This window comes from Gouania willdenowi, chromosome 22 (genome assembly GCF_900634775.1).
Source record: "Gouania willdenowi chromosome 22, fGouWil2.1, whole genome shotgun sequence".
Taxonomy (NCBI): domain Eukaryota; kingdom Metazoa; phylum Chordata; class Actinopteri; order Blenniiformes; family Gobiesocidae; genus Gouania; species Gouania willdenowi.
In genome coordinates, this window is record NC_041065.1 from 16,759,833 (window position 1) to 16,879,042 (window position 119,210).

Below are 119,210 nucleotides of genomic sequence, written 5' to 3' on the forward strand. Positions count from 1 at the left end.
CTTAATTACAACTTTTCTCTTAAAATTAGAACTTTTGTCTTGTAATTATGAGTTTTCTTTTAGAATGAGGACTTTTATCTCTTAATTACAACTTTTCTCTTAAAAATAGGACTTTTTAGTACATGGTTAAAATTTTTATTTTGTAATTATGACTTGCTCTGATGATTTTTATTTTCCAAGTGATGGCAACAAGCTTCATTTGAGTTTATACTCAAAATAACATGAAAGATTATTGAAGAATGATGAGGTATTTCTAAACGACTACAGCCATTTTGACACTGATGGTCATCTAATCCAGGTTTTAACCCTTCATAAAAATAAATTGTACAATTGTTGGCCATAAAATTATAATTTTTGCAAACAAAATGTCACTAACATTACAACATGTAGTCTCACCCAGGTTTACTCTGCATGTCGACTGCTCTCTCTCCTATTGCGTTGTTTCCATGAAACTGGGCCCCGGGGTCCTCTTAATGAGCCGTATGTTAGAATCTGTAAAACAAAAATGTGTAATCAAGATACATTCATTCATTTACTGTCAGTGAAGGAGCTGCAGACTCAAATGATGCAGGATTAGTTGACAATTCATGATACTATGAAAAACATTAACTATTTTCTATTTCAGAAACTTAAAAAGTGCCAGTCAAAGATACATATATCTATATATATATTGAATTAAACTATTTTTCATTATACTCTGAAGAAGACAGTCTTCATTGCTTATGTTTTCAAATAAACCACCTTCAAAATAAAAGCAAAAATTGAAGTTTCTTTTCACAAATGTAGATTTTTCAAACAAAGCCATAAGATGTTTCTCCAAAAACTCCAGACAGTCTGTGCAGTGGAAATGTCATATTTCTTCCACAACATGTCATTTCTATGGCATCATTCCAGCTGAGGGATAAGACAACTTTAAGATGAATCTTTGTGTTCCACAAGATAGAGATGGTAAATATGTTGTCCTCCTCTGAGACCAGGAAGGAACTTCATACCAGCGACTCGTCCTACGGTTGGATTAGCTTAGCACGTAGCGGTTTTTTGTGCCAACACAAAAACCAACGACTCTATGAAAGCTGGTCCACGATACAATTTTGTGTCCCAGTGGTGATCCCCCTAAACGCTGAGGTCTTAAAAAACTTCTAATAATTGGTGTATTGATTATTATATTGTCATTCTCTAAAGACACAGTCCACCATTTAAGCTTCAATATACTTTATTGTGGCAGTCATAGGATACGTTTAATTTCTCAAAACCAAAACTACCAGCTAAATTGTTTTATAAAATGACCAAAATAGTTAGGTTATAAGCATCCCCTTGTTTTTTTTATTTTGTGCAAAAAAAGAATGCTGCTGTTTTTGAGGAGAAAAAACCCAACATTTATACCATCTTTAGTCCCCTTTTAATTATCTTCATTTTTTTTAATTTATCCTGGTCATTATTTTAATATTTTGTATTTACTTTGTACATTCGTAGGATAACATAATTGCATTATATCTGTACTTGTACTTAAAGTTGTCTTTGCTTTTAACTTGTTTGCAGAGTGGACTAGTTGACTGAATAGCTGGTGTGTTATGCTTTGTTTTAGTAAATACATGCTTAAGAAAAAATGTTTCAAAACCCGGCTAAAACACGCGGGAAACGGGCTTTAATTTTGAAGGAAACATCCAATCTGGCAACCCCGGCCACCACAGAGTCACTGCTACTACAGACTGCAGCACGAGCAGCTCGACTTCACATTCTGTCTCCACCAATAAGGAATCTCCATATGATGACTTAAAAGAATGTCAGTGGTGAACCGGATGATTAAAAAAAAAAGGTTTTTTTTTTGTGTAAACTGCGCACATCAACAACGTCAACTGCAACACTTAAAACGGGAGCCATTCAGTTAAACGGTGTTTTTAATGAAAAATTATTTAAAACAAATTCACATCAAATTCCCTTTCAGTCCATACTAGCTTGGTGCTTTAGTTCAATGTGGGGGAATGTCAGGATTCTGAAGGTATAGCTCGCCGCAACTCATTTAAAAAAATAATACATAACTAAATTAAAGATTAACTGTTTACATTTGGCACTGGGAATTTATTACATTTAGTTTTTATGAACTGAACTAGTTTTTTTTTCATAATTTGTGAACTGAACTTTGAACTATTTTGTGTAGAAAAATACATTTCCTAACACTGGTGATATTGTCTCGTTAATAATTGTTTCGCTGTGATTCTCCGCTCACGTGTTGCAGTGGATCGTGTGACAGTCTTTACGAGTCGGCCCTGAACGCATCAGCAGGAACATCCTGCCGCACATTCGCTGCCCCGTGAGCGGGGGAAGAGGAGGCGGGTCTAGCAGAATGTGGACCAATGAGGTGCAGCGGTGCGGTTGTGGCCTCGCCCCCAGTCGTGGACGGACTGGACATTCCTCACGCTGCGAAGAGCCGACGGACTCATGACGCTCTGCAAGGGAACGTAAGGTTGCTTTTTCATTAATATTATTTTATTAAAAGCTTTATTTTCCACCTGGATGACATTCAGGTTCGTTTTTCAGCTCAGTTTATGGCATATTTGTCCAGAGGTGACATGCTGGGGTACTGGGTTCAAAAAGTGGGGTCCAAACCAGTGGTTTTCTAGTGATCTGTTGGTTTACTATATTAGTAATACATCGATATGGATTTTATTCAACAGATCCGACCATTTGAAACTTCAATTACTATTATTTTTTGATATATTTTATTTACCTGTAATTTCTATATATTCATTGCTGCTGTGAAGCACAAATTTACCCCTTGGGTGACTAATAAAGTACTAAACCCAGTATAGTCTATACTTTTTGTAACATAAAAGAGAAAATGAATCTGGTACATTGCATAAAGAGGCAGTTTATACTTCACATTATGTTGTTTGTTCTGTCGAGATATATTGTCGATGGTACAAGCGATATCTTGATATTGTGAGGGGGTGGGGATGGGGTTGATGAAAGCCTTTCCATTCCTGCTACATCTGTCCCAAGTGAGTGTGTCTTTTCAACTGCAGGAGCAAACATAGTCAATGTCCAAAAGTCTCATTTGCTGCCAGATGTATACGTACTAATATATGTCCATATCTTAAATCTGCACAGATAGGAATACATTTTAAAGAATGTCACGATTTGATTTTCATTTTTGACTAGCATGAATTGTCCGTCTGTTTTTGCATTCTATTTGCAGAGTGGCACATTTTTCCACTTTAAATAGGAAAAATGTCTTTTTTACATTATTGTTTATATCATTTTTCATATTCATTTGAGTTGAAAGTGTTACACCCAGAGTACGTATGCAAGTATTTCCAGAGTAGGTCAAATAATGTTATTTTTCAAACAGCATTTTTTTCCTATCCAAAAATATTGTCCCGTATCATTATCGTGTCGTATCATATCGTCTTGTGAACTTTATCATCAAACCTCTGATACAGATTAACTCAAAGATGTAAAAAGACGTCACTGGTCCATCACAGTCCTTCATGTGTTGTTATAGTTTTTCTCTGCTAGTCTGGCTGTGGGATCCATCATGGTAACATTTAAAAAAAAAAAAGGTTTGTTTGAGGAGATTAAATACAAATTTCCTAAAGAACTAAGAACTTTCCCCCAATCTATCAGTCTTTGGACCACTAGGAAAAACACTTCAATTTGTTTAAGGGAGATTTAGGAATGATAATTGGCCATGATTTGGGATAGTACTTTTATAACGGCTGGGAATTTTGGGAAGTCAATGTTTAATTGAATTAAGCATTCAGTACACAACTGCCAACATGTTAAAAGTCAACCGCTGAGTGGCAATTTCATCTATGCAAATATTGGTCTATCAATCTGAACAATGAAATCAATCGATAGACGGACAACGAAGCGAGGGCGACATCCAACATGTTTCCCCCATTACACTTCCTCGCGTCACAGGTCACATGTGCAAAGTAGTTGCGGGACATAAAGAGTGGAGGAAATGTAGACATTGAAGGGTGTTTGGGGCTCAGGAGAGAAAAGGACCATAAATTGATTGTTGATCTCCTTGTGATCTAGGTCAATGTTAGGCCGTGGAGTGAAGCGGAAGTGGAGCAGCCTGGAGGAGTTGGGGGCTAATTTAGTCCTAGACACCCCTGTGATGGGGGATAATGAAGGTCCATCCAAGCCTGACACCAACCACCTGCAGCAGCGGCAGCTTGTGCTCGGCCTCTGCCTGGAGAAGCTCCAGCGTTACCAGGCCGGGATGGAGCTGAGCCTGCGGCGCTCCGTGCTCCTGGTCAACACGCTCAAGCAGATCCAGGAGGAGATGCGGAGTGACTCCTGCCTTTTCGTGGATGACATGTCTGTGACGTGCCCAGGGTGTGTAGAAGAGGAGACCATCCTGCCCCTGGATTCAGAGTTCTCCTCTCAGCAGGTGGACGGATCCTCGGACCAGCACAAACCTCCTCCTGCTGCAGCCATTAGTGCGTTCGGTGACGCCGTGGGTTACCTCAGCGACCTTGCCCTGGACGATATCTTTGAAGACATTGACACATCGATGTACGAATCGTCCGATCTGCCCTCAGCGTGGGCAGCAGGACCTTCATGGCCTCTCAGCGTGTCGCTTTGGCCCGATGAGGACCTTAAACTACGAACCTCCTCCCATTCCTCCACTGGAGGTCTGCAGTCATGTCTGACAGACTTAAACGAACTGGACCACATCATGGAGATACTGGTGAAGTCCTGACCTCAAACACTTTACAGTTTTGCTGGTGAAGAACCTAATGCTTCTTGTGCTGAAAGACTTCACCAGTTTGAGGCAGAAATACAAACACCAACTGTTTGATTCTACGCTCATTTGTTATAAAGTATTTATAATGTATTTGACATGATTGAACCAAATTCCAGCCATCTAGTGTTCAGGGTCGCAGGGCTATAGAGCATCAACATAAAAAAATAAACATTTCTGATAGTAAACAACTTCAGTAAATAAACGGCAGCCAGATGTTATTCTAAATGTATTTACCAAGGATTCCAAGATATCAAATGGAAGAAACAAATCTTGTGCTTAAGACAATTTTTACAAGTGACCAAATGATCAATCTTCTTTTAGAAAACCAGTCAAATGGTGACCAGGCAAACATCTAGAGTAAGTTAAAGTTTATTTATATTGCACATTTCAAGAAACTACACAGAGTTTAGATACACTTTAGAGGGAATCCCTGAGATGATCTATGTCATCATCAGTGTTTTCTATTAACAAGTCAATGCAAATGGAGCCTTAAACGTCCTGAGGTTGGCATCCGTCCTGTGTGAGTCTCCGCTTAAAGAATCCACCAACCCTCAGGAAACCTGATCTGCAGCCATGTCTGCGTCACTCAGACTGTCAGACTGATTATTAATTGAGATCCCTTCAATTACAAAAGAGGGAGTGCTGTTGCCACCCAGGAGGCAGAATGTCTGGTCTTTCCGCTCAGGATCAGGACAGAGCGGCTCCTGATTGGCTGGACTTATGTATTTTTGTATTTATTTGAAAGTAGAAGTCCACTCACTCATCTGATATTTTTTCTTATTTATGAATGAAAGCATAACTTGTACTTTGGATCTGTAAGGACCTTGGACTGCCTGTGGACTCGGCCTGTTTGTCACATTCGCACCATTGGTGACATAGCAGTGGGCCAACTGTCTGAGCCAGCTTGTATTTACACTAAGTCCATCATTAATGAGTATTTATAGAGAGCCATGTACCCTCCAGGGGTCGGATGCCTCTTTTGCCATGTCTCAATATTGTAAACTATGTATTTTTATGGCCTTGAAGGTTTTTTCTGCAGTCTTGTACGTTTCCTAATGTTCTAAACCTTCTCTGGGTGTGGATCACTTCTATTCTACCTCCTGGTGTCTGCCTGTTTGTGAATTTAGTTGGGACTCCCCAGTTTGATTCCAGTATACTAGGTCTTCCTCTGTTAGTCTATTCCAGGGGTCGGCCATCCATGGCTCCCGAGCCATATGCGGCTCTTTAGCTTCTACGATGAAGCTCTTATTCTTGATGAAACACGAAATCAGGTATTTTATACAATCACTACAACTTTCCTGCACTTTTGACGAACCACATGTTCCTGTTATCAAGTATATCACGTTTTGTCATTTAACACTAATAATACACATTTAGGGAGAAATCTCAGCTCTTAAACAGGTGACACTATGGGGGATATTGTGGTGAAACAAGAGTAAAACTGATGAATAGTGACTCGATTGATGTGCTCAGAAGTCAATCATTCGTTAAAGTGGAAACCAGCCCCTACATTCTCTGTTATACCGCAACGATTTACTTAAATTTATTTATTAGTTATCTAATAAAAATAGCCTTGCCCAGTCTTCAACATGAAAGAGTAACTAAACCCCCTGCTTTCTCCTGACCTGCCACGAGGGGAGAAATAAAAAAAAAATGCATTGACTATGGGCGGGGCTTCTGGAGCAGTTAAGACACGCCCAGTCTATACTATAAAATCTCCAACGAATAATCTATGCTATGTTAACTAGCTACTCATTACTCAATATACCTCTGTATTCACTCTTCTCTCAATCCAACCTACTCACCACAGATTGTAGCGTCCACAGGTGCTAGGTTTTATAAAAGGGTTCTCAGCCAATAGCAAAAATCAATCCTAATAGCCGGGTTTCAACTCCATAGAGGGCAGTCACTCTGACATTTTACAACAAAATATGCCATATTGAAATACTGAAATGTTGAGAGTTGGACCAAGATCAATCAACAGCACTACTTCATACCCAAATACATTTGTATTCACCAGAAAAAAGTCGTTTTGTGGTTTAGTTACTCTTAAAGAAACTTAGTTTTATCCCATATGTGATGTGAAGTGCAAGAAAGTTGTTGTGATTACTTTCCGTGACAAATTGTTCCTTAATCATAAAAGCCTGAGATTCTACAATCTCCAGCAATGCTAAGGATTACAGTTTGACTATATACTTTATAATTATATATGTATAGAACAACTGCCTGCCCCCGTGCGCTGTAATTAATATTAATATTTTTTGGGTCTCCTGAGGGGCTAAAGGAGTTTTTAAATGTTAACAAGTTGCCGACCTTTGATCTATCTCAATAAGTTGCGATTTATTAATCCGGCCTTTGACTGGTCAAAGTGGCTAATCCTTATCGGGGTTCCATCACCACCTGTTGGTTAGACAGGCCCTTGACAGGCATCCTGATAAAAAAAATAAGAAGAAAAATCTTTAATAAGCCGCAGACGGGTGAAACTCACAGATGTCCTCCATTCTGTCACCCTCTTCTGCCTGTTGTGGGCATTGTGCCTTACTACTGAGCCCACTTTCTCACCGATACCGTTATGAGAATATGCAAAAAAAAAAAAAAAAGCTGAGGTGTTATATAAAGAGCATGGAGGAGCCTGAACATTGTTGGTTTTGCTCTCTCCTTTTGGCCTTTTCGCTGTGCTCACTGAGCACACATGAGCTTAATGGATCCTGACAGGGAATGAGCTGAGGGAGGAGGGGGGCGAGCAGTGGGAGGAAGGGCGTTGCATCATACGCTTAGTGGGAGGAGTTTGAAGCTTGTTTTTGCCTCAAACCCACAGAACCGACCAATCACACGAGAGGAGCTCTTTGCACAGAGGCTCCAAAAACAAGTTGTTTTTGCTCCTGATTTAACCACAGCTCGCTTTGATTCACAGAGAAGTTGTGTTATTTAAGGCTCTGTAAAGCACAAACTGTATGCAACGCAGATTCAAATATAAATGTAACTGAAGGATCAGATATTGATGATATGATTCATACTGTACTGTATTTTTCTGTGGAGTATTTTATAGATTTTATCCAATAATACAGTAAACAAAGCCTTGCCTCCTTGTGTGATTGTTTATAAACCAATATCATGCCTGTGGTTCACAGGCATGATTATTCTTGTCTTAAAGGACAGCTATTGTCTTTTCTCCAACCTAACCTTAAACACCGATAACCTACAGGAGTGATTTCCACCTTTCTTGTGTAACCTCTGAGCCATTCTTCTTCTAACCATCATCACATAACCTGTGCTTTGGCTAAATGTTGCAATGCCTGTGAGCAGAAGACCACAGAGAGGGTTTATTAACACAGGATGTGGACGCCCACATTCTTCACAACAGCTCTGATGAGTGAAATGGAGGTGAACATCGCCCCCTGGTGGAGAAGAAGAAAATCCTTTTTTTTTGTTGTCATCCCAGGGTTAGTTACAAGCACACACTGGAAAGTTGGAGGATAATACAATATGAAAAATGACAAGACATAAGGGAAGACAATATCTAAGTAAAAACAAACAATAAAAAAACATGCATTAATAACAGTGAGTGAGGCGCAACATTTGGTAATAAAATAAAACAAAGAATATATATTAAACAAAGGCAAAAAAAGATGTGTGCAAACAATGCATAAATAACAAGGAATGTGATGATAACCAGCGCCTGATCGAAGCATGACAAACTTTAGTCAAAGTGACTACAATGTCCCAAATTCAATTATTATGACAATAGAGCAGTTTGAACTAGGGCTGGGAAATATATTGTGATTCAAGATATATTGAGAATGACAATATTGCCTATATCTTCTTTTATCTTTAACTTGTTTTGATTTATACAATTACACAGTACAAATCACATCATACAAGTAATTAATAACTACAGTCTAACTGTGTCCTTTACAATTTTTCCATATTTCTGAGACAAGCCACACTATAGAACTCACTCACACGTGCTGTCCCTTAGTGGCACATAGTGATCAGCTGTTTGTTAATAAATGTATCTGTGAGGCATTTTTCATCAGCAAATTTAACCCAGAATTGTGTTTCTGGTAAGACTTTGTGGAGTTAAAACTATTGAGATTTATATCGTATATTGCCATTTTATGAAAAAATATAGAGATATGAGAAATGTGAAATATTTATGATGCTAGTGAGGGAATAATTGCCTTTAATTGTTTAGTATTCTTAAAAAACAAATGTGAAATGTGAGCTTCTTAGAGCACGAGTATGTAATACAATGCAATAAACGTAAGCTCAGCTTTTTCCAGCACTCGCACTTTAAAGAGCCTTAATGTGCAAATATGAAGTTTAAAATAGATATGGAAACGTTTTTTAATGCTAGACCGCAGCAATCATCCAAAAAACTCCAAATAAATGAAAGGGAATGGTGCTTTTTTTTTTTTTCAAGAAAATTATTCAAAGATGGTTTTAAATCCATTACCTATCAGTAAATATAAAAAACACAGTCATTTAAAGAGAAATGACCAATCACTGCCCCCTAGTGTTAGAAGAGTGACAGGACGACATTCTGTTAAAAAACACTCATTTGTATTCATCTTTATCTCTCGCTCTTCATCCATCCATCCATCCATCCATCCATCCATCGCGTTCTGCTGTGTTTCTGTTTGGTGTTTCTCTGCAGAAACCCATTAGTGTGCTTTGGCCCAGTCTCTCACGCTGACTCAGCACAAACACAGCGAGGGACAGCGCAGAGTGATGAGGAGATAAAAGCAGCAGCACTGGTGTTGATGTTGGATTACACAGTTGGAAAGATTTAAAACGTGCAGGCTTCCTTACTCCGACAATAAAGAACCAGACGTCTATTAGCTTTTTACTTACATTATGTCTAATAATGACTATTCAACTACCACTATTCAGTTTGGCTACGTTTTAAATTCAACAAACTAAGCTGGGCAGGACATTTTCCACAAAAAAAGCCACATTTTAGACCATAAAAATGTACACCATTATATAAACAATTATTTTACATTTGCAATCAAGAAAAAGTGCTTTTATGGGAATCTATTTTGTATAGCATTGATGTTAGAAAATCAATGTCCACCAAGCTGGAATCATCACATTGTCCAAAATGTCTTGCTAAAGCATTAAAATGGGCTTTTGCTGAAAATGAGACGCCCAAAATGACAAGGAGCTGTGGCAAAATGCTTTAGATAGTATGATAAAGCTTTCCTGATAAGAAATCTGTGGACTATGTAGGAGGAGGTAACATTATAGATTGTTACCATTGTGACTATTATCTCAAAATGCATTGATGAATCATAGTTATTTCTACTCTAAAACCAGAAACAAACACATTGGTTACATCAAAAGTGCTTCGAAACATTGTCAACAAGTCAAATCAGTGATTAGTTCTGTTTAAAAATTTCACACTGATACTTTCTTTCTAATTCCTTCCTTTTTTGGATACACTGACTTTTTTTTTTTTTCGATATATGTAAACTTAGCCATGAAATAAAAAAAAAAATAAAAAAATAAAACTTTCGATGTCCTGACACGACATCTCCAGTGCATCTCGACGATGCGCGAGTGTTGGTTTGTATGCAGAGTTAAAACAGTGTGGTTAAGATGCTGAGAATGCATTCCGGTTGGTCTCATTAACATTAAGTGATTTATGCGATACATTGCAGTCATTCAAGTGCAGGTCAGCAATTTGATGTTGACTTTGGTCCAAATGGATGACAGGAGCTCCTGTTCACTTTTCTTCATCTTACAGGAAAACCTATTATTTCCTGGTATGCTGTTTCGATGGAGATCTTGTTGCAGAGACTGAGACTCGCACTCGTTACATCAACAAGGAAATTGGGGGAACGTTATCGTTGTGTCAAAAACTGTCAGCTGGAGCTGCAGAGCAGAGGCAGCGATGGTGGAGGTGGGTGTCAATCCCTCCGACTGCACTGAGAGATGGATGATAGCTCGGCCACTCCAAAGTGGAGTTTCAATCGATGGCTGCAGGAGAGGAGATGAATCCTCGACTATGGCACGTCAGTGATCGCTGCCAAACTCAAACAGTGTCATCAATCTGATCACTCATTGATCTGTATCACACTGAACTAACACATGTTGGGGGTCGGAGCCCATACATGGGTCACACGCACGAAAAAGACACAGACACACTGTCCACTTCTATCAACAAAACTCTAACTTCTTAAATTGGTTCAATAAGATTTAGTTTGAAACTGGAATCATACCAAAAAAGGACACTGCATCGTTACATTATTGCTGAACATTGGGCATAGAAAACAAACAAAAAAAAATGTTCTTTGCACTCAAACAACTTTGTTTAGTTATTTATTATTGTTCTAAAATATGTGCTTTCATATTTTATGAATTCATAAGTAGAGTATTGACAATTATGACCTTTTTAAATCAAGCTTACATTTTTATAAGACTCTTTGTGCTGTGGAGAATGAGATTAGGATTAATGCTGTTTTTTTAACAGCATTGTTGCAGGTGAGGGATAAGGAAACTTAAGGATGGATTGTTGTGTACCACAGTTCCACATATGGTATTTTTCTTTGTGGAACAATAATATTTTTTCAGACTGATTTTCATCATGGATCTTTAACTCCAAAGCGTCTCACTCCTTGTTTCTCAGTCTAACAGGTTAAAGCAGCTAATTTATGTCAACCAATTTATCCGTAATGGGATTAAGCACTTGAGCTGAACATGGATTCATGTTTAGTTTAGAGAAAATCCCCCATCAGGCCATGGATCACACACTGGATGTGGCTTTCACATAATGACACTGATGATAAATATAACAAAAAGACATGCTTAGTCATCAACATCCCCCACCAAATTGGTTGTCATTAAAACTCACAACCCTTTCCTAAATGTCCTAAATCTAAGAAGTTTGATGTACATATAAGAAAATATTATCACATCAGAATATAAAATTACTATCTTAAACAGTTTCTAAGAAAAGTTGTCTCCTTTGAAGATACCGCGGCGCAAACAGAGTAAAAAAACGGAACAAGGGCAATAACTCCGGAAAAAATAATTGTGCACTTCTCATTTTCAAACTCCATCAAGGTATTGATACCCTGAGGCCACACACCGAATTTGGTTATCTTATCTTAAACAGTTTCTTAGAAAAGCTGTCCCGTTTAACTCGGACAGATGGACGCAAGGAGCTCAAACTTATATCCCTCTTCCACACTTTGTGTCGGGGATAATAAACCGATTGTAAATTTTGGTAGAAATAACACAAATGGCCCAAAGCTGGCGCAGTTCCACCCAACCATCCTGAATTCATCATAAATGTGGCTAATTATAGACGGAACAGAAGCCATAAGGCATGTCAGATGAATAGATGAGACGTGTGTAGAAAATGTGGCTTAAGCCGCACACACTGACATCCATCATGTGGTGACCACATGAGACGAGTTTGGCTGGTGTGCAATGAATTATAAAGCAGGCACGTGTAGATGTCAACCCCAGACTGTGGTCACAAGTAATTTAACCAAAAAAATAAAAATATCCAAATTTTCCACACAAAATCTATACTAACATGTTAAAAGCCGTCCAATTTAGTGATCATCATTCTAATTCCAAACAATATTTGGCTTGTAATTACGAGTACAAAAATGGGCAACTAGTGGCTTGTGGGCCACATAATGCCCTCGATCTCTTTTTGTGCGGCCCTTAAAAAAATGTAATTGAAGAAGTTAATTTGACACGACAAAAAAAAAACAGAAAATCACATAAAATGGAATGAAAATATACACAAAACAATAGAAAAATAGTGATAAAAATAAAAAAACCCTCACACAAAACAAAAACAATAGCAAACAAAATGACAGAAAATACACAAAATAAGAGAAATACAGAAAACAGTAACAACAAAAAAAAAAAAAATACACACAAAGCAAAGGAGAAATGCACAAAAAACCTTTGCTCTGTCCTACACTAATGTTCAGATCAGTCATTATTATAATACGGCCCTTAGATCAGACAATCTCATTTTTGTGCGTCCCACTGTAATAACAGATGGGTCATGCTCCTGTTAGTAGCAAATGTATAAGTCGGGAAGTGAAGATTTGAACCAAGAATCACATTGTGATGGGGGGAGCATCTCGTCAGCTCTTGTGGGGTGATCCAAGAATAGGGAAAATGGGACTCAATGATTGTGTGTAAGGAAATAAAGCAAACAGTAGAAACAGATTCCACTTCATCTTGGTGCTAACATGAGTCTGTTGTACGAGGGTAAGTCAGCACGGTGGGCATGCTGGGGCACATTTCTGCTGTGCACTTTTCTCTGTGTGTGGAGAATGAAAACATTAAGTATGCATGAAGATGTAATTCATTTCCAACACCGCCGAGTGGAAAGCAGAACCCATTTGCTTCGTGACGGATGAATCCTCTCACACAGATTATTACTGATACAGAGCAGCCCACAGATCAAACCACCATCCATCAGACTGGACACACCTCGGACAAATCTCCAGTCCATCCACATATAGTCAAAGACAGTCACATAACACATTATGTATGAACCTGTGTGATCTCTCATTCTTAAGCCTTCTTATTCAACTCTCACTGGAATTCTTTCCAAAATGTTTAGGTGTGCAGTAGCACATTAGTGAGGTCAGACGGTGATGTTGGATGAGAAGGCCTGGCTCTCAGTCGTTGCCCTAATTTAACTGGCCTTTATTAAGTCCCCGGGCTTTGGGTTTGAAAAAACTGAGAAAATCTTTGACTGAAAGTGATACCAGCACAGCACTTTGGTTGGTCTGACGCTAAATAATAAAACTGTTTCAATTGTGTAAGAAATGTCTTTGGAGTAATTTTTATCAACTTTAAGCCTCAGAACCTATAGTCTTTGGTAAAATAGCATTTTATTCTGGAGTTTAAGTGCTTAGTTACATGTCATCCAGTTTCGGTGGACAGATTTTGAAGTTGCACTTACCAGGAAAGGATAAATGTTGGTTTTGAAATTGCCAGTGGGTGCAGCATTTGGATGTTACTATCAGTCATCATACTACAGATCTGCAAATGCTTTCAGCTAAACAAGAAAGACACCTTAAAACAAGTAAGTCTAGGCTAACATTGGAACAATCAGATGCCTTAACCTCATAAAAGCAGTTGGAGTTACAGTACGTGAATGGAGCATTTCCTTGAGTAATCACTACGTCATAGTTTGTCAAACATGTTGACCACCACAAGTGTGCCTTTAAAGTGCTTTTTATTGCACATGCAGCTTCCAAATGACCTCTCATTCCTACTAGTAAAGATTACATAGAATAATATTTCATTTGAACTGTCTTTTTCATTTGGGTTAAGGATCCCTTCAATGTTTTCTCTACAAGATGTTACAGAAACTGTAAACAGAAACTAATCCTGGCACAGGACAAAAACATTTAGGAAATAAAACCGCGCTCAGGGAGACAAGTAATTCTGAGTACGAGTGTAGGTTAAGTGTGTGTAAGAAACACAGTGACTAATGTGGCTTATTCACTAAAATGTACAAAACAGGCCTAAACTTGACCTTTCTGACTGTCCGATGTGCCGAGCGCCTTGAGATTAAAATCAGTGTGGCGTATGGATTGCTCACACTCCGTCTACCAACATTCCTGCAGTCACACATGACTAAAAATGCCTTCCATGAAGACTCTGGTATCATCATACATGAGCCTTATAGTAAACATGAGTGTGTCTGTGTGAGGGTGAGTTAGAAAGTCACAGGATCATGTGACGCTGTCTCGTCCTGCAGGATCATCGGGTTCGTGTTTCACGCCATCTTACGTGGAACTGAACTCTAAACCTGCCGAGTTTCTCTGGGAACTAAGATGTGTTTCAAGGTTTTTGCACAGACTCAAAGAAATATCTCAACAGCTTTTTAAACGCAGCAAACCCTTTTGCGTTTCAACACAAACAGCAGGTTTGTTTTCTGTGGAGACTGTCAGAAGGTGAAAGTGACTGTAATCCGTGCCGTAATGCAGTCGTTTTTTTAATAAATTATCCAGTCTGAGCTGGATTCTAAAGCTAATGCAATTAGTAGAAAATTAGATCAGTGAGCCAATGGAAGAGCTGTCTCGTACAACAAAAAACACTTAACGCAGTCAGCTTGAATTAGAATCAAGCCAAACTTTATTTACATAGCCCTTGTCATACAAGCATTACGTTTTAAGAACAGAGACTAGGGGCCTGCAACTGCATGCGTGGGTAAAAAACCTGCACTAATTTGATAGCAGAATCTATTAATCGTGCTGAATAACACCAGTATCTCTTTAATGCATTTACTCAAAGACGGCTGCAGTTATTGTTGGGGAAAATAATGTAGGCAGAACCAAAACAGATGGAGAGAACACAACTTTGCTGCTGAGTCAGCATTTCTGGAATGAATGAGTAACAATTTAAACATTTCCTACAAGCTATTTCTTTCCTTTGTCAGGGCTCTACACAAACTTTACCAGTGGTGGCACTGGTGCGACCAACTTTCTCAGTTGGTTGCACCAGAACAGAATTTGGTCTTGCCCTTTTTTTTTGGGACAGCATAGCCATGCATGCTAATGAATAGTTGACTAAACTGGTGTACCGTAGTTTTGTATGAGGTAAAGATTGACAGTGACTCGAGATATGATATTTGCTAAATGTTTTAATGTCAATATTAAGTTGTGGCTGATGTATTGTTTTATTTTTGTCCACATGTGGCTAAGTTTTGGGTCAGTGTACAGTCATGGTTAATGTCTATGGATATTGTTTTGCGTATCACACCAACAGTAAAATATCTGATTTTAAAGCTAAAACTATATCAAATGTATGTATTAAACACTTTAAGAATAGAGTTTATTGTCAGTCTACGCTAGAAACAAATATAGCAACAAATAACTGAATAACTGAGCATGAAAAGAAATGTTTGCTTACTTGAGTTAGAGATAGTTATTAGATGTACTTTCTTAAAGGTGTGCCATTTGTTATGTTACAAATGTTTGGTAATTGCGTTTTATTTTGTTTATTGATTTTTGAATAGTTCATTCCGTTACGTTATACATTTTTGTTTGCTTTGTGCTCCTGTTTTTATTTATATTTATATTTGGCTTTCCTGTCACAACACTATGAATGTGTGGATGATTGTGGTTGTGACTGTGGTATGAATGTATAGGGGAGTGGTTGGGGTGGAATGGGTTGCTGGAAGCCTGTTTTGTTATTTTATTTTGTAAATAAATGAATAAACACAAGCAGTGGTTAAAATATAATTTTAAAAGAAGATGTAACAAAAATGGGCGACCGTGGCTCAGGTGGTAGAGGGTCGTCTTCTGATCGAGAGGTTGGGGGTTCGATCCCAGTACCTGACTATGTGTCGACGTGTCCTTGGGCAAGACACTGAACCCTAAGTTGCTCCCAGTGGTCGACTAGCGCCTTGCATGGCAGTCCTGTCCCATTGGTGTGTGGATGTTAGAGTGTTTGGGTGAATGTAAAGCGCTTTGGGACTGCTTCAGTGTGGTTATAAAGCGCTATATAAATCACGTCCATACCCCATGGAAATAAATTCCGAGGGGCCAGCTCTTATAGTGGGGTCTCCTAACCCTCTTGCCCTGAGAGAGGGTTAGGTGACCCCAGAGCTGAACATCTGGCCTGGTATCATAGTGCATCAGTTCTGGCCCCTCGATGCCGATTCTGATCAGGTCCTCCACAGTATCGGGTACTTGTATCTGACTTTATCCGATTTTGTGTTGAGAAGCCTTTCCATACTGCAGCTGATATTGGGTGGAATTGTGTATGCGCTGCGCGTGTATGCTCTATCACTCCGCTCATCACATTCTTCCACGTCACCCGCCCCTGCCCCACATCCGCTAGGCGCGTCCCCCATACGCGCTGTTGCTACGCGTTTCCGGACGCCTCAGACCATCCTTTTGAATTCTCAAAATAAGGTCACCCTACGCACTCGCACAGATGTGACCAGATGAAATTTTCACTCGCACAAACTGAAAAAAATACTTGCAAATGTGACCAATTTGGTCGCAGTCTTGAGCCCTGTTTGTCCATCTTTTCTCGATATTATCTGCTGTTCTTCTTGTTTTCCCTACAGCACTGACTTTCTCACTGATGGCCATCCTTATGGTGTTTCTCCTGCTAACATTCACATTTATTTGCTGTGACTCAACATCCACTAACACCTCCCAATAAAATGCTTCAAATTTCACGGCCACTCTGCTCTCTCACATTCTCCATGTTGAACACAGGCATAATGCGCCAAACCCTGGTTTAAATATAGCGGTTTCCACCACCTTTGTCATTTGTGCAGGCTATCTTAATCATTCACCCGCAACAGATGAACACACAACACACGCTATTTTCTCACTTTTTGGATCTTAGTAAATCAGCCAAAGTTTCTAAAAGACAGCACGGCATTAATACCCGATACAGCCGAGCAGACAGCCACCTACCAACAGATTTATCACTCAGAAAATATCAGTGACAAGTAATAAAACACAACTAAAGTGAATGGAAGTGTTTCACTGAGGATAGAATAAGCTGACGAAACATGACAACATTCAATGAAAATAATTTCTTATGACTTTTGATCAAATGTGTACATTCCAATGTTTCCTTCCTGCTGAAAGACACAAGGCTGAAAATCGCTGCAGATATGCTCATGGTGAATTTTCTTTTTTTGTTTCTCTACAGCCAGATATTGATTTAGTTTCAGGAATGGTTTTTGAACAGAAGCCAAAATCTAAATGCTGTGTCATTTCAGCTGCTGGAGCCAGGAAGAGGTAATAAAATACAGAAACGGTATCTCATCTGTCTGAACCGGCCATGACTTGAATCCAAAATGAGGAGGAACGTTTATAAACACAGACTGGAGAGGTGGCATGAGGACGTTGGTGGTAAAATCCTTTTTCTTTTCATCAGTCATGATATTAACTTGTCCCCTTCAGTCCTCTCTTCAAATGCTGCACCTAAAACCTCTGTCTGTGTCCTTTCCTGTGCAATTCCACAATAAGCCTTCTTTGAAGACATTTAACCTTTCAGTGGAAGTCAATAATAAAACCAAAGACAACCCAAACATTCTGCTGAGACTTTGAGTCGCTAACAGTCAATTCAGACTTTACTAAGACAAATGTTGTATATAATCTGACACCTGAAAATGTTATTTTTGCTGCTATGCTATAGTATCAGCTGACTTGTTTTGCTGCATGTCGTGGTGATACTTTGCATGAATGTGCCTTAAACAGAGACTGAACAACATCAGCTACCTGATACCTGCATGTGCCTCCATAATGCTGCCTTGCACTTCTTCCGCATCGATCTCGGAGCTTGTTGGCTAATGCACCGCTCGTCTTTTTCTGGTCCAAACCATCAGACACTAAAGCACTCGGGGGCCCAGAGAATGCAGACAGCAGCCTGTCGGCAGGTAGAACATACACAAAGATTGTCTGATGTAACCTGAGGCTCTGGACATGGGTTTATTATCATCCATCATCTGTGCATCCTTTACTAAAAGCCCATCTTAGAAACTTTATGACCACTGAATTGTATTTATACTTAAAAGTAACTTGTACCAACTTTAGTTGTGCCAAAATCTGTTAACAATAATCTTTCATTCAAAGTAGATTTAACACAAGGTTAAAAAACTCTCCAAAATTATGATTTGGAATAACTTCATAACGTCCAAACAAACTGGATGGCATGTAACTATGCACTAAAACATCAGATGGAAATGCTATTTCACCAGACTTTCTAAGGGAGAGTAAATATGAACAGCATTCCTGACGTGACGTCACCTGATATGTTGAAGTAGATTTGCTAAAATCTCAGAAGTGGTGATGCTCACATATAAAGCAATATGATGTCTGCATGATGTTAATAGATGACAGACTGTAAATGACTCCAAAGACATTTCTCACATTAATTACTTACAAAGACTCATTATTCAGCTTTAGACCCATCATCTAAAGAGCATTCATGTGATGGTTGCGTATCACTTTAAGTAGTGTTCATTTTGTTTACAAAATATTTTTGTCACAGTAAATTAGATGCAGCAGAGGCATGTTGCTGCCCCCACAGGTCAGCAAAGGAAATGTGTGTTGACCATTGTCATTCAATGGTAGACTGTGTGTGATTTTGTATTAATTTAAACATCATTATGACCATATATTAGACTGGAATTAATCGTCAGTCTGGCAGTTGAACTTAAAATGTTTCACTTTAAAAAGGGAAAGTCTAATTTATTTTAGTGTTTATTTAGTTTTTCATATGAAACTTGAAAGACATACATAATTTAAAGTCTTCACGAATACGATAATAATAAATAAAATATAATAGTGTTTCTTGACTTTTTTCCTTTTCAAAATAAATTGTGTCGATCTCGTGAAACCTAATAGCTTGTATTGTATCGTCAACTCAGTGTGTCTCACTCCTAGTTGTAAACTAATCAGGCCAGTTGTAATTAGCTTACAATAAAAAATTAACTTATAAAATCAAGTCATCACAAATAGTGTAATAATGTATTGCCCTTTGGGCTGAATTGGATCTCCGGCTGTGTTGTACTTGGCCCGAGAGCCTCAAGTTGAACACGCTTGTTAAAAGTCCAATATTATGCTATTTTTCACCCATCTCCATTTGTTCTAAGAATCCCAACAACATAGTATTTGAGGTCCAACTGCTGCCTCGCATTGTGTCACAAACGTCAGATCTCAAAGGCAAAACGAGGTGGTATAACGGGTGCTACCATTGCTGCCCACTGCTCCTCAGGGAGGGGTTAAATGAAGAGAACATATTTTGTGTATGTAGCTTTATATATATGACAATAAAGCATAATATATATTCTATATTAAACCGCAGTGTTTGTTTTAGCTGTAAGATAGTTTGAGAGGGAAGAGCTCACATTCTTCTAGGGTAGGAGGAGCCAGGATTGTCAGGAGGAGGAGTTTCCTGTAGGTGACGTCAGGTAGCGGGGAATATCCAACTCGCCCGTTTGGATCTGACTTTTTTTTACAAAATGTGGAATAACAAGGGAGGGAGGAAACATAACTTTTTGAACTTTGGCCCTCTGAATGAGGCTAAAGGGATGTATATCACTGTAGAAAAACCATTATGAAGTGATTTTTTTCATAATACTGCCCCTTTAAGTTGAGGTTTCATTTATTCAGACAAAGTTTTTCAGGATTTTTTTTATCTCCCTCCAGTCTTCGTCAGAAGAGTTCTACTGAGTGCCTTTGATGGTTCCTTTGAAGTTTCACTTGACTTCCATGTAATAGTTCCAGGAACTACCAGATGACAGTCAAAACATGTCGGGGGATAAAACTTCCTGTAAAACCTTGTCTGAATAAACGGAAACTCAACTTAACATACTGTTAAAAAAAAAAAAAAAAAACTTGCAGGAACTATTAACATGCTTGTTTTAGATAAAAGGCATCATCACCAACAATTGGACACCGACTGCACTGAAGTCCAGAAAGGTTGAAGTGTAATGGAGCATGATTTAAGCACAGTTAAAAAGTCTATCATCCACTTGCTGTTCTCGTGTAACAATGAGTGAGTGATGGCGTCACGCAGTCAGATTAGTCCAACCGATGAGATTAAGCAAGAGGAGGAGGAGAGGATGCATCTCAGCTCCTCCCATAACTAAGTTAGTGACAGTGCTGGAGGTCTGTGTTTATGGGACAGGAGAGGGAGTTTGGCTCTGAGTGCGGACGCAGCTCGCTCCCCTTTCTGTTGTCTCACTGTGTGTCTCCGGGCTGACCTTCACCAGGTCGAGGCAGCAGGAGAAAGCCGCTGCCGCAGCACATCCATCCTGATCCTCCACCAACGGCTCCATCATGTGTGACTGCTTCCACCTGGCATTTCCCAACTGGCACGCAGCCTCGTCTGGGACGGGTGGGCTTTTATCTCTTTACTCTCTGCTACATATGTGTCTCTCTGTATGTGTGTGTGTGTGTGTGTGTGTTTTCCCTTTGAGCAGTTAACTGGCTCAGCAGTTTGCCATTGTGCGTGTGTGTGGTGCTGATGTTGACCTGCAGTAAGCTCTGGGTGTGTCTGCAGACGTGCGTTTGAGGATGTCATCATCTTCCTCTTTCTCTCCAGCTGAGCGTTTGAAGCGCAGAATCAAAGTCGATTCCGCTCTGGGCTGTAAAAATAGCCTCTCGTCACGACGTCTGAGAGAAGAAAAGAAGAAAAATGAGACTTAGACATGCGAACGTGTTCCTAAATTTAGCTTCACCGAGGTGGGGATTAAAGCAGCTACCTGTAACTGTGCAGCAAATCTTTACCATTAAAAAGAAACAGTTTATAGCTCAGTTTAACCATAATACACTAATAAATCTGCTAAACACAGTCAATGATAATTAATCCATTAATTTTGAAGATATTTGTTGATTCTAAAAATGCAGGCTTTGGTTTAATTTATGACTCTCTACAGTCTTTGGGAAAAAAAGCATCACCATCAAAAAAAAACAACAACCATAAACTCAAATCTACCATTTTTCATTTGACTTGAGCCAAACACATTAAATAAATACTGTAGGTGCAACATTTTTTATGACTTTTGATATGAGATGGCACTATTATTGGCTATGAAAGGGTAATTTTCACTTAACTGGAAGAGTTCTGGTGATCATTTCAAGTTTTTAATGCTAAGTGAAAAAAAAAAAAAACTTTAATATGCAAATACCAAAAATAAAGACCAAAAGTGACAAAAACATTCATCATCGACATATAATAATGGTGTATGGACACCATTTTAGATACCTTGAAATTGTCGATATAAGGGTCAAAATATTGCTTTCTATCATGCACACAAGTTTAAATGAATATTTATAGGCATCACAATTAATATGCACAAATTTAAGACCAATGTAAAAATCATAAAGTATCACATTTGAAAAAAATTGGGTGTAAATTTTGGGTTGATTTTTATATATTTGTCTTTTGGATAATATATACGATTTCAATTAAAACAATTTTTTGTTGATAATACAATATACCAAGATATATCAATATATAATAAATATATAAATTTCCCAATTAAAAAAAACATCTTGTTTCATTACATAATTTCTTAATTTCCTGTTGCATTTTCACAATAAAGTAGACAATTAAAAAAAAAAAAAATCTGTATTTACAACATAAAAAAGTGCACTATTATTATAAACACTCTTAAAAATAATAAATGAATAAAAATAAATAAATAAATAAATAGGTAAAATCTTTTGCTACATTTGAGATGTTTGGATTTGTGTTGAGGATTCTACAAATCAAATCAAGAACATTGAGTAAAGGTTGGTGCCACAGAGCCACGTTATTATTGTTGTTGTATTGATGGCTGAAGAGTCCAACACATAATTGTTGACATTAGACATTCAGTCTATCCACATTCCTTTCATTTTTTTTGTTCCCAACCACATTTTATTCATTCTATAAAGAAGATTTGTGTATCGACTTCAGGGGACGATCAAGGTCGGAGAGAGAGAGAGCAAGAGAATGAAAGTCATTTCATTCCAGCTTTGCATTGAAATGACGAGCACTGGAACCAAAGCAAAAAAAAAGTAATGATCTCATTGTTTTCATATCAGAAAATCTAGCTTCACCAACAGTTGTTATTCCACCTCAGATTTCCTCAATTTAAGTAAAAACTCTCTCACCTTGTTGAGCTTTTCTGAGTACAAAATTTACTTTTAAGTCTCCTCATCTTTATTTTAAATGGAATCAAATCTTTTAACACGACTATTGTGTTCATCTTCATCATTTATTTTCATGCACATTAAACTTTATTTTATTGTTATTATTTTTTTGCTGAATAATCTATTGGCCTCTTATCATTGAGGACGTTTGGTCTGTCTTTCTATTTGTGAGCGTTGGGAAGAACCACTCATGGCCAACTACATTTCTACACTGCTTCGCAAAACACCACTAAATTCTTTTAGAGGTTGGTTTTATTACTTGTAAATGACAGAAACTTTCCAAAAACGTGTTAAAATCTACCTATCATTATTTCTGAAGTCATGGGCTGTTTCATACAGTCGAATTACTGTGACTTTAGCATTTAAAGGGTTAACTCATTAGTTGCACTGCTATTATTGATCACGTCTACCCTGAGCTTTATGAGTCAGTTTGGGATCTCTGTTCGACATTAATATGAACTCAAACATTGGTGAGGGTGTGATCTGGTGTTGTTTCAGCAGTTTTTGCAGAGTCATTGAATGAAACAGAGTGCGGCTTCCTCTGGGTGGGAGGTGTCATGGCTGCTGTAGTAATTAATCATGGTGTCGTGTGTGTGCTTTGAGATTTATAAGGGATGCAGTTCCTCCTTAGTGTGACCTGATGATGTTTTTCGTGTGGTTATTCAGCACTATGTGCAGGCGGATGTCCACCATGACTGCCAGTGAACACACAGAAACACCTTTGGTAAATATTTGTCCAACATGTGGACATGTGCGAACCTCAACAAATACTCTCACATGCAGGTAAAAACCTCAAAGATTGAACATTGATTTAACACTGTCAACTGAAAGTTGATGTAAATTTGTCAAAGGCTTTTGTGAGTGTTGGCGTTAATCACTTGTGACTCAGATTAAAATGCAGCTACTAGTTTGGGTGTTAGCATAATCACACATTTCTCATTGATCACCTCAAATTTCTACGTTTGTGCTTCAAAATCTGTGATAATAATCCAGATTACAAGTATTTTGTAGCTCCTACAAATTACTGTGTATTCTGTTCTAAAGAGGTGGCAAATGTATTGACATCCTTTAATTAAAGAAATCCTCGACCCAAATGACCTTTACTGTTTGGAATGAGAGGTGATTTAGATGCTACGTGGGAATGTCTTCCATCTTATTGTTCCTGGTTTTTTAAGGACTGCGGGCATCTGATTTTCTGTGATTGCAGAAAAGAGATGGGAATGACAAAAATCAATTCCTAAAATGAAAATGGCAATAATTTGAGTAATATTTTAATAATTTTTTTAAACACTGAATCAGGCAGAAATTGCAATGACATGGAATATACCTTCACATGCATATTTACACACAATCTAAACACGTGGGCAAAGACTCAAAAATCTTGTGTAAATTCTCACTATAAAATATCACAATATGACTGAGCTGAACTCCTGAAATGGAAAAAGATATACGACACGGTAGGGCTGCTCAATTAATCCGAATTCGATTACGATGTTGATTACTACACCCAATAATTACAAAAAAACATAATTGAGAAAAAAAAACAATTATAAAAAAATAAAAATTAAATAAACAAATAATGTTTTTTAATTCGCTAAATAAAACAAACCCACAATTTCAGACATCTACAAATAATAAAGCTTGGCACATGCATGTTATTAATACTAACTTTGAGTTGTTTAATCCAAGCACATGCTAGCTCCTCCCCTCCTCCCTGCCCCTCTCAAAGCTAGCCTGCAGGCCAACACAAGGAAAGTTGTTGCTCGTGGTCTTGAAACATATGAGGAGAAACGCAGCAAAAACGCTTGGTAAACAAGTGACAAGTCAAATTCTCTTCTATGGGAACACTTTGGGTTTGATGATGAAGATCTAGAGCAAAGACGCATCACGTGCAAGAAGTGTTTTGTTTTGTGCAAACGTGAACATACTTGATTTTAGTGTTTGAAAGATTTTATTTATGTTTAAAGAATATATTTTGGTTTTTTGTACAAAAAATAAATAACTTTTTGGTTAACAATATTATTTTTTCTATAAATGAGCAGCCATACGACACGGCCTCGACCCTTACCAACAGGTTTTATGACATCACACATTTCCACGATATTCTCTGTAAAACGTGCAAAACATTAGGCCACCTGCCTTTTTTTTCTCACTTAGTAGTCTTGCATCAATGTCAGTTATTCTGAAGCGTAGCCAGATACAGCTGATTGTTTCTGATCTATCTAAAATGGATCAAAACGCCACATAACACGCTTTCTGATACATTAAGTCCAACCTGGCAACACAGCTTCTCCAGTGTTTGAAATCGTATATTAACGTGCTACTCATACTACGTTTGATGTCAAAATCAGTATTTAGTGCATTCATATTAGATAGATAGCATGAAAATATTTGGTACGCAAAAAAACAGACATTTTTGAAGTGTGCACACTAGTCATACTCAACCGGCCCGTGATGCATTGTGAGCGAAAGGTAGAATCGTCCTGGGACCGGCTTCAAGCTGAAAGTCAAACATCCTTTCTCCAAAACAAAAGCATTTCTTCTTGTCTTCCATTAGTGTTTAACGCTTTTGTAAATAGATGTTAGAATAAAATGTGTATACGTGAGTTTTATGGATCAAATGACCACATGTTGATAATCTACTTGGTCACTTTCTCGCGTAAAATGCTTTCAGAACTTTCAAAGGTGAAAAATCAATTGAGATATTTAACCTCAGTGTGCTTCCGGTTTTTGTCCTAAGTTTGAAATGCATCTTGGGGAAACTTGGAAATATACTTCAGTGGGAATGGTCATCATCCTAATATTCTACTGTAATGTTCCCCTTGGGTTAACTTACATTGAGTTTGTAGTGTATAGTATGTTAGTGTGCCATTTAAGTACAAATATTAGTGTAAAAATGTAAGAGTTAGAAAAAGTACTACTTAAGTACAGAAATAAAGTATTTGTGATCCATGACTTCCATGTGAACTGGTTAAAAGTCGCCTAGGATGCTGCTCTGATCACTAACCCAATATAAACAAACACAGCTCCTTCTCTGAGGTCTTGGACTCATAACAGAAGAAACACAGGCTTCTTTCACTGGAGGGCATTTCGCTGGGATTCACAATGTAACCAGATTTGGGTAAAAGAAAAAGAAGAAAAAACAACAAAATTGGATTTTCTGAAAAAGATCATATAAAGACGAGACTGCAAAGGCGCATGCTTTCAATCTGGTGCTCCAATTCACACTGAGGGTCCTCACAGCTCTGGAGTTTCAATCTCCAGTGAAACAAGAGAGTAGCTGTGTTTCCATTACCCTTGGACATGCGCAAAATAACCAAGTGGTAATAGAAACACCTGAATTTTGAAAAAACACTCAAATATCACTAAAACGTTTTTATGCTTTCATGAGGAGGAATTTCCGATGTTTCGATATTGTATTGTGTCGCAAAAGCCCTATGGAAACACTTTTCCCGCAAATACATGTCACAGAACATGACGTACCTGGTCACATGACTAATGCTCTCCGAGAAAACATGGCACGGTACATGTAAACAGAAGAGGAGACTGGGACATTTCTTAGCATTATACTTTAGATTTATTATTAGGACTGCGGGATTTTGACTAAAAACCAAAGTGAGATTTTTCAGAACAATATTGCGATTGCGATTCAATTTGCGATTTTTACATTTGATACAATTAAATGCATAAACTGCTAAAATGATGAGTGAAGAAAGTCTTGTTACTGGTAGACTGTCAAACAACATATTCTTGCTCAAATTACCCCACATTAGAAGAAAACACATTCATCTACTTTCAAAAATATTTGGTTTTATGTGGACAGCGCCCTCTTCTGGATGAATCACAGAGCATCTGTCTAAACACTTTGGGATCTGCTTTATGGAAACTCAGACCTTTTATCTGTTCCAGCTGAACCTGAGATCGCAAGGTACCACCATTCTGATTGGTGATCACTCAAAAGCCAGAGACAGAAGAAAAAAACCTCAGCTTCTTGAGGTTACGTTACTACAGTAGTCAAAACCTCGATTGCGATTCGATATCGATAAACCTTGCAGGCCTAATTATTACTGCCACATTAGACGTGAAACAACAGAGGAATACAGAGTGTTATAAGGAGGTTCTGACTGAGCGTACGTCTTCCTGCGGCGTCATTTCGCGGGAGTTACGAGGCTCCTGCCCAAAACAACCTTCAATAAAACACGTTCAAAGTGCAATTATATACTTTGTTGACATTTAGAAAAATCACTTTTATTTTTGCAAAAATCTGTAATGGAAACGCAGCTCGTGCTGCATAACTATCACTGTATTTATCAAGCAAAGTCACCTAATCACCAAAGCCCCGTCTCCTTGACCTTGCTCAGGCAGTGTCACTGCAAATCCGATTTTTTGGTGGTCAAGTGACCAGATTTGATTTTTTAAAAGCAGTGTGAACACTCAAATATGACCCATATCTAACTCTTTCGAATCAGATTCAGGCCACCTTCATATGTGGTCCTAAATCAGATACAGATCGGATCTTTTCAATGTGACCTCAGTGTGAACGGTCAAGGAGGATTTAATGCACATTTCATACGTTGACGTCATTATTAACAGCTCTGAGTGCAGCAGCAGCATTTGGACAGTCTTTAAGCATCTACTGTTGAATCAATCCTTTTTCTGCTCAAGAACATGGATTATCCTTACATATTTGATACATTGATTATTTAAATAGATGCACTCATGCATGCACTGCGCCTGTGTTTGACATGCGCTGGTTGCCCCGTGTGCTGATCTGATGTTGACATTAACAGTCTGTTAATAAAAGCAAAAATGTCATTTGTATGAGGAACAAAATAGGTTTTAACTGTCGGTTTCAGGTCCGGTGTGGATATAAATATCTATGTCTGTCGGACCTGTCGCTTTCGGTTTTGCTCTGTCGGGTTCGGGTCAAAGCTTGAAAGTTCATATCATAAATGGTCTGTGTTTAAAATCAAATCGGCACCACAAAAAGCCAAAACATTATTTGGCTCTCTTTTTCTTTCTCCTCGTCCTCTTCTGCACCTGCTCATTCATTCTCTGGCTCCGCTGCAGAAAAACTTTGAGACAAACCCAATAATGCGCATGTGGGTCAGATTGGAGCCACATACCATTCACTACAGGTCAACCGACATATGAACTTTTTTCGAGATCGGCCATTGGTTGATTTTTAATTTTTTGATAAAAAAAAAATTAAATATTTAGCACTTTAGAGTAGCCATGAAAGGAAAAAGGAAAGGACATAAAAAACATCCATTAGGATGTAAGAATATACAAAAAAAAAAAAAGTAATAATAATAACATGTGCATGGTAGAGGTAGAAGCCAATAGGCTTACAAATATAAAGTCGATATAATAAAATAAGGATGTAAAATAATAGTGCCTGATTAAATATCCTTATCCAATTATCTCCTCAATAGGATAAGGATATAATAGGATAAGGATATTTGATCAAGCACCCTTGTGGGCAGCTGCAGCCACCGCTTGACTGACGGAAGGACCCCGCATTTATATCATATGAGTGTTTCAATTGTCTTTCATAATCAATGTGCTTTAAAAAAAAAGTATATCGGCTTCAAATATTGGCTTCCAAAAAGAGTAGCTAAAACTCTGCTTTCTGCTGACCTGCCACTAGGGAAGAAATTTAAAAGATGCCTTGATAATGGGCGTTACTCCTGACGCAGTAAGACACGCCCACTCAGACAGCCAGTCAACGCTGGCAGTAACGGACCGCTGCCTGCTCAACTACTATATAATACACAGCTCACAAGCATAAACACACAAAGCCCCACAGACGATATATTACTCACAAACTACTCTTTCCATGAGCCTCAGAACACCGCAGCGATAAGTACATGCACGTTCGCGCGCACACAGAGACAGACGTGGATACACACACTATGTGTCTGTACATACACACATAGCTTGATGAACCCTCTAATTAGCACAGAATCTGCTTTTTATCGAAGCACAGAGACAAAAACAACACCGCTGCAGCGGGCTGCTTCACACACACACAACATTAGACTTCCTCAGAACTGTCAATCAAAGCTCACTGAGGGCTGTGATTGGAGGAAACCCTGCTCCCTCCTCTCAGCTTTTATAGGAGGGGTGGGGCCAACAGTGAAAGTTGATGATGCAGGGCAATCCAAAGAATCCATTTCAGCCAATAGCAAAATTCAATTGTAGTAGCTGGCATTCAACCCAAAACACCCAAAAACATATGTATTCAGCAGAAAAAAGTGGGTTTGGGGTTTAGTTACTCTAAGTTTCTTAAAAGAAGTAAAAAATTCTAAGATTTGTTTTTAAAAATCAACATTTTTAGAAAAGTTAAGGAGATATTAGAGACAAAAGCTCTTCTGTTCTGCACGTATCGTTGCTTCCAACTCACCAGGATGTTGAATGATAATTCATTTGGTGTGTCCAATAACAGCTCAGCATATTCAATGACAATCTGGGGCCATGGGTAGATAAACACCTAAATGTGTTCCGCCCTCTGTGTCCGGCTGAGGCTCAACAAATAACTTAAACCACTTTGGCAGTCACACACTCGCACAGCTGAGAGGCTTCAGGGAGGGTTGGAAAGCGTTTTATCGACACATTGCTTTGAATCCAGGAGGATTAACGCACAGCAGGAGCAGCAGGTGGGTCGGATCAGAAAAGAAATGAGTGACTATCATCATATTATTATATCCTCATATTATGATCATCATCACATGTGAGCAGAGGTGGCTAACATATGCACGTTCTGACCTATTATAAAAGTACAAGTACTGGTGTTAAAATGTACTCTGGTGAAAATAAAAGTACTGACTTTTAATTTTAAAGTAAAAATACTAACTTTTACTTTGACTAAAACACCAAATCTAACTCAAGTAAAAGTTGACAACACATGTTAAAATATTACCTATGTACAAAAGTAAAATAAGTACTTTACTTATGGTCGCATGGCATTATAGAATTGTATACCCTTTAATTGAATTGTTTTGTTATTCTGTTTGTCAGGAATAAATACATTTTTAACCTTGACAAGTATTGTCACTTAAAAAATACTGTAATCTTAATTTATATTTAATTTAAACCTTTACTGTATAAGTCGCATCTCAGCTATCTGACACACAATATTTATAAATTAATAAATATTTCTGCTTTACTGTATTTATTATAACCTGCCCGTTTCAGTGTTAAATCCTTCTGAAAAACCAAACTTAGTGTTTTCAGGCAGATAACCTTCAAAATAACATCTTCATACAGACACATCTATACAGAGGACACTGACGTTAGCTTAGGTATGTAGCCTGTGCTAATTAAGCTATCAACACAAAGCTTTCATTTAGCATTTCTGACAATTTAACAACCTGTATAAAGGAGTGGATTAACTCGTTAACAAGTGCATTACTGAGTAAAATTTGTCTGTTTGACGGTTTTTCTGACTTACTTTGTCGGTGTTTTGCCGAATGTCTCAGTGCAATCACGTCAGCTGGCTGCTGAGTTGCCAGATACAGCCAACAATACCCCCCAAACTCACAAAAATCCGCCAAATTGGCGCCTAAACGTATTCCTCGTTTTATTTATCTATTTATTTTTTATTTTTTTGATATCATAAATTTTTGTCCTTTTTCCTTGTAAAGTGGAAGAAAGTAACACATTTTTCAAAATGTAGTGAGTAAAAAGAAGAGGTGGCAAAAATACTCGTCTTCAGGACTCAAGTAAAAGTATAAATACTTGAATAAAAAAATGACTCTGGTAAAAGTATTTAAGTTATCCCTTACTTGAGTAAAAGTAAAAAGTACATGCTACTAAATGTACTTAAGTAAAAAGTAAAACAAATAAGACAGAGTTTTTAAACCAGCAAATTCAATATCTTTCTTTTTTAATTTCTTCTTTTTTTTTTAATAACTTTTGGAAAGTGGTATATAGAAACAAGTTACATCTGAGACTGTTACCTTTGAACACCTGGAGAATTTAGCACGCATAATAAATAAACTGTGTAAATATAATATCTGTAAAAATACTCAATAATACCTTATACTTATAGAAAGAAGCTGGTACATGGAAATAAATTCAATCTGTTACTCTTCATGAACACATGGGGAATTAAGCACTTATAGATACACACAAAAAAATTGTAAATAAAATGTTTCAAGAAAAAAAAATGCAAATGCTCAATCAAACCTGGTGCCATGCGCAATGTCATACAGAGATTGCTGTACTGATTTTAAAAAGAAAGTGTCTATCCCTACGGTTGCCGTACAGACAACCCCCCAGTGCCATTGGTACGTTACCGAAGTACATGTACGTAGCGTCTTAGGGTTAGGTTATAACCCTATATGGCAACAATTTTTAGGGTTAGGGTCAAGTTTATAGTTAGGTTTAGTTTTAGTCATGTGACCTAAACTGGCCAATGACTGACCTATCACGTGACCTAAACTGGCCAATGAGGGGCGCTGCTTAGAAACAGAAAGTTGATATATTCATACAACAACCGTATGTATAGCCACTGCCTTTTAAAACAATGCTTAAAACATCATATCAGTCGATGTTTTAATAAAAAATCGACCAATGACAGAAAAAAAAAGATTGTCATTATTACGTCATTGTTAATTTATATGAATACAACAGCTCATTATTGTAAAGTTACATTAGGTTAACTGTAATTTATTGCAATGCATATTATAATGACTTTTTTTGGAAAATAAATTATTCCTTTTTCGTAATGAGTTTTATTATAATCATGTTTTTTGGGAGAATAAACTATTCCTATTCGTATTGAGATTGCTGCAAGAGACACTAGTACTTTACTCACGTTGTTGACTGGGATTGTCACTCACAGAGCACAGCGGAAGTAGCAAAAATCAGAGCGCAACTAGCAAAAATTAATTTTCCGGTAGTGTGCATGCTCATAATCGATCTCAGTACGAGGTAAACTCAGACCGTGACATGTTTGAGTTTGTATCCGTACTGAAATTGTAAGACATCCTGAGCACGCATCAGTCATGTAGTGCGATTGTACCAGTGCTGGAATTGCCATGCGCAAATTATCATACTGAGATTACAATGAAATCTTATTTGTAATTCACATTAATATTGTGTATTAAAACGTGTAATAATGTATTTTAAATATTTCAGCAAGTTATTTGTCAGCTAAGTGTATTTTATGCCAAAAATTGTTTTGAAAATTAACTTTGAAATTGAATAAATAATCTCAGCACAGTGGTAGTAGCAAAAATTCATTTTCCGGTAGTGCGCATGCGCATATATAATCTCAGTATGATGCAATCCCAATACGCCGCACCGGAGCATTTTAGCACGTTGACTAGCACTAGCCTCTTCTCCAGCTTTGTGGTTGCTGGATTGCGTCTTTTTACGTCGTGACGTCCTCTTCCAAGGTCTTGAGTAACAAGCTCATTTTTAAAATGTAAGGAGTTGAAAGTAAAGATGTTTGTTTTCAAAAAGTAAGGAATGAAGGTAAAAAGTCACCAAAAAAACGAAATACTCAAGTAAGGTACAGACATGAGAAAAAACTACTTAAGTACAGTAACAAAGTATTTGTACTTCATTACTTGTCAACTCTGGTAAAAAGTACAGATATATTTGTAAAAAACATAGTAAGTTTCAAGTCTTCACTAAAATAAATACCAAGTAAAATACAGATACATTAAAAACCTACTGTAAGGTAACAGGGAATTTTTACTGCATTACTTTTCTCCTCTGCAGTTGTGTTGATGGTTGAAGACAATCTAAGTACTCATAAATGCGTTACCTAACATGTTTATATGTGTGTGTGTTTTGCCTCAGTGTAAATCTCCTGACATTGATGCAATCAGACTAACTTGAAGCCTTTAATGACCGACTATGAAGAAGCAAAACATGCTGTGATGTAGTGGGAGGTTTTCTTTTAAACGTCTCCTGATGCACTTATCCCTCCTGTAAGAGCTCTTCACATGACATACATTACTGTAAGGCAGTGGGCGTGCTGTCCAGAAACTCCATCCTGTTCCACTGTTGTTCCTGCTGCAGCACAGCTGAATTATTCAGACCTTTTAAAACCAATTCCATCATATTTTAAGAGAAAAGTGTTTTCGAATTGTAAACAAGTGAAATGTTTTCAAATGAAGTATTCTGTTTGTAAGACAACCAAACACAATTATTGTATTAGTAGAGGCTACTTATTAGTTATAGCAGTGATTCCCAAACTTTTTTGGCTCAAGTATCCCCTTTTTATCTTATTTCTAAATCCAAGTACCCCCTTTGTCTGAATATACAACATTTTGCTTAGAATACTATTTAAAAACAACTATAGTGCATAATAATGGAATGAACGAGTGATAACACACATTTTAAAGAATCTCATTTTGTAAATAAGTGGAAAGAAACAGTATTTAGTGCAGTGGTTCCCAACCTTTTTTGGACCCCATTTTGAAAACAAGAATTTCTGGCGACCCCAAAGATGTTTTTTTTCAATCATGTTTGAGCTCTTATTTTGTTTTTTGTTGTTGTTGTTTTTGTCAGACCTAACATTGACATTGCTAGGGTGTAAAACACACAACCGGACCATAGAAGGGAACTAGAGCTAGAAGTCAACATTGTCGACAAATATCACACTGGATTGTGGGTAGTAAAAAGATATGAGCAACCATTAGTTTATTATGTTTACTTTTATAGTGCACGACCTCCTCTGGTTTAATTTCTCATGTTTGTATTATTCTCCACGTGCTGCGTGGGTTTCTTCCGACCGGGTAGTCCGTCTTCCTCCCACATTCCAAAAACATGACTGTAAGGTTGATTGGAGTCTCTAAATTGCCCGTAGGAGTGAATGTAAGTGTGAGTGGTTGTTTGTGTCTGTGTTGCCCTACAATGGACTGGTGCCCTCTCCATGGTGTACCCCCGCCTAGCACCCAGTGTGAGTCGGAGACAGGCGCCGGCGACCTTAAAAAAACAGAAACAAGCGGGTCTGAAAATGGATGGATGGATAGTTTGTATTTGTTAAGGTCCGCAGCCACCCTAGCGTTGAACTCAAAGAGGGAAAGAATCTGTCGGAGGCTCGTCAAATGACAAGGCACATTTTTATTATATAATAACGCACATTTTCCAGTAAAAGAGGAAAGAGAAGAAAAAGACAAAGAAAAGAAACACAGTGCCTCACAGTGGCGAACACAACACACTGCATCCCAAACAAACAATATCACAAAGCAAAACAAACTGAGTACACACAAGAATATTATGAGTCTCTTAACAGTACCATTCTTAGAATTTGCAGCAGCGCCTTAAAATGAAGTAAAATACATTTATTGCTGTTCATAAAAGTTTAGTCTACAATAATGTCCCCCATTGGATTAACTGTTGAGCTTCAGAGTTATAATGTGGACTGCAAATAGGAGCTGAAGCCTGGATAAGCTTGTAAATGTTTGGTTTGGTTTGTTGTGGGACTTTTAAAACTGAACCTTCTTCTGTTTTTTTAATCAACTTGTTTTATTATTCAAGGCATTTGTTATTTTCATACTGCAAGCTGTAAGAAACGTAGATAACTGAATACCAATAAGTCAAACTGTACAACAGGTAAATTAAACAGTGTTTCAGGGTGTCCAAGCCTTTTTCCCCCCATTTTTAAAGTTTCATGTGATCAGAGAAGGGTAAACAATAAGTACAAATACCTTATTAGTGTAGATCTATTCTGTATTTGTTTTTTTTTTTTTTTACTTCAGTAAAGAAGGTGAGCAAATACTTTAAGAGACAGCTCGACTGAAAGACTATCCTATATGTTTTCTTTATTAGTAGAAATGAGAGCCAAACTCAAAGCTGCATATGCACACAAAAAAACCCCAAAAAACAATTTAAACATACACATGTGGACAAACTGTGACGTAGTGATTACTTAAGGAATGTCTCTTTTATTTATGTAGACTTACCCGTCGAGCATAGAGTAGCATAGACTTTAATCAACCATGATGTTCCTGCTGTTCTCAGAAATACTACCATAACGTCCAAGAAACTGGACAACGCGTAACTAATGTTATTTCCCCAAAGAGCTTCTATGGGACCAGAAATACAAAGAGTTAGACCCTGTCCACACGTAGCTGGGTATCTGCTAAAACAAACATATTTTTCTACAGTTTGGCCTGTCATCCACACAAAAACGCAGGATAAGGTAATTAAAAATGGAGCGTTTGAAAAACTCCGATCAAAGTGAAGATTTGGAAAAACTCTGGTTTGGCGTTTGAGTGTGGACACTGATAACCAGAGTTTTAAGTTTCCAAACGTCACAGGGACTGTGCTGGCGGCAATGATGTGGGGTAGCGGTGCCCGGTCGGGTCTGCTTGGGTATGCCTGCTTGTCGGTCTGTGGCAGGCAGGGTGGCGCTGCTTGGGTGGTTGATGTGCGTCCTGGGGGGACCACCTCCCTGTGGATGGAGTTGTATTGTGCGGGCCTGTGCTGGTCCTGGTGCTGAAGCAGGTTTCTTTGCTGTACAGTCGCTCACTGTTGTGGCGGGGCGGGCAATTCGAGCACCAGAGACGCACCGAGCAGCACGGCCGGAAACCACCCCCAAACCACGGAGCACGGCGGCACCCCCCACTACCCAGGCACAGCGGGGCACCAGCCACACCCCCCAGCGGATCAGGGGGCAACCCCCGGCCGCCGCGTGCCGGCCCCAAACGGCCGTCTGCGCCTTCTAACCTCTCCAGTGGCCTGCTGTCGGGCCTGGCTCACACCGGGACCGTGTCTCAAACATTGGTAGGCAGGTGTGCAAAGCTATAACGGTGCACTTGGGACCCCAATGCATTTAGCTGCCAACAACAGAGTGACGTTCATTCACTTGTGGACGTAACTTTTTTTTAAACAGAGCATGGTGGATATACGTTTATAAAAATACCCAGCTACGTGTGGACAAGGCTTTAGCCTAAGTTTATGACAACATGATTATTGAATGCTGATTGGCATTCAAATACAAAATGGCGATGCCCACATGTAAAGGTGTGTTCGGTGTGTTTGAGGCTAAAAGTTCATATAAATGGCTCCAAAGACATTTCTGACAGGAAGTTTTATTATTCAGCTTTAGATCAATCATCTAAAGAGCATTCATGGGATTGGTTGGTATCGCTCCAATTAGTCAGACTCATCATAGTTTTTGTAGACAACATTTTTTTTATGTGGCGGAACCAAGACAATGACTGAATTAACAAAATGCGCGGGAACTAAATCTACAGTATATCAAAATGTATTGATACTTTTGTTAATGAATAAAATCACAATGATTGTGTTCACACAAGACAAAATCCTATCAGTTTAAGTTTGTTTTTCGAAGGTATCCTATTCCTATCAAAACTACTTTGCTGCGAGGAAGGAGAGACAAGCCGGTAGAATAGCAAGTAAGTATTGTGTTTTGAGGAAGTAAACGGGCTCTTATGTCCTCTAGCAGCAATCACATGGAATGGAAGACTGTCTGTCTGCAACCGTAGAGCAAAAATGTAAAAACCTGGACCAGAAAGATGAAAGGATTTGAAGACAAATTTGACATTTGATATAAATGAAGGCAAGTTGGTACATAAATTGTCGACAACCATTACTGGCAAAAAGAAGACAATCTTGAAGCAGCACCTGCAGGCGAATCGAAGTATTACACTTTATGCTACCAACAGCTTTTGTTAAATGCTGTCAGTAACATTTAAAGGTATTTTGTTCTTTAAATTGAGTAAAATTGTGTTGCCCATTGTGTTTCCTTGTGTATAAAAAAGTGCAATATAATGAAATTTGCCCAGCCTTTGTATTTCTTGCATCTTTAATGATGTAATTTTTTCATTGAAAATGGCTTCTTTTATTTTGATTTTGAAAGGGGTAAATATTTTTTTTGCTTTGTACATTTTCTGCAGAAAAGGTCATTAAATATTATGATAACAAAATATATATCAGAATTTGTGTGCAGTTTGTTTGATGAGTGGTTCATTTATTTCAAACAGTGAATTGCTTCTGTGCACACATATCCTGCAAGCTTCATGTCTCAAAAAGAGGTTTGATAATGTTAACATTATTATTAATATTTTTTGTAATTTAAACGTGGCTTTCTTCTCCGTCACTATCCTGTCTGATTCTGATCTTTTTTGGCCACTGTATTAATTGTTGTTTGATTGTGAGCAGTTTACTGCTTGGATTACTTCTGGGGTCAATAAATAATCAACTTATTCAAGGATTTCCTGATCAGATCGGGGCAGAGATTATTATGTGACTGAAAAAGTTGACCCAAATCCCAGCTATTTACATATTGTCACTTGTCACTTATTTGCAAAATGCTAGGAGGGAAAGAAAACTGACCCAGTTTTAACTCTGGGTGCCAGCATCAGATTGGAAAGTATTACCAAAAATAAACTTAGTGAAATTAGATTTCGCTAGTTAGAGCTTCCCTTTCTGGTTGCTTAGAGCTGCTGCTGCAGAGCCATATCTGCCGATCGATGCAGCAGATCACTTAACAGCCGGAGGAGGCGGTGAAATCCTCAGGGACTCACTGCCAGGAAGACCTGGAAATAGCCTCATCACGGCCTGAGTGGCCTCTGAGAAGCATCAGCTTTCTGATGAGAGAGAACTGTTGTGGACAAACTGCACGATTTAACCAAATGCAATGCGACGATGCTCCACCGAGCAGTTTTAACACAATTAGCTGCAATTAGATAAAATGATTAGATTACATCATTAATGTATTTAAATGCATGTAGTTTGCATGTGAGAGTGTGATCATTCATCATACGCCTTTTAGTGAACACAACAACGTTAAACAGATGCAGGTCACCAAATGTACCAACATCATTTTCCACTCATTTAGAGAGGAGACCTAATTACCTAATAAACCTTATTTATTAGGTAATAAATAAGGTTTATTTATTGCAAAATGTTGCTGGTTTGCCCTTGCAACATCACTGCAAGGGCAAACCAGCAGATTTCATAACACTTCTTTTTCTTTACCTTATCTGTTCACAGGAGGCGGACGAAGGCTGCGAGGGCCAGAGAGCACTACAGAGGACGATTCAGTGAGTCACCACGCACACTTCTGAAATATTAATTATCTACCTTTACTAGCATTTTTAACACCAAGCATCAAAGCAGTACTAATTCACAACCATTAATATTTATTAAGCAGGAGATTTCTCATCTGAGTTATTTAGAAATTACACATTCTGCTTTTTGAAATCAAATTTAGTTACATTTTCATTATTTTATTACACATTTATGTAATTAATCTTGAATTAATTTTGTTATTTCATTTACTTGCAGGTATGTGACGAGCCATCTGGGTTCACAGAGGAGGAGAGACCACGCCCCCAAGGATCATCGCCCATCGATGAGTGTCCTGAAAGTGAGAAATTCGACAGTGACGAAGAGGTACAGACAGCAAGTGAAACATCAATAGATGCAAATGAAAGATGAACGATAATTGTCAGCTTTAAGCATTATTGTGATTCACCTTCCAGAATTTGTTTTCCTGTTTGTTTTTAGTGCAAGGCAGAGCATGACCCGCACCACAAAAGTGGAAGCGGAAAGAAAACAAAGAAGTCTGGCCTCGGGTCCATGTTTGAGAAGCGCTCAACTCCAAAGATGAGTAAACTGAAGGTGAGGTGTTCCCACTTTTCTTGTATCTGGCATGACTAGGTTCGTTGGGGTTAGTATTTTTACTTGACTAGAACTATCTTTCTATGGGTTGTGTTTTGGTTTAGATCACAAGTTATTTCTTATTTGGTTGGTAATATATATGGTTTATTGTGTCTGTCAATTTATCAAAACTCCTGTGCCGGTTCCTCAGTCTTGTCTATATGCGTGTTAGGGAAGTGAATAGTTGTGGTGTGCCAAAATATCAATACACCAATCTATCACAATATTTCGTCTTGCCGTACGTTATCGATACACTGGTGCCAAATATCAATATATATATATTTATATTGCAACATACAAGACATGACAAAACAATATATATATACATGATATACAGAGATAATGCAGTACATACAGAGCACAATGAGACAATAGGTGCTTGGCAATACCCAGCCCTCGTGAGTTGGTTAAGTTTTTCCCTCCTTTCTCCACCAAAGTATGCCCAATCTCCTGATTGCCTCTCTGCTGTCTTAAAAGGGGTGCTTGAACACTGAATGGTTTCTCTGTCATTGTGTGGTCTTCCCTGGTTGGTGTGTCTTACTTATTTGTTTTAAAATGGAGAGATGTTGGGTCACTACTTTTGCCAGACTGCCTGTTATTTGTGGACTTGAAACCAACCCCTCACTTTTCCAACCTACAATCCAACTATCATACATCATGTCCACCCTCAAGACTTGATCCTAACAGTGTGAATTCTTTCAGGCATTGATGCTGGAGAGAAAAGTCTATAAAGTGTAAAATAATCATCCTGTATTGTTTGTGCAGGAGGCTCACAGTCCCGAGTCTGAAGTTATTGTGAAAACAGCCAAGGATGGCTGTGCAGAGGGTCTGGTTTATTCTGGAGGTGGGAAAGATGGTATCTACATCAAGGAAGTGGTACCAGAGTCACCGGCCTCAAAAAGTTTGAAACTCAAAGAAGGTGTGCAGTAGGACAAAATAGAAGAGCATTTGAAAGAAACTATGATAAAACATGGACAGTTTTGGTGTAATTTAGCAGAATATCAGCTCATTATTTCTTTTATTCTTGGTTTCATGCAGGTGATCAGATCCTGAGTGCAACAGTTTATTTTGATAATGTGCCTTATGAAGATGCCATCCAGATTCTGGAGCACGCTCAAGCTTATAAGATGAAGCTTTGTCTCAAACGCAAACCCGACATCACTCAGACTGACGCAGCCATTGAATCTAACGTGATACCTGTAACTAATTTAAAGTTGTCTGTTCAGGTTTTTGAGGAAGCTGGTGGTGTAGTTAAAAACTGATGTTTATTGTTTCTGTTTCTCAACAGGAGGGAGAAGAGCTTAAAAGTCCAGAGATGAGAAAAACCAAAAGACGTGGTGATGCACGAATTTCATGGCCAAAGTTTCCATCTTTAGGAAGAGGGCGAAAAAATAGATTTACAAGGTCTCATAGCTCATCGGAAGCTGAAGAGCAGAGAAAGCTTGAGCTTAGTCCAACAACTAGTGACACAGAGTCTCCAATAAAATCTCAGGATGCTCTCAAAGGCAAGAAGAAGCATAAAACGAAGCTTTCTGTTCTGACAAAGAGGGGGCGCATAAGTTCATCAGAAGACCAGGACACAGACGCAGCCACAAGTGCCCAGATCAGCAGTGACGTTCAACAAGCACAAGAGTCAGATATGCTTTCGCCTGAGTACCTTGAAGAATCACCACAGGTATTTGTGACAGAGCACTTAAAGTTAATGGAGGATGCCAAAATTGAGCAAAGCAATGAAATGCAGAAAGAAGCTCATAGCCCTCAACACAAGGTTGAGCTAATCAGTATAGACAGCACACTAAAAACTACTGATCTGACAGTTGCACTGGCAGATCCTGAAAGCCCATCTGGAATTAAGTCACCTGATGGAAAGAAAAACAAAAAAGAGAGGTCTGAATTAAAGATAAAAATTCTTGGTAAGGACAAATCGCACAAGAAAGCCAAATCTCCAAAAAGGCTGAAAACACTTGGGGCTAGTCTAGAAGTAGCAGATGGACCAGAATCTCTGAAGTCTGAAGTGGTAACAAGCCAGGAGGTGCCTGCAAAACTACTGGGAGATCAAACTTCATTAGATATCAGTGCACAGGAGGGCAGGAGAGAGCAGAAGGGGGAACTTGATGATGTTACAGTCACACAAAAATATCCACACAAAGAAAAACAACAGAAAAGTAAGAGCATTAAGAAATTTAAATTGCCTAGATTTGGCTCAAGTGATACCCCCACTGAAGAAACTACTAAAAAAAGTGATGATGAAGAATGTATAGCTAAAAACAGGCAGCTCTCCAATGAGACAACAGAAGATCCTTATGACAAATTGTCAAAAAGGACCCAACTTCCAAAACGCGAAGAGATTGAAATTCCAGGTATGGAGGATATGTCCAAGACAAAGGCCCAAGATCTCAAAAAGCCCAAAGCTGGTTGTACAGGAGAAAATTATGAAATCCAGTCGGAAACAGTGCAACTTTCTATTGATGTTGACAGTGTGAAAGAAGCAGTTTCGAAACTGCCCGGATATAAGCTGCCAAAGGTTGATACGTCAGGGATGCCAATTCCTGAGGAAATAACTGTGATCGATGCGAACGCTCAAAGAATATCAATGAAAACACCAACAAAAGTTGTGGAATCCAGAACCAAACACGAAACACACTTCATAAAGTTTGGCACAACTGGGCATTCGGAAAATACCAAACCATCATTCAAGCTACCTAAGATGAGATCTGTGGACTTAACCACAGAAGAACTTCTTTTTGAGACAAAAGAACAAAAGTCAAGCCAAAGAGACAATAAAACCTCAGCATATGAAAGAGAAAACATCATACTACCTGGACATCAACGCTCACATGCTTTTGACCGCAGAGGTGATGGAATACAAGGACAGAAGACTATATTTCTCCATGATGAAGAATTCAAACACCCAAATGGGGAAAGAAGCTAAGCAACTTGGAAAACTTGTTAGTGATGTTAAAATGCCAGAAATTGAAGGCATTGAATTCATTGACTCTGCTGAAATTACACCAACCATAAAAGATGATGGCCTTGTCACCTATCCAAAAACTGAAATTTCAATTCCAGATGTCAGAAGTAAAGCTGAAGGGGTTTTGTCTGAATGGGAGGAGGACATTACAATTGAAAAAGGTGAGATCAAAGGATATGAAATGAAATCATACAGATCAGTAAAAGAAGCAGTTGCCACACTCTCAGAAACCACTGTTGAGATTAAATTCCCAGAGGTCATTGAGTCTGGTACCCCTATCAGACAAGTAGAATCTTCTCCAGATGAAAACTTGAAGGTAGAAATGCCAGAAATGGAAATCAAACCTTTAGAATTTAAAAGGGAAATTGATGTTCAGTATAAGTTACCAAGGGTAGGAATCCAAATACCGAAAATAAAAAGCCCAAAACTTGACACAAGCCTGACACAAAAAGATGGAGTTCTCCAACTAGCTGACAGTGAAGCCAAGGCCAAACATGCACATGTCCCTTACACTGACATTAAATTTCTATGTGGTAAGGTTTCCGATACAGAGCATCAGATGGATAAACAGAAACCTGAAATGACCAATCACACCAATACAGAGGGAAGGAAAAGTTGAAAACGAAGCTGAGGGACCATCATTTAAGTTTCAAATTCCCACATTTAATTTACCAAAACTGGAAGTTGGGACACTTTCTGCAAGAACATCAGAAGACAGGAACATGATAAAGTTGATGGTGCTGACAATGAAATCGCAAAGGATAGGTCTACAGTTACCACTGCAGCACACAGCATTAATGTTGTTTGGACCTTCAATTAAAATAAAGACTGCTGAAACTGAACAAGAGGTAAAGGGAGCAAATTCAAAATGCCAAATCTTGGTTTCTCAATGCCAAAGGTAAAAGAGTCTAAAATAGAGGTCAGTCTACCAAAGAAAGATACAGATGTCCCATCACTTGAGACAAAAGCTGAAGTGAAACTTCCAAAGGTTGACCTTGGAGAAGTCCCTGGTGTTAAATTAAATGATCTACAAGCAGAAGTTCCAGAGGCCTCAGATAGTAAAACAGATGCACAGCAACAGGATGACTTGTTTAAAACTGAGCCTGCAACCAATATTCCTGATTATGTTGAGCTGACTAAATCTTCTGCTGAGGAAGACATTAAGGCTCCTGAGTTCAAGGTAGTTCCAAAGGAAACAAAGGAATCAGCTTTAAAATTCAAGATTCCAAAATTTCAATTACCAAAATTTGGAGTTGACCAACAAACCATCTCTCCTCAAGGAGAGCTAGTCCACAGTTTGACATTAAAAGTCCACCAATTAGTACAATAAATAAGGAAAGTTTAGATGAAGTAAAAGAAAATAATTACAAACTGCCAAGTCTTGGATTCCAAGGCCCGGAAGTGGATTTAAGCACATCAAAAAAGGATTTGGATGTGACACTACCAAAGCTCAAGGCGGAAGTCAAACTTTCTGATGCTGAACAGGAAGAACCTGTTAAGTTGGAATATAAAGCTCGAGGGTTGAAAGTTGAAACAAAAGAGTCAAAAGAATCTGCATTACATTTTCAGATGCCAACAATTAAAGTACCAACATCTGGAATTGACACTTCAAGTGCCATGGCAGAGGTGACTGAGAAGGATGAAGCTAACATTACAGTTTCTTCAGAAGTTCTTACAATTGATGTCAAAACACCTATCGTTGACACAGATGTTCCATCAATTGATTTGAAAATGAAGGGATGTGAGAAAGAAAGACAAGGAAGTAAGTTTAAAATTCCACATCTGGGATTTAAGGAGCTGGAAGATGGTAAATTAAAGACAGATGTAGATGTGACACTTCCAGAGGCTAAAGTGGAAGCTGAAATCTCGGACAGTACTAAAGTCGATGTGAATATAAAACCCATGGATTTCGAGGCAGTGTCGCCATTAAAATTAAGATGCCAACATTAAAATTCCAAAATTTGGAGTTTGTACCGAAAGTCTTGAAGCCAAAAAACCTGATATTAGCAAAGATATTCAATTAGATGGAGTTGATATAACAGTTCCTGGAGAAGTGCTGAAGGTAAATGTTGAAGAGCCGACCAGTGACGCCAAGGTGTTATCAATAGATGCAAAAATAAAAGACTTTGAACATGAACAAAGTAGTAGCAAGTTTAAACTTCCGAGTCTTGGATTTAAAGGGCCTGATGTTGACCTTTCAAAGACAAATATAGATGTGAAACAACCAGAGGTGAAAGTTGAGGTTAAACTTCCAGATTTTGAGGAAGAAAAACCCTCTGCTGAAGTAGAAATTAAAGCTCCTGAATTTGCTCTTCAGACTAGTGATGTTGAAGGATCTCCATCAAAGTTCAAATTACCAACATTCAGATTACCTAAATTTGGTGCTACCTCCCCACAAGTTAGTGTAGAAGAACCTGATATGGACAAAAACATTGAAATTAAAGATGCAGATGTACAACTAGAAGGGGCCAAAGTTGAAGTCAAGCTTCCTGAGTTTGAAGTAAAAGGGTCTTCCACCTCTGTTTCACTGTCAGAAGGTGATGCCAAATCTAAAAAGTCAGGGTGGACAATGCCTAGTTTTTCATTTTCAAAAGCAAGTGCTAAAGCACCTGAGGCTGAGATAATCCTTGAAGCCCCTAAAACCGACTTAAATTTACCAGAGGCCAAAATTGAAGTCAATCTTGATATTAACAAAGATCTAAGTATTTCAAAAGAAGATGGAACTGCTCCAGACTCTGAAGCTAAAATTAAAAAGCCTAGATTTTCTTTACCTAAAATTTCCTTTTCAAAGCCAAATATAAAAGCATCAGAGGTTGATGTTAATCTTCCTCAAGTCGATGTTTCTCTTTCAGAAGTAAATGTGGAAGTTAAACAATCTGATTTTGAGTCAAATCAGCCAGAAAGTAAGATTCAGGTGGATGGTCAGGAAAAGATCTTCACATTGCCAAGTCTAGGGTTTAAAGGACCTGACATTGACCTTTCAAAGCCCGATATAGCTGTGGAAGTACCTGAGGCAAAAGTTAAGATCGACCTTCCAGATGTTGAACTGAAGAAAACCTCTACTGAGATAAAATCTCCTGAAATTAAACTTTCCACCAAGGACATAGATGGATCCCCATCACGATTTAAGTTGCCCACATTCAAAATGCCAAAATTTGGAGTTAAAACTCAAAGTCTTGAAGCAGAGATTCCTGCAATGGACACAGAAATTAAAGCAGAAGGAGCTCAAATCACAGTGCCTGAAGATGTGCTTACAGTGAAAATTGAAACACCAATTGTTGATCCCAATATTTCATCAACTGACATTAAAACAAAAGGAGAAGAACATGAACGAGGAGGCAGGAAGTTTAAACTTCCAAGTCTTGGATTTAAAGGACCTGATGTTGACCTGTCTAAGACAGATGTAGATGTGAAACTACCAGAGACAAAAGTTGAAGTTGAACTTCCAGATGTTGAACTGAAGAAAACATCCACTGAGATAAAATCTCCTGAAATTAAAGTTTCCACAGATGATATGGATGGATCTCCTTCAAGATTTAAGATGCCAACATTCAAATTGCCAAAAATTGGAGTTCGAACCAAAAGTCTTGAAGTTGAGAATCCTGATATGAAAACAGATATTAAAGTATATGAGGCTGATATCACAGTTCCTGAAGAATCTCTCAATGTAAACATTGAACCACCAACATTTGACACCAAAGTTGTATCATTAGATGCAAAGACAAAAGACATTGAACATGAAAAAAGAGGTAGCAAGTTTAAACTTCCAAGTCTTGGATTTAAAGGGCCTAAAGTTGACCTTTCACAGACAGATGTAGAGGTAAAACTACCAGAGGCTAAAGTTGAGGTTGAACTTCCAAATGTTGAGCTAAGGAAAACATCAACCGAGATAAAGTCTCCTGAAATTAAAGTTTCCACAAATGACACAGATGGTTCACCTTCAAGATTTAAGATGCCAACATTCAAATTACCAAAATTTGGAGTTCGGACCAAAAGTCTTGAAGCAGATATTCCCGATATGGACACAGATATTAAAGTGAATGGTGCTGAAATCACAGTTCCTGAAGACGTTCTCGATGTAAACATTGAAGCACCAACATTTGACACTAACGTTGTATCAATAGATGCAAAAACAAAAGACATTGAACATGAAAAAAGAAGTAGCAAGTTTAAACTTCCAAGTCTTGGATTTAAAGGGCCTGATGTTGACCTTTCACAGACAGATGTAGAGGTAAAACTACCAGAGGCTAAAGTTGAGGTTGAACTTCCAAATGTTGAGCTAAGGAAAACATCAACCGAGATAAAATCTCCTGAAATGAAAGTTTCCACAAATGACACAGATGGTTCACCTTCAAGATTTAAGATGCCAACATTCAAATTACCAAAATTTGGAGTTCGGACCAAAAGTCTTGAAGCAGATATTCCCGATATGGACACAGATATTAAAGTGAATGGTGCTGAAATCACAGTTCCTGAAGACGTTCTCGATGTAAACATTGAAGCACCAACATTTGACACTAACGTTGTATCAATAGATGCAAAAACAAAAGACATTGAACATGAAAAAAGAAGTAGCAAGTTTAAACTTCCAAGTCTTGGATTTAAAGGGCCTGATGTTGACCTTTCACAGACAGATGTAGAGGTAAAACTACCAGAGGCTAAAGTTGAGGTTGAACTTCCAAATGTTGAGCTAAGGAAAACATCAACCGAGATAAAATCTCCTGAAATGAAAGTTTCCACAAATGACACAGATGGTTCACCTTCAAGATTTAAGATGCCAACATTCAAATTACCAAAATTTGGAGTTCGGACCAAAAGTCTTGAAGCAGAGATTCCCGATATGGACACAGATATTAAAGTGAATGGCGTTGAAATCACAGTTCCTGAAGAAGTTCTCAATGTAAACATTGAAGCACCAACATTTGACACTAACGTATCAATAGATGCAAAAACAAAAGACATTGAACATGAAAAAAGAAGTAGCAAGTTTAAACTTCCAAGTCTTGGATTTAAAGAGCCTGATGTTGACCTTTCACAGACAGATGTAGAGGTAAAACTACCAGAGGCTAAAGTTGAGGTTGAACTTCCAAATGTTAAGCTAAGGAAAACATCAACTGAGATAAAATCTCCTGAAATTAAAGTTTCCACAAATGACACAGATGGTTCACCTTCAAGATTTAAGATGCCAACATTCAAATTACCAAAATTTGGAGTTCGGACCAAAAGTCTAGAAGCAGAAATTCCCAATAAGGACACAGATATTAAAGTACATGGTGCTGAAATCACAGTTCCTGAAGAAGTTCTCAATGTAAACATTGAAGCACCAATATTTGACACTAACGTATCAATAGATGTAAAAACAAAAGACACTGAACATGAAAAAAGAGGTAGCAAGTTTAAACTTCCAAGTCTTGGATTAAAAGCCCTGATGTTGACCTTTCAAAAACAAATGTAGATGTGAAACTGCCAGAGGCTAAAAATCGAGGTTAAACTTCCAGATGTTGAGCTGAAAAAAACCCTCAGCTGAAGTGGAAATTAGGCTCCTGAAGTTGCACTTCACACAAGTGATGTTGAAGAATCACCATCAAAGTTTAAATTACCAACATTCAGATTACCTAAATTTGGTGCTACCTCACCACAAGTTAGTGTAGAAGAATCTGATATGGACAAAAACATTGAAATTAAGGAAGGAGCAGATGTACAACTAGAAGGGGCCAAAGTTGAAGTCACACTTCCTGAGTATGAAGTAAAAGGGCCTTCCACCACCGTTTCATTGTCAGAAGATGATGCCAAAACTAAATGCCAGGATGGACCAATGCCTAGTTTTTCATTTTCAAAGGCAAGTGCTAAAGCACCAGAGGCTGAGATAATTCTTGAAGCCCCTAAAACAGACTTTACTCTACCAGCGGCCAAAACTGAAGTAAAATGTTGATATGAAAGAAGATCTAATGTTCAAAAGAGGATGGAACTGCTCCAGACGTTCAGGCTAAATCAAAAAAGCCTAGATTTTCTTTACCCCAAAATTTCCTTTTCAAAACCAAATATAAATGCACCAGAGGTTGATGTTGATATTCAGAACATTGACATTTCTCTTCCAGAAGTAAATGTGGAAGTTAAACAACATGATTTTGAGTCAAATCAGCCAGAAAGTAAGATTCAGGTAGATGGTCGGGATAAGAAGTTCAAACTTCCAAGTCTTGGATTCAAAGGACCTGATGTAGACTTTCCAAAGCCAGATTTAGATGTGGAGCTATCTGAGGCAAAAGTTGAGGTCGACCTTCCAGATGTAGAGCTGAAAAAAACCCATACTGAGATAACATCTCCTGAAATTAAACTTTCAACAAAGGATATAGATGGATCGCCATCGCGATTTAAGTTGCCTACATTCAAAATGCCAAAATTTGGAGTTAAAACTCAAAGTCTTGAAGCAGAGATTCCTGCAATGGACACAGAAATTAAAGTAGAAGGAGCTCAAATCACAGTGCCTGAAGATGTGCTTACAGTGAAAATTGAAACACCATTTGTTGATCCCAATATTTTCATCAACTGACATTAAAACAAAAGGAGAACATGAACGAGGAGGCAAGAAGTTTAAACTTCCAAGCCTTGGATTTAAAGGACCTGATGTTGACCTGTCTAAGACAGATGTAGATGTGAAACTACCAGAGACGAAAGTTGAAGTTGAACTTCCAGATGTTGAACTGAAGAAAACATCCACTGAGATAAAATCTGCTGAAATAAAAGTTTCCACAAATGATATGGATGGATCTCCTTCAAGATTTAAGATGCCAACATTCAAATTACCAAAATTTGGAGTTAGAACCAAAAGTTTAGAAACAGAGATTCCTGATATGGACACAGATATTAAAGTCAGTGGCTCTGACATCACAGTTCCTGAAAAAGTTCTCAAGGTAAACATTGAAGCTCCAGCATTTGACACCAAAGTTGTATCAATAGATGCAAAAACCAAAGACATTGAACATGAAAAAAGAGGTAGCAAGTTTAAACTTCCAAGTCTTGGATTTAAAGGGCCCGATGTTGACCTGTCAATCACAAATGTAGATGTCAAACTACCAGAGGCTAAAGTCGAGGTTGAGCTTCCAGATGTTGAGCTGAAAAAACCCTCTGCTGAAGTGGAAATTAAGGCTCCTGACGTTGCACTTCACACAAGTGATGTTGAAGGATCACCATCAAAGTTTAAATTACCAACATTCAGATTACCTAAATTTGGTGCTACCTCACCACAAGTTAGTGTAGAAGAACCTGATATGGACAAAAACATTGAAATTAAAGAAGCAGATGTACAACTAGAAGGGCCCAAAGTTGAAGTCAAACTTCCTGAGTTTGAAGTAAAAGAACCTTCCACCTCCGTTTCATTGTCAGAAAGTCATGCCAAATCTAAAATGCCAGGATGGACAATGCCTAGTTTTTCATTTTCAAAGGCAAGTGCTAAAGCACCTGAGGCTGAGATCATCCTTGAAGCCCCTAAAACAGACTTAACTTTACCAGCAGCCAAAACAGAAGTCAATCTTGATATTAACAAATGATCTAAGTATTTCAAAGAAGATGGAACTGCTCCAGACTTTGAAGCTAAATTTAAAAGCCTAGATTTTCTTTACCCAAAATTTCCTTTTCAAAGCCAAATATAAAAGCTTCAGAGGTTGATGTTAATCTTCCTCAAGTCGATGTTTCTCTTTCAGAAGTAAATGTGGAAGTTAAACAATTTGATTTTGAGTCAAATCAGCCAGAAAGTAAGATTCAGGTGGATGGTCAGGAAAAGATCTTCACATTGCCAAGTCTAGGGTTTAAAGGACCTGACGTTGACCTTTCAAAGCCCGATATAGCTGTGGAAGTACCTGAGGCAAAAGCTAAGATCGACCTTCCAGATGTTGAGCTGAAGAAAACCTCTACGGAGGTAAAATCTCCTGAAATGATACTTTCCACCAAGGACACAGATGGATCGCCATCACGATTTAAGTTGCCCACATTCAAAATGCCAAAATTTGGAGTTAAAACTCAAAGTCTTGAAGCAGAGATTCCTGCAATGGACACAGAAATTAAAGTAGAAGGAGCTCAAATCACAGTGCCTGAAGATGTGCTTACAGTGAAAATTGAAACACCATTTGTTGATCCCAATATTTCATCAACTGACATTAAAACAAAAGGAGAAGAACATGAACGAGAAGGCAGGAAGTTTAAATTTCCAAGTCTTGGATTTAAAGGACCTGATGTTGACCTGTCTAAGACAGATGTAGATGTGAAACTACCAGAGACAAAAGTTGAAGTTGAATTTCCGATGTTGAACTGAAGAAAACATCCACTGAGATAAAATCTCCTGAAATTAAAGTTTCCACAGATGATATGGATGGATCTCCTTCAAGATTTAAGATGCCAACATTCAAACTGCCAAAATTTGGAGTTCGAACCAAAAGTCTTGAAGCTGAGAATCCTGATATGGACACAGATATTAAAGTCAATGTCTCTGATGTCACAGTTCCTGAAAAAGTTCTCAATGTAAACATTGAAGCACCAACATTTGATACCAAAGTTGAATCACGAGATGTAAAAACAAAAGACATTGAACATGAAAAAAGAGGGTAGCAAGTTTAAACTTCCAAGTCTTGGATTTAAAGGGCCCAATGTTGACCTGTCAATCACAAATGTAGATGTCAAACTACCAAAGGCTGAAGTCGAGGTTGAACTTCCAGATGTTGAGCTGAAAAAACCCTCAGCTGAAGTGGACATTAAGGCTCCTGAAGTTGCACTTCACATAAGTGATGTTGAAGGATCACCATCAAATTTTAAATTACCAACATTCGAATTACCTAAATTTGGTGCTACATCACCACAGGTTAGTGTAGAAGAACCTAATATGGACAAAAACATTGCAATTAAAGGAGCAGATGTACAACTAGAAGGGCCCAAAGTTGAAGTCAAGCTTCCTGAGTTTGAAGTAAAAGGGCCTTCCACCTCTGTGTCATCGTCAGAAGGTGATGCAAAATCTAAAAAGTCAGGGTGGACAATGCCAAGTTTTTCTTTTTCAAAGGCAAGTGCTAAAGCACCTGAGGCTGAGATAACCCTTGAAGCCCCTAAAATAGACCTAACTCTACCAGAGGCCAAAACAGAAGTCAATCTTGATATGAAAGAAGATCTAAGTATTTCAAAAGAAGATGGAACTGCTCCAGACTTTGAAGCTAAATTTAAAAAGCCTAGATTTTCTTTACCTAAAATTTCCTTTTCAAAGCCAAATATAAAAGCACCAGAGGCTGATTTTGATCTTCCTCAAGTTGATGTTTCCCTACAAGAAGTAAATGTGGAAGGTAAACAACCTAACGTCGAGTTTGATTATCCAGAAGGTGAAATTAAAGTGGATACCCAGGTAAAGAAATTCAAACTGCCAAAGTTTGTGTACAAGGGACCTGACTTTGACCTTTCAAAGCCCGGTATAGATGTGGAACTACCCAAGGTAAAAGCTGAGGTCGACCTTCCAGATGTTGGGCTGAAGAAAACCTCTACGGAGATAAAATCTCCTGAAATTAAACTTTCCACCAAGGACACAGATGGATCATCATCACGATTTAAGTTGCCCACATTCAAAATGCCAAAATTTGGAGTTGGAACTCAAAGTCTTCAAGCAGAGATTACTGATATGGACACAGAAATTAAAGTAGATGGAGCCCAAAATCACAGTGCCTGAAGATCTGCTTACAGTGAACATTGAAACACCAATTGTTGATACCAATATTTCATCAACTCACATTAAAACAAAAGGAGCAGAACATGAAAAAGGAGGCAGGAAGTTTAAACTTCCAAGTCTTGGATTTAAAGGACCTGAAGTTGACCTGTCAAAGACAGATGTAGATGTAAAACTACCAGAGACAACAGTTGAAGTTGAACTTCCAGATGTTGAGCTAAAGAAAACATCCACTGAGATAAAATCTCCTGAAATTCAAGTTTCCACAAATGAATTGGATGGATCTCCGTCAAGATTTAAGATGCCAACATTCAAATTACCAAAATTTGGAGTTCGGACCAAAAGTCTAGAAGCAGAGATTCCTGATATGGACACAGATATTAAAGTAAATGGCACTGAAATCACAGTTCCCAAAGAAGTTCTCAATGTAAACATTGAAGCACCAACATTTGACACTAACGTTGCATCACTAGATGCAAAAACAAAAGACATTGAACATGAAAAAAGAGGTAGCAAGTTTAAACTTCCAAGTCTTGGATTTAAAGGGCCCAATGTTGACCTGTCACACAAAAATGTAGATGTCAAACTACCAGAGGCTAAAGTCGAGGTTGAACTTCCAGATGTTGAGCTGAAAAAACCCTCTGCTGAAATGGAAATTACGGCTCCTGACGTTGCACTTCACACAAGTGATGTGGAAGGATCACCATCACATTTTAAATTACCAACTATCAGATTACCTAAATTTGGTGCTACCTCACCACAAGTTAGTGTAGAAAAACCTGATATAGACCAAAATATTGAAATTAAAGGACCAAATGTACAACTAGAAGGGGCCCAAGTTGAAGTCAAACTTCCTGAGTTTGAAGTAAAAGGGCCTTCTACCTCCGTTTCATTGCCAGAAGGTGATGCCAAATCTAAAAAGTCAGGTTGGACAATGCCTAGTTTTTCTTTTTCAAAGGCAAGTGCTAAAGCACCTGAGGCTGAGATATCCCTTGAAGCCCCTAAAATAGACCTAACTCTACCAGAGGCTAAAACAGAAGTCAATCTTGATATGAAAGAAAATCGAAGTATTTCAAAAGAGGATGGAGCGGCTCCAGACTTTGATGCTAAATTAAAAAAGCCTAGGTTTTCTTTACCCAAAATTTCCTTTTCAAAGCCAAATATAAAAGCACCAGAGGTTGATTTTGATCTTCCTCAAGTTGATGTTTCCCTTCAAGGAGTAAATGTGGAAGGTAAACAACCTAATGTTGAGTTTGATTATCCAGAAGGTGAAATTAAAGTGGATACACAGGTAAAGAAATTCAAACTGCCAAAGTTTGTGTACAAGGGACCTGACCATGACATTCCAAAGACAGATGTCAATATGAAACTACCCGAGACAAAGATTTTGGTTGAAGTTCCAGATGTTGAGCGAAAAGATTCCTCCACTGAAATAAAATCACCTGAGATCAAACTTCCTACCAATGACACAGATCGATCTCCATCAAAATTTAAGTTGCCCTCATTCAAAATGCAAAAATTTGGAGTTGGAACCCAGAGTGTTGAGTCTGAGGTGCCGGACGTTGAAAGAGACATTAAATTAAATAAAGCCGACACCACAGTTCTTGAAGAAGGGCTTACAGTGATAACGGAAGCATCAATTGTTGATGCCACAGTTCCATCAATAGATATAAAAATGAAAGAGAGTAAACAAGAAAAAAGTGGAACTAAGGTTAAACTTCCAAGTCTTGGATTTGATGGGCTCGACGTTGATCTGATATCTTCAGGAGACAAAGCTAAGGTTCAAATATTAGAAGTTGAAATGATTCAACCTGTCTCGAAGGTAGAAAAAGTTGAAGAAAGTAAACAGCTGGATGGAAATGTAGAACCACAAAAGAGTCCAGAGAAAACTGGATGGTTTAGATTCCCCAAGTTAAGTCTGTCCTCTCCAACAGAAGCTGTTAAACTTACTGAAAAAACTCAACAAAAGGAAACGAGCCCTCCAGGGGAAACGGGGGATGAAGAGATCAGTCCAATCAGTTCTGTTGAGTCATCTGATGCTTTTGCTGATGTAAGTTCTACAGTAACCAGTGAGCCTGTTGTTCCATCCTTATCGTCTCCAACCAAAGTAACTGTCAAATACACAGATCAAACTCCTGGTGTGACTGGCAATGAGGAGATGATCAGCAACATCATTTCCTCCACAGCAAGAACTGAGCTGTTCTCAGAAGTGCCCGACTTGCCTGAGAAAATCACCATTCTGTCGTCAGGAGCTTCATCCTCATCAGAGGACACACTCAGGCTGAAATCTAGTAGAATACATGTAATTTCATCAAATATACAAGCAACCCCAGAGGCAGAGCGTGCCAGGCTCTTGACAGCTGTCCAAATCCAGTCGGCTGAAGGTCTTCCCCAAACATCAGACGTATCATGGAGAGTAGAAGACTCAGAAAGGAACAAGAGGATGGTGTTCGAGAAGCAATTACTGACAAAGACCTCAGAAGAAAGAAGCGAGAGTAAAGAAACTATTGTGATTACCAAACAGATAACGCGTGTGTTTGAATCTTCGGACGCAGCCTCGTCCATACAGCGACTCAGAGACTCTGTGCATTCTGAAAAAATGAGGTTCTTTGATGAAGCAGAAAAGTGACCACTTGTGTTTAAATCGACCAAGCTCCAAATTTGACCTATTTCCCCTGACGAAGTAAATAAGAAGGCATGACGGAAGGTAGGGAAAGCCGTTTGATCCCAGTAGCATAAATTGGTCAAATCTTAGGTGTTCATATGGAGGATGATTTTTGGTTGCATGTTGTAAATCCATAAGAAAGAAAAAAAATTGATCATGTGACGTATTTAATAAACAGTGTAAATGTTCGCTGTTGCTGAAAGTTGTAGCAGAGCTTAAACCTGTATTTCTTGCTTCTAGTTTAAGGGCTTTATTTTGGTTTTCCTTTTTGAAAATGACCAAATGCTTAATTTCCAAGATAAAAAAATTCTCCTTTTTACTGTTGCAAGTGTTATTGTTGACATTTAACAATGTGTTTACAATAGTTTAATTTAATGTAAAAAAAAATAAAAAAAATAATAAAGAGCACCTACTATATAGTAAAACAGTATATGACTTACAAATGTATGGATATGTATCACTGTTGTAGCTGAAATGTATAGAAATATAAATGATGCAAAGCTGAACTGGAAGTTTACTGCTGCAGCTATATTTTCTATTAATCTTTTGCTAATCAGAACTTCCTTTGCTACAATATAAACCCGCCTTGAAGTGTATTCTCTTTAAATGTCTATAAAAAGTGAGACTGCTGAGGTGGCTGTGTACATAGATTTTATTGACCTTTGGAGTTTTATTTGATCACCACCCTAGTTTGTAATCTGATAGGTCTTAACTCACGTGTTTGCAAGGTAATAAATAAATAAAGAGTATTACAAGCTAAACTGTCTGAAACCTTTAATAATGGACGTAAAGCATTTTGTGGAGTAATAAGCATGTATCTCATAAGGAGGTTTTACTTAAAAAATAAAAGGCCGATGGTTGTCAAAGATGATTTTTGGGTTCTTCAAACCACAGCTGAACCTTTCCTGTTTTGTATCAGGAATCGTTCATCTGCTGAAAGTGGAACACCGACATCAGGAACTCTAAAAACTGCTTCTTAGGATAAAAAAGCCACATTCTTCCTCTACAAATTATTATTATTTTTTAAACTGAAACTGAAATGAAAAAAGAAGCATAGAGCATAACCCTAACCCTATTCCCTGCTTTTTCATTATGGGAATGATTCCGCCTTGAACTAGATTGGGTGCCATTATGGGTCGAATATAGCTCATAGTCCTATACATTGAACACATGCTATAAATCATGGTTTTTCATAATGAGTAATGGCACACAGTGTAAAGTAAAAGTTGTCCCACAGCACACTATCAAATAATTACATTGTATTCAGGTCTTTATTCTCTGTTGCTATTATCATATTCTTTGATTTAAATTCTGATGTCTGTCCAATTTTCCTTCCAATTACACATCCAATTTGTTGTCACAAAGCTTACCTGGTGCCTGACACATCCCACCACCAGGAACCATGATAAGGTCAATCAATGTTAGTCCTTTAAACAAAATGTTTACTTACTACTCCTTGGGAAACTCTTTAAAAAAAAAAAAAAAAAAAAAAAAAAGCCTTAAATGCATCGAATTGTACACTAGGTGGAGCCATTGCTTAAAAAATATTTTCACTGACACTACTTCTATTCAGTTTTCAGCAAGAATATAACATGTGTACTTGTTACTGTTCATTTGAAAGAAAACAAAGAAAAATATTTTACCATCAAGGATATCAATATTTAGTTTTAATCAGTTCACAGGTGTCAGCGTAATCAACATATCTATGTTGTATGTTTGCAAGTAAGAATTAAATTCATCTATTAGTGTTTTTCTGACAATTTGGCTTATAAAAGAATATAAAACTACTAGGACTTGTATTAATGTATTATTAGCTAGTGACAGAGATTAACCTAAATCTAAATCCAATAAAAACTGATACATTTTCCCTCGATTTCAAAGTTACAAACAAATATAGTCTAAAGATCATCTTTACAAGAAATGAAAAAGGTGATTATAATACAGTCTATGAACAAAGAACTGTAAAATCATACATTCCATGTCTATTATATTTTTGTCATCTATTTTAATCATACAAATGATTCAGTTGATAATCAAAGGTCCAGGTATTAGCAAAAGTAGACGTGCACGCCCAAAAGTTGTGGCACACGTCTTGGAAAAGTTCATAAAAAGTTAAGTTCAATATCCAAAATGACCAAAACAGTGTCTCACATTTAACATTTTATGAAAGGAGAGGGTTCAGACGAGCACACAGACACATATTAACAACATACAAGAAAAGCAATGATATACACAAATCAATGGCAAAATCAACCCCTTTTCCCAGTTTGAATTTGTTCTATTTATCAAGTGCCAACACCTACCCTGTACCATAACTCTCAACTTGATTGTAATAAAATGTTTGTTAAAAAATAGTGTCATTATTCAATATTTATATGAGACTGATATTTCTTCCATTTTTCTAATAAGGGGTGAAGGAAATTTGTCCTGTCACCGAATTACACCATATAAATTTGCATGCCACACGATACAGTTTGGTTATTTATGTATTAGTGAAAAGATGTCAGACCATGAATAACTATTTTAAACACATAAATACAATCATTATTGATATGTTTATCAAGGTGGATTTTTTTATTTTTAAAATTTATTTATCCGTTTAAAAAACATAATTTTCCTGTAGGAAGGTGTTAAAAAAAACCAATATATACATATATGAACTCTGCTAAGGCAGTCTTAAATGTCCTACTGTGCCTGAAAGCAGCACTTGTCTACCCACTGCGCATGCTCAGAGTGGAAACTTGACTGGAGCAACAGCAGCATCAGTATCAGTATCAGTGTGATGAAGCAGAGGAGAAGGAACATCTTCCTACTCTGAGACACTGGATCACACAGACAGGTAAGTAGCTCACATCTGCCTCTATCAATAATTACATAACTATTAACATTTCAATTGTTCTCATTTTACTAGAAACAACTTTAATTTTATTTAAAAGCCACTAAACTACATATTTAGTGAGTCTTTATAATTCATCTTAGAGGAGAGCCAACAAACCTGCTCCCAGTGAGTTCTTCATCTGTTCAAGGTTTGTGTGTGTAGGTGTTTCAGAAGCTGTGCTTTAATATTCAGTTATTTTAGTCTAATAATAGTACCTGCTGCCTACCTGTTGTGTGACATGCAAGAAATGATCAGAGGCTCACTTTGAATTTATCTGACTGGCATTAGGTTTTGTGTCCAAGAGAAAGTTTAAGATGGATTTCTGGTTTTTAAATTCTGAAATGACTGAATGAAACTGCATTAAAACAACTCAAAACAAACAAATCAGTTTAAAGTCAATTTTTACTTCAGTCAATGGCAAAAATCCAGTAGTGTAATCTGTTCTAAACTTTTGAAGAAAGTCGACTTGTTTAGTGTGTAAAATTGTAGTTTTTTATTAGTATACAGTTTAAAAACATTATCATTCTATAAAGAAATTTACACATTATGTCATTCAGCTCGTGTTTATGCACATCTCACTCAACAAAGCTGGTGTAAGATTTAAAGGCCAATTTTACTCCACTACACACACAGACTTATCTGTGATTATTTCAACCATTTCTGGCGATCCCAGAGATTTTTTTTTCTCTAAAATTAGTTCTTTGATCATGTTTGCTATACTGTGTTGTAAGGATTAGTGCACAAAGATAATACAATATGTGCCAGCTCACATATATTTCATAATATATTTTATTTGAACTAGATTTATGGTGTTTTATTTTGAAGAATTATAATTATTTAAGTTCTTTGATCTTTCTGCCTCTTCCTGCACTGTATATCTATTTCTGTGATATTATGTATGTTTTTTTTATATATATATAGTTATCCCAATTAGATAAATAAAAATGAAAAATAAATACAATTTAAAAATGTTATTTCATTACATTATTATTAAACTTTTCAGGCAACCCCATTTTATTTCCAGGCGAAACATAGATTACAGATAAATAACAGGTGCAATACCACCAGTTACCAGGGGGGCAGTGCATGCTAATATCTTTGTGCCACAAATTTGCATTAACAAATACAAAATGTGCATGCAAGTTGACGCTTTTAAAACGTGTCTTTACTTGTGTAGAACTTGTCTTTACTTTTGTATTTATTTATATCTCCTCAACAGTCACTATGGTATTCGTTAATTCATTGGCTCCCTCAAGCCACAATCCTCTGATCCTGTTCTGCCACCTATTGGCCACATCGCATAACATACATTCCAGCATAAAGAATGCACTGAAGTATAAAAACAATCAAATGAGACTTTTGGGACTTAAAACTTGTGTTCAAAAGGACCGCTCACCATAAGGATGGGATGCTCATTTATAATGCAGGATATGACTCCCTGTAACCGTCTGGTTTTCCATCGTGGCATCATGTTACCTTAGTAACATTCTGCAGTTGATATACAGTATAGTGCAGGGAAACATCAACTTCACACTTCCAAAGGAATTGCATTTACCAACTGAATTATTTAAACAAGAGCATTACTATTCAAAGTCTCGTCCGTAGACTTTTAAACTCAGGACTCATTCGGGGAACCTTCGCCTGAGAACGTGGTCGTGTCTTTGGCTCAGATTTAGTTGCAGGAGAATGGGAAACTTTCTGAACTGAAGAGGACAAAACCTTAGTGGAGTGTTTCTGTTTTGAATAAACAGAAAATGGAGAAGCAATTTTATTTTAAGAAAAGATTATTCAACTAGCAGGGGTTGCCAGAAATCCCAACAGTTGTTGAACGCAACACATGTTAGTAACTAATGATCCATCATACCTTTTTTTTTAAAATAATAAATTAAATCTTGTTAGGACTTCTTCATTAATATTGTGAAAGATTTTTCAACTGTGTCTTTTGATTGTATTTCAGAGTAAACATTAGCGCTGGTTAGAAATTTGGCCTAACGTCTATGAATCAAGTTTATCCCCAACTCAAGTTATTTGTTTTAAAATTTGGCCCGAATGAAAAATGTACTTCAATAGTTCTGTTCTAACTAACCTTCTGATTGAATGTAGCATGTAGCACATATAGCAACACAACAAAAAGGGAAATAAATATCGTGATGCTAACTCAATCATTTTGTGCAAACAACTGACTTTATTGTCCTTTTCCATAAGAAATTATACCACTTGTAGACATAGAGTTAAGTTTGAGGTTTTTGAAAGTTTTCACCATCAAAGATGCTATTAGTTGGCCTAGTAACCTTCATCCACTGGATCGTGGCACACTAGCGTTCTATGAGAGATTATAGAATAATCTAAATACAAGTCAAGTCAATAGACAACAGATAGCACAATAAAGTTCTAATACAGTACCTTGCTGTGCCACAAGACATTGTTAAATATATGTGCTGTACTGTTGATAAATACTGTTATTCTTGGTAGTTGTCGTCACATAGCATATTTGTAGGTTTTTACAAGAATGTCCGGGCTATCACTAACTCACCACATTCAGGTTGTAACTGTGCAAAAACTAGAGCTTTATACTTGTCTTGATGATGTTTTTGCTTCCAAAATGAAAACATTTATACATTTAATGTCTCTACTGAGTTGCTAATCTGCAAGGGAGGTGGAAAAAGAAGTCGTGACTGTAGCGTCACGCTTGGCATCTGTTTCCAAATCGTACGTCTGATTCGCTCCCCATCATCTTAGTAACTCTACTATTTGTCACATGCAAATCTCAATAGGCCTGAACCCACAGAACCATTTCTGTTTGACCCTCCAAACAATACAAGCATCCGTGGAGAAACAAAGACAGCTCTGTGTTCGCGCTGTGAGGGTGATGAAGGACGAGCACCATTCCCAGGTTTCACCGAAGAGCCTCACAAAGCCTTGGTGGTAATAAAAGTGCAATTGTACATCTGAATAGGCCGAATCACTGCAGTGGAAGAGGCCAGGAGTCATCGCTCAGGCAATCAGGGGCTTGAAAGAGTCTGATTGGATGTAAAGTGGCATTTTGTATAGCCTCTAACCTATATATGGTCTGTTTGTCACCATCAAGCTTGCAGAGGCTGTTGTTGAAGACGTTGATGTCTATCATACCTGCCAATCTCCTGGAAGGACTGCACCATATCGCCTTAAAATAAAATCCCCATTCTCCTGTATAACTCGCCTGGAAAAACACTGCTAACCATCTAGTGTGTGGCTTTTTGAGGTGTTTGAGGAGTCTGTGGTGTGGAGTGGTTTGCTCTTCAACCCAAACTATGTAACCGAAGCATCTATTGTACGCAACACTAACTCGTATTTGCCTTTTTTAGTGAACAGGCAAGTAGAGGGTTGGGTTATGTACTAAAATAGTGCAAAGACATAATTAGGAGCTGAATCATAATGACCAAAAGTTGTACGCAACCCATCCCATTCATGCACTTTATATGGAATACTACAACTTTGTTGTTTGTTTGTAATTCGTCTGAGATCAACTTTTAGTCTCAAACAAACATAATATCCCTTTATATGTGGGGCATCAACATTTCGGAGATTTCATCCAATGAGTGTTTGTAGGGTTTCCCCCAGAAAACTTGCTAAGCCTGGTGGTAGAGAAGCCCACCATGTTTTTGTAAAAAAAAAAAAAAAATTAAAAGTTGAGAAAAATTTTGAAATTTTGACTATCATGTGTTATTATAAGCCATTTTTCAAGAATACTTAAACGTAGAGTCTTACAAAAAGGCACAATCTTGAAAAAACGGTTTTAAAAAACACACACAATTAAAAGAAATAATATCAATTGTTTTCACTTATGTTGAATCCTAGTGAATTTTGAAACAAGCTATTGCTGGTCACATTTAAAAGTAAAATAAATTACTAAAACATGGCCAAGGGGTAAAACCAGGGAACTTAGAAGCTTGAGTGATTGACACAACATGAAAAATGTGAAAGCTATTAGTTATTTTTCATAATAGATATTTCCTTTTAGTCAGTGTACTGTATTTACATTATTTATTGGTTACTTTTGCTTGTTGCCATCTTAATGCTAGTGCGATGGTGGAGAGTCTAAGGCTGCAACTAACAACTATTTTAGTTTACAAGTCATCGATTATTGAAAACAATTAACCGACTGATCGGATGACAAATCGTACAATTATTTGTTCTATGTTGCTACAATCTTTTAAATTTGGCTTAAGTCAAATTAGGACAAATAAATAGTGTTTTTTTTGCTGTTGAATCTAGTCTATTTTATATCTTATAATTGAGTAACAAAGTTATGGTTGATAAATATTTTTCTGAATTTTTATAATTAAACTAGATCAGACTTGATGATTTAATTATTAATATACTGAGAGCATTACTAATGAGAAATTTTGGTGTAATAATCACAATATTTACATTACTGTCTAATGGGGCCAGCTTTGTCTGTGAACACTTAAAAAATAATTGAGGATATTGCGTTTCACAAGTTGGGACGGATGAATACCGACGATATTTTTATACCAAAATTTATTTCACACATCGTGTGACATGTTAGCTTTTATCCTTCCATAATAGTGTTAGATCTGACCATACATCTGTGGCCCTTTGTGGTTTAATGAAAGTAAGCAGTTTACTTTTTACTAGTCTCTTCCCTTCATGAAGTGGTTAGCGTTAGCTATTAGCCAAGTCTTATGTGTTGGTGGGTTAGCTTAGCATGCTTTAGTAGAGGACTGTGTTTGTGGGAACTTTGGGTGGATCTGACAGAGGAAGTTAGACTGGTTTACTTGGTTGGGTGAGTGTCTGGTCTTAACCAAGTAGCGGTGCATGATGTATCAATGCTCGTCACAGCTTCAGGTAAACTGTGTTGAGCCGAGCTGTGTGTGAGCGGCGTCGACAGCGGTGAGCTCCCGGTAAGAGCGCTGAGCTCCCGGTAACAGCAGTGAGCTCTCAGTAAGAGAACTGAGCTCCCGGTAACAGCAGTGAGCTCTCAGTAAGAGAACTGAGCTCCCGGTAAGAGCGGTGGTGGGGGGGGTGGGGGGTGTTTGTATTTCAGGTTCTGGCTTGTCTGCTTTTTATTGCATATGCAGCTTCTAAAGGTTGCAATTAATAGAGTTTCAGCTTCCCTGTTTTTGTTATTTGACTTGAAGATCCCTTTAAACAAATCTTTAAACATACTCGTATGTAATCAAAATTAAGTCTACAAGTTAATTTAGCAGATGCTTTTGACATGAGGAAGAGCCATCAGTAAGTGCAACAAGTGCTTCAAGTTTGATTGGCTGCAGGTCTGCCATCTAGATGAAGTACCTTATTATATTTTTCAACAATTCAACAACAATAACTTCAACATCATTCAACAACACTCAACATTGTCGGTGCTAAATATTCACTAAGAGCTGGTCTTGGATTATCTGACTCATTCTGCCCCTAAGGACAAAGAGGAGAAGGGTCAAATCAAGTGCTGAAGTGTTCCCTGAACAGTTGAGTCCTTAAAAGTAGAAAGGGAATCTAGCTAGATATTTGGAGCTGTGCTGGGCTTTGAACACCAGGGATCTTTCACATGCAGAACGTAGCAGAGTGTAGATCTGGATGAGAGATTCCAGGTAGGCAGAAGCCGCTCTTGTAACCTTTTTGTAAGCCAGAAGAAGAGTTTTGAACTTGATTGCAGCTTCCACTGGCAGCCAGTGAAAATAAATTATCAGCGAAGAGAAATGTGAGCTGTTTTGGGCTGGTTAGAGACCAGGCGTGAAGCTGCTTTTTGGAGTTTGAAGTTGTGTGGTCTGACATGTCAGGTGTGGTCTAATACTTCTGATGTTATAGAGGGGATATTGACAAGACCAAGAAATTGAGGACACATGAACCTAAAAGGACAACCTGTGATCAATCATGACACCCAGATTTCTGTCAGACTTTGTGAGCACAAGTAGATTGAATTCAAACTGGGCATTGATCTGTGGTTGAACAGAGGGACAAGCTGAGAAGACGATGAGCTTAGTCTGAGACATACAGTATTAAGTTGAAGATTGCAGTCCTTCATCTATGTTGATATATGAGCCAGACACGCTGATACATGAGCTGAGACCATTGTGTCATCCAGTGGAAAAGACAGGAAAAGCTGAGTGTCTTCAGCATTGCAGTGGTAGGTGAAGCCATGGGAGCAGATCATGGAAACCAAGTAAGGTGGTGCATAAGGCAAAGAATAGGGGACCAAGCACTGACCCCTGAGGTACCGCTGTTGATTAGTCATGTGATTCAGGCCCCTATCCTCGCTGAGAAACTCTGAAGGATTTATCTATGAGGTAGGACTTGAACCACAGCAAGAACGATCCTTCAAAGTCAAAGGCGGCAGATAGGTCCAGCAACAGTAGGAAAGAGGACTGACCAGCAGTTCTTGCCAGTCACAGTGGTTCTGTGACTGACAGGAGTGCAGACTCAGTGGAATGGTCACGCCTGAAGCCAGATTGATAGGAGTCAATCAGGATGTTTACAGTTTAAAAATCACTTTATCGTGCAGCCCTTGCCACATTCTCAGGTTTCATCAAAGAGCCTCACAAAGATTCTTTGGAATTTTTTTATCATTCATCTTCAGAGAGATACAAAAAGTTGTCCTTCATAGATGAGGGCGCATTTGTAAAGTGTCACTGAAAGTAATCACCAGTCGAAAACCATGTCTGATAGCTTTCTCTGTATGAATATTCTGACAAGCAAGAGAAGACAAGCTTGGAATTACCGTGAAATTACTCTGAGGGACAGCACAAATTAACCAGTGTCAGTCTGACAGACTGAGAGTTCAGCTGCTGGAGAGGCTGAGGAATGAGAGGAGAGAGAGAAAATCAATTAAACAAAAGCAAAACACTTCAGGCTGCAGCCCATGAGCAAACTTGGGATTAATTTTAAAATTAAATGACAAACTATAGTTGAGTTTGTTTGTAGCAGTAGCTCTCATGACAGGCCTTCTGGTAGATGTCTAGAATTCTCTCTGAAAAGTAATTTCCTCAAATAAAGAGTTCAAACGATAACAGATTATATCTAAATATCACATAATGTTAACCTTAATGTCTACCTCACAGCAAGGAAGTCCTGGGTTCAAGCCCGGTTCTTTTTGTGTGGAGGTTGCATGTTCTCTTCATGTTTGCATGGGAGTTTTCGCTGGGTACTACTATTACCTCCCACCATCTAAAATATTAGGTTAACTGGCAACATTACAATTCCCTTTGAGCGTGCTCGTCTACGCTGAGATGGAATGGTGTGCTGTCCAGGGCGTAGCCCCGCCTAGGGAGCATTGAGAGCTGCAGTTTGATACCAGCAGATCCCTTGCGGCCCTGAAGAGGAATTAAGTGGGTCAAAAGATGAATTTATGAAAAAGCTGTTCGTATTTAGAAACAAATTTGTATACAGTTGAGTAAGTTTAAGTCGTGTCCTCTCAGAATAAAAATCATTTTAAAAAAGGACATGAAATTTTGCCGTTTGTAAGGAATATGAAATAGCAGCTGCACAGATTATCATTAGAAGCCCTGAAAGATGTTAAACAGCTGCATGTCGATTGTGCCTTCATGGATGGCTTGGTTCTAATTTGTATATTTAGTCTCTCTCACTCTTTCTTGGGGAGAACATGTAAACTACGCTCAGAAAGTCCAGGACTGGAGTCTAATCAAACCTATAGCCTTAAAATACCCAATATATTTATACGGTATATTTACAGTATTTGTTGTGATCATCGTCAATCAATCAATCTTTTCAATCAATCAATCTTTTATTTGTATAGCGCCAAATCATAACCAATGGTATCTCAAGACACTTTACAGTAGAGCAGTCTTAAGGACGGACTCTTCATTTTATGGATACGTATATACACGTATATTTGCATATATACGTATATACACATACATATGTATCCCACACCCAACATGAATTCATCATGGCGGCAAGGAAAACCTTCTGTTAAGCAGCAGGAACGTCATGCCCACTATCCCCCCTTTAGGTGGAGAACCACTAATTCTCATGTATACCTGAATGGAAATTACAAGCTGTTGCATGTAAATCACTTCACAGCTGACAGCCGTATGCATTGATAAAGCTTTCTGATTGGCCACTGCCTGCTGGTTCGGCCTTGGATCATGGCATAATTTGGCCATTTTGAGCCAACAATGGCCAGATTGATCACTAAGTGGTCCAAATATAACTCCAAGACTGCGGCTTCAATTCATCTGTAGAATGTCACCTGTGCTCCAAATGAAAATAGTCCATCTTTCTTTTCACACAAACTCTGCATGTTGTATGCATTGTTATGAAAGTATGCAGCAAAAGTGAAAACTGGACAATCTATCTATAGTTTTCTTTTCATCAGTCTCCTATAGGCAAACAAAAGCAGTGTTCACAGGGTTTTAATGGTTGGTACCCTCCCTCTTTGTGTTTTCCTCAAGGATGACCGAGGTGATGAACTCTATGGAGCCAGGGGCGGAGGACTTTGGTGGTGGAGATGATCAGGACTCTGTATCCATCATGGTTTGGAAGTGTTTGGAATGTTTCATCCAATAGTTGTTTTATTTGAGTAGGAGGAAGCTGGTGTTGATGAGTCACAGGAGGGAAGTGTAAAAATGAAATTAAAATGTGTGCTGATGCCATTGAGGGGTCAGTGTGGACTGCTTTGGTAAGTATTGCAGGGCTGTGATAATGAAAAACGGACATAAATCATGGAATTAACTTCATGAAAAGGAAATAGCTATATGACCTTGAAGTGTTTTGGAAGAATATCGCACATTTTTTCATTTAACAGATAATTAAATGTGTAGCAAGTGTTTGGAAGTGATAACAGATTCTAACGCAAAATCTTGCAAAATGAAATCTTGTGAGACCGGATGGTTGCACATGATCAAGCAAGATTTGAGCGTACTGTTGCAACTTCTGAAGCAGAATGTATTGTTTATTTTTTGCCTAATCCCTATTAAGCATTTTTGACATTATTTTGGGATATTTATAATCTCAGTTATCAATATCAAATTAGGGAATGGCGATAAAACTAAAATAAAGCAGAATTGTGCACTGACAGCATGCGCTGGTGTGTCTGTACATGTGTTTTATTGTATTTTATTTTATCAAAGTTTATCGGGAAATTCAATTTATGAAACATTCCCAAAACTTAAATTTCTTTATTACTTAACATATTTTTTTAATAGTGACCTTAGAGACTGTATTCCAGCAGTTATCATTGAGACGCTTCCTAAAATGGTAGCACAGTGTATTGTCTGCATTCCTGAATGAACGATTAGGGCTGTGGGTCAAATTCCAAGTTTTCTAATCCCATCTTTACCGCATTTTTGTTCTTTCTCACATGAGGTACTGTAACTAAATCTTCAGCCTGAGTTTACCTTACATAAGCCCCCATGCAGATCTATCCGGAGACCCATGAAAGGTATCCCAAGCTGTCCAAGAGGCTCCCATCCATCGTGGTGGAGCCCACAGACGGGAGCGAGGTGGAGAGTGGAGAGCTGCGCTGGCCGCCAGACGAGGCAGGTTCTCCTGACGCCCAAACCGAGAGGAAGTTTGGAGTCGAACAAACTGCAGGTGACGAGGAAGCAGAAGTTGGATTTGTTTCCTCTGTTAGTTTTGATTTTAATTGAAACAAAGTTTGTATTCAACTCAGAGTCAGAAAAAAAAAACCCTTCATTATTGTTAGAAGAACATTCACCATTGAAAGCCAATGATTATCTTTTTACATTTCATCAACATTGACTTGGTAATACACTGGCAGATCATCTGTGACTCTGTTACAAAGCTCCAACTATTCATTATTTCATACATGTCAAAAAAAAGGCAGTGTTCACAGGATTTCGGGAAGTCATTTAAACCCTGTTTTCTGAACCACAGACAGTAACTGTGCATCCAGAGCTGTTAGCTTTGTTAGTCTCTGTGAGGTTGCTTCTCAGTACTGCAGCTCAGTTAGCGGAGGCTAAGCTACTTATCTGCGGTTTCTGTGGTTACTAACAAACTTCTGATCCCCAACTTTTATTTGACCTTCATTTACAAGGCAGCCAGTAGGCAAAGCTCTTTGTTTACTGCTTCATTGCATTCCAGTCCTCACCTATTGTCATGAGCTTTAGGGAGTGACCCAAAGGATGACCCAAAGATCGACTAGATGTGCTGAACACAACTTCCCTTGGTCAGATCAGTTGATCCGCGGTAATCCTTCCTCTGTTTGCCCTTCCAGGTGAGGAGCAGCCGGACGTTGGCACTGAGGAGCTTCAGGGCTCCGACTGAAATGCTCCTCCTATCAAAGAAGTAGAGTGTTTTCTGATGTGGTTGAACGGATATTTGAAAAGAGCGTGATGGAGTGTGGAGGAAAAAGCAAGTAACATCATATTTGTAATAACAGCTCGAGGGCTTGGAACCAGAGAGAGTCAGAGCTCAATCTGACACAATCAGGCTGAAAAATGATAAAAATGACTCATTGTTCCAATCAATATATCACAATTTCGTGCCTTGACTTTATAAAGCACTTGAGTCAAACCTAAGGTTCACGTGTCAAATCTGGCCCAAAGGACAATTATTCTCAAAGTGAAAAATACAGAGTACCGGCATTCATTATTGGGTAGAATAAATCAGTTCCAGAGATCCGTTACTGAAGGTTTTATGGCTGTAAGTGTTCTATGTTATTTATATTAATTTGTTTACATGTAAAGTGCTCAAGTCACATGCAGTAAGGCTCTTTTGAATTAAAATGTGTCTAACATCCAAAATAATTCAACAGTTTAGCTTTTGTTTTCTACCAATTAATGGCAAACAACACTTTCAGTTTCACCACAAACACCCTTTAAGGTTGTGTTTGTGTCTGAATCATTGAAGAAAACGAATGCAGAGCAGATTACTGTGTATAGAGTATAGGAAAAGCTATTTCATTTTTGGACAAGTACTTTGTGAGAATGCGATTGTTTTTAGTTGATTTCATTTAACCATTATCAAACCGGGATGTTCCGTTGACATTAGCAATCTCTATTTCAAGGGAGATGTGGCCAAGATAAGCAGCAGCAAGCAAGCACTCAAACAATTCTTTACAATAGTTAAAACTGCATGTTCAAACGCAACAATAAATACATTAAAATGTAGACTGTACTCACAGATAACTAGACCAAACCCGATGATTTCCTATTCAGATAATTGTAGTGACATCATGATATGTACATTAAATGAGTACATTTACTGCCATCAAATTACCTTTGGTTCTTAATGAACATTTGTGTCTTTTCCAATATGATTTTACTACTTTGAAATGACAGATTTCAGAAATGATCATATAAGAGTTTAGGAGTTTGCTCAGTATTAACGCTAAAACACACTCATGTTTACATTACAAGCCTGGATTGTAATGGTTTGGCTGACTTGTGATCAAACTGTGTGTTAAAGAGTAGTTTGACACCCCTGATCTAAACTAGTACTGATAGATTTGATTCACTTCAATGATTTGAGTAAATTTGATCTGAAATCTAAAATCCAGTTCATTTGAGTCAAGTTTTTGGCTTTGGTAAATGAAGTCTGCTAACTGAATTGTCACGGTTTTTGGGGACTCCGGTACCCGGATCCTAAAAGTGAATTGTTTAGGTCCTAACTGTTTCTGAAGGAATCCACTACCCAGGTCATATTTCTGCTTGTTCATTTCTGCTTCCAGGGAGTCAGCTTCCTGGAGACTATAACCAGAATGTTAGAGTTCAGAGTGTTTCCAGGAAGTTCAGGAGTTATATTATTTGAGTTAAGGAAGACATGGAATCCATGAGTCCTGACTCAGTGCAAAGATTTGACTCTTTACACTGGATTGTTCCTTAAAGGTCCCATGTCATGCTATTTTTCACCCATCTCTATTTGTTCTAAGAACCCCAAAAACATAGTATTTGAGGTTTTTTTTCCCAAACCCGCCTGTTTTCCAGAGTTTTAGCCTCTGAAAAGTCACTTTCTGAGCAACTCTACACAAACAGGCTGATTTGCAGCCTACTTATGCATATTCATGAGTGGGCGTGTCTATGGACGGGACACTGACGGCCCGCCCTCCTCCCACCCACTCCGTAGCAGAGCTCATGCTGCTTTATAAACACGAGACAGAGAGTGGGGGCGGGGCGTTCACCGGTACATACATAGACCATAGAAAATACATACGCTGAAATGCTCACCTTCAGGGGCGTGTCTGTTTACATGTCAATCACACTAGAGATCTTCCTGGAGGTGCGGCTTCTCCAGCTCAGTGCCGCGTCAAATTCGTCATCAAAGTGGGAACGCGTCATCAAATAGGAGCGAGGTGTTTGGGCTCACCCTGCAGTAAGAAAGGAGCAAATCACCCTCTCGCTAACGATGAGGGAATCAATGAAGAAAACACTTTGAGCATGTGTATGAAGCCCTAATAGCACTTTTATTGTGTTTAAAGCACAGAAAATTCAATTTAGCGTAACATGGGCCCTTTAACCAACCAACTCTGATCTAAATGTTTCAAGCCTTTGAAGAATCAATGCAAATCAAATTATCAGAGAAGTGACATTTACCATCAGTTTTTATCCATCATTGGTTCATGACTTTTTCCGTTTTACAATCTCCATAAAAGCAGACTTTTAGCAACCCAAATGTTTCCTCTCTGGGTCCAAGTCTTTACCTTAACATTTGCTCACACTAACATGTGGACCGATGTTTCTAAATGCTGTATTAAGTGTTTAGCTCATGTGTGCCATAACCTCAACCACTGTTCTTAATGGTGGCCTCTGTATTCTACAGTCACCGTAGATTAAAGTACCTGTTAAGTGATGACTGCTGTGGATTGGTGACTACTGTTTTTCACTTTGTAATATATTCACTTTGTAATTGTATTTTTAGCAACAAGATATGTGATTAAGAACAAAGTTGTCACTTTTAGTTGACGTTATTGCTTTAGACACGGAAAGGCGTGCATTGTCCATGCAGAATGAAATAGGAAGTACAATTGTGTGTAATGTTTTCAGAGTAAAATCCATTTATGCACAAAGTCTTTTAAAAGCTTTAGATTTGTGTCATTTGTCAGATATATTTTTGGAAATACTGGAAGCTGAAGTTGTTGCACAAGTAATAAAACTTTTAAAACATTTTTCCAATGGTCTGTAATTTATTACTCTCCTGCAGAATTTGTGGGGATTGGTAGGCATATCTTTCCATCCCTGCTATTATTGTCCCATGTAAGCGTGTCTTTTGAACTAAAGGAGACATAGTCAATGTCCAAAAGTTTCAATTGCTGCCAGAAAATGTTGAGATGCTAATATTGTTGAAATCTTAATTGTTTTAATTTGATGTTTTAAAAACTTGTTTATTTCATGCATGGATAATATTTTTTTGATGAATGTCATTATGCTGATGATATGATATGGTTTTAATTTTGGATTGGCATCAATTGTTGATCCCTGTGGCACTTTTTGTACTATTAGGAAAAATTGGTCTCAAATTAAGTTACTGTTTAGTATATATTCCTATTGAGTTCAAAATGTGATATCCAGAGTAAGTCAAATAAAAGCATAGTTATTTTTAACGTAAACTTAGTATTGTATATCGTCCCACCCCTACTATACAGTATCTAAGCATTGGGATGTTTTCTCTTAAATATTCTCTACATGTCACTACACTGGCACAGCAAACCCCTTTATCAGTCATAGTAGAAAAAAGCAGAAAAATTGTACTTTTTGCCATTTTAAAATTTGTCCTCTAACGTTAAACAAAACAGTTCATTGAACAAATGTAGTTTTTACCTTCAAAAATATCCCAAATCAGCTCTTAGACTAAAGGTTGGGTTTATTAGTTGTTGGCTATGTAATCATTTGTTATCAGTACATAAAGACACAGTGAAGAGATCTTTGCTTATCTGCAGGTAAATTCTATAAATGCTGCCATTTAAAGGCTTTCTCCATCACTCTGTGTTTCTTCTTTCCTGCCCTGATCAAAAGAAGACACACACACACACACACACACACACTCTGTGCTCCCACACACACTGTTAAAGGTCAGGCCGGTGTCTCCATCTTCTTTCCTTCACGGCCCTACCCTCTCAACGCTGACCTTTGTGAGGAGGCAAAGCAGCGATTATCTGTGAAATGTCACGAACCGCTGCTCAGAGGAAGAAGACGTCTCTCTCTGCTGTCAGCACTCGCACTCATATTTACACCGAGCGCACACAAAAGTGGACGCTCTTTACATTAGCTTTGTTTAGCCAGCATCTGTCGAACACCGTCACAGACTCACACAAACACGATACGTCGATGCGACACGTGCACGACAATCTGCATTAATAATACGGCCACTGAGTCGTTGAATTACAGCAAAATGCATTTATTATCGAGTCCTACGTTTGTTACTGAACGCTTTGCACCTTAGTCGATTGGAAATGGGATGATTGTTGCGATTACGTTCATTATTGTTTGTACATTAACAACGTGTTCTTTGATTCTCTGCAGCCTGATTCAAGGTTGTTTTTTTTTTTTTCTTGCATTGTTTACCATGTGTTTAAATGACCCACTGATAAACAGGGTTGGACTAATCAGTGATGTTGATGAAAATTACCCACCACGGCTAAATTACAACCTGCAGAATTAAAGACACGTATACCCAAACTCAGCAGGGGTCAAGTGAAGTGATTAGAGAGAAATGGAGAGAAATATTAGCGCTTTACAGACAAGTGTGCATCTCTGAAGCTGTGCTTATATTCTCAGCGAGCCAAAACAGACTGCACGAGCAAAAGCACGTTTTTGCACAAGCAAGGATGAATACAAACTGAGGAAATTGGCAATTGTGGCTAATGATCCGAGTAATACAACCAAAGTTTGAGTAAATAATTCCAAATTCCATGCAAGAAAAAATTAAATCTGAACAAATAAAGACTAAATCTGCACAAAAACATATTCTGCACTAGCAAAGATAAATGCACAGCATAAGTAAAAAATTTGGCAGGAATAAAGACAAATTCTTCAATTCTTTATCAGCATGCATGCAAAAACAGATTTTACATGGCGATAAAAGACAAATTCTTTGAAACATAAATGAACTTGACAAATAAAGAAAAAATCTGAGTAAGCAAAGCCAAATTTTAAGCAGGCAGAAACGAATTCTACACAAGCAAAGATTAATTCTGCACAAAAACATGACAAATTCTTTACAAGCCAAAAACAGGCAAATGACGACAAATTGCATGAGCAAAATAAAAATAAACAAAAAATAAATATTTTTATTTGTATTGTGAATGTTTATTTGAACTGTACATGATTTAGAAGTCCCCGCAACCCTGAAAATGAAGCAAACGGGTCAGAAAGTGGATGGATGCATGATTCAAAACATCAGGATTTGTGGAAAAAATTCTGACAAAATTAGTGAAAAAAAAAAATAGATCTGTTATTGGACAGGAAAGTTCAAAGTCATCGGCTCCGTTAGAATCAGTGCATAGCTAATCCTAAAAAAAAAAACCAAAACATTTTTACATGTCTATTTAGGAGGACCGTGTTAAATTTGCAGGTGAGAGCCGGGTCTTCTGTCCAATCGTTTGAAAGAGGCGTTTGAAGCCGGCACGGCTGTGAGATGAAAGTGGTGGCACTTTGAAATCATCAAAAAAAAAAAAAACATCTCTCTCACACATCGCTGAGTACGACAGTGTTTGAAAAGATCTTTTTAAACACACACGTTAACAAGAGACTGCAGCAGCAAGCTCTCGGCTCTTTGTTCCAAACTGAACATGAAGGAAATCTACACGGTGAAACAGGAGAGCAGAGAGCATTGGCAGCACACACACATTTGCATGAATTTACATCCCAGCTTCAGCCTAATGTCCTTTTTACTGAACTTCATGTGTGTCACTCATCCTAAATCCTCTCAGTACATTATAGGTGCATTAAGCAGGAAGCTGGTAACAAAGGATCGTCTACAGAAGGTTGGAGTTGGAGTCCAATGTGTTCAAATGACTCATTACTTCCTTTTTAACTTACATTATCTTAGCTTTAATTCTTCTGCATCTCATCAGCTGTGTTTCCATTACAGTTGTTTTTGCTAAATAAAAGCAATACTTCTAAAATTTCGACAAAGTATAATTGCGCTTTGAATGCGTTTCCATTGAAGATTTTTTCTCGTGAAATCTCATCCCACGAGACTTCACTCAAAACCTCTTTATAACACATTCCTTTGTTGTTTTCTGTCTATTGTGGCAGTAATATTTTTTAAGCACAATGTTAAGAAATGTCTCCTCTTCTGTCCACATGTGACGCGCCATGTTTCTTGGAAGAGAAGTCGTCATGTGACCAGGTACGTCACGTCCAGTGACATGATATGGCTGAGAAAGTGTTTCCATAACGCATATGCAAGACATTTCAATATCAAAACATCTGAAAAACCTCCTCATGAAAGCGTAAAAACCTTTTTTTTTTTTTCGAAATTCTGGTTTCCATTACCAGTTGTTATTCCGCTATTTAGATTTTGTGCATTTTCAAGGATAATGGAAATGCAGCTGTTGTGCAGCTATTGTCGAAGAAATCCACTTCAGGGATACACCCTACAATAGATCTGATCCACTCCATAACTTGGTCCCGACCAGATTAGGTTTTGCTTGAGTTTAAAACTATGAATAATTAAAATCCATAATTCAGACTGAAAACAACACTGTTGTTACAGAAAAGGCAGGGATGAAAGAACCTTTGTAGTCGAGCACACACTGATTAAATCCCGGAAGTTAGCACAATAAGAGGTAATCTCGCTTCGTAACATAGGCCTAAAAGAATTCAAACAAAATACAAATATTGGCGACAAAAAGACACCAAATTACTACAAAAACACATACATACAAAAATAAACAAAATGACCAAAAAAAAAAAAACTACCACACAAAACAGCAACTATACATAAAATTATTAGAAAGCATGCAGAACAATGGGAAAATATTCAAATTGATGCTAAGAATAAACAAAAATGAACACAAACTTGTAACCAAAACATAACAGCAAATATACACAAAATGACCACAAAAACAACAACTGATTACAGATATCACACAAAATGACCACAAAAGACACAAAAAACAGAAATATATAAATTGACCAATAAAATACACAGACAGCAAATATACACAAAGTCTCTACAAAAACTGAAAATAAAAACAGACAAACAAAAAGAACATTAAACACAAAGAAAATCACAAGAAATGACAACAAAAACACATGAAACGACAATTGAATGTACACAACAATGACAAAAATGCAAAAATACACAACGGTCGCTGGATTTGTTTTGAAAGTCATACTTTTGAGAGTAGAATAATAGTTTTCCCCCTGTTATCAGTCGTAGAAGATTAAAATGATCAGATATCAGATCACAAATGCAGTGAATATGAAAAAAATGAGGAAAATGAATGTGACAGTAACACATCAGTGCCGTTTTCCTCCAGCGTGAAATCGTGATCCCTGCCACAGGCACGACGCACATTTGCATATCAGCCACAATCACAGACACACGCTCCTTCACTAAAGAGCGCCTCTTCATTTGTTTGGGAATAATGTTCCACTCCAGCATGCGGCGCAGCACCGGGTTACTCTAGTAACCTTTCCCATGAATAGTAAATGTCACCATAATCAATTTTAGATGTAGCGGCTCTGCAGGTGAGCAGAGATTATGATGGGAAGCCTTCGCTGAACCAGATGTTTTTTTATAAACTCTCCAGACTAAAAACATTCAAACAAATGAGAGAATGCTGGGAACCAGTAAACATATGGGAGCTTTTATCAAACTTCTAATTCACTGAAACACAGTTTAACACAATGTTATTAAAATACAGCCCTCAGAGGCCTCTAATCTAACAGATTTTAGGTTCAACTTCATCCACTTTTTTTCTTGTTTACCCAACAGCATATACTTTCTCACAGAGAGCCATCCATGAGTGTTTATCCTGCTTTTTCCAACAATAGGTTTTCTCTCTATCCATTTGGGGCTCTATTTTCCTATGCGCGTAGGTCAGAAAAGCCACGTAGCAGCGTATTGTCCGTCTTATGTATAATACTTAAAATAAAGTGTTACTGACATTTCTGACACCAATTCGTAACAAAGTTTCATTATTCTGCTTTAGACCAATCATCTAACGGGCATTCATGTGACTTGTACTTTGCACCATAGTCCTGCCTGATGCCTCCTCTGTCTGGATTTGGGTCTATCAATGCTTGTTAAAAATGAGTAGTAAACTAAAGTCAAACAAAATGTTAAGTGTAAATTCAGTAAAAAACAGCTACTTTTAGACTTTCACTTCAGTATTATTCTTATTGGTGGCTTTAACTTTTGACAAGGTCGGTGTTAGCACGAGCCTGTTATTTAACTGCAGCTTTTTAGTACATAATACAAAAATGGTAATACTCCACTAAAACCATTTACTAAAACTTTAATTCAATAATATTCCATCTCTAATTCTATCTGCAGTGACTTATTTATTGTGTGTTTCTATAAGAATACAAGCAAAAATCAGGCGCTGTCTTTTACAGATTCTTCCCCAAACGCAACAATAACAGTAAATCCTCTGCAGTGACAGGTGGTCCTGAGGGAGCTTAAAGAGTAATGTTTGACCCAGAACTACACACTCCATCTCCCATATGCTCCATAGGGAGGTTTTCCTCTCTTCTACTGGGATTCCAGCCTGTGCGGAAGGTTTTGATAGATGGGAAATGGAGCGAGCTGTTTGTCTGAAAGCCAAACGTGGAACAGATTTATGATCTCGGCGTCAATCTCTTCTTTAAACACGAGAAACACAATTATAAGATACTGTAGGTAAGCATATAAATAGACCCAGGCCTGCAGGATGTGTTTTGGTTTCATCATCTTTTATAACTGCCGATCCTGTTCAGGGAAACCCTAATGCATGCTCAGGGCGAACCTGCAAACTCCACACTGTCGTGAGAACAGCTGGATTGGTGAGTGTCAGGATGTTTGATCAGGAGGATCTTTTTGATTTCCTGTCTTCAGAGAGTAAACACAGTAACATTTATTATGAGGGACCTGCGGCGACCTCAGATGTATTATCTGTTCACTTCCTCATAACGTCCAGGTAGCAACCAGGTGTGCGTGTGTGTGTGTAACGTGACCTTTTCACAACATATATGCAAGTTTTTTTACTTTGCAAAAATGGTTATGTTGCATGTCTGTGGTCATGATAAAGTTTGTTAGCAGAGAGGGCAGCGCTACACCAGGGCAACGGATGCACTGATTGAAATGCAAACTCCAATGTGAAAGTCAAATAAAACGTAAAATAAAATTTTCAACTCGTTGATAACAACATAATTCATGTAGTTCTGCAAGAATTTAGACCTACTACAAGCATAAAAAGTGACGCACACACTGCATCATGTCATTAGTAACCACAGTTCATGCATACATGGTGAAAGCGACTAAGTTCGTTGATTAAAAAAAAAACATATTTTTGTGATGTTGGGAAAAATCTGTTAAAATACAAAGAATTAGGGATGATGCATAACTTTAGATACTATTATCGCTCATGTGTTTGGATTGTTTATGCTCATGTTTCAGTCTTTCAGCCCGTCTGTGGTCACCTGTTGTGCGTGAATATCATTGGTTCAGCTCCACAAATGTATGCCTTTATATATCGCAGTGTTTTGTTCAATGAATGCACACATTTTTCTTTTTTCCTTTTTTAACCTTTCATTTATTTATTTATGTATGAGTAGGTGTTTGTGGAATGTATGGTACACACTGCATGCTACTGGGCAATGAATAAAGTATCTATCTTTAATGTGCATGTCATTGAGTGGTGCAAAAGTAACGTAGGAAGTTGGAATTACCTTGTGGCCACAAAAAGACGCGTATTATGTTAAATGAAAGTTATTTGGCCCACATTGTGCCATTAAAAGATAACTTTTTAAAATCTTAATTGCGAGCTCTATTGAAAGATCATAAATATCACTAAAGGTTTCGTAGAAGTCTATGTAGAGCAGCCAGAATGAGAAATAAAAGAAAATCAAAAAATTAAAGTGTTTTTATTGCACTTACAATAAAAAAACACCCAAAACTGATTTAATTTTTAAAAATTTTAACCCCTTTAATTTTTTCCTTTTTTTTTTTATTATACTCTGGTCTACACAAAACGACAACACAAGCAAAAAATTACACAATACACAAAATTACACTTTTTTTTTTTTTTTTTTTTTTACAAAATGTCAACACAAAATTACAGGACCATACAAAAAAATAGATTTTTCTTGCATTAATGCTTGGATTGGTCATTATTCCAAATGCTAACACGAATGTTAATAATGATGAGCCTCAGATTTGGATCACATTTTTGTGGCTGCGATAAAAGCGGCTCTATTTCTCTTTATTTTCTCATTTCTAAAGCAGGTTTTGGTTTGTAGGCTGATTTCAGCGGCTGCCCGGACTCTTTCTGAGTGAAGTAAAAGCCTGAATCTCATAAATGTGTACTTCCTTTCAGCCTTGGCGGTCAGACACTCCTGTTTGAACTCGCATCATCTCCATTTAAATGCAATTCAATCTTTGAAACCAATTCATTCAAATATGTACAACGGCAGTGGTTCAATCCACTTCTCCATCCACATCAAAGACGGGATGGAGGAAAGCAAATTGCTCATGATTACCCAGAAGGAAGATTACCTCCGATGCAGCTGAAACATGCCAACACCTCCGAGTTTGACCCGAAATGTGTGACATCGGTGACCGCGTGAAGACAAAAGATGGCAGTGATTTACATCTTTCATTTCCAGCTCTAATTTCTCTTTCTCTTCGTTCACGTCGCGCTGCTCATTCTGTACGTTAGCGACAATCCCTTCTGCCAATGCGAGCGCAGACAGAAGAGCAGCGATTCAGAACGACAATCCTGTGTAGGATTTAGGACAAAAAAAAAAGAAGACAGGACAATCAAAAAAGAAAAAGATTGTAAAGCCATGACAAGAGAAAACAAGATTAAAGGAAAGAGGAACACAAAAAACAAAAATGAAAAAGACAAGTCAGGGAAAGACAAGAAATGAAACAAGACAAGTAAAGTGAGGATAAAACAAAAAAATACAGGGAAAAAAAAGAGAAAAAAAGAGGATGTGAAAAGACAAAACATGTAACAAGAGAAGTGAAGATAAAACTAAAAAACTCCAAAAAGAGAAAATAAAAAAATAAGCCAGGACAAGACAAATGATTAGCAGACAAGACAAAACTAGGTAAAACCAGAAAATGAAAAATGGACCAAAATTAAAATAGATTTTTGTTTCTTAAATGATGATACATGCCATAAAACTTGATTTTTTTTTTCTACCTGAAGAATGATTGTGGGTTAATTCCTACTAGTCTAAAATGCCAGGCACTTTCAATAATTTAATTTAGCACAATATCAACATGTGCTAATTTGGGCTTTTTCTCTCACCAGGGACTACATGTTACAGTAAATTATGCTTTTTTTTTTAGAAGTGTAGGTCAAGGTCAGCAATCCATCTCCAAACAGCAGCCTTTGTACTTTTATGTATGTGGCCCCTTTAAGAGAGGCGGGGCCATGTCACCACATCTCTAATAGTGAGTTTGTGATGTTTCAGAAGAGAAATAAATGCACAAGCAACTCCTAAAACATACTATTTTAGTGGAAAATAAGCTTCAAAATAAAACAATATCACCATAGGTAATTTTTCCATTTTCTATATCGCCTAAAAAATAAATCTTGATATATCGCCCAGGCCTTTAATGAAATTTGATTCTGCTCTTCCTTCAGGTGAAGCTGCTCATTCTGCATGTTAGCAACAAACCTTTCTGCCAATTCTAGCTCAAACACAGCAGCAGTGTGGCAGAGATTCAGACGGACAAAAAGCTTCTCTGTGTGGGAATCAGAAAAAAAAACAACTAGTTACAGGCTGAATGAAAAGAATCTCCTTTCCACATCACACCTACAGACTGCTCACAAACCAAAACGCAATGCTCTGTCTTAGCTGGAAGAGCTTTGAAATGCACATCTGTGAGTCTGAAGCATGGAATCTCGGACATGTCAAGAGTCAAGATTTTGGAGAGTTGTGTGAACTCATTGTTTGTTATATTAGGATTTGTTCGTCTGCTATCCAAGAAGGAGAGAGAGTGGAAAATTTACAAACAAGTTGGATGAACTACGGCCAGGCCCGAATAGCACGTCCCACCTTCCTGAGAATTCAGTCAAACGACTCGGTTCCATCGAGTAAAAAAAAGTCTCCGAGAGGCTCTTGACATCTGTTCATAGAATATCCATGTCAAATTACAGCCCGATTCAACGAGCATTAACGGAGGAGTAGTCATTTGAAAAATGGAGCCCCCGGGGGCCCCCTGGCACCCCCATGGCACATACGGAGTAATGGGCCTCATTCATATAGTATGTGTCAATGATTCGATACCACCAACTGTCGCAATATATGACTCACAAATAAATGAGAAAACAACTTCAATGAAAATTGCAGAAAAAAGGGGGGTGGGCAACCGTGCCCCTTATCGAATTGTGCGAGGCATAATCGTAATCTACTTTGAATTACCTTTGAAACGATATATCACATGACTATGTTCCCATAAATTTGGAAATGACCAGAAATGGAAGTGGTCCACATTTGAAAGAAAGGGCTCCGAACGTCTCATCATATTCATTCATAGAGCATTCATACCAAACTGCATTCTGAAATAATGACAACAAATGGAGGAGTAGTCATTTGAAAACGGGGTAATGGGTCCCATCTATATATTGGTATGTGTCAATGTTTCGGTACCACCAACCGTCATAATATTTGACTCACAAATAAATGAGAAATCGACTTTTTTTTTTTTTTTTTTTAATCAAAAATCGAGCTCCGAGCGTCAATGCGTACACATCCATAAATGATATACCTACCAAATTTTAGCCCGATCCATTCAAGAAGTAGAGTAGCGATTTTAACTAGTGTACACAAGAAGAGAGAAGAGGAAGAAGAGGAAGAACAACAACAACAACAACAATAAAGTGAGTGGCGTTTTCAGTGCGTTAGCCCGGCCTAATAAAATGTTATTCGTGGCCCCACCCCAGGTGTCAGATGACCAAAAATTATAAAAACTATAGAAATAAATCTATTCAAGAGCCACTAAATCAGTGTTTTTCAACCTGACCCCACCCACACCCCTCATATTTTGTTGAAATTCTGTTGTGATGTATATCGCTTTGTGGATTGTAACTTATCTCAACGTAATGTATCACAACATAAAGCATTGTTACACATCTTATCTTATCTGGTGTAAACGTATTTGATTTAATCCTAACACACCGTATCATTGTATAACATATTCTGCCTTATATTAAAGTAAATTAATTAGTCTTATGTCATATTCATTTTATTCCAAGCTTTAAGATTTGACTATGAAACTCTACAAAGTAAATACTTTGTGGTTATTCTAAAAGCCTGAGGTGGGAACACGTAACCATTTCTATCACATATCCTCTTATTATCATGATTAATAATTCTGAAGCCGTTTTATTCACTGCTGACCCTGAAACCCTGAGTGTTACACCAATAGTGTTAATATTCAGTGTGATCCCATTAACGGATGTGTGCTGTGTGTGTCCACATACTTTTGGCAAAATGCAAATGTGAGCGTGTGTATGTGTGTGTGTGTGTTAAGGATGTGTGTGGGGGGCACTGACAGCTCGCCTCACAGCTGGGATAGCCGGTTTCTCGGGCGTGCAGCAATCAAGCCGCGGGTTGTTTTTTTATCCTAGTTATTTTGGGAATCACCGAGGCTCAAGTGCTTATTTTCACCACCATCACCCAGTCACGACCCTCCCCCGTTCTCTCCCTCTGACAGCTCCCCTACTTAATTAAAACAACCCCAATTGGCCCACGGCAGAGAGAAAACAGGAAATGGTCAGGAAAATTAGTTTTAGAGTCTCCACTGAAGTGTGTGTGTGTGTGTGTGTGTGTGTGTGTGTGTGTGTGTGTGGAGACGCCAAACAGGTCATTTAAAATAGAGAGCAGTGATGTGAAATGCTCACCTACCATCAGCAGCGTGTACACTCCTATCCTATATTGGGCTATATTGTTGTTTTTTTAAGACAATCTAAAGCACGTGTCTCAGAACTCAAGTACAACATGAGAGACATTAAGTATTTATTTATTTTTGACCAGCTGTCTACGAACCACCCATTACAGCTCCGCGACCCACTTTTGGGTTCCGACCCACCAGGTGAGAATTGCTGAACTAAAAAATACCTTACTAGTCTTATACTATGGTCTACTACCGGTGGTCGTTCATCTACATTATTGTATATAAGTCCCTCCTTCGTCCTATAGACCCCTATACAAATAGAAACAGTCGCCGAGTGCGCCCAGCCAATAGGCTTTGACTTCCTGTTTTTGAGACTGTCAATCAAAGTGAATGCGGAACTGTGCACGGAAACAAGGTCGCGCGTCACAAAAGCAAACAGGTAAATATGATTTTGGCTCTTACCTGACCCATAGACTTATATCAATACGACCCGAAGGCGATGCACGTGCAGAAAAGTAGAGGCGTGGCTTCTGGTAGATTGCAGAGGCAGTCGGAGGAATTGGTGCTGTTTAGGGCAAGACATCGAAACGTTTCTCAGAAACTCCAGATAGCAGCTTTACGTACAAATTTACTGTAAGTTAAGCACTTATCTTATTTTAAATGCAGTGCCATCCTATCCTATCCAAAGTACTAATTTGATCACATCTTGTTTCATGTCTATGTGCACTTGCATCTCAAGTACAATCTTAAAAAGTACAAAAACTATTTTAAATAGTCTTGTCCTATCCTGACCCAAATAGTATTTTTATATGATATTTACAAATAAATATGATCATAATTACATTTGTTATCTTAAGTGGAATCTTATCTTGTGTCTCAGTACAACTGTAATAAATGCAATCTTATTAAAATACAGTGCTATCGTATCCTGTCTAAACTACCAATTTTATCTTGTCTTGTCTAATGTTCAAGTACAACTGTATAATGATTATAATCTAATCTTACCATATCTAATTCCCTGACTTCTTGCACTATATAAAAAGACAAACCAAAGATGATCCAAAGATAAACACTCGGCAGCATGACTGTTGCTTGCAATTATATCCAGCTGCAGCCGCGGGTACAGTACATGCGATGCACCCTAGAAACCACGCCCACGCAAGCAATTTTTCAATGCGCTGAGCCATTAAAAAACGCCCACATGTGCCACTCAAGCAATGAGTGATGGTGGTCGGTGAAGCAATTTTTCAATGTAACCTTGAATTCAGCCAGAAAGTAGAGGCAGTAGTGGTTACGGTTAGGGTCAGGGTTAGAGTTAGTAAAAAACAAAGGTAAGTATTGCAAAGCTCCAAATTTGCCAGAACAGTGGAGGCTGTAGCGGTTAGTGGAAAGGGGGCGTATATTGTAGGGGGCGTGGTTTGTACGGAGAGAGTGGTTTGTAGCGGCTGCGGCTAGACCCTTCTCGTTGCTTGTCATCAACATGCTGTGAGAAGTGTGTGTGATACTCGACAAATATGAAACAATGATGCATTCTCACAGACAATAAGTACCTTTTCAATACACTCTCACAGGTAAAATAACAGAACATTGAAGTGACATCAATGGCATGTGAGCATTAGCTGTACTTAACTTATTAGCTTATGCATAAAACAAGAACCAAAAAACTTTGCATACCTCATTGGCTTCATGGTCTGAACTTCGGTGCTAATTAGTATAATTAATATAATCTTTTTCAGAATAAAATCGCAGCAGCTGTTGTTCAGCAGAACTCCTGCTTCCTAATTAAGTGCTGCAGGTGCAGGAACAGGAAGTGCAGTGTGTTCCACCTTTTACTGCAGTAGTGGAAGCAAAAAAAAAAAAATAGTTCCACTCTTCACAAAATACAAATTCTCACTGTGATCTTAATTAAGTTTTAGATAACCAAAAAAAAAATGCCATTTTACACTATCACCATGAATGGCTTAATGTTTAAACTTATTTTGAAATGTTTTTTTTTTTTTGGATCAAAGTCAAATATCAAATAAGTTTCAATGGGCTATTTATTCAACTGTATTAGTCTTAATGTGCTTTTATCTTTTTTGTCATTGTACCAAATATGTACAAACAAATCATTGAATTGTTGCACATTTTGCAAATCTAATTGGTAAGAGTATTGCGGTAATATTTGGAAGAAAATGTATAATTCCACAAAGATTCAGAGGCCGACCGTAACTCTCGTTGCTATTTCTGTCTACATTTCTCCACATCAAGATGTAAGTGAGTGCCTTTGTGAAAGTCCCTGGTTGATTTCACTTCTCAGGGAAGAGAAACAGGTTCAGGTTAGAGGTGGACTTCCATTATTACAGCAGATAATTCATGCAAATTGGTGTGAGACTCTGATTGTGGGTTTAAGGGTTCTTTTGAGTGGATTTAGACTTTTAAAAGTGGTCAAATGAGCAACTTTGTCAATTCATTCCACTCTTAGGGAAAATAATTCTTGGACTTAGGCCCATTAAAATGTGTTTGTTAAACTGCAACACTAGTCTGTGCAGCGGTGGCTGTTTCATATTCCTTTAAAATGGCATCATTTCAATGGCTTCTTTCCTGGAATGAGGAAACTTGAAGATCAATCTGCGTTTCCACCTATTGCAGACAGTAAATGTGCTTCTTCCTCTGACGCTGTGGAAGAATTTCGTAGCAGCGATCAGTCTCACACGTTCTGGTTAGCTTAGCATGTAGCGGTGTTAGCTTAGCACGTAGTGTTGTTATTTTGTCCCACCCCTATTGTTGACTCAAGCTAAAAGAATCCAGATCAATTAAAAAAAGTTGCCTCTCTATGCATACGCAGCGCCCCTCATTGGCCAGTTTAGGTCATGTGATAGGCGCACCACGTGACTTAAAGTTCTGTCAGTTGTATTTTAGCTCATATTTATTTTTAGCTACCCTGCTAACCCTTTTATTCTAGCCCTATCAAACCCTTAGCCTATCTCTAACCCTAACCCAGGAAGTACCTAAAATTTTTATTTTTGTCAGATATGTATTTTTAAAGGAATTAGCCGTGTTAAATATGTCAAAATGAAAACATTTATAAGTCAAAAGTGGGATTTGAACCCACGTTAGCGGAAGGAAGAATCCTTGAGTGCAGCGTCTTAGACTGGGGGTGCTATGGCTACATTTAGCGTATCTCTAGACACTTTCATTAAAAAAACACAATAACTAAACAAATGTTTTTATCAGAAGACCAACATTACGTATACAAATTAAATGACCACTGCCTCAGATGGTGGTGCACAAGTAAAAAAAAAAAACAAGCTGCCTCTCTACTTTTGTTTTGTCGGAGTGATTAAAAGTATCCTAAAGTCCCATGTGTTCACTTCCAGCAGCTTCTCAGCTTAAGGAAGGATAAACGCACAGTGAGCAGGTATTAATAGAGCGCTGAGTGACTGACAGCTCGCTGATGAATTACATAAGAGTCGTTTTCTTTATGCTGTAACTCAGGGGCAACACATGATGGGAGAAAAAGCTGCTGCGGTTCATTTATTGTCCGGAGGTGTGCATGTGTGCGTGAGTTTGTGTGTGTGATGTGGAATCATGAGACATGTCTGGCCTCGAACTGAAAAAAAATATTCACAGCGCGAGGTACCTTCATCTGTCACATTGAATGTCTTTTCTTGAGGAAAAAGCGTTTCCTCTCCGTTGTTTTGCTACATTTAGATTGTTTAATGAGGATTTTGGAAGGAAGCCAAGTTTAGCCATGACTAATTGTTGTCTGGCCTTTCCAGGTGGTGAGTCTATTCTTTCATCATTAATTCAATGGTGCGTTTAAAGGAATTCAGGGCATCACATGCACTAAATAAGGTTTCATGTGAAATAGTTTGTTTTAAAATCGAAGGCAGCGGTTTTCACACTTTTTTGGCTCAAGTTCCTCTCATTTCTAAATCCAAGTAATCCCTTTGTCCAACTACAACATTTTACCTAGGAAACCATCCATCCATCCATTTACACACCCGATTGTTCCTGTTTTTCAAGGTCGCGGGGGTCTGCCAGAGCCTATCTCCAGCTCACGCTGAGTGCTAGACGGGGGTACACCCTGGACAGGGCGCCAGTCAATCGCAGGGCAACACAGACACAGACAACCGCTCACATTCACTCCTACGGGCAATTTAGTGACTCTAATCAACCCAACAGTCATGTTTTTGGATTGTGGGAGGAAGCCCATGCACCACGGGGAGAACATGCAAACTCTCCACAGAAAGGACCAAAGTGTCCACCCCAGGGTTTGAACCCAGTACCTTCTTGCTGTGAGGCGGAAGTGCTAATCACTAATCCACCAAATTCTAAAGAATATCATTTAGTGAATAAGTGGAAAGAAACAGTATTAAGTGCAGTGGTTCCCACCCTTTTTTGGATAGTGACCCCATTTTGATATCAAGAATTTCTGGCGACCCAAAATACTTTTTTTTTCTAGAATGATTTTTTGATCATGTTTGAGCTTGGATGGTTTTTTTTGGGGTTTTTTTTTTTTTACTGCATTTTAGTTGAACTGGATTTATATTTCACAAAGTGAAAATATAGAAATACAGTTGTTCAAGATTGTGTGTTGTAAAATAATATATTTTTAAGAATAACAATAATTTAAAAAAATTCCAAAAATCTATTTTAATTTTTCAGAAATTTCAAGCGACCCCATTTAAAGGGGACATATCATGCTAAATCCACTTTTTTAGCCCTTAAATACATTTTGTTGTATATTTAGAGTGCTTAGAAGTACAGAAAAAATCAAATTAGTCTCTTCAGGTGCTCCGTAGATATCTTTATATTCTGTTTTGCTCATATTTTTCAATCTGTTTCGATTTTTCTATTCTCTATTACGTTTTTTGAACTATTACGTCACAGTATTTGCAGCGGAACTGCCAAATTAGGACATCAACTCCAGGTCCAACACTTCGAGCAATCCGCCATTTTTATTTCTCGCTTTTATTTTGTAGTCCAAGCTCAAGGATGCAGAAGTTACGAGAGGATAAGTCAAAATGTTCGGTTGTTGGATGTAGTAAACCACACGCTTCATTACAACGTCTCCCAGCATCAGAACCTTTTCGAAGTGCCTGGTTGAGTTTTATTTTTCACGGAAATGTACCCACATCTGTGGGTAAGGTCATTTTTGTGTGCGCGAAGCACTAAGGATGACTGCTTCTGCAACCTCCGCCAGCATAAAGAAGGATTTGCCAAAAGACTTTGTCTGATTGAGGGTTCAATAACTTCTATCTTTGGAGACGACGAACAGAGCACTTCGGTAAACTGTAAATAACGCTAAAAAGTGTGATGATAAGACGTCCCTGTCATTGTTTTGTTAGCATTAGCAGTTGCACCGTCTTCAGACTTCATATGTTTGCGCTGTGTGCTCGTTTTAGATCCTTGATGATATGGTCTACGTGGTTTAATTTAAGTCTAAAGTTTTCATTAGTCATTTCATTTTGCCGTTTTTGTCTTTGAAAAGACTATTAAATATTAAAATGCATTTCGTGACGTTAGCTTGGCGCTAGCGTTAGCTCGGTGCTTGTGTTAGCTCACTTGTTAGGGTTTTGCAGGTTCATCATCTTCATTTTCATCTCGTTCCGCCGGGTCAGACTCTGGCTCAAACATGTAAGGATGGATGGACAAGTCTTCTGTTGTTGACATTTTGTAAATAACCTCCGAATAAAAAGTTTATGCGCCGCTACATAGCCGTATCTCTTCTATCAAACTACAAAAATGGCCGAGCAGGGTGGAGTTGAACTGAGTGTCACCTGGAGAGGGGGCGGGGTATGGAGTGTCTCATTTGCATTTAAAGAGACCGCACCAAAACGAGTTGCTCTCAGAAGCACATTAGAAAACACTGATTTAGTGGCTCCTGAATAGATTTATTTCTATAGTTTTTTTTATCATCTCCGATCATATCACACCTGGTGTGTACCCAAGACTGACCCTTTATTTGTTAATTTTCCACTCTCTCTCTATGGTGGTTGCCATCGCTTACCCCTAGGGGTACACGTACCCCCATTTGAGAAACTCTGATCTGAAAGATATTAGACTATTTTTAGTTTTCTGTTATCCTGAATCAGTTTAGCTGGACATACTGTGTTATCGGAGAGGAATAATCTCAGTTAGCATGTTAGGTACTGGAGAACACTTGTCCTGCATGTTTTAGATGGTATATGGACTTGATTTATACAGTGCTTTATCCCCACACTGAAGAAGTCTCAAACCGTATTACAATATCAACTCATTCACACACCAATGGGACTGAGCTGCCATGCAAGGCACTGGTCAACCACTGGGAGCAACTTAAGGTTCAGTGTCTTGCCCAAGGACACTTCGACGCATAGATTTAGACTTGGATCGAACCCCCAACCTCTCAATCAGAAGACGACCCCTCTACCACCTGATCCACGGTCGACCCAAATGATGGTGTCATCATGCAGCTCTACAGAAAGCCTGATAACGAGTTACTCTGTACGGTCAGCTGTGGTGGGGCTGGGGTACAGCATCTAAAACATGCAGGACAGACGCTCTCCAGGATCAGACTTTGGTCACTGATTTAGCAGGTCTGACTGACGCTTTAGAATAAAAATACTCCCACTGTTCATGTGTGAAACGTGTGTGACAGGCTGTCTGCAGAGCTGCTTGATGAGTCTTTATGAGGTGACGGAGTGTTGGAGCAGGGAGACATCAAAAGCCTGCAGAACTGCAGCCCTCGAGCACTGCCTTTGAACACGACTGATGTAAAGTCCTATTTCAAATGTGCGTTCCTCCGCCTTCTCCTCCTCCTGCTGCTGCTGCTGGTAATTTTGGTGTTTCCCTAAACTGAAGTGCTCACTTTGCATCCTCAGATTATTTGCCTTGCAATCATTTTCCTATTCAAAACCAATCCTCAACACTTGTGTGTGTGCAATGTTCACCGAGCGCCGTCTGCTCCATTTTTTCAGTGACAGGGCCTGATTTGACTCTTCCAGTGTTACAGCTGGGATAGTAAATGGATGTGACTCATATGTCATATTGAATAATTTACAACAGCAGTCAGCAACCTGCGGCTCCTCTTCTGAGGCTCTGAAACAATCGCTGCTTTCCTCTGACCATCAAGTACGACATCAGACTCATTTGTTGTCATTCAACACAAGTAATGCACATCTAGTAAGTGTATTTGTTTCCACTGCACATTAAACATTTAGGTAAAGGTCAGGCTTCAGTGATTCATTACAAGCTTTTACAACCACCAGGCGGCTAAACAGCACCCAGCAATGCTGAGGATTACAGTTATGAACGTGTAGGTTAAATCATCAACTAGTGGGTCGAGGGCTGCATTTTTGTCCGAAAAACAAAAACACAAAAATGACTCCAAAAGCATACAAAATGACAACAAACAAAGCAAAATTACTATTAAAAAAAACACATAAAATGACAACCAAAATACACAAAATGATTAAAGAAACCCCCCAAAAAACTAAAAACAAACAAAATGATTCCATATACACACAAATAAACAATAATAAAACAGAAAATTACTACATGAATACACCAAATGACTCAAAACTTACACTAAAAAACACAAAAATACACAAAATCCTTCCAAAAACACAAACTATTTAAAATAAACTAAATCACTTTAAAAATGCACAAAAACACTCAAAATGATTCCAAAATGACCACCAAAACACACAAAACTACAACAGAATACACACAATTTAATCAAAATTGCAGAAAAGACTCCAAAGCTCCACAAATATAAAAAAATGACTGCTCAGATTGGTTATTATTATAAATGCTAACATGAATGTTGACAATGCGGTCCTCGGACCAGACAATCACACTTTTGTGATAAAAGCTGCCCTTTCTGGATGTAGATTATTATTACAATGTATTATACTGTTTATATAAATGACCACATCCATATAAGATGTGATGTACTGCTTTGCTGAGTTCTTTGCAACATTAATACAATAAGTTTATCTTTCTGTGCTTTATGGACTAATGGTTCTTTAAGCTTGTGTGATCTCATGCTACAATGGGCTTGCATTCATTAGACTCACTCCAATGTTTGAGAGTCTGTTTAATCTATTTTAATGCAGCTCTGTGCACTCGGCTGTTCCTCCATCAGGGTTTCTCATTCAAATGAGCAGCAGCTCTTATCAGGGAAGAGCCTGATGGAGATGGAGCCTCACATTTACATCAGTAGAGAGAAAACAGCGTCAACCAGCAGAAAATAAACCTGCATTATTATTATTCATAATAATAATAGATACATAGGGAAAAATGTTGATTTACAAAATCTAAATAAATATATGTCAAACAATAAACATGCATTTTTATACTTCCAAAAACATTTTGAAAATTCAGATACAAAATGCCTCACATTTACATCAGCAGGAAAAAACATGCTCTAATAGGAGTGTGACAATATCTCGATACGGCGACATATCATATTCGTTTACATTGGTATGTTGACACTTATTTACAGAAATGCTACAGTAGTGTCACTGTTCATAGGACACTTTCAATTTATTGTCTTTCAGAGATATACAATAAATATTGTATTTTTCACTTAATCTTTTTTTTTTCTTGTTATGTCATAGATTATCGTAGATTGATGTCTGACCAATAAATCGATAATCACAGTATTGTCAAATCTGGAGATAATTGTTATCGTGAGCTTTGTATCGCGTATTGTACCCAGAGGTTTTCACCCCATGCCCTAATAGTAATGATAACAAATATAGATACATAGGAAAAATAAATAAATGTACAAAATAAAAATAAATATATGTCAAACAAGAGACATTCATTTTTGATTTTTTGTAATTGAAAATATTTAGAAAATTCAGATACAAAGGTCTCATATTTACATCAGAACAGTAGCAGCAGAGAAAACAGCTTCAACCAGCAGGAAAAACATGCCCTAATATTAGTAATAATAATAATAATAATAATAATAATAATAATAATAATAATAATAATAATAATAATAATAGATACATAGGAAAAATAAATTAATGTACAAAATCAAAATATATACAGTATATGTCAAACAACAAACATGCATTTTTGAATTTTAAAAATATTTAGAAAATCCAAACACAAATGTTGACAACCCAGTGGTTTCTCTGACTCTATGTGAGCAGAAATTTGAGACGCAATTAGTAATTAATAGTAAATCTAAATAATGCACTTTTACCTCATGTGCATTCATATATACATCAGTGAATATATATAGTTTTGGTCTCTCTCTCTCACACACACACGCACACACACACACACACACACGCACACACACACACACACACACACACACACACACACACACACACACACACACACACACACACACACACACACACACACACACACACACACACACAAAACAAAACAACATTTGGGCTGAATTGTCCATATTGCTGCAAACAACAAAGAATATTAAGTATTTTCATCTCAATGACACTGTGTGTGTGTGTGTGTGTGTGTGTGTGTGTGTGTGTGTGTGTGTGAGAGAGAGAGACCAAAGCTATATATATTCACTGATGTATATATGAATGCACATGTATTATTGTAGTTTATGTTCATAGTTTTAATATCATTCTGTTAGAAAATATTGACCTAATGGTCAGTTTAAAATACATTAAAACCTGGAAATGTTCAGTACTTTATAAAATAAGAGCATTCATCAAACTATAATAAAATCTTTTGATTTTACTGAAGGACATTTCCAGTTAAACTGCACATAAACTGTTATAAACCTTGAGAACAGCGCCATCTGATGGACAGAGAAGAGAAAACGACCATCATAAATAGTACATTAATACATTAATGGGCTTACAGATTTGAAAGGAGCAGATTAAATTATAAAGGTTAATATGCCACATTGTGATTTACACTTTATATACACATAATTTTATATCACATGTACTTTGTATATTTACTATGCACTTCCATAGATTTTATTACAGCCTCAGCTTTCATAAAAAGTTCAATTTGAAAAAAAAAAAAAAATAACATTATCGTATACGTAGATATTTTTAATAATAATAAAAAAAAAATATTCCATCCCTCACTGTCTGTGAGAGAAAGTCTCTCTCACTGGGTATAGGAGCTGCTATTCGTCACTAGGTGGTAGCATTTGACAAGTTTACAGGTTTTAATATTAAAACAATCAAGATAATATCTTCTGAAATGAAACAGTAATGTTTTTGTTTTGATACTTAGTTATTCATGTTCATTGTTCAGTATAGTAAGAGGTAAATATTCATAAACTCGTTGATAATTATACTTGAGCTCCTTTACATTGTTGCAGGGCATTGTGGGTAGAGTAGGCTGCAACACTCACCCTCACACATCGTTAAAACGTTAATAATAATTAACACAATGAATGACTTTCATATCTTTAGCAATAAATATCGTCCAAAAATGGACTCAACAGTATTATGCATAATTTACTTTTATTCTATTATTTATATAAATAATTACATTATTAAAATACTGAAAGAAATGATTTGCCCGGTTTAAATTTAATGAAGGTATTATTATAAATAGATCATATTGTTGTAATTGAAGTAAGTTTTTTTCTGTATTTTTTACTTACTCTTGTCTTTTTTAAAAAAATGAATTTGCTTATTAAATCATTTTAATATGTAAATTTACTTCCACAGTAAAATCTCCCTGAATAAAGTACAGAGAAATACTACAGTTTTGTCTGTTATCTTCAATAAGGAAGTAAAAATAATAACAAATAGAGAAAATTTAAACTGCTGCCCAATCATGACTAAAACCCTTAGAAAGTTTTCAGGGGGTAAGTGAAATGAAGGTAAATAATAGCATAACCTTGAAAAAAGGAGCCACACTAAGAAAAAAACCTTTTAGTACCAATGAGTGTAAATATGGAACAGTACCTGAAATATCACAGCAGGGACACAGAAAACAGGAATAATCAAACTGTTAAACAAAAATAGGAGTTTTTATCTCCAAATTCCAAATACATTCTTAAAAGGGGGAGAGAGAAAAAAGATACAGCAGGTATGTTAAAGCAAACTCTCATTAGTTTAACTATTTAACTACAGTTTTTATTCTCGGCTTTTCATTACACGAGAAGGTTATTGGTTTTAAATATTGATGTGTGATTACAGAATATATCCTCGTCAGTTCTGGTCACACTGCCCTAACCAGGCCAGATACTATCGTACTGATAACATTTGCCAAGGTCTCTTCTCAGAGACTTTGTCATTGTTATGCTTAGTGCTATCAACAGCATACACAAACCCTGAGAGCACAGAACAACAACAGATTCATTGTGACACACACACAGAAACCTTTGAATCCCAGACTGCTCTGCCTCCAAAAAAAAAACCCGTTGACCAAATAAACCCTGTGTCCGCATTTGGCCTGTAACCCTTCAACTTCACCACGTTTCATTTTATTCAAAACCGCCACAACAAATATCATACAATGAATGCATCAAGGAAACCCACTTTTGGACAGACTGTATTTTCATACCACGCCTCTCATACACGAAACGCCATCCCAACTGTTTATATTGGTATTTTACATGTTTAAATAGATAGTTTTTATATTGTGTGTGAGTGTGCAGTGTTTGTGTAGTGTGAGTGAGTGAATATACATATACTCACTGTACATGTGTTTGTCATTTTAAAGTTGGATGCCAACGCTTAACAATATATGAGAGTGAGCTCGGATGTTGGAAATGTGTTGAAATAAATGTAGTGCGTGGGTAATGTGGCTGGCTTTTGGTCCGGGGGGGGGGGACGGGCCTGAGGATGGAAATGAGTTTAGTCTTGTTTTTAATATGCATTGTCCCTTGAATAAATAAATAAATAAATAAACGAATCAAATCACAAAGGCAGTATGAGTGTGATGCATTATACTGGATATCCATTATGTGTTTATATACAGCTTTGTAGTACGGCTGCTCAGTGAATGTGGCAGTATTGGATAAAAATATTCAAAATATAAAAATCCAGTTTTGTAGCACAGACCTCTGACCTGTTATGTGTGAGTGCAGCAGCTGTTTTATATTTTTAAGGTGACTTTTTATGTGAGTAATAAGAAAACTTTTCCCTCCTCTGGGATTCTTAGCGTTCCTCCTTTAGGTCAAAGTCAGAGTGAATGACTGGTTTCTTTCTCGTCCATCCATCATCTCTTCGTTTAAGGGCTTCGATCAGTCCTCAGATGTGTTTTTTTATTTATCTGGACAGATTCGGTGATGGAGCTATTCTCTAAGGGGAAGATACTTTCTTACCGGGCTTTGGGGATATTTATATGAAATGTGAAAGTTTTATTTTGTAAGCTGACAGCTGAGGAAGTTTGGAAAGCTTCACTGAGGTCATCATTCTTCAGGACAAACACTGCAGGTGTTTGGTTCTCATCAACACAGGTACTGGTACTGACAATGTGTATAAAACCATTCTACACCTGCTTATCCTGCACTCAGTCACATGGAATGATGGAGGCGCCACTGAGACAAGTAGAGAAAACCCAACGATCCGTGCATTGAGCAGCAGTAATGCTCAACAGTGTGCCACAGATTGACCACCATCTGAAAGGGTTTTAAGTTTAGATATTTATTCATTTATTCTGAATGTCACTGTTGAATAAGACTAAAGTCACTAAAGAAAAAAACAAACTCCTAATAAATAAATAAAAACTACAGCTGAAATCCGGCTTGGGGTCAATTACATTTTTTAGTTACAATTCAGTTTTCAATTATTTCAACCGTTCAATTATTTTTATTCTCAGAAAGTTCAATTACAATTCATCATAATTACTGAGCCTTTGATAAATAACCGCATAAAAGTTAACTCTTTGGTTTTGAAAGAATGAGCGGTAGGAGAAAAATGTTGTTATAGCTCTCTGTAATTGCTTACTATCATATTTATTTATTTTTTTTTACTTTTGTTAATATGTATATGTTTTTTTGTTTTGTTTTGTTTTTTCTGTTTATTTGTTTTTCCTCATTCAAGTTCAAAATAACCACACTATAGCTTTCTGTTAGCATCTCTTATGATAACAGGTCCTAAATCAGCTGTAAAATACACTAAAAACAAATATATATTATCTAATTTCTTTACTATCTCTTGGTTACCTTATTAGGCTTCCTAATCAATGAAAATATCGTTTTTAACATTTTTGGTGTGGACATCTGAGCCTTTTTGGTGTCAGTACACCCCTCGATTTCAATTTTTTAAATGGTAAAATGTGGGAAAGCGTGCTATGAAACATATTTTAATAATAGTTCACTACATATGTGTACAACTGTACATAAAACTGTAACATGGTTCAACAGTTTTGCGCTAAATGATAATTGACAATTTTATAGAATCTTCATGGCAATTACAATTACAGAGTCAATTATCTGAATTAATGTAATTATGATACGACAGCAACAGATTTTTAAAATTACAATTACAATTACACCTTAATTGTAATGATCAATTACGCAATTACAATTGTAATTGACTCCATCCCTGGCTGAAATGCCCCTCTGCAGAAAGCCTGATACAGGGGACATCCAGGACCAGAATGATGCAAAGCAACCAACACAGCCATGAAGTTACCATGATCTTTTTTTTCTACTCAACTTGAACCGATTCATTGTTTTACTGTAACTCCAAACTACAAAACCATAGACTGTAAAAAATAGCAAGTGTGTATTTTTTGTACGGTTGTCGTACGGACAACCCCCAGTGCTATTGGTACGGTTACCGAAGTACACTTACGCAGTGTGTTAGGGTTAGGCTATAACCCAATATCGCAACAATTTTTAGGTTTAGGGTTACATTTAGGGTTAGGGTTATGCTTAGTCACACAATCTAAACTGGCCAAAAAAGGTTGCTGCGTACAAATAAAATGTTGGTATATTGATACGGCAACCGTACGGATAGCCACTGCCTAACAAGAATGAACGACGCACGCTCACAGGGAAGTGAAGCTTTTTTTTGAGCCACCCCTGCTGACTGGCTGCAGTATAGGTCATAAGGCGCGTCATATAATTTGTTTTCAAACCTAAACTCTGCTGCAATCATTAGTTATTATCACCCTACATTGTGTTAAAGTGCTAATTTTTCTGTTAAGTTTGTTTAAAAATAAGTTATTTAAGGTTGAAAAACTGGATTTGACATCATATATGAGAATGGTTGACAGCAGATGATTGGGCAGTACGCAAAATGGGCGGGGCGTGCTAGTAGGGCTCCTCCCGCCGGACCCTACTGCGCAGACTCCGGCTCCAAATAACGTCAAATTTGCAAGACGGCAGCAGCCCTAAGCGCCTTATTTTGGATTCAAGAACATTGAGTGGGAACAGCTACAGTGCACACCCACTGTACACAAAGCATGCATATGATCGCCATCTGGTGGAAAAGTAAGACGTTACAACAGATTGTAAACGCTTCTTCGGCTGTATGGGCTGAATCCCTGAGTGTTTAAAAATAAACCCTCCTCTGAGTGTCTGAGCTGAAACAAACAAAGCTTATCCTATCGACTGTGACACGATGCAGCGCTGCAGGAGAGGATGTGATTGATTGAGTCTGGTTCATCCTCTTCAGAGCCAGCTTATGAATTTAAAAAACTGATCGATTTCACAGACACCCTGAGTCTCCATTTCATGCTCAGCTTTATCTCTGTGTTTGTCGGTGATCGCAGACCCAGACACAGCAGATGTGGATGATCAGTTCTTCTCTTTACTCCACATCTGGACTGTGTGTGGTTTCTGTTTGCAGTGAATTAGATCCCAGGACTTTGATCATGCTGAAACTTCCTCATTGAAAATGTCTGAATGCAAACTGACTAAATAGGCAATTACTAGGCCTGCAACTACCAATCCTTCAATTAATCATGAATATCATTCATCTGATAAACAGAAATGGGGGGAAAAAAGACATGTCAAAGTGACTTTCAGCACTTTCTTCATGGAAATGTCTGAATATGACATTGCACTGTAGAACAAAGAAAAGAAGCAGAGTCTATCAAAGCCTCAGCTTTTGATTAATCGATTACTTTATTTAATTTGATTAAATGTTATTGGTAGAAAACTAATGACTGATAATTATTTTCTGCATGTCCTGCAATGTCTGAGGACCACCTTATAAACTCCTACAGATTAGAAAATGAACCATTGAAGAGCTGCAGCTATCAATGATTTTTTTAATTGAATAATCAGTTCATTTTATTCTTTAATTTGAATAAAAGTTTATTCAAATAGAAGAAAAGCTGTAAAAACAAAATCCTGAAATGACTCAGTCTCTGCATCTTTTTCATAGATTATTGATATATCTGTTGATTACTGTCTTTTTGATTTAATGAAACAATGATTTGTTGGGAAGAAAAACAAAGGGAGGTAGAACTGAAAAATGAAATTCCCTCACTGCACACTCCAGGTGGATGATGTCTGCATTAATCATATAATCTATTTGAGATAATCCATGAAACATAATTTATTAATCCCAATCGTTTCGTCATCATCTGTGAGTGCCAATTTTTTTTTTCTTTCAATTCAGTTAAACAATACATTTCTGGAATTTATGCACTTTTCTCACAGAAAATCTCTGAATGTTACTTCAGGATCCACTAGAGATTGGTTGGTACTCTCGATTCATTTTTTAATCATTTTATTCAGTTCATTACTGCTTTTCATTTAAGCGATTCAATCAAATCATAATTATTTGAAGAGAAAAACAATGTTTATAACTCGGCACACAGTTGGTCACATGGTTATACTGAAAGTGAGTGTCATTAGCTATATCATTATAGAGACAGCTGGTTTTAGGAGGTTGGACAGCTGACGCTGAGCTGGAGAAGGATTAGTTGTGGCTTTTCTTCAGATCTCATGTTCACTCTTTCAGGTTCTCATGACCCCCTCCTCCTGAATCATATGTAATAATGCACTGATATGAATTTTTTTTTTGCTCCTCTCTGGCTCAGTGCTTTAAATGGGGAAGAAATAAGTCCTGGTATTTCCCTAAATTACTTGCTGTCAGTCTTTCATTCTACTATGGGACAAAAACACGTGATATTTATAAACAAATGTATTTTTCTCTATATCAATAGTTTTATTGTACAGAAAATACGAAAAAAACAAAAGAACAAATCAAATCCACGTGAACCAATTTCAAAGTTGGTGCCACTTTAAATGACTTCAAGTGTCACGGTGCTAATGTGGACATGAATAAAAGGTTAAAAAATAAAATAAAAGCTCCTCAAAAACATAAAGAAGTGATAATTACGCTGCGAGGTAAAATTTAAAAGTGCTGGTACTATGTACCGTTGCATACCGGCTCACTTAAAGCAACGCGTGTAACTTTTGGCCACTAGGGGTGCTAGATCTGTAACTTTCACGTGAAGCGCCCCTAGTGGCCACAAGTGCCACAGCACTGTGGCAAAAATCAACAAACAGTCGGGCCAGCTTCCCTTGTCTTTTGATTGTGTATGCAGACAGTAGTTAATCTTTTGGTTGAAGAGAGATCATCGACTCACTATTAAAGGTCCCATGTCATGCTATTTTTCACCCATCTCCAATTGTTCTAAGAACCCCAAAAACATGGTATTTGAGGTTTATGTTCCCAAACAGGCTGATTTACGGCCTACTTATGCATATTCATGCATGGGCGTGTCTATAGACGGGACACTGACTTCCTCTTCCCCGCATGGTGACGTAGGGCCAGAGGACAGCCCACCCTTCTCCCACGCACAACGTCGCCGAACTCATGCTGCTTTATAAACACAAGACAGGGCGTGGGGGCGGGGCGTTCGCCGGTACATACATAGACTGTAGAAAATACATACATAGCACTGCACGAAGGACGCTGAAATGCTCATCTTCGTGGGCGTGTCTGTTTACATGTCAATCACGGCAGAGCGCATCCTGGAGGCGTGGTTTTTCCAGCTCAGTGCAGCGTCAAATTAGTGATCAAAGTGGGAACGCGTCATCAAATTGGAGCGAGGTGTTTGGGCTCACCCTGCAGTAAGAAAGGAGCAAATCACCCTCTAACTAACAATTGAGGGAATCAATGAAAAAAACACTTTGAGCATGTGTATGAAGCCCTAATAGAACTTTATGATGTTTAAAGCACAGAAAAGTCGATTTAGCGTAACATGGGCCCTTTAAAGAAAAGTAAAGTTAGTTTTATGTAAGTACAAATCTGTCGCTTGCACGAAATGCCTGAAGGTGCGTTTACACCGATCGCGACTGAAGTGATTAGATTACATTCAAATCAATGTAAATGACACAACCTCAAATTATCCCCCTCAAGCGACATGGCTTGCATGATTTAAGCGACTAGGTCAATCGCAACCTCGTCACTCAAAGTTGAAAAATTTGAACTTTTTAAAGCGATTTTAAGCGACTACTCTCCCGTCCTTCGCGGCAGCAGACTGTACTACACTTCCTCAATATATTGAGGCAAAATTAAAGTGGTTAACTTCTTGAATAAGCCTACATTCTGAGTGAACCCATCCTTTAGTCACTCCGTAAGTTGATCATTTAAACCATAAAAGCTGAGCTGTCTATGATAAGTGCTGTAAACGTACGACCAGGGAAGAAGGAAAAGAAGTGATCAGACCTTTCTCTCTCTCCTCTGTCATCACGTCAGTGGAGCGATAACGTGATGGAGTGACCAAAAAGCACCACTTAGTGGAAAATAATAGCAAAAGCCTTAGCTCCATGAGTAAATTAGAGCCTGTGGTCACGTGACTGCCGTAAAGTGAAACGTTCTCCAGGTCACATGACCTGGCCGATGACGGTCCGTTTTCTCCAAACTCACATAGTCGGTATTTCAAGAGGGAAGCCCCGCTCGGAGCATTGATACTGTCAAGCGCTGTATATTGGCCTGAGGAACCATTTAAAATAACTCAACTATTTATAGGTCAAAGTCTGTGGTGTGGCTTGAAGGAGAGTGAAAAAGAAATGAGCCATATTTATCGCTCTAGCCGTTTTGCTTTTGTGATGGCTGCTCAGATTTTTTTCATGGTGATGACGTAGGTGCATCGGCCATATAGACTGCAGTCGCGTTGCATAAATTGGATAAGTATCGGATTTGAAAAAAATTGGAATTGTGCTGTTCAAACTGTCTTTAGTAGATCGGATACAGGTTACATATGGGCAAAAAGGTCAGATTTGAAAAAAAAAAGATCGGATACAGATCGCATTTGCCTGTAGTGTGAACGTAGCCTTTGTTGTCTCTGTAAAACCTGTGAAAGACGGAAGGCAGAGTAGAGTCTCTTCCAATAAAATATATATATAAGCAAAATAATTTTTACAATAAAGAAGTATCCAAGTAAATGATTGTATATCGTGTATGAGTAAATCTACAGTAAAAAAAACTATAAAACCCATTAAATCAATCCATTATGAGTTCCATCTACAGTTCACTGCTGATGCTTTACTGGTATCTATATATAAGCATCGGACATGTGAGTGTGATAACTGCATAACAGCAGAGGTTCAATTCCCGACGCTTCCTCGACAAAGTCGTGCCTCATCGGGGCGACCGACAGCTGCCGAGCTGGAGAAACAACAGAGGCGTTCTCCCCTCCATGTGAACGCCGGTGAGAAATTCCTGGAATGAGCCAGACGGAAACGCCATGTGCACCTCTAGGGTTACATAATGAGCACGGTAATATTGACTTCCTGTCCCTCACTGTCCTCTTCTGATCTTCTGCCGTGTTGGTTTCCCACCGCCCCACTGTGCGTTGGACACCGTACGTTAGGAGCTAAAGCTGGCACAGCTGCACGCACACAGCTGCCCTTTAATCACTAATGATTTACAAACACATGTTTATCCTTCCTTTGCTACTTTCTTCTTTTCTTCTTCTTCTGAGAGAATCAGGAGATTTGCAGAATTTTGTGAGGGATTTTTTAAAAGATATTGGTGAAAAATTAGAAACAAAATGTCCAACTTTTTAGATAGAGACTTTATCAGCATGAAGATTGCCATGTTGCTCATGCCCTGCCGCAGTTTGGGTTACATCTGTGTTTCATCTTGTAATTGAAGAGTCTTCGAGTCGGTCCAAAAACAGAATTAGATTAGATCACCCAATGTAGATATATGGAATTATCAAACCTTATTTAGCCGAAATTACAAAACAAACTCAAAATATGTCAAATTAACACATTTGTTTGTGTTTAAAGTACATACTGTATGATATGAAAGTTAATTATTAAAAATACGTGACAGCTAGTTTCTGTTATATTGGTTTTAAAAGCACTCAAAGAGAAATAAATATTTACATTTCCATCATTCTGCAATATTTTCCAGCAGGAATGTGAAGAAGAAGAAGAACTTTTTAACAAAGTTCAATGCACACAAATGGGACAGAGAGTAACTGCTTGGTACAGAGGTGCCACTTTTTTATCACAGCTTGAAGTCATTTTTAGTCTTGTTTAAGTAATTTTAGGGCCACACTAAATTGGGACAAAGGCTGCATTTAGGCCAAGCACCACCAGTTGCCTATGTCTGATCTAGTGGTTTGTTGATAAGTACATGTACACATAAGCATGTATTTATGAATTGTGGTTGGTGTTACAAAACTATGTTACTGCTGTCATACCAACAGTTTTGTTGATTGAAACACTTCTGACAGACTGGAACAACAACAACCCAGTAACCCAAGAAACCAACGACAACAACTCCCACAACAGACCCCAGCGCCGGCGTTCCCGTCCGTAAACAAACATGTCGGCTGGGATGTGGCGAGGTGTGTTCTCATCCTGCTCTTCAGTGGCTCAGCCTTTCTGTTGATCTTTGTTTCCTAAAGTGCTTGAAGAGGGTGTTGTATGAAAAGGCCTGTTTTAAAGGACCTGAGGGACCCTGTGCTCTCCACAGCAGCTGCCCAACATCGTTCCAAAGCTCCTTCACAGAAACAAGCCTGGCAGCTTCAGATCTTTAATGGATAAACGTCCTAAAGTGAAGGTCAATTTTAAACTGTTTAAACCTTTTTATTTGATCAGCCCAATAAGTCTATACAAACCTTATATCAGCCTCGCCATTTGAACCTTTGACCCTGCTCAGCCAGCGCTGCTACGTGCTAAGCCATACCTGTCAAGTTTTGGATTTCAAAATAAGGGAAATTCTCTGGCGCCCACTACCAGCCGTCCCACCCACCCAACCAAGCTCCAGTATCTCTTATATTTTAAGATAGGTGTACAATAAATCTAAAATAGCCACTTGTCAACCACTTACTAAATACAATCATGTGATTAGAATCTGGTAGTCTGACCTTTATTAACATTTAAATGCTGTGAACATTCCTACTAGGGCTGGGCGATATGGACCAAAACTCACATCTCAATATTTTTTCTCAAAATGGTGATATATGACAGTGTTTTTCAACCACTGTGCCGCGGCACACTAGTGTGCCGCGAGAGATCGTCAGGTGTGCCGTGGGAAATTATCCAATTTCACCTAATTGGTCTAAAAAAAAATTTTGAAAACATATTAATTATTATCTGCAAATAATATACCATTGTCGAGTGTCCGTGCTGCAGTAGTGACTAAAGGTGCGTGCACACCGAGCGACGGAAGCGATGCCGTTGCCTTAAATCGTCCCTGATCGGTAGTTTGCACATAGTGGTGCTTTTTTGTCAGTCCATCATTTCATCGCTCCAGCGACGCGATCACTAGGGAGCTGTGTGTGTGTGTGTGTGTGTGTGTGTGTGTGTGTGTGTGTGTGTGTGTGTGTGTGTGTGTGTGTGTGTGTGCGTGCGTGCGTGCGTGCGTGTGTGTGTGTGTGTGTGTGGCCCCGGTAACAGGGTAGAGACAGAGAGAGAGAGAGTGTTGATGACGTCTTTTTTTTTCCTTCTTGCTCCGCTTCTACGGTTAAATGATCAACTTAACGGAGATATTAAAGGATGACTTCACTCAGAATGTGTTTGATCAGTAGTTACTGTGGTTTTAAAGAAATTTACCGCTTTAATTTTGAACCTGATACTTTGAGGAAGTAGAACAGCCTCCGCTGCAGCCGTCAGCACTGAAGCGGGAGCGGGAGGGAGGGGCTGCTGCCTCCGCTCTACAGACAGTGGAGGACGGGAGATATCGCTTCACGTCGCTTAAAAAGTTAAAATTTTTCAACTTTGATCATGCAAGTCGCGTCGCTGAGGGGGGGATAAATTGACGTTGCGTCATTTACATTGATTTTTAATGTAATCGCATCGCTTCAGTCACTTCAGTCGCGTTCGGTGTGAACCCACCTTGAGAGCGTAATCATGTAAAACTCTTCCATAACACTAGATGGCAGCAGGTAGCGAATTGCATTGTCCGTTGAGACAAGAGAATTAGTGAGGCATGAAAGTGACAGCTGGCGGTAAAAGCATTGTGGGTAAGCGAAACTATGGTGACAGTGATGGAGAAGTTTTTGAAGAGGAAAAATACCAATTCCGAACTGGGCCCTGGACAAAATTCGGACCCAGAAGAAGGCCCTAGTATGAGTGGAGGAAAGAAAGCAAAGACGGTGAGCTCGAGGCAATACAGCGAGAGTTATGTTTCATTTGGATTCTCAGTGTAGAACAGTGAAATCTTTCCCAAATATTATTGCTTCTGTCATAATAAACACGATATTTCTGTATTCCTGGTAATTAATAATTTTGGACAGAATTAGAGTTTGCAAAACACTTTGACGTTTTCTACTACCTTTAAGACCACATTGTTGTTTCATTTGTTATGTTCAAGCTGTATTTTTGAAGTGGACATGTTAAGTGCACTTTTTATTTGAAAGAAGAAATACAAATGATGATAAAGTCCTTTATTCTTTGTGTTTATTTGATTCCTATTCAAGACACTTTGATGAGAATGGCTATATTGTTAATATAGGCTACAGAGTATCATTTTTTAACATGTTTGGCTGGTGGTGTGCCTCGTGATTTTTTCAATGAAAAAAATGTGCCTTGGCTCAAAAAAGGTTGAAAAACACTGATATATGATATAAATATATTGTTTTATTTCGAATGAAGTCTGAGAGGAAAGAGAATTCTGGGTTAAATTTGCTGATCCAAAATGCTACACAGGCTCATTTATTAACAAACAGCTGCACAATATGTGCCACTTTTGGTTTTTTCACCTGTAAGGGACAGCATGTGTGAGTGATATGTAATCTGTAATATGGTTTATATGGGGAAGCTCTGAGTTAGGACTCTGTTCTGAGAAGTAAAAGCAGTGACTCTTAAAACTAGTATTTTTATACAAAATAAGCTATTATATATAATAGAAAACTCGATACATCTTAAATCTCGATATATATCGCCCAGCTCTAATTCCTAAATTATAAAACAGCCTAAATTAAAACATAAATGTGTATATGAAGCACATGTGTTTATTTAATATACTTACAGTTTATATACAACAAGTCAACAAGTTGCATATTTACTGTTAATTTCACATTGCTTGTCTTTAAGTTAGACATTAACATTTTATTTTATTACATATTTTCTTTTAATTTCTCATGCTCACTCATGTGGTTCTCTGGTATTCACTGATGACTTATTAGACACATTTATTACAGATTTTTCATTTTTTTAACACTTTTTAAAGCAGTGTATATTTGTGGCGCTTGTGATTGGCTGATTTTCATGGTGACTTACGTGGTTCCTTCCCCCGTGGTAGACGTTAAAATCTCAGTTATTAATCTAACAGAACGTGTAACTGTGTCCCATCCTGCTGCTCTTTAGGAAGATAAACTCTCTGTCTCATTTCACAACGTATTTACACCAGTTCCTTGTTTTTTTGCTGGAACGTCTTCATTCATCATCTCTCTTCTGAGTTGTTTCCGGGTTTGTTGCCGCTGTCGCCACTAATATCGCGAGAACTGTCACTCAGGCCATTTCAGGTGGAAGTTCTTGCGAGGCTAGTGACGGCGTTCAGTTTAGTAAGGCATTTTTTTATTACAGGCATTATTATTGCATTAAAATACGGGATATTTACGGGAAAATACTAATACGGGAAGATGGCGAGAAAGAGGGGTAAAATACGGGAGTTTCTCAGCCAAAACGGGAGACTTGACAGGTATGTGCTAAGCTAACCCAAACATGTTGGACTGGTCGCTGGTTTGGAATTTCTTTACTGTCTGCACTACGTGGAATGCAAAGATTACCAAAGAAGGGGAAAATATATACAAATGTACAAAAAATGTAAAACAGATAAAAGGACTAAGGACTAAAAATGGAAGGAATATGAACAGCCGCTCCACAGACTATCACAAAATGTGGTAAAACTAAGTGATTTTGTATGGAAACCAAGTCTTTTTCTTAAAAAGTATTAGGAATAAAAAAAGTCACAAAAATAACAAAATATACTGCAAGTACCATTTTGTTTATTGATTTATATCTCTTTCCTTATCTATTACGTACAATTGTTTGTCAGACAATTTGCTCTCGTTCAGTTCTCGCACGTGAGTTCAATGGTCAAGAGGGATAAACTCGCCTTGGCTGACGACTCTGACAAAGATTTAGATTATTTTTACCGTTAGAGCATTGATTCCTTGAAAGATGTTTTGCGGAAACATGGCTAAAACTAATGGTGCACACGAGCTGAAAATTCATGTTTTTCCTGGCTTTTTAAACAGTGACCAATCAGCTGATCAGTACTGTTTCACTAATTGGCCTGTTTAGTGTCCATCTTGTGCAATTCCTTCAAATTTGTAAATTGAATTAAAATAATAGCTTAATAAAAAATGATCATGGACCTGGTTAGTGAATGATGTACCTCGTAAATTTACCTTTTCAAAGTGAGAACTCGTACTGTCCTTTTCACACTCGGAAATCTTGCTTGCCCCATCAGTAATAGTAATTGACATTTTATTTGTAAGCGCTTTTCAAAAACTTAAAGACACTTTATGGTGGTTAAGACAACTACACAAATCAAAAAAAGAAACTAACAATAATAAAGGTAAATAAAGAAAAAAATGCATAACAATCACAAGTTAAAAGCTTGGGAGAAGGATGGAAACAGAGGAGGTCTAATGTGTCTCTTTGATACTGCTTCTCATATCGGTTTTACAAAAGTGCTCGGATAGGTGCATCATTACCAGGTAGAGTTCAAATTCCGCCCGCTGGAGACCCAGGTAATCTGTGTTTTCATGCACCAGGTGTCATCTGTGTGGAAGCAAAGGTACAGCCTTGCTTCGATATTGCTGCAGCTGCTCCCATCAGTTTTTAAAAGTGCTCGGATCGGCCGAAAGTGGCTTCAAACCCTGGTCCCTCCTCGAGTCTGAATATGTGTAATATTAATAATATAAACACTAAAAATCTCTGAACGAGCTTGGTGATGTTTATATCCCTCTCGACCTTTGACCCCCAGGTGACGCATGCGCACTTCCAGAGTGTGAAAAGGCTTTTTGGTGCATCACTAGTTTTAAAGCTTCTCCTGAGAGTGAAGCAGTCTGTGCTGAATGCTAATACAAACATCAAACCCATCATTCTCTCCTCATCGAGTCACCTTCCCAATCCAAGCGTCCCTCAGGCAGCAGCGGCACATGAAAGGGAACGTCTTGGCAGCAGAGTTGACCTCCAGGCTTTTCGTTTTCTAATCCAGGTCTTTCATTCATTCACCTGCAAATCTCTCCTCCTTTACCTATGAAAGCACCTGCTCCTTCTGACTCAGTCCTGGGTGGGATTGGGAGGTCGATTAAGAGCCCATCATCCTGTTTTGTCCCGGTTTCAGCTCCAGAGGGAGAACTCCAGTCAGAGGCCAGTGTTGTTTCGTCTTAACTCACCGTGTTGTAACCACAGAGGATGGATTTAACGGTGGTTTGAAAAGCTTTTAAATCTTTGCTGACAGAATAATGGTGAAGGAAAGCGCAATGTCAGCAGATCTCACCGTGTGATTGGATGAAGTTTAGGAGAGATTTATTATCAACCATTAAAAAAGAAATTATTAAAAAAAAATTAAATAAAGAAAAAACCTTTTTGAATACCATTAAAAAAGCTGAAATGAAAATGTTTATTCCCTAATAATTACAATGTTTACCAGTTGTGATATTTAGAAATAATGCACAAATATAGATTCTTTTTTCTACCGAATTTTGGTTGATAGCCATTAAACTTAGCAAAATACAGTGCTGCCTGCTTTCACATTCTGATTCAAAGATAGAGTTTTATTTCAGACTCGGGGTCCATAAAAACCATACAAACAAACACAAAAAACCCCAAAATAAGCAATATGTCTTCATCCTGGCTCATAAGTTATAATCCTAAAAACTTTTTGTATTACGTGGCAAAATCTGGTCCTTGAGGGCTGCTGTCCCGCATGTGTCAACGCTTTCTCAGCCGTATACATCCTTTTCCTTGACGACTGTGTTGCTTGGCAACGGCTCTCCTTACTTCTGACTTCCTTTGTCCTTTTCTCTCTCCACACCCTGAAAACATCCTTCCTACCTTGGGGACGGTTGTGATCCGAGTTGAGTGCTGTAATGAAGCTCTTTCCTTCACAAGGACGAATAGCAAGGCACTAACAGCCCTGAGAAATCATCCATGGAAATATTCAAAAAGCAATTTGGCCCAAACATTGGGTGAGATACTGCACAAGCTTCTTCCAGAAAAAAAACCCTGTAGCGGCCTTTGCACTGCAGAGTGATTAAAGACTGACGTAACAAAGCTGGACGCTAGCTCTGTGATGTGAGGAGTTCATGAGTTGCAGAGGGTTTACACTGCTGCGCAAGAAAACAATGTAAAGCATAGAAGATTTGACACATACTGCATTTCATTTTTATCCTAAATGGATATTCAACAACATTTCCAAACCAACAACTATTTGTAATGAAATGAAAGGCAGATTTTTACATTAACTAGTGTATTCATTAGCTAGTATGAAATACCAGCACGTAAGCCTATGCTATATTATAAGTACTGGCTAGTGTAATCATTAGTAAGTATTCGCTCCTAGCTAGCGTGTGTGTATTAGTTCAATATTAGCAATAGATATAAAAAGGATATAGGACATCTAAAATTTAATCATATCAACTACACAGCAAAAAGCTTCTGTACATGTAAATGAATAGACCTACTATCAAACCATTACAATAAACAATGATTGAGGTATTTAACATAATGCAAGACTTTAGCATTGAATAAAAGACAAATATTGTATTTTCATGAGTGCAATATCTAATATTTCAAAATACGCCATCAAAGCCAATGATGTTTCATTCACGTGAAAGTCATTTGCAAAGTCTTGTCTATTCTAGTGTGTATTTCTACGTATTAACTAAATTAAGTATTGGCTAGTATCATCTACTTTTAAGCTAGTGTAAGTCGTGGCTACTGTGAATATTAGCTAGCATTAATTAATTTCTTGTCTACATTGATCTGGAGTAAATATTAGCAATTATTACCTACCAGCTAGTGTGCCTATGCTAATGTAAGTATTGACTCATAGTTATAAATAGAGCGATATGACAAGTTCACTATTCAGCCATGGCTCCAATGGTTCAGAAAATAAGCCTTTTCACACTCTCGGAAACTCGTTCAGTTCTCGCGCGTGAGTTCAAAAGTCAAGAGGGAAAAACTTGCCTTGGCTGACAACGACTCTAACAGAAATTTAGATTATTTTCACCGTTACAGCATTGATTCCTTAAAATATTTGTTTCGGAAACGTGGTATCGGTCTCCAAGGTAGAAATTATAGCTGTGGTGTAAAAGCAAACCGACCTTTACTGTTCCTGCTGTGACCTTCAGGTCTCAGAATTGATGTTTAAAATATACAGTTTGAGGTAAAGGTCAAAACCTTCCTTTTTGATAAAAAGACTTAAAGCCTTATCAGGAATGAGCTCCGAGCTTCTCTAATAACAGTCATCTGGAATTTTTTCCCCTGTCATTTCTTTAGCTTTCCATGAATTCTAGGGCTTTGGACTGTGTTCCTATCTGTTATAATCAGCTACTTTTACTTTGTCAATGTGTTTAGCTCAACTCAAATCATCTTGTACTTGTTTAGTCTTCTAAGGGATTTTTCCACTTGGAAAAAAACAAAGAAGCCACATAAAGATTATATTAGGGCATGAAATTCAATCCACTTCTAGTCTGTGTTTGTTGGAAAATTATGAGCTAATGTCATCCAAAGAACCAATGCAAAAGTAAGAGATAAACAGTAACCTTATCTCCGATAACTAATAGTTAAAGGTATATTTCTTAATTGTATTCATTTGTCTGATTATACAATTTGAACCAATAGGCTGAATAACCCCGCCTCTTTTGGAAGGAATGTATAATAACCCTGCACAGACTAGTGGAGGTGACATTTACATGTATATGATTATCAGTCCCATAATACAGTAGTCCCCAACCTTTTTTGCCCCAGGGACCGGTTTAATGTCAGACAATATTTTTTTGGAAAACTGTCATTTTCTAAATATAATAGACAACTTTATTAGCAGAGTCGAGGTTAATCATGCCTTCAACATAAGATATGTCACAAAAACAAATATGAAGTGCATGAAAAACACAACTCACCATTGCTTCTGTCCATTTTGTTCACACTTTTTCATTCAAAATACTCCAAAGGCGTGTCTTTTAATGCATTATGCTTCGTCTCCAAGTGGCAAAACATTTTTGAAGGCTTCATTGGCTCATTAGAGAGCCGGTCGCCGTATATTGTGCATATTTCAAGTAGGACTCCTAGTATTGTCTGTTAAATGCAGTTTTCTTTTTCTTTGAAGTCGTAAGATCTTCTTGACTGGCTCTTTCACCCTGCACAAAGACGCTTGTTTTTTGTTAATTTTGCTATCTTGGAGGTTTCACTTTAGTGGTAATTTACCGGATGTGCTTAAATGAGATGCTCCGGCCAGTGACTGAGACAGGTACTTTGAGATGCGTCAAGAGTGACGGATAGACAGATGTAACAGAGAGAATCTGGTCAGTTTCCAAAAACAAAACATTGTTCAGGCTCAGATAATAAATACAACGGAAATAATGTAAATTATGTTTTCTTTCTGTGCGACCTGGTACTGATTGACCCACAGACCGGTACGCAGCCCTGGGGTTGGGGACCGCTGCCATAACATATCAACTAAAACCAGCACAATTTTGACTATTGCTAACAGCCCTGCAACATAAAGTTTACCAGATGAGGTCAATCATATGCAAAGTCGCCCCCCAAAAAAATACATGGACAAAAAAACCAGAAAAAAAAACACCAACGAGCCACAAAAAGGCAAAGACACAACCCCGCAGCAATTTCTCCATCTTTCACCTGAAATATCAGTAAATAAAATGAATATGAAACGGCCACTGCATGGACTGTTGACTGTTATTGATTTGATAAATGTTTCTTTTTATCTTAGAGTTTATTATCTATATATATATGCACATTTTTAATGTTTCTTCCTAGCTTATATTCATTTTCCTCCCTTCTTTAATGTGTCTCATCTAAGACATAAGCGCGCGCACACACACACCACCTGCCTAACCTCTTCACCTTTCCACTGCCCGGAGCGCTGAGGTCGTCGTCTTGTGAGGTCTTCTGAGAGTTTAAAACTGAAGCAGGAAACTTTTGAGCCTCTAACGTGTGAAACTGTGTTTGTTTATAGTCTGTTGGTGTAAGCAGAGCAGGGATTGTTAAGAAGCGTTGCATCATAATAAGATTTTTCCTACAAAGTGTGGTCGCCCTGGAGGAAAAGTGAGCCGGGTCCCATTCACTGGTTGTTGTATTTGTATTCCCGATGAAAAACTTTTATAAACCATGTTGTTGGGATTACAGAGACGACCAGAAGTGTGTTTGTCGGCTGGGAGAGACGAGAGCTTAGTCTATAAACCACAGAGGATGGAAAATTCATTCAAAGGGACAGAAAGATAAAGCAAATGACTGGAATACTGTAAACTTTCAGTGTGTAGAACCCAGGGAGCTTGTTGTGGACTTACTTCTGTCAACATCCACAGAACTACGGTGGCTGGGAAGTGTCAGGTGAATGCATTTACAGAAACGAACACAAATGCAAACAGGTCACAACACGAATGCAAACCGGCCACAACGGAAGTGTTTCCGACGGACCGGTATTACAGTCGGACGGGTATTATGATATGATAGCCTGATATGAAAAATATAAGAGTATCCTAATCAACTTTCACTTACTTTCACATACGCGTTTCGATGTCTTCTTCTTGTTCTTAACTGTTCTGGTGGGTTAAAAACATCCGCCAGAAACGTGTCCGTCTGTAATACCGGTCCGTCGGAAACACTTCCGTTGTGACCTTTTTGCATTTGTGTTCGTTTCTGTAAATACATTCACCTGACACTTCCCAGCCACCGGGTTTCCGACTCCGACTTCTTCTTCTTCTTCTTCTTCTTCTTCTTCTTCTTCTTCTTCTTCTTCTTCTTCTTCTTCTTCTTCTTCTTCTTCTTCTTCTTCTTCTTCTTCTTCTTTTATGGCGGGTTGCAACCATAACTAGAAAGGAGCACACCGCCACCTACTGTATCGTAGTATGCTATCATGAGCGCTATATCTACTTTATTTCATTAGTACACCCATCAGCTCATGAGTGGACCAGAACTAAGAGGACCAATCTACTTTGAAATCAAAAAAAATAATAAATAGATGAAAAATAACTCAAATAAACTCAGCGGTCGCTGCTCTCCTTCACAGTTGCTGGATTTTAGCTGCACATTTCACTGCATTCTGTACTGGGCGCTGATGTACAGTTAGTGATAGCGAGGGACCGGAAGTGTGTATGTTTTTGCCAAGAGTGTAATAAAGAGTGAGCTGTGAAACGGACCCCTTGCCTGTCTGATATATATCAATGTCTGAGCACGGCATAGTACACATTCCTCCAAATCGTGTTCCTTACTGCAATTTGGACACCTCTGTTTGCCTCTTCTCACTGCTGCCACGTGTACAAACCTCTGGCACCTGTAGCACCTGAGTGGAGGGGGTACTTAAGCCCTCACTGGGTAACTCATGTACCCGATCATTACTCTCTGAGGGAGAACCACTCCTTCAAACTCAACCATTATAGAGTAACTTTCTACATAACCTCTTCACTCTTTTTACAACTCTAATCTCTTTTTTCCAGCTTCTTCAAAATCTCCTCAATTGCATTCACAATTATTACTCCTCATGTTACTTAATTTTCTTTAATCACAAACCTATCACACACATTATTTATTCCCATTGCCTTTTTTTTTGTTCCTTTGTTTTACAAATAATCAGCATACTACCATCCCTCACAAACCTGGCCATCTCAATCTCTCCCACTCTTACTCTCAACCCTTTAGTTAACGTAAAAGGACTCAGACAAAATGTCTGCGCACCCTCCGACTGTCAATACTACTTTGAATCGTACTTGCTCAGTTTTCCTTCTTGTCTTCACCACTGCTGTCCTCTAAATCCCGTTTACCCTGCTTTCTCGTCATTTCTTCCTTGGTTTCTATTTCCTCCTTTCCCTTTCCCTACTTGAGGCCATTTTGATTCCTCTGAGTCTTCCTCCTGTGAATCAACCTCCAACATGGACAATTCACGTGCCGCCATGTCACCCGACCTCCTCGAAAAAAAAAAAAAACGAATACACACATCTACCAGCAGGGGCGCTTAAGTCCGATCCTCAAGAGGTCCTGTCCTGCATCATCCGGACATGCTTGCGTTAAAGTAAAAATTAGTATATGGTTTGTGCTTTGTAAATGTCTAATTGGTGTTTTTTGTTGTTGCATATTGTCCTTTCGTACGACATAGTACGTAGTCGTTTGTCTCATAAGTTAGCAACTTTGGTTTTCGGCCATTGTGGCACTGGGTATGTCACTGAGCTATTTTCCATGCTGTTTTTCATCGGCCTTTTGGGGACACCGTGTCAATGTGACTTTATGTCTGCCTAGAGCCATTGGTTGTGCCACAGCTCTGGGATCTCACTTTAATAAGTCTAGAGTCTTTGAACTTAGTTGGCTCTGGTACTAGTTTTTTTTGTCACTGGGTTTTAGTCTTGTGTTGTGATTTTAAAACTGTTTTTGGACAAATATTTTCATGTTTAGATCATGTTTTCAGTTGCCAAGTGACATTAGTGGTTTGGTTTTTGTCTTGTATGCAGTGGGTCCAAGGTTTAAGTTCCTTTTTTCTGTTGGACTTTTGTCTGCTTTAATGTGACATGTTTTAGTAATTCTATTCATGTTCTTGTCTACTAGTATGTGTTTAGTTTCTTTCCCTGTTTGTCAGTGGGTTAAGGGTTCCTGTTTGTCACCCTGAGGACCTTCTAACCTGGAGCTGTTGAAAGTGTCCCCTTGAAGAAGATCAAAGTAGCAGGTAAACAAGAACCAAGGCCCTAAGGATCATCAAAGACTTGTTGGCTCAGATCAGGGAAATGGTTCCAAAGTTTTTGCTAAACTTGACCCAACAATCTATAAATGAATTATGAAGAAACTAAACTGTTTATGTTTTTCTTTATTTATCTTTTGTTATAGTCAACCTATCACCGCACTAAATGTTATGCTTGAAATAAATCTGTTGAACTTTTTTTTTTTTTTACAGCAATTTTTATGTTTTTCCTTTAGTTCTCCAGCCTCTTGTGCAATAAACTGTTACTTAACCTTAAAATGACAAAAAATAACTTTAGAAGAGGAAAGACTGAAGGCATCTGTGATGGTGAGGCCGATGTCTGGTCAGATCAAAGAATAAAGCTCCAGAACATTTGATGTTTTTTTTAGCTTTTCAGTGTCAGAATTGAATCCTACGTGACATTCAAGAACATCAAGGTGGTACTGTTGAACCAATAGCGTCATTGTGCGTCAGACCCAGAGGAAAAACCACAAATCTACGTCTCCGCGAGACGTTTCACGAGTTGCTTTTAAATTCCACTTCGGCAGCAACTCATCAGTCATTTTCATATCTGTGAGACAAACAGGCAGGTGCACTTTGTTCCTGTGTGTGTGTGTGTGTGTGTGTGTGTGTGTGTGTGTGTGTGTGTGTGCGCGCGCGCGTGTGTGAGAGAGAGAGAGAGAGAGAGAGAAAGTTGGCCAAAATACACTTTTTTTTAGTAAAAATTCAGATAATTCAGCTAGCGTTTTTTCTAACACTTCAAATGAAGTCACAGAGCACATTAAATTATCTTAAATTACGTCTTCTATGCACCAACGTGTCCATATTTAAAGCACGTCACATACGTTGCCAGCTACAGTAGAAGATTCTGTGCAGAAAGTTTGAAAATTAGACCAAAAGAGACAGACAGACAGACAGATAGATAGAGATGAAACAATAGTATGTGATATGTAACAATAAAGTAAAAGTATTATTTCGCTATGATTGTATGTTGTAGAGCAGTGTTTTTCAACCACTGTGCCGCGGCACACTAGTGTGCCGCGAGAGATCGTCAGGTGTGCCGTGGGAAATTATCCAATTTCACCTAATTGGTCTAAAAAAAAATTTTGAAAACATATTAATTATTATCTGCAAATAATATACCATTGTCGAGTGTCCGTGCTGCAGTAGTGACTAAAGGTGCGTGCACACCGAGCGACGGAAGCGATGCCGTTGCCTTAAATCGTCCCTGATCGGTAGTTTGCACATAGTGGTGCTTTTTTGTCAGTCCATCATTTCATCGCTCCAGCGACGCGATCACTAGGGAGCTGTGTGTGTGTGTGTGTGTGTGTGTGTGTGTGTGTGTGTGTGTGTGTGTGTGTGTGTGTGTGTGTGTGTGTGTGTGTGTGTGTGTGTGTGTGTGTGTGCGTGCGTGCGTGCGTGCGTGTGTGTGTGTGTGTGTGTGGCCCCGGTAACAGGGTAGAGACAGAGAGAGAGAGAGTGTTGATGACGTCTTTTTTTTTCCTTCTTGCTCCGCTTCTACGGTTAAATGATCAACTTAACGGAGATATTAAAGGATGACTTCACTCAGAATGTGTTTGATCAGTAGTTACTGTGGTTTTAAAGAAATTTACCGCTTTAATTTTGAACCTGATACTTTGAGGAAGTAGAACAGCCTCCGCTGCAGCCGTCAGCACTGAAGCGGGAGCGGGAGGGAGGGGCTGCTGCCTCCGCTCTACAGACAGTGGAGGACGGGAGATATCGCTTCACGTCGCTTAAAAAGTTAAAATTTTTCAACTTTGATCATGCAAGTCGCGTCGCTGAGGGGGGGATAAATTGACGTTGCGTCATTTACATTGATTTTTAATGTAATCGCATCGCTTCAGTCACTTCAGTCGCGTTCGGTGTGAACCCACCTTGAGAGCGTAATCATGTAAAACTCTTCCATAACACTAGATGGCAGCAGGTAGCGAATTGCATTGTCCGTTGAGACAAGAGAATTAGTGAGGCATGAAAGTGACAGCTGGCGGTAAAAGCATTGTGGGTAAGCGAAACTATGGTGACAGTGATGGAGAAGTTTTTGAAGAGGAAAAATACCAATTCCGAACTGGGCCCTGGACAAAATTCGGACCCAGAAGAAGGCCCTAGTATGAGTGGAGGAAAGAAAGCAAAGACGGTGAGCTCGAGGCAATACAGCGAGAGTTATGTTTCATTTGGATTCTCAGTGTAGAACAGTGAAATCTTTCCCAAATATTATTGCTTCTGTCATAATAAACACGATATTTCTGTATTCCTGGTAATTAATAATTTTGGACAGAATTAGAGTTTGCAAAACACTTTGACGTTTTCTACTACCTTTAAGACCACATTGTTGTTTCATTTGTTATGTTCAAGCTGTATTTTTGAAGTGGACATGTTAAGTGCACTTTTTATTTGAAAGAAGAAATACAAATGATGATAAAGTCCTTTATTCTTTGTGTTTATTTGATTCCTATTCAAGACACTTTGATGAGAATGGCTATATTGTTAATATAGGCTACAGAGTATCATTTTTTAACATGTTTGGCTGGTGGTGTGCCTCGTGATTTTTTCAATGAAAAAAATGTGCCTTGGCTCAAAAAAGGTTGAAAAACACTGTTGTAGAGGAAACAAAATGAATGTGAGAATCCTTAAATCGGCTTACAGAGCATGCTCGATTAACTCTGTAATAGGCCTGTATTAGTAACATTGTCTGTTTCTTTGCTAATTTGCTTCTCCCACGCTCCAATGTGTAGCTATTTGAAGCATCTTAAACACTTTGCATTTCCAGATACGGTTGAAGATTCTGCACATAAAGCGTCAATAATCCACTAAAATGTCCTCCTTCAGACATAATAAACACAACCTGGCAACATAGCTTCCATAGTACTTGGCTTTCCTCTCTGTTCATGTACCATCCATGAGTATAGGAATAGAAAGTTTGATGAAACAAAGTTATCTTTCTCAGTTGTTTTCTCATAACGTGAGAGTGAGGACAGTTTATGCATGTGGAATCGTTTTCCCCTCCTTAATGACGCCTAATTTCATGGCAAATAAAGCCAACAATGAGGCCTTTGAGTCTCACTTCATTAGTCGGCCTTCGCTGCAAGACAAAATCACATTCTTTTCCATCTAAAGTGCAGATAAAACGTTCCTTTTTATTTTTTTTTTTTATCTCTGAGCTGGTCCGTGAGTGCACCCAGGTTGTAGTGATACCTGATGTTTAAGACCTAAAGTTTGTAAAAAAAAAAAAAAAATTCATTCATTACTTTACATTTGTACAAACAAATACAAACATTTTGATAAGACAAGATAAGTGAAAACATGATAAGATAAAGTAAAGTAAGACAAGACAAGATAAGACAACTCAGACGGAAATAAGATAATGCAAGACAAGACAAGTTATGACAAGGCAAGGCAAGAAAAAAAAAGAAAGGACAAGTGAAGGCAAGACAAACTAAAACAATACAGGATGTATTAAGTCAAGACAAGACAAAATGAGGCAAGATCAGTCAAGTCAGGACTTCATTACTTGGCAAATGAAGCCAGTAATGAGGCTTTTAAGTCTCATTTAAAATGAATAGTTAACAAATATTCAAGTTAACAGCTATAACACAAAAGAAGGGCATCTCAGCTTGTTGAAAATAAATCATCTGCTGAGGGATTCTGAGGTTTAATGAGGTGGAAGCTGAATCCACAGAGCAAAAATGAGCATAACATTGGTGTAAATGTAAAAACAGGAGAACGTAATGAATCGGTAACATGTTCACTGCACTGCGCTCTGTATCACAGTACACGAGTAACGGTTTGTTTGTTTGTGTGACCTTTACTTAAAGTAAATCCACTGGGAACCATACACACTCCCAGTGTACCAGTTATCCTAAAATACACGACTGAGCAATGAGACAGTGTGACCAGACATTTTCCCCTTATGCTGGCCCATCATGTCAAAACAGTCTCCCTGTGATCCAGCAATTAGGGAGAAGGAGCAGATGGTCCTTAAATGGGAACGTCTCCGGAGTGAGGCCTGGAGCCGGAGCTCCTGCTTTATCATGCAGTTACACAGGCTGAGGTCACTGATGGTCAGTCCATGAGAATACGAGAGAGCTGACGTCTTTTTAGTGATGCACCAAATGAACTGATAACCATTCATTTTTTAACTCCTATGGTAAGAAATGTGCATCTGTTAAAGGAAGTATTTATCATATAATTTTAAGTAGTTTATATAATATAAAATATAATATAATAGTATATCTCTTCCTGTTTACTGTGAATAGATGTATAAAGTATAGATCCGTTCCCGTTCACTGTAAATAGATGTATAGAATATAGAAAGAGGTGTAAAGCAAACTGATATATCCTACTGAAGTAGAAGTACTGTTACTTCATTGAAACTGTACTCAAGCACAAGTACAAGTAAGTCATACATAAAACACTCAAGTACAAGTAAAAAGTAGCTTAATTAAATAGAACTCAATGTAAAAGTTACTTGTTACTTTCACCCCCCACATTTATTTTTGGTAATAAATCTTGACATATACATTAACATCTCATGTAGAAACTTAAAGGAAGAGACCAAATCTTGCACAATTGTACCTTCATTTATTTTCCACAAAGGCATCTGTATAAGATAAAAGTTTTGTCAAAATGTAATTAAAAAAATAAAATAAAAAATAAATAACGCCAATGAATTAAATTCAAAATAAAAAATGAAAAAAATTCAGAGGCTCCAAGTATAGCTACATTTATGAACTCTAAAACAGTGCCATGCCGGTAATAACATAATAGGTAGTAACCACAACCTGAACCGAAGAAAGTGGCTGGGCATTGATCAGAAATGGCACGATTAGTAACCTATAGATGATGCTTAAAAAAAAATCACAAAAAATGATTATTTACTTAGTAACGGTTGGGTCTAGAAATGTAACAAATTCCTTTACTTCTTTTAAAACTTATTTAAAAGAGCATAGGGCAGGATCTAGAAATCAGACTCCATACTAGTGACACCACGGTTGTTAGTGTAACTGCAGCCATCAGCCAAGCCGCTGTGAGAGAGCGCATTTACTGATTATCTCCGGTGCACAGCTAATTAGATACTGTGGATAGAGGATGGACACCCGACGGGACCCGACTGGTGTTCGGGTTCGGCCACATAGTGTCGTTTGCGCACAGCGTTCTTGCTTTCCTGCTGCAGCAGCAGTAGCACTGTAGAATGCAACTTTATCTGTACCAGTGAGAGCAGTGATTCGTCATGGAGGAAGAACGGAGCAGAGGACAATTATAAAGGAATACACAGTTGAAACGTTCCTTTTTCTGCTCAATAACATGGATGATCCTCATCGAGGATGGGTCTCTTGCGTGAACTGCGCCACTGTTTGTGCTTGACGTGCACTGATCTGATGTTGACATTATCAGTTGTTTATTAATAAAATTCTTGCTTACCATTTAATCAAACATAAATATGTCATTTCTTTGAGAAAAAAAATGAGGTCACGTCGGACTCGGATGAGAAAATGTGGCCCGATCTGCACTCCAACTTTGACACAGTTATTTATTTACTCACCGCTCATGTGACCGTTTACTGCAAGACCTGTGCACATGCCTCTGCATACATCTGTGAAACCAAACAGTAGTTTAGCCCACTGTGCTTGTCTTCTTTCAGTCCCAAAGCCGTCTTCTTCTCATTCTTTTACATTTCCGGGTGTTGGGCCACATCGCCAAGCCATCGAGAACACGCACTAACGTCATTTGACGTCACCATCAGCGTCATTTGACTGAGTGGAAAAATCGGCCCCTGAACAGCAGTACAAAAAGCATCACACAATCTGTTCAAGGCAATAGGGATAAATGTGTGTGCGCTTATTCTCTTTGGTTGTGAGTGCTTCATCACCTATGTTCCTTTAAGTAGAAGTAAAATTACTGATTCAGAAATAAACTCAAAAAAGTACAAGTACCCATAAAAGTAACTCAAGTACAGTAAAGTGAGTACTTGTAATCTGTTACTTTTACCTCTGGATATAGATTTGTTTCTGTGAAATGGTTAAATGTACCATCAAATTGTCCATTAGGCACATTTGACATGCAGGTATTTAACTCCATACCAGCCACCAGTCTTGGGTTAGCTTAGCACGGAGCACTACTGGCTGAGCAGTCAAGGGTTAAAGAGGCAGAGCTTTGTTATTGGGTCAATATCAATCGCTGCGTAATATCTTGGCTTCTGAGTTTGGTTTCGTTGTGTGGAATGACTTACTCGCTCCACACTTCCTCGTGCATCAGTTTCAAACCATTGGTCGCCCCTTTCTAACACTTCAAGAATAAATTTAAAAGTTGAGCAGCGAAAAAACCCTGAGGGTCTCCAGTGCTATCATCGGTTCTATTCCTGCAGCTCCGAGGGACTGAAGCTCTCTGAGGAGATTCAGATAGTTTTACACACGCACACACACACACACAGACACACACACACCTGTCCCTGAACGTCACTCCACTACACGCCTGTCTCACATGGAGCACAGTTGATCGCTGATTTGGCACACTTAGAGTGACAACATACCAAGGTCCAGTTTCAGGATCCCACACGCACGCGCGCGCGCGCGCACGCACGCACGCACGCGCACGCACGCGCACACACACACACACACACACACACACACACACACACACACACACACACACACACACACACACACACACACACACACACACACACACAGCGCTTGTATTTCTAAAACTGTGTTTGTTGAAGGAACACTAAGCATCAGAAACTTCATAAACAGAGGAGAAAAAAAGCTTAATTTTTTAGGCTGGTCTGAAATGTGTAATCATCTCCACTCTGTGTATACTGGAAAGCTTGCCGCTTTTGGGCTTTGACATGGGAAACAATTAAAGAGCTTTTTGGCAGCACTTGAAGCCAGAAGGCGATAAAAACGCCAAACCTTCTCAGCACAGCGGAGGCCTCTCAGCTCGGCCTGTCTGCAGTCTGAAAGCAAACTTCTCTCAGCCGTCTGCGTCGATTTCTGCTGTTCCTCTTTAATTTCTGCTCGATTTCAGCTCAGTCGGCATGGCAGCTGCAAATCTGAGCTTTGATATTTTGGACAAGGAAAGTGATATGTGTTTCAAAGAGTCTGTGGATTATTTGAGGATGTTTTTAAACGATCAAAGTGGATACAATTGTAGATCCTTTCTATCTTTTCTATAAGTAATTTTTTTTAAATGTCCATATTACATTCTTGATGAGCCCCAAAAGTGACACAAAGCATTGTTTTTCGTTTGCATTGAACAATTCAACACTAAGCATATAAACACTGAAGCAATGCTGGAAGAAAATATGTTTCTTTAGGTTCCTTGGCACATGAGGTCACTGCTCATCTTGTGAGGCAGAAAAGGCCAACAGGTCAATAGGAGAACATGAGTCCACCATCTTCGGCACAAAGGCCAGGTTGGGCTTCAAAATCATCCTCACATTGCCCGGGAAGAGCTGAGCGCATGACTGGTGCATCGAGAACGCATAGATGTCACTGACCCGCTTAGCTGACACCAGAGCCAGTAACAAAACAGCCTTCAGAGAGGCAAACTTCAGGCCTGTCTCTCTGAGCGGTTCGAAAGGAGGTTGTTTAAGTCTCCCCAGAACCATAGCCAGATCTCTCTGTGGTACCAGTGGACATGGTGAGTAGCCTGCGCGCTCCCTTCATAAACCGGCAGATCCGTGGAAGCTGGCTTGCTGGTTTTTC

At 38.2% G+C, this 119,210-nt stretch overlaps 6 protein-coding genes and 1 long non-coding RNA gene across 8 annotated transcripts; 6 read left to right on the plus strand and 1 right to left on the minus strand.

Moving 5' to 3' along the window:
- Positions 1-395: 395 nt before the first annotated feature.
- Positions 396-29,935, minus strand: LOC114455950 (uncharacterized). The gene is made up of 3 exons (XR_003672774.1): positions 29,873-29,935; positions 20,755-20,895; positions 396-492 (listed from the first exon to the last, which is right to left on the minus strand). It is a non-coding gene; the product is annotated as an uncharacterized LOC114455950 (long non-coding RNA).
- On the plus strand, positions 2,379-7,206 carry si:dkey-177p2.6 (SERTA domain-containing protein 3). The gene is made up of 2 exons (XM_028437308.1): positions 2,379-2,459; positions 4,042-7,206. The coding sequence occupies exons 1-2, from the start codon at positions 2,440-2,442 to the stop codon at positions 4,709-4,711; spliced, it is 690 nt and encodes a 229-aa protein (XP_028293109.1). The 5' UTR covers positions 2,379-2,439; the 3' UTR covers positions 4,712-7,206.
- Positions 20,441-41,024, plus strand: LOC114455947 (protein AHNAK2-like). Of its 2 annotated transcripts, none has more exons than XM_028437305.1 (7): positions 20,441-20,617; positions 37,402-37,451; positions 37,696-37,803; positions 37,918-38,031; positions 38,836-38,989; positions 39,109-39,269; positions 39,359-41,024. In XM_028437305.1, the coding sequence occupies exons 1-7, from the start codon at positions 20,560-20,562 to the stop codon at positions 41,000-41,002; spliced, it is 2,289 nt and encodes a 762-aa protein (XP_028293106.1). In that variant the 5' UTR covers positions 20,441-20,559; the 3' UTR covers positions 41,003-41,024. The 2 variants fall into 2 exon arrangements, with proteins under 2 accessions (XP_028293106.1, XP_028293107.1); XM_028437306.1 differs by lacking the exon at positions 20,441-20,617 and adding an exon at positions 28,976-29,078.
- Positions 41,025-41,032: 8 nt separating this feature from the next.
- Positions 41,033-46,756, plus strand: LOC114455945 (neuroblast differentiation-associated protein AHNAK-like). The gene has a single exon (XM_028437302.1). The coding sequence runs from the start codon at positions 43,461-43,463 to the stop codon at positions 46,494-46,496; it is 3,036 nt and encodes a 1,011-aa protein (XP_028293103.1). The 5' UTR covers positions 41,033-43,460; the 3' UTR covers positions 46,497-46,756.
- A 2,845-nt stretch (positions 46,757-49,601) lies between these two features.
- LOC114455948 (protein AHNAK2-like) lies at positions 49,602-50,711 on the plus strand (the record flags this gene model as incomplete). The annotated part of the gene is made up of 1 exon (XM_028437307.1): positions 49,602-50,711. A coding segment is annotated over exon 1 (1,086 nt), but the record flags the coding sequence as incomplete, so codon positions are not given.
- On the plus strand, positions 49,608-53,479 carry LOC114455946 (neuroblast differentiation-associated protein AHNAK-like). Its single transcript, XM_028437303.1, has one exon. The coding sequence runs from the start codon at positions 50,713-50,715 to the stop codon at positions 53,362-53,364; it is 2,652 nt and encodes an 883-aa protein (XP_028293104.1). The 5' UTR covers positions 49,608-50,712; the 3' UTR covers positions 53,365-53,479.
- Positions 53,480-56,137: 2,658 nt separating this feature from the next.
- Positions 56,138-68,198, plus strand: LOC114456542 (protein LBH-like). The gene is made up of 4 exons (XM_028438382.1): positions 56,138-56,239; positions 64,693-64,762; positions 65,659-65,833; positions 66,477-68,198. The coding sequence occupies exons 2-4, from the start codon at positions 64,694-64,696 to the stop codon at positions 66,524-66,526; spliced, it is 294 nt and encodes a 97-aa protein (XP_028294183.1). The 5' UTR covers positions 56,138-56,239; position 64,693; the 3' UTR covers positions 66,527-68,198.
- The last annotated feature ends 51,012 nt before the right edge of the window (positions 68,199-119,210 follow it).

Coding starts and splice junctions, on each gene's coding strand:
- si:dkey-177p2.6 (XM_028437308.1), top strand. CDS start 2,440: ATGACGCTCTGCAAGGGAAC. Junction 2,460..4,041: donor ATGACGCTCTGCAAGGGAAC/GTAAGGTTGCTT, acceptor CTTGTGATCTAG/GTCAATGTTAGGCCGTGGAG.
- LOC114455946 (XM_028437303.1), top strand. CDS start 50,713: ATGGAGCCCAAAATCACAGTGCCTGAAGATCTGCTTACAGTGAACATT.
- LOC114455945 (XM_028437302.1), top strand. CDS start 43,461: ATGGACAAAAACATTGAAATTAAAGATGCAGATGTACAACTAGAAGGG.
- LOC114455947 (XM_028437305.1), top strand. CDS start 20,560: ATGTGTGACTGCTTCCACCTGGCATTTCCCAACTGGCACGCAGCCTCG. Junction 20,618..37,401: donor CGCAGCCTCGTCTGGGACGG/GTGGGCTTTTAT, acceptor ATCTGTTCACAG/GAGGCGGACGAAGGCTGCGA. Junction 38,032..38,835: donor CAAAGATGAGTAAACTGAAG/GTGAGGTGTTCC, acceptor TTGTTTGTGCAG/GAGGCTCACAGTCCCGAGTC.
- LOC114456542 (XM_028438382.1), top strand. CDS start 64,694: ATGACCGAGGTGATGAACTCTATGGAGCCAGGGGCGGAGGACTTTGGT. Junction 64,763..65,658: donor GTGGAGATGATCAGGACTCT/GTATCCATCATG, acceptor GCCCCCATGCAG/ATCTATCCGGAGACCCATGA. Junction 65,834..66,476: donor TGGAGTCGAACAAACTGCAG/GTGACGAGGAAG, acceptor TTGCCCTTCCAG/GTGAGGAGCAGCCGGACGTT.